The sequence below is a fragment of the Uloborus diversus genome, chromosome 3 (genome assembly GCF_026930045.1).
Source record: "Uloborus diversus isolate 005 chromosome 3, Udiv.v.3.1, whole genome shotgun sequence".
NCBI lineage: Eukaryota > Metazoa > Arthropoda > Arachnida > Araneae > Uloboridae > Uloborus > Uloborus diversus.
The window spans coordinates 130,753,255-130,897,433 of record NC_072733.1 but is presented as its reverse complement, the minus strand read 5'-3'; positions in this window follow the sequence as shown (position 1 = coordinate 130,897,433).

The window sequence follows — 144,179 nt, the reverse complement described above, 5'->3', positions numbered from 1 at the left end:
CAAATTTTAAAAACTTTGCGAAGAGGGCTTCTGGGCTTACATTACTTCTGGGCATTTGTAATTTTTATCGCAAAATTGCTGCAATCGTAGAGAAAACTTTTGCGCTACTGTTGAACGGCATAAAACAAGTTTTGAAAATTTCATTAAAATAAATTTTTTTAAAAGTAATCGAAAAGTACTTTTAAAACATTTTATCAATCACACCACTTTTAGTGTATGGGTAAGCTATATATGGTGTTGACTTGAAATAAAGCGTTGGTTTGAAGTTTTTGGAGTTGCTTCACACCAAACTTGGAGAATTATTACACCTCAGGTTTTACAGTGTACAAGAACTTTACCATTATATAATAACAAAAATATTTTTTTATAAATCGCAAACTATTACAATATACTCGTATGTTACAGTATGAAATAATAAACTTACTTTATTACTTTTCATAATCTTAGAGTTATTAATTTTTTGAGTGGAATCAGCTACATGTTTAAAAACAGTTACAATTTTACTAGATTGCCGCGGAAGACTATACATATTTCACCTTTTTTCGCTTTGCCCTGCTATTTTACTTTGCTCTACATTTTTCTACAAGGGCTATTTTTTTACGATTCGAAAGATCACAAAATAAAAACTTAAACTTAAATCCGATGGCGCTGTGCAGAGATGTATTGCGCAGTGTGTGTACATTTTTCAATCAGATCAGTTCTGAGTGCGATTTGAACACATTAACAGATCTAAAACAACATAATGTATATCGAAGTGTGAAGATTATTCTGTAAGCTATCATTTCAGTTATAAATGCATGGGGAGGCAGTGCTAAGATATTTTATCCATAAATCAATAATGTGTAAACTAATGTGCAACTCTTTTACGTGTAACAGCAACTTGGGAAAATTGTGTTGAAACTTTGAGGAAAGAAGGCAGCTGCTAAGACCGTTAGCGAGTATTAGAGTCACAGAGTATGAAACAATATCTTTCATAAAAATGTACTTGTAGGTAAAGTTATTTAAAGAAAATCATGACAAATACATTTATTTAAAATAAAATTTTGGAATTTTCATTGCAAGGTAAATACTAAGTGTATTTTAATGATTCAGATAAAAAGACGTTTTTTAAGCGCAAATTCTTCTTTCATACTTTAAATACGTGGAGCTGATATTTTATTCATGCTACCTTTCTTTAATTGTAAAGTTTAGTCAGGAAATTTAATTGTAAAAATGATTTACGTAAAAATTGTACGATATGAACATTTGTTTATAAATATATTTGAAATATTTTAGTACAACATTAAAAAATTATAATTTTGTTTCTTTTTGCAGTAAAAATTTAGTTTTACTCGTGATTAAACTGTAAAAATATAATTAAAATGGTTTCAGTCTTTTCAGTATGGATAAATTTGTTTGCATAATCTGCGATAAGACAGTTGATAAGCATGCAATAAGACAGATAAGCAAGTATATGAAATGAAAAAAAAAACGATTACACTCGTTTAGTTGGATATAGTAAGAACATAGTCGACAATAAATACCAAAAAAAAAAAAATTGAGAATTTAACATTAGCTTTTATTCATCACACTTGTCAAAGTCAATATAATGCTGAAAGTGCAATAGCTACGTTTCATACTTAAAGACACAGAAAAATGGAATAAAAACACAGAAATAAAGACGCTCTTACATTTAATTTAAACTCTCATATATTTTTTTTTTTTTTTTTGGCGGCAGTGCATTTTTTCGTTAATATTTCAAACGAAAAAATACGATCAGTTCAAAATGACAATTGACAATAGAGATAATACAGGGCGTTTCAAAATGAATAGCGGAGTTTTAACATGTTATAATATTTATTACACCAAACTTACAGCCACAAGTGATATATCAAATGAAAGAGAAACTCAAACAGTTTTACATAATAGCCTACAAGTGTTCAATGTGAGCACCATTCGTCACTCGGCACACGTCAAGACGATATGCGAGTTCTTCCCAAACTTTGATGAGTGTCTCATTAGTAATTGCTGCAACAGCTGTTTCAATCCTGTTCCTTAATTCGGGAAGGTCGGCTGGCAGTGGAGGCACATACACACGGTCCTTAATAAACCCCCAAAGATAGAAATCACACGGCGTTAGGTCGGGTGACCGTGGAGGCCATGGGAAACAAGCCCTGTCATTAGGCCCCTTACGGCCAATCCAGCAGTCGGGTACAGTTAGGTTAAGCCAATCGCGTACCTTATTATGCCAGTGAGGCGGCGCACCATCTTGCTGAAAGATAAAACACAAAACGCTTTCTGTCCTTTAGTCGCCATCTTTGCTACAAGCGCTTTCTAGCGGACTGCAGCAGAAACATTCCACGCGCATGCGCACTGATGCCAACAAACAAAACTGTTTGAGTTTCTCTTTCATTTGATATATCACTTGAGGCTGTAAGTTTGGTGTAATAAATATTATAACATGTTAAAACCCCGCTATTCATTTTGAAACACCCTGTATATTACAGCATATTCAAAAACAAAACACACAGAGTGATTTCTATAAAAACATTGTAACTCGTTTGAGTAATGTGCCTAATTTATTTACCATAAGAACGTACTGCCTGTAAGTCAACTTTTTATAATTGTGGAGTTTACTTTCGATGCGGATTATATCCACTTTTGAAAAAAAAAAAAAAAAAAAAAAAAAAAAAAAAACATTTTTTTTTTCGTTTTCAGAATCTCTAATTTAAGCCCTATCGACCCATGAATTTCTTTCTTCTCGAAGTGGTTTGTATCTACTTTTAAAAAAAAGCGTAAACATTGGTTTTATGACCTAAACAGTCCATCCCATTTATTTCTCGCCAGGTCTTTTATAGTAAAGTGGAGCTTATTATTACGTACCGGTACCTACTTATCCACTTTCATATCAAAAAGGGCACACATCCAAATTTGAATTTGCCTTTATTAACTCAAAAGTAGTTCAAAAATAAAATGGTGGAGCAAAGCACTGGCTGAGCTTTTCTAATCAAGCGTGATACCCGTCCATATTAAGAGATTGCAGCACCTTGCGTCTTGTGCAAATCTGTTATCAGTTAGGAAAGCGCGACCTCAAATTGTGATTACTAAATTAATATTAAATCATTAATATTACGATTAACTTGTGATTAATTGAAAAAAAAGTGATTAATTGGGATAAAAAATTGTGATCTATTAATACATATATACAACGTTGTTATTTAAATCGGCTTGGTTGGTTTTATTATTCAAACTTAATTGCATCGAAGATCCTTTTTTATTTTTGAAATGTTCAATGAAAAGAATAAAGTAAGTAGAAAGGAATAAAGTAGAAAAAAAATATTGAAAAATGTTGAATATTTTGTTTTAATATAAGAAAGTTTATTTCGGAAGAAAATGTTTTTTTTTTCCTTGCAAAAGGGATCAGATCCACTGTTTTACACCAAAAAGGAATCTATCCAAAATAAAAGTGGCAATTTAGGTCTGGAAAAATTGTGTAAAAATTACTAGACTTATGCCAATAGTCACTTGTTATTCCTCCAAAACATTGGGATAAATTCGAAATTCTAATAGTTAGTGTTTCTGCGGAAAACGTTTTTTTTCATTTTGCAATAAAAGTATAAAACTATATATAATCCCCGCTTTGAAAGCAAACGTCTGAAATATTTTTGCATGTTTTTTGCAATATTTATGTTTTATGAATTTTCATTTTTCAAATTTATCAATGTAACATGAAAACTTTATTTTTCGACTTAATTAGAGTGTATATTTTAATAAGTAGCTAAAAATGTTACATAATGAGGGAAAAAAAATAAATTCGAGTTTTTTTTCCTTTCCTGAGAACATTTTCCATAGTATTGTAAAATCTTTTTTATACCATCAGAAAATATAAATTCCGTCGAAAAAACCCGCACCCATTTTTCAAGAAAATCAGATATTTTGACTTGCGAATTTTTGATTGAAAATTAAGATGATTTTTTAACATCAAATCAAAGTAAGAGGAAAAAATATTTTAAATAAAAAAATACAGTGTATTTGGGGAAAAAAAGGTAATTTTTCAAGTTTCGTGAAGTTAGGTGATAAAAATGCTACTGGGCCATTCCAGCGTTACGTGTATGACTTTTTGAGACCATTTCGTTGCAAATAACAACAAAAACCAACATAATATTTTAAAAATATTTCTTAGCAGGTTCTACTGGATTAACAGAATAATTGTTAGAGGTTTTAGGTGCCAGTTTTATTTTCGTAGGACAACTCTAATTCTTTTAATTAAATTTTAAATGCAGCGTTACGTGTGTGAATCAGAAAATTTGAAAAATAGCTAATATACCTCATACTATTTTGTAATTTCTTGTGAAATTTTAAAAGATAAATGAACAATATTTTTTGTGCATGCGTCTAAGCATACTGAGTAAGTATTACACAAATATTTTTTTTCCTAAAGCTCATACAATAGCAACAAAAAATATTTTATTAGCGTTACGTGTCTGACATTAAACGACATTAAACGTTACGTGTGTGACCGCGTGCAACACAGTTGAAGGTTATTTCCTAATAAAAATCCACAGTTTTCATCGGACCTTTGCCATACTGATCAGAGAGGTTCTTTTGTGCTCAGGAGCTCACATAAGGATTAACTCCCCTGCCTTTGATCCCCCCCCCCGAAGGGGGTCTTCAATATTCAAGTTCTGTTTACATCGGATCTTTTCCAAATTTGGCACAGAGATCCGTCGTTTGATGCTCAAGAATTCTCGTAGGGGTACTTTCGCCCCTATGGGAGGACAACCCCCTTATCGATGTTTTTTTCCCTGAAAATCCGTAAAACGGAATAGTGAGGTCTATCAGTGACAATGATAATATTTTTTTTTTATTGAAAAAAAAAGCGTCTAAAGGTAAATTTTGAGGCCAAAAATTGTTCTTTCCTACACATTGACGGGAAACCCAACGCTTTATTTTTTTTTTCATCTATTTAAGCCTGATTGCTGAAAATGCGCCACTTAACTGTTATTTTCGAGGTAGACCGTGCAACGCTGAGCAACGCAGCTAGTAAATACTTAAATTGAAAGGATAATTTCATAAAATAAAGAATGAGGATGAAATTAATTTTTATTTGCATACGAATTAATTAGTTAATGTAAAGCTTATAAACTATCACGAACTTCTAACCTATTCTTATGTGGTTTAAAAGGTTTGGAATGTTTTAAATCGTCTGTAGAATTTATGCATTTTCTCCCAAAAACCAAAAATTATGAAAAAATATAAATGCAATTTAAGGTACTTAGAACTTTTGATCATAAAGTATGCATCTTAAAGTGTGCATCTAAAGTATGCTGACTTTCAAGTCAGTATAAATTGCTCATTGTGTATGAAAACATTAATTCTTAATTTGTTCTTTTCATTTGTTCATTATTTTTTATTATTATAATTTTTTAACACTCATTGAGTCTTGTATTTATTGCCAGCACGCAATATTTTTAGTTGAATCACGTATAGTAATTTTTTCTCTTATATTCAAATGTATAGACCCAGCTCGTAATGAAAACCATTCAGGAGCGTTACGTGTGTGTTATCTTTCAAACAACCTCGTTAAAAAATTTTCTGCCGAATGTTTGAAGATATAAGTCAGGTTACAGGCATTATGCATCAAGTTAATTTATGATATGAGATATTTTTCTTCTAGCCCCCTCCCCCACATTGACCGTGGTGGAAAATTTTCGTTCCTTTTGCGTTACGTGTGTTACCAACAAAACATGATCTGCATAGTTTGGGGGGCTAAAAATTTATCAAAAGTTTTTATATAAAAAACTTGATACATAATTACGGCAAAGCATCTGTTTTCATGATATTTGAGAGTTTTTTCATTAAAAAAAATTGATGATTATGTAAAAGAAAATTACTCTTACATTTATATCACTAACAATGCCTTTTTTTACTTCGTCGAAATGTTATCAAATGCGCCTAAAATATGATATAAAAATAATTTAAACTCAAAATTGATGATAAAATTGAATAAAACAGATATTTCTTCGTCAAAAAATAAATTTTGTTTCCATATTATGTGAAAAAAAAATATTTTGGTTTGTTAGGACCACTTTTCGTGGAATTGCCCTACTACAAAAGTTGTACATCTCTCTATGAACGACAATTTTGCCGTTTAACTTTTTTTGATAGGACCCGTAGTTTTGCCAAAAATCGAGAAAAATTGTTTTCACATATTAAAAACTTGCTCCCTCCCCCTTTTCGACCTCAAATCGTCCCTAAATTACTTTTCCTTTTAATAATGTTATTCATTTTTCTTTATATATATATATATATATATATATATATATATATATTGAAGTTTATTATAAATATATTTTTTAAACTTTTATAATGGGCTTCATCCTGTTCTAAATTTTTTGGTCTCAAAAAATATCGGCACTGTCCTATATAAAATTAAATCCATTGAAAAAAAAAACGATACCTACGCAAAAACGTTGAAGCATTAGCGAACAAAACTCAAGGAAATATGCAAGTTTAAAACTCTATTCTACGGATAAGGCGGCCAACAGAAGAGGAGATCAGAAAATATAGAATAATGAATTGAAGATGAAGATAGAAATAATGGAAAACATTATGAAGAATATGAAGAATATTTGATTCATGATGATAGAAATAATAAATGCAATAATGAAGTAGAATAATGGCCCTTTAGAATTATGATGTGTCGTTGAAGAATGAAACAAAATAATGTTATTTTATTTCTCTTGAGAAACGAAAACTAATTTTACGTTATTATACCTAAAGACACACTACAAAAACTCTTATTATTTCGAAAATTATTTTCTATGCGCACATTCAGTTTCAAACCCTTTTTAGTAGCTAATTTTTCCCCATCTCCTCTCCAAAAACAAGATGTAATTGAGTACGAGAGTAAAACACTGTTTCCGAGTGACGGTTCGTTTTAGTACTTCGGTGAATATTTGTCTTACTAAGTCAATTTTTTTGCACTTAATAGAGATTATTTCCGCAAATATAATTATAATGAATGCAATATACCAGGCAGCTTGGTTATCACATCCAGAAACTGCTCGATTTTTCACTATTCCAGACTGATGAGTTCTTATAAGGACGAAACTGCAGTCTCTGCAGTTGATAACCGGGCTGTGTGGTATACGGCGTGTAGTTCTGCCATTGCCCTGGCTCAGGAGCGGTAATTTACTGCTAAATAATTATGATGACCTTGGGGCCGCATATAAAGTTTGATTTAGTATGTTTTCACTGATATTCTTTTTCACTTCAAACTTTTTATAACTTAGCTCTGCATTTTATTTTGAACATTTGAAAAATTGAAAGTGAGCATCTAGGACTAATGGTTGCAAAAATATTTATCTTGCTGGTTAAACGGGGACACAATGTATATCATTTAGTGAAAAAAGTAGTTGATAGTCACCTAGTATGTGGTATTTTATTTGAGTAAGCAAAATCAACTCAACATTAGATCAACTACGTTTTAAAATAAACATTCCTTTAATGTGACATATTTTTCAAATTAAAACAATGCATGTAAAAATAAATTGACAGCTTAATGTTTAGGATGAATTTTTATTCTTTTATTAGCAGATCATCCAGACTTTTACAAATGTTAAGTTCAATTAACATTACGAAGCATAAAAAAGAAACGCTTTTCAAACTTATTTACTGTAATTCAGTACACAAAGTCTCTTTTATAGTAAATTGAAAGAAAGAAAAGATTATTTTCCCTTGGTCAAAATAAAAAAAAAGAAGTTGTGAAACTAGATGAAAATGAGGAACGACATTCATTCTTTACAAATATCGTTAAAAAAACGTTATGTCTTGTATGAAATCAAGTCTGACGCTACCAATAAATATTTAGTTGTTAAACCTCAAAGTAGAAATATTTTGTAAAGAAAGCCGTTTTGAGGTTGATTATGAATACATTTTTTTTTTTTCATTTGGCAGGGAATATTTTTAATTACTTTAAAAAAACAATTACAGTGAAAGCGCGTCTTGATCATACAGAATCAAAAACTCACCAAAGCCTTTTATTGAATTGTTAAGCACATCATATTTTAAATTAATTAGTGCAAACTCAATCAAAATGTTCCAAGTTCAATAGTAACCAACTAAACTGTTTTGGGGATGGAAGATAATTCGTTGTATTAAACATTTACTCTTAGTTTTCTGATGTAAAGTATTTTATCTCGTCTTTATTTATTTTTTTCTTTTATCAACCTATAGCTATGACCTTTGTGTTTACAGATGTACTACTAAGAGTTCATTTCTTTTTGTTCTTTCTGTGTAGAGTGAAGCAGTGGATTTGATTGTGTCTCTTCTAATATCGATTTTCGCCTGAAATGTTTTGAGAAAAAATTTGGAAGAATTGTGTTTTTTCCTAGAGTCCAGTAACAACCAAGTACTAAGATACCCCTCATGCTCAAAATATCTGCTTTTGGTAAAAATGGTTTGTTTCATTTAATGATCAATATAACAGGGTTATTTGTGAACAAAAATGCCATTTTTTTTTTGGTAATTTTATAAGGTTCATTGATTGGTGTCTCCAATTTTATGCATAAGAACAAAAGCTGTAATGGGAAAAACGAATAAATATAGAGTACAAAACATAAACTATGTTGTTTAGGATAGAACAAAAAAACATTTATAATTTGCTCTGTAGTGCTTTCATACAATGCTGGAAACTTTCAATATGATTTCTAAACTAAATCTTTTCTTCAGCAATTTGTCATAAAATTCGCAACTAAACCCAGTTTTGTATAATTTTGAAACAGTTGGGGCGATTTAAACAAACTTTTTTTTTTTTGAAAGCATGAAATAGCATCACAGGTAACAAGATAAGTAAGATTTTTCCACCTTTTCGAACCAACGTATTCCTGTATTAGTATCATTAACAATGCGTACTCAAAAGGGCATTTTATATTTATTAAATTTTTGTTCAGTTATTTCAACTGTTAAACTGTTAAAAATCAACTATGCATAAGGGGTGGGGGAGGGCACATGTAGAGATTGCAATACCGGACCAAAAATTCAATACCGGTATTTGGTATTTTTAAAACGTGATACCGGAATACCGGTATTAATACCGGTATTTATTTATTGTTTTTTGTGCTTGAAAACATATTGTTTCGTTGCCACGTTTCATACCATTGTGCAAAAATTGTATTATTTATGGAGACGTATTGTGAACAAATATAAAATAAATGAACAAATTTTATAATAAAAATCTATAATAGTAAAAAACATAATGCTTTTATTGAATTATCTCGAAGCATAGAACTCATCTTGTGCTCAACTTCCCTACAGTTGAAAATACGCTTTCTGATCTCACGCAGGTCGGTGGTAAAATGCGCGATACAACTCCTCTAGTTGTGTTGAAGTCTTTCATCTTCAAGTAATTAGGTCTCTTGCGTGTTATTTTTGGAAAAATTCTTTTATGTTTGTTTATTTTGTGTTGTATGTATTATTTTTATTACATATTTTTTAGATTTAAAGCTAGTTGTTATTTTTACCAAGAAACGATACTTTCCCAAAATTAACATCATTTTTACTGAAGCAGGGGAGGTTTGTGTAACTCAAACACAAATTGTGTTTGATTTTTATTATTAGCCCTATCGTTTGAAATTTACAATAAGCGTGACTAAATTTGATATTGTTGGATTCTCTTGTTAGCCCCTGGTCAGAAAAACAGAGTTGGGAGCAGTAGGGCTTGGCCCTCACAGGCTCTCGTGCCGTAGGGTTTTTTTTTTAGTTTCTCTTGTTTGTTTTCGTGTTTTTTTTTTTTTTTTTTTTCAAAATTCTTTACAATTATAATTAAGCAACTTTATCCGAAAAAAGGTTTCAAATGATATGCTTAACCTCTGTACAAATTTTTAAAGCAATATATAATTTCTAAATATTATCTTGCAAATCACAAAACTAGACATGACAACAAACCAATAGCAGTAACCGCAAATTACCATTTGTTTTACTAACAAGAAAAAGGTTTTTTTCCCAAAATTCAGTGCAGTTGAGACAAATATTTAAAGAAAATACCATAAACTACTACATTTGATGGTTAGGATAAATTATTCATAGATCAAATACATTAGAAATTACACTCGAAATTAACTTTCACAAAAGGAAAAATGAGTGATCAGGGAAATGAAAAAAATAAAACATGGTGTCCAAAAACGCACAAAAATGCGATTCACCTAGTAATGAAAATATTATTTTTCAATCTTTCCGCTACTTATGTTTAATGATATTCTATTAGTTCGTACTTTTGAAACCAAATTTTTATATCAATAGATTAATTTTGGTTCTGTATCATGAAAAATGAAACGTACGTTTAAAATATAAGTAGATATTTAATAAGTTAAATTGAAAATTATTTAATTGAAACTATTTATTATTTTCAGCTAATACCGAAAATACCGGTATTTTACCTCAGCAAATAATGGTATTACGAAATTGCAAATTTGCTCGAAATACCGGTATTCGGTATACTAGTATAGCAATCACTAGGCACATGTAAACACGGGGCACATGTGAACATGGTATGTTTTAGTAAGATAACTTTAAGATTAAAATCTTAAAAAGTTCTCAATTAATGGTATTGCTAGAGAGTTCTACCTTTCGGCCAAACTTTTGAGCGATGAGCCATTTTATGTTTCTCTGGTTTCAGACTTCTTTGCTTTAGCAGGAGTAGTAATGTCTATCAAGGGTTCAGAACAGGCTACGAGACTTTAATATTTGACAGCGGACATTTATATATTAAAGGAAAAATATTTCATTAACTGTAATATGACCTGCATTTTTTTCAACAATGTCGTTATGTGCCCCAGGTCTGCTCAAATGTTCCCCCTTAAAAGGGCCCATGGGAATAATTGAAGAAATTTCTTTTGAATATCATAGAGTAAAGAAATAACTTTCTTAAAAAATATTTTGCATTAAGAAAATACTATTATATTATGGGGACATTTTTGCGCTGGGAAATTAAATAATATTTTTTTGAAAGAAAAAAGAAAAGAAATGAAACAAAAATCACATGTGCCCTCCGTTCCCCTGTATAAAGGTATGTATAGGGCAAAGGTAGGGGACATCAAAGGTATATAAAGGATCTGTATTAGGTCGTTTTGGGGATAAAGGGTATACCCAATATGACGGTACTTCTAAATACAGAGTACGTAGGATGATTTTATGCCTACACCAGAGCATCTCCCATCCGAGAAGAATATCGAAACCTTTTGTCCAAAGTTGATGTACTCCTTTGTTACCAGAAACTGTGGTCTTAGCTGCAGTTGTGGAGTCGAAATGCATTTGCTTGCTTACCATATGTGAAAAGTAATTAATGAAAAATAAATCAACCAAAAGAATACAAAAAAAAAAGAATTATTTTTTTTTAAATGTTCTTTCACATTTATATACACAGGGTGTTTCGTTTCAACCTGTAGGACCTCTAATTACGCAATCGTTAGTCCTAGATGCCTACTTCCAGTTACAAAAATATTCAAAATTAGATGCAGGTTTAAGATATTGAAAGTTTGAAGTCAAAATAAAAATGAGTCAAAAAATACAAACCCGGTTTTACCCGGTTTGTTGTTTTTACCCGGCCCTAGGTCCCCTAAAGTATATTTAGGCAAAAAGAGGAGGGTAGACCAAAGCGGGTAGGCCTTCGAATGCTTGCCCATGGTGTGTAAGCAGCGATCCAAACGTATGTCGTGTTTAAATGAACACATCCGAGTTTTATCAGTCCCAGCAAAGCAGCAGTGAAGCGGCATGGCGTAACCAAGCTTAATATTAAAATAAATGATACATTTCTTTAAAAAATGAAGTTTTGTAACTTGTGATTAGTCGAAGACCAGCTTATTTTTTTGGTAATAATATTACGTTATTCTGCCACAATCCACCTGCAAACTACGACAGTCATTTCATTTGTTTCTTTTGTAATTTTAAGGTTATTATTATTGAAATAAAAAGCGTGCCTTCGGGCAAATCAGGTCGGGCAAAGCGGGCACAGGATTTACTCATATCTTTGTTTAAAATTTTTGGACTCGTGTGCTGACTTGGATTTTCTATTTTAATAGGATAAGTATAACTTTAAAAAGTTAGTTTTTAGCATGGCAATTAATTAGTCTATTAACATAATCAGTTAATTCTTTATATTTTATAAACAAATGTGCTGACTTTAAACTGGAGAAGCACAACTGTTTTTTTATATATATTTTAATAATGGCAGGTAGCTAGTCAACTATTTTAATCATTTACAACTTCATATTTGATTGGCAAATGTCCCAAACCACAATTAATTAAGCTTACCCGATTTGGGCTCCCTGGTAGGGCAAAACCGGTTTTTTCAAATGTTTGATAAGTTTGCTAATAAATAAATATTGGGTTTGAAATAATTTATTATTTTTTTTTTTATTTTGAAGTTCAAGAACCCTGTTATAAAATAAAACCGAAATTGTTGTGATAAAAGTCCAAAAATTAATACTTTCAAGCGTTCTTCGAAAACATACCTGCTTTGGGCCATCCTCCCCTAATCTTCATTAAAAAATAATTCCAACACAAATAAAAAATGACATTAGTACGACAAATATTCACCGATATATGAAACGCAGCGTTTTGTGACTTACACCTCTTTACAGTAGCCGTCAAAACCACCTTTTGCGGGAAAACATAGCAGTTAATAAGGGTTTAAAATTATATGCGTTCATAGAGTGTGGTATTTCAAATTGATTGAGGTTTTGTGGTGTGTTTTTGCGTATAATGGCATAACATTTGCATTTATTTTTGAATAGCAATAAAAATTGCAAATGCTTTGTTTTTTTACTTCGACAACCTGCCATTCTTCTGAAAGATAAGTGATAATCGCATCTTCTAAATGGTCCCTTAAAACTTTAAACTCGCATTATCTCCTTGAATTTTGGTTGCACAAATGTCAATTTTTTGTGATAGTAATATCTTTCAATGGAGATTATTTCCCTAAATATAAGTTAGGGGACCTAAGGCCCGTATAAAAAGTTACACTTTGTATTTTTTGGCTCATTTTTATTTTCGCTTCAAACTTTTAATATCTTTACTCTGCATCTGATTTTGAACATTTTTGCAATGAAATTATGCATCTCGGACTAACGGTTGTGAAAATAGAGGTTTTTTGCAGGTTAAAACGGAAGACCCTGTATATGTACTGTTTAATTTTACTGTTATTTCTTGACTTAAAACATGTTTCTTACTAACTAAATTTTTACATTAAAAAAAATCTTACTAACTGTTTAAATTTACAAATATCCCTTTATTCAAAAAAACACATTTACGAGAAACTTTAAAGAAATGTTATGCAAATGCGCAGCTTTACTTAGTATATTTGTACCGTCGATTCTATTAGATTTATTTATTATAGTCAGATTTCCTTTCCCGCCACTCAAAACCCTAATTCATTACCCACTACCCTATGGTTACGACATGCTTCCGGAAGTAATAACCACTTGAACAAGGATTGATTTGCAAGTACTTCTTATCCTACATCTCAATCATGCTTCTTTTACAGATCAGCGAGTATTACTCTGATACGTGTAAAGCATATAATCATATTCTTCAGCCTCCCCCCCCCCCCTGCTATGTAAAATCTAAAAAGAAAAAAAAGTAAACCTTTTTTTTTTTTTTTTTTCATTCTAATTCTTAATAGACAATAAAGCCGTATTTTTACAGGAGGTTGCTTGTTATCAAGCTCTTAATTTTTTTTATGGCTCACATTATGTATCAACATGACTTAAGTTCCGACAAGATAAGTTTAGTAGCTCTTTAGTCTACAGAGCTTATATTACCATGTAAATTGTTTGAATTCCGTCCGTAATCGGAAAAATGGAGCATAAATAAAAAAAAAATCCATAAGCTGAGTTCCTGTAAATTTTCAAGGAAATTAAACAGCGGCTATCACCATAATATTTAATTTTGTACATTTTCTTGTGACTGACATATTCTTTAAAGGAGCGAATTAAAATAATGTTATTAAATTTTTTCAAGATGTTAAACTTGAACTTAAAAAAAAAGAAGGGGGGTCTAAATATGTGTATTCAGAATATCAAAGAGATAAAATTGATATAAATAAAAATAATAACCAAACTAAGAGTTACAATTTTTTAATAGTATCGGAAATGATTCCAGGACAACCTGTGAAGGTTAATGGGTTGTAAGTGGTACATTAATTTTAAAACACACATTAGAAATTAAATGTTATTAGAGTTGCATAAAACGAAATATACGTGAAAGATAACCATATTTTATATTTTTACAGAGTGGTTACATAATACTGTGACATATACCTAATCCATTAACTACACACAGATAAAATAGAAAATGAAAAATACACCAATATGATGAACACTATACGTGAAAGTTTACCTGCTAGTAATTTTATTCGAAATGACCACTATCTTTATGGATTACTAAAGATAATTTTCATTAAAAGTTTTCATTGAATCTTAAGATTAGAAAAATAATGTCATTAATGAATTGAACAAAAAGATGGATGCAAGAAGCGTATCATTTTTTTCTATTATGTCCATTTCTTGTTATTACAAAACTTTTAAAAGACTGTAGTTGCAAAATTAAAACAAACAAAGGTCATTATTTCCGGTAACTACATTTTTGCTCTTGACTCCTAAGCCAACATACAACTCTCGCATTAAAAAATAAAACTAATAATTACCACAACATCTATCCCCAAATGCTTTTCATCTTTTAATACGAACTATGAAGTTTTCTTCAAAGCTCGCAATTATGGGTCGATACGACTAGCTCGAGGAAGTGATTTTTTTTTGCCTCAAAGTTAAAATATTTTCTTAAGTCCAGTTTCTAAAACATTGCAGTATTGATTCTTCTTCGTAACATCCAAAGAACCTCTTCCAGAACTAAGCTGAAAAGTGCTTAAGAAAGTAGAAATAACAGGACTTAGACTTTGAAGTTTCAACAAAAAGTAAAGTACTTTGAGACGAAGTTCTATTTACAAAGAATTGCACTGTTTTATCGAAGGAATGATTGTTTCTTTTGTTGAGAAATGCAACAGGACTCGATTGCTGTTATAAGAAGAAATGGCATTAGTCATTTCGAAGTTTCCAGTGAAGTTTACTGAAAGTGTTTTTCCTAATTTCGAGACAGAATCCTGACAAGATAAAGAATATTTTAAAAGCAGTTCTAATACACAAAAACATTTAAAGCAGAATTTGTTTAGTCTTTTTGTTTACATGTTTTAACGTTTAGATTGATTTGATAAGACATTTATAAAATACATTTAAAAGATGGAAATATAGCGGTTCGTTAAATTATTTATTTAAATGTTTATGTTCTTAGTAATATTTGATAATAAAGAAAATTGAAATTGGGTTGCATTTGAAGTTTTAAATTTGCCTATTCGACCAAAAATTTCTAACTATGTATACAAATGTGGCCCATTTGGTACAAATGTTATAAAATGTTGGATTATGACCTAAATAACTCAGTTACCACTACAATATCTACAACTCGGTATTTTGCTAATGACAAGATTAAACACCTAAAAATACCAAAAGGAATCCTTAGTTTTAGAGCCCCAAAATACATCAATCAGGTAGAAAGGAAGAGAATGCCGTCGTCATTTGTTAAGATTTTAACTTTCAGTGTTAAAACTTTCTGCCATGCACGATCTCAACATGATAGATACATATTATAATTAGTTAATTAGTAAGATCAATTGAGGAAGTGAGAAGCAACGGGATGGAAGAAGACATTTTCAAGTTTTGAGTGAAAGAGTCATTTAAAGTTGCGATCCTAGGTAGGACTTTATTGATTTTTTTTATGTATCATGCTGTATAGCAGCACCTACCAGGGATACTAGCACTATCCCTTGCAAAAAAAAGGAGAAGTTACCTTCCATTGGTACTTGTTATCCGCAAATTTTTATTTTTGGCACTTACATCCCTTTGCTTTTCACTGCCTCAGTTATTCCTCGAAAACAGCACTTACCTCTTTAAACTGATGCACTAGATATGTATACGTGTATATAAATGCTGTAAAATAATCAATCGATTGGAAAGCATTAGTTCAGAGAAAATGTTTGATCTGGTCTGTGCAAATGGGTTTTTCCAATATTAGCACTATTGCAGATACTGCAAGAAATAAAATCTTTGAAGAGTGGTTTGACACGTATCATCCAAAACAGGGGTTCGTAAACTGGGTGTCGCGGCAGCCTGGGATGTCATAGGATGAGGCAAGGTGTGCCGCGAAGTGCCCCTTGGACATGTTTCCATGGTATCAATATATAGGGTGCTCCGTTTTAACCTGCAAGAACTCTATTCTCGGAACCGCTAGTGGCTAAATTCATACTTCCAATTGAAAAAATGTTCAAAATCAGATGCAGAGTTAAGATATTGAAAATTCGAAGTGAAAATAAAAATAAGTAAAAAATTACAAAGTTTAACTTTTTACACAGGCCCTAGGTCCTCTAACTTATATTTAAGGAAATAATCTCCATTGAAAAACAATTCCAACACAAAAAGTTTGACATTGGTACGACCAATCTTCACCAAGATACGAAACGCAGCATTTTGTGACTTACACCACTTTACACTCGCCGTCAATAATATCTTTTTGGGGAAAATATAGTAGTTAATAAGTGTTTAACATTATATGTGGGCAGAGTGTGGTTTTTCAATATGTTCGAAGTTTTGCAGCATGTTTTGCGTATCACGGCATAACATTTGCATTCCTTTTTGAGTAGCAATGAAAAATATAAATTCCTTGGCTTTTTTTTTTTTACTTTGCCAACCTGTCATTCTTCTGAAAGGGCGTTAAGTTCCAATCTCATCTTCTATATGGTCCCTTAAAACTTTAAAATGGAATATCTATTTGAGTTTTGGTCGCACAAATGTCAAGTTTTTTGTGTCAGTAATAGTTTTCAATAAAGATTATTTCTCTGAACATAAGTTAAATACATATCTAAATATAAGGGGCTATTCCCTAAATATAAGGTTACCTACGGTCAGTATAAAAAGTTCATTTTTTATTTTTTGACTCATTTTTATTTTTGCTTCAAACTTTCAATATCTTAACTCCGCATCTGATTTTGAATATATTTGCAATTGGAAGTATGCATCCAGGACTAACGGTTGCGAAAACCAAGGTCTTGCAAGTTAAAACTGAACCCCCTATATAAGTTAAGTGGGTTTGCCAATCTAACTTATACAACAAATAAGGCCATCTTCCCATTTTTTATATAACATTATACAATTTTACTTATTCATTATTTCATCGACATCGACAAACCTGACTAACGATAAAGCGTTATCAAGCAGCAGTTTCAGTTACCAGGCAAACGTGTATCAAAAGGTACTATAGAAGAGTTATGTCAAAGTTATCTGATTTATTTCATTGTATTTTTTGTTTCTACATAGTTCACTGTTAGAATTTCACTGTTACTAGAATACAAAAGTAGAGCATCTTTAAGCAGAAAATGATGTAGTTAACGAATTCAAAAGAACAAAAAGGGGGAGATTTTTCATGTTAATTTTTCGGTCCTTTAATAACCTAGAAAAATAGATTGCATGCCAATAAAGACATGTTTATCTTTATTAGGACTCCGGTGGCTGTATAATGTAACACTAGAGTATCTGGTGGAAGATATGACCCTAAACTGCATATATGATTTGTCCCAATAGCAATGAGGCTTTTTTTTTTTTTTTTTTTTTTGCCACAAGACTATATTTTCCACACCTGCGAGACCAATTTGAAGTGGTAGGGGGGACTCTAAGCTTTCCAGAGACACCATGTTCAGTTGTCTACGAGCTCTCGAAGCGGTCGGAGGTCAATTTTAGTGAACCTCCGCGCAGAGCCGTCGTCATAGAGAACACTTTGGAGCATTGCTATGCGATTAACATTTTGCGTCGAACTCCAAACGACGACAATGAAAACGTTTGATTAGTTCCCTCCGGCCTTCAAGGATGATTGCTTGTCGTACTAGCAGATCAAAATATAGCAACAGGCGTTCAAAGTCGGCCAGGAGAAAGTCGCCGATGAGGCTCCTTCTGGGCGTCCATCTTCATCGCGTACGAATGTTAATGACCCTCGTGTGCGAGATTTGCTGAACATAGACTGCCGAATGAGTGTTCGTTTGATGTCAGAACAATTAACTTTGCCGAAAACAGATGTTGATCCAATTCCTACGGAAGACTTGGCCATGCGTAAGATTTTCGCGAAACTTGTGCCAAAAACCTTCGTTGTCAACTCCTATTTGACCCGGATCGGTGTTTCAACGGTGCCACAGACCCCTTATTGTTCCGGCAGAATTGAAGATGAACAAGGAGCTGAAAAGAAAGCATCTGAAGACCCTGAATAACATTCAAACTACCACGACGAGGTGCCGTAACAGCATTCTAAAAAGCGGGTTCCAGAGGACCATTGATGGAAAACGAATGGACACAGGTGTATAGACGCAGGAGGAGACTATCTTGAAGATTATTAAGTTTTATTTCATGTTCGATCAATAAAACTATTTTTTGGAAAAAAAAAGTCTTATTAATTTGGGGACAAATCATGTATGCTGCACATTTGTGCATGATTTGTGTGTAGGTGTGACAAAACACATAAAGTAATAAATTTTTAGTTCACCCGAATATGACGATTGGTGTTTCTTATTTCCATGGAAGTTAGCATGTTTCTGAAGTTATTAAATGTAGTTTGACATAATGGTTTTGTACTGATAGTAAAGAATTTTTCAATTCGTTTTATTTTCATAGTCGGACTTTTTGGCGTAGGGAAAAACCGCCTATATTGGACCACTGATTAAATTGGACTGGAGGCTTAAAATTTAGCGTAGAAATATATGTTACACTCTATCGGTGGAAGTACAAAGATTTGTGTCCGAAACCTTTGACGATGAAGTTTCGTCGCATTTCGATGTGTAAAGCCCGAGTTACGCTGTGAATTGTGTTGAGAACTTATATCTAGTAGAATAATACTAAAATTTGTTAACTGATAAAATTGCTTTTATAGTAGTTTAAACAATATTGAATGGGGATTACAGCAATGTTTTTATATGCACAATTGGGAAACTTGTTGAAAAAGGAATAATTAAAAGAATAAAAAATGGCTGTTTTCCTTTATTGGACCGAAAAAAATTTCCTATATCGGACCGGTGGTCCAATTTAAGATTGTGTAATCAAGCAAGCCTTTTTACTTCTCTCGTTATAAAATAAGTGATAAGTGTTACTTAATAACATAGTTAAGATTATTTTGAGCATATTTTAACACTTAATCAGGAAATTCATTTTGATTTTTTTTTCAAGCACACTTTCTAGAAGCTGCCGCCTATAAAACTAAGTGTTAATCCAATAAGCTTTAGTTTTAGTTTTGTAAAATATAATGTTTCAATTTGACTGAAATTTGTGCTGTGTTGACTGGTTATTTTATTATTTACAAGGACCGGTAGTCCAGTTTAAGAACATGAAATTCAAACAAACTTTTAAATTTTTTCATAGAAAATAATTTAGTGGTGACATTTACATGCGCATTTGGGATTTACTTAGAATATAAATTAAGGCTTATCAAAGTATTCGCACTAGTTTTTATTGAGTAAGTTGCTTAGAAGCTTCAACCTCAGAAAAATAGATTTTTTTCTTGTTTTCTTTTTAGCCAGAAGCTTCAACTTCAGTTTTGGTAGATAAAACACCTTATTTATTATTATTTTTTTAATTTGATTGAGATTTGTGCTCGTTAACCCTTTTTTTTAGCTGATTTCTTTATTAATTACAAGCTACGTTAATTTTTATCGTTCTTGGTTTTAGAACATGTATGAAAGGGGAAATGTGGTTCTTAGGTGGGAAAAATTCAAGCATCTGCATCTGTCCACCAATTTCAATCGAACCTTTGATGCGTGTATGCGAGAACATCCAATGAAGTCTATTACCCAATATAAATTAAGATAATTGTTAGGTGACACTCTTAGACAAACTGCAAGCGTGGCAGAACCGAGTCAGAAGTTTGTAGTCCAGATAAGACTACCAAAGTAACCATGCCACATTTTTAGTGTCTGCTGTTCAAGATGCAGAAGAACAATGTACGGATAAAATGGATACAAGTTCCGAGGAATCAGTGGTTAGTTCTCATCAAGTTATGATCATCGGTTCTATTGATGATTTTGTTAAGGTGGCACACATATTAACTTTGCATAAAAAATGGAAGGCAGAAGAAGGAAACCTACTTCGGCAAACGTTCTAACGTCATCGCCACAGAAAAAAGTCAGAGAACAGAAAAAACCGCAAAAGAAGAAAAAAAAGGGGGTCCAATATAAGAGGTCTTCCCCTATTTGTCTTCCATTCTGAGTGAAGTAATCTGTGCCCAGAATTTTAACTGGTAGAAGCACATGTTCCTAATAAGAATGAATCACCAATCTTTGGTAAAACTGCTTAAAAACAAAATTGTAATTTAAAGTTTCACTTTGTCTTATATATATATATATATATATATATATATATATATATATATATATATATATATATATATATATATATATATATATATATATATATATATATATATATATATATATATATATATATATATATATATATATATATATATATATATATATATATATATATATATATATATATATATAGTTAGTTATAAATGTATATAAACTGTAATTAGACGCTAGAGATAAACACTACTTTAAGCAAAAGATCCTTTTACTACATTCTAATCCTTTAAAGACATTTAAAGTTCTAATTTGTTGTTTCTACTTTTCAAAGAATGTTCCTCCTCTTAGAAATATTTCTTTGAAAAGCATCATTTAAAAGTACTTTCACGGCTGAGATTCTTTTCTTTGACAAAATTAGATAAAAGCATTGCGGCACTGTTAAAAGTGCGCAGCGCTTTATTCATAACTCTAAAATCCTCTTAGTAATTGACGTTGATTGTTTCGGAAACGTCTCTTGGCAAAGTATTAAATAAATTAAGAGTGTGTAACCATTCGTTTCTTTTAGGGTTTTACTTAAATTAAAAACATAATGAAGCAATAACAAAACATAATGAAACAATAATAGACGAAAATTGTTTAAAATTAATTCCTTTTAACCACATGCCGTTTTCTTAAAAATTAATTTTGTATGCAAACACATACTATTAAGAAGGACTATGTTATTTATAGTATTTATTGTTTAGAAATATTGGTTATGTCTAATTAAACTTCTCTATATTTTGAAAAAATACACATGTTTTATGCATTAAATGTGGTATGGGAGACTGGTTATACTTGATCCTCACTTCAGTTTTCAATTTTTTTCTCTGCTGCAAATAATCGTTTTTTTTTTTCAGTACGTGTACAAAGGTAATTTTTTTCTCTATCTGTCATTTTTTTCCAGTAGAAATTCAACAGATAGTTTTGGTGAAATATTTTTTTCAATAATTTCATAAAGGGATCATTTATCCCCACTTTAAGGAATACATGATCCCTTCGTGAGGGATACTTGATCCTACTGAGAAAATACATGTTTTATATATAATTTTTATTAGAACAGCACTTTATTTATGGATTTTAGTTTTCTACACAATGTTTGTAAAAAAAAAAAAACACCATTTCTAATTTTTTATTAGATTATAATAATGTGAACACAAAATACCACTGCTTTAAATTCCACTAGGACATTTGTAAAAAAAAGGTGTACAACTTTAATGAACTTATGATGCTTTTGATCAGTTACTTATTCTCCAATACAGTTTTTAACAATATATTTTATAAATAAAACTAAACATTTTTTTAGTAGCGTAATGAAGCTAAAATAAGAAGAAATAAAAACAAATGGATGACACGCACAACAATCAACTTATTTGCTTCTTGTCTTACAATAATAAAATTTAGAGTTTTACCAATTGAATTTATTTTAAAAACGAGGGCAAACAATGTAAGTATTAATGTACTTATAAAAAGAAAAGAAAGCGTAGCATATATTTTCAAAACCTGAAAAGTCAAATCCTTTGTTCTAGTTCTCAAAGTTCCACTCAACCCAACTGAATGTGTGCAGCTTAATACATTTTGTCATTTTTTCAGGAAAAATATATTTATTAAGCATATTACCTTTTTGCTTCAGAAAACTTATTTCAAACTCTTAGAAATCCAACTTTGCATTATATCCGCTACTGGGTCTTTATAATGGGCAACTCACTTTTTTGTTGTAACTATAGCGAAATCATTTTTTCCCCTTCAAACAAAGATTTGACATCTATTTCAATTTGTTCAAGCTCATTTGGCTGATCAGAACATAATTCATCTGTAGAGTTAGTTTACGTTTAGATCTTTGAGGTGTTATGTGGGTTGCAAGTGCGAACTGATATTTCAATTGTTTAGCACATTTACTGCAGTGTTTGTTTAATTCTATCCCTCATACTATGATACATTTTATTATCTTAACACAGATTTGAATGTTTAAAGATAACGTCAACTAAGTAAACAACAGTTATATTTGTTCCATTGTGTTTAGATTGTCATATGGATACATGATCCCTGGGATCATGTATTCTTCAAAACGAAGGGATCAAGTATCCCTAATATGCGATTTTTACAAACATACTTGTTCTATTATTAACAATCAGTGGCAATTTACTAAAAATGTCTCAAATATTAAAGACTGTCTATACTTTAACATTACACTTCGGTATTTTTTAAAGTTGTATATAAAGAACAATGTAAACTTCAAAATCTTTTCCTAAAAAAAATGACCTTGGCACATTCAGACAATCATTTCTTGAGCTAAAACAAAATGGCTGAAAAAAACAAAATGTTGCCAGGTTTTAAATCTCTACTTAATGATGTTGGTACATTTTTGGCTGTGGGATCATGTATCCCCAGGGATCAAGTATCCCCAGTCTCCCCTACATAGTTATGATATTTACCCATCAGAGATAAATTGCACTATATTTTTATCCTTTTATAACATTTGCATTACTTAATTATTCGCATATGTATTGAGGATTCCATTGATTATAATAAAATATGGTATTAAACGTTGCAACAATTTCTTTGAACGTACATTATTTTTTATCCAAAGTTAAATATTTAATTGCATGTTTAAAATTGGTCAGAATAAATTGTTAGTGGCAAGAAAAAAAAATCCTTTAACAAAAATAGTTTTTTCAAAAACACTCATAACAGTTATATTTCAACTATTAATCAGCAATTTTACTTTCCTTAACATACAAACACACAATCGGGTGAATTTTATTCTACACATAGCTGTTTCAAAGGCAAAAGTTAATATTTGTAATAAACAATAAATGCACTTTTTCTCTACTAATAAGCAAGAAGTCAAAACTCCTTCAAAACATAACACTTAATGTTAAATTAACGTTTAATCAATGTTTTCGTTCGGATTTTTATGATAATATTGAATCATAGAAAAAAATAATAAACTACGCGTGTGCATATGATCAAATATTTTAAATAATCTCGTGTTCTGTCGCTAGCATAGCCATAACACATTCACTTCGTGCTGGGAGGGGGGTTACATTCCTTACCGATATACAAACTATCTGCTTTAAACAAGAGTTCATTATTGTTCCAGTTCTGTTTTTTATTTTTACAGTTCGGCTTCTAGAAGTAACACTCTAACGTTGTTAATTTCATCATTTAAAAATTTAATGATGCCTTTAAGGGAAAAAGCTAACAGACATATGTACACGATATTTATTTATGTTTTTATTAGAACCATTTTACCTAAATTGAATGATTAAGAAAACTTTTGAAATACCTTCCAAACTTAAAGTTGAAGGTTAAAATTACGATTCATTGTTCATTTTTTGTGTTTATTAAAGCTTTCTTAATTTCTCGGAGGAAGCACAAATTCATAAAATGATTCATATTCATAATAAAAGGAAGAAAACACATTCCATGCATAGAAATTCTTGATAAAGTTACGTTTACAGTTATTGCTGTTGTTTTCCGACTAGTGGTAGTTTTCAGGTATAAATTTAACCAACACATGTTTATGTTTCAAAAAACAGAAATACAATCGCTAAGGGAAAGAAAAATATCTTCGAAGTTGCACTTTCTTTGTCAATACTGCTGTTGTAATTTCAACAAATCGGTAGACCATAAGCGCTACATTTTTCAAGACGGTTGGTTCACTCAATGATCGAAGTACCACTACACAACTATTTAAGTGTTTTACTCTTAGTTAACTTGCCTTTGAAAAAATAGTAGGTGCTTGGTTATTAAGGAAATGGTAAAATCGAGTAAACTAGTAAGTGTAGTAAATAAATAAATAAAAAACTTCACAATGAAAGAAAAAAAATGAGCACAAGCAAACATTAATACGAAAAAATAATATTGATCTGTTGTACCTAAAAGTCAAGGAGTGTAACTGCCAAAATTAAAAATTTGGAGATATCTAATACAAGTAGTAGAGGAAGGTAAGGTAATAGGCGCAAGGGACGGTTCTAGTGATTTTGGGAGGTGCTGGTGTACCTCCCAAATATCTAGTAGATGTAGATTTTTTTAATGAAAGTCTACGGGTAAGGCTTGAAATTTGCATGCGTTTGACACAAGAGTCCACTTAAATCCTGTCTCATTTGAAGTGAAAATAAGTTTCTAACACCAATGTAGTCAGTTTTAAATATAAATCTTGTAGTCATATATAGAATGCGTTTATGCCAAAAGAATGTGCCTATGTGCATCGTTGCCATCGTTATAAACCATATTATAAAAACATAAAAAATATTATCTTGAATAAGCTTCTATTTATTTTTAATCAAAAAGAGTTTTATTGTTTTGCAAGTGTTGCTCCATTATTATAACTACATTAGTTTAGATAACTGGAATATGCTATATGTTCGAATATTACCTCATCACTATTGAAATGGTTTGTTACCGAGAATAATGTAATTATCGGAAGAGATTAGTAGGAGAACTCATCGTATTGACTGATAGGCGAAGTGAGTGTGATTTTAATGAGAATTATCCAGTTATTAACAGCCTTAATAACTGCGCCATTTTACATTAGATAAGTTGGGTTTCTATTCGAAGGATTTTCTGATTTTAAAATTATGTTTAGTTTATATTAACACACCATGCATTTTAGCTCTTAAAATGAATTTACGCATGAAAACAAAAGTAAATCTTAAAATGAAAACAAAAGTTTTCTGGAAGCAAAACCTAGTGTAAAGCGAAGTGTAGACATTTATTTTATATTGTTTGAATTTCAGCCGTAAAATTACTTTGGTATGGGTTGTTTTTAGAGTATAATACAGTGAAACCTGTGTAAGTTGACCACTCGCGGTGCAGTACTTTGGCGGTCAACTTAGACAGGTGGTCAACTTATAAAGGGCGGTAATAATTTTTTTTTTTGTCATTTCTTGCACCATGTATTCATTTTTTGAGGAATTCACCCTTACTCTTGCTGTTCAACTCACTTCCATTGTTTAACATTACTGAAAGTGAAACAATAATTAAAAATACTATTCAAATAATTTTGTTAGTTTTTCCTTGTTTTTAACTATATTAGACACTTTAGTTTTAGAAATTCCATATATGCCAGCTAATATTCTCTGGCTTTTTCCGTTTTCAGTTAATTTTAATATATCATACTTTTTATTAATCTCAAGTTCAGCTAACTTTCTTTTTGAAACCTTTTTATGTAAAACTTATAGCACAAAGAGCAACAAGCTCGACTCTCCCAGTTCATAAAGGCAAAATCAAAATCTCCTATCTCTTAATCCCTTGCACCAGAAACATGTAACTTTACTCATTAGCAAGCCCAGATCTGCGGACCCGCAGTGCGAGAGGCCCGCGTCCTAAAAAGGGCTAACGGTCCTAGAAATTGAAGAAAAAATAGAAAAAAAATCTAGCATTAAGGCTTATTCACTTTACTAATAGACACTGCTGGCCACTAGGGAGGGGCCCTACATATTTTGTTGCAGGAGAATCAAAATGTATAGATCAGGCCTGCTCTTTTTAGCACAATTCCTGTGTCACAACATATTGCAACGGAAAGGAAAGACTTTGAACTTTTCTACTGACACCTATTTTCATTGAACAGAGTACAAAAAGCTATATCTCAAATAGAACAACAAATGAAAAACAAGTTTGGAGAATGAAGAGCAGCATTAAGCTTTATGCTGCTGTTTAGTTAGTAAAATGCTGTTCTGTCATCAAAGCATTAAAAGCATTCTTGGAAAGCTATGAAAAAAAAATAATAATAATAATTTTTAAAAATAACTAATAAAATAAAATAATTTGCTGAAGAAAGTTAAAAAAAATAAACCAATTGGTCAACTTACAAAGGGTTTTTTACAATACTCCAAACCAAATTTGGCGAACATTAGTGGTCAAGATAGACAGGTGGTCAAGATAGAGAGGTGGTCAACTTACAGAGGTTTTCCTTCATTATATGAGATAGGACTAATTCCGTTCCCGACAAAAGCGGTCAACATAGACAGGTGGTCAACTTACAAGGGTGGTCAACTTTACAGGTTTTACTGTATACATTTTATTACGTCTGATCCCTTCAGACCTTGGTGTCCGGTATACTGGAGATGAACTTTAAATAGCTGATGATCATTTAATAAGGGATTAAATTTCATATATATATTTTTTTTTTGTAGTTGAAAATGTCTGTTGATGTATAGGATATTCTATAGAGCGAATGACTTGAATTGCTGCTCCTGAGTCAGATATCAAGACAATGCTTTCAAATTTATAGTGTAAGGCCAGCAGCTGTTTCAATGAGAGCCTCTACATCTCCATCAGAAGTAGATAGAGGTTTTCCCGCAGGGGCGTAAAAGGACCTTAAAGTACACTTTGTAACTGACACTTATCTTTTTTTTTTTCTGCTGACGAGAAACGTACTTGATTCAACAAAAAATGCATCATACATTCAAAATACATTTATCGTGTTCTATCTTTATGGATTTGTAAACTTCATGTCTACTGTTTTTTAAACGCAACAAGCTTAGTGTTTTTCGCGGTCTGTAGTTTATGTTCGTTATTTAAAGGATTCTTATACCGTAAATGCGGGCTACTTTGGCCGTAGTGTCTTGCTTTGGCCCAAATGAATAAAAAGATACAACGCCCTTTGTCAAACGCCCTTTGGCGCTATTTTTGCAACATATTTTTACATATTCCACTAGAGAGCATCTCCAAGCGTTCAATTATGTCTACCAAGCAGTTTTATAGTTCTGCTCAAGAAGCAACACTAGTGGATCTGCTTCCTTGTGCTAACATGTGACTTCATAACCTCTCAAACTTCTCCATGTAGAAGCAGTTCTACATCAGCTAAGAGTTTTTTAAGTACCTATTTATTAAGCACTATTTAATACTCTATGCCGTTATATGGTTGTGCTCCTCATTTCTGTTTAGTTTTCTTTTTTTTTTTTTAAGGACAATAACAACATATCTCTTTGCCTAAAAATTACGACCTACTTTTGCCCAGCATAAAATTTTGAAAAAAAAAAAAAAAACTGCCAAAGAGAATTCGAAAATAAAGAATAGCTAAAATTAAGACTCTAAACAGAGATTGCAGACTCAATTCATCGGGGATCAGTTACATGGCTTTCATTATGGAAGATGAAGACGAATTAAAAGTTGCAGGAAGTTTAGAAAAAAAGGTTTAGCTAGTTACATCTACATTATCACAAATATTGTTAAATTTGTTGGAAAGTTGACGGCATTTTATTATTGTAGAATGGAATGAGCTCGGGTTTCCAAAGATAGATGTTGATGCAAGAAAAGAAGGAACGAATGTTGAGAGAATGGAATGGTACCAAAAATTTTCGGAAGTGACTGAAAATTTAGGATCCTTCGTTTTACGAATGATGTACCATTCAGTACTGAATTCAGTACGAATGGAGAACCTCCAAAACTGATGAAAAGAAAACTATTCTCCGTCTATAATTTCTGAGACAATAACTAGGTATGCACACAGATATTAAAAAACAAAAATATTAATAATAGTTTTCGTTAAAACTAAAATGTGGGACTCAGACTTCTTTTAAATGTATTTTTCATTCAAATAAATAGTTTTTCGTATGAACACACGCATTTCTTCGATTTTATTTATTTCTACATCGATTTTAAATTGAGAAAACCACTTCGAACCAAAGTAACATAAACACACCTGTGGTGTAATCCACATTGGATTCCCTTACTTTTTTCGTTTGTTTCGATTTCACGCAGGAGATTTCCTCAGAGCGAACTTTTGATCTAACCCGGTCTGTGATTTTAGAATAGTGATGACGTCACAACAGACGGTTATTTCGTATGTGGCGCCAGTGTCTTTTTCCCCGTGTTCATAGGCTGCCGTATATGGTAATGTTTTGGTTAAGAGTTTTGATTTGTGCATTTCGATCACCCGTTTTGTTATCGGTGTAACGGACTTTTTCGCTTGCCACGTAATTTGCTCGGATATTTCGGGGATTCACAATTTTCCTCCGTGCTGTGCTGACGTGCGAGGGGCTTGTTTGTTTTTTTTGCGGATGCGCCGTTTCCCGCTATCGGCTATGCAGAGTCTGGCCGAATTTCCCGATTTTGAGCCGGGGATGTTCATTATGTCCCCAACGTGCCTGCATGTGTGTGCTTGATATTTTTTGGATGTATGATCCCTATCTCATATTATGATGGCCTAAATTGGAATTGATGAAGTGTTATTGTTCGGAGCTGATGATAGTTCGCCCCAGTGCTGCCAACCGGGCATTGCACGGCTTGTGAGCCAATTTTTGTGACATTATTCGACTTGGTGAAAATAAACTTCCTTAACTACCATTCTAAATGTTTGTGTGGACTTTTCATGTTTGGATTACAGCGGGCCTGCAAAGCGAGATCACATGATGGGTGAGACACTTCCATTTTATTTACGTAATTTATAAGTGCCAACTTAAGTTGTTTTTTTTTAAGAGTGCTTGACCTGAATGATGATGTCATTTAAGTCTGATTGTCCCCGTCATATAATTCTCACACTTACGAGTTGTGTACTTTATTGGTCAAGGAGTCCTTGCGATTGTCGTGGTTGCAAGACTCCGACTTGGGTTCAATGTACATTCTATACGATACGGCTACCTTCCAATTAAATTACCCTTCACCTTGGGGGGTCTACACGACATTTTTGGTGCGTGACCAGTCCCTTTTGGGGTGTGACAAAAAAAAAAATTTTCTAAACAAAATGAATAATTTGTGTGAAGAATTTTGCTGGGTTAATCAGACTCAAAATGTTTTTTGGGGGTCTAGAGGTGCAAATTTTTGATATGTTCAATGTGCATTTTGATATGTTGATGTGTTGCATGACCAAAAATATTTGATTTGTGAATATTGTGAGAAAAAAAAAATTTTCTCGAAGTGATAATCATGAAAAACAGAAATCATATTCGTAGAAATAGTGCACCTCGTGCTGTTATTTCTAACAGTACAAATAATGTGAATCCAAATGTAAACACAAATGTTACACAAACCCCTCAAAATGTTTCAAGGCCTCCTAATGTAAACAAATCGCCTTTTATGTTGCATGTAAACAATTTCAGTGGTGATTCCACTCAGGTTGAATATTTTGTAGAGCAAGTAAAAGATATAATTGAAGTTAATTCTTGGCAAAATAAGAAGGGAGTGCTATATTTAAAAAGTAAATTGACAGGAGCCGCACTCAAATATATTTTGGAAACACCTGATTTACGCTATTCTGATTCAGTAGAAAAAATAACTGATGCTTTGTTGACATTTTTCAAGCCGGTCACAAATATTTATTCTATGAAAGATTTTCATGCCCTTTGCATGGAAGAATCAGAGTCAATTTTGAATTTGGCTCATAGAATAAAATTAATTACCACTAATGTTTTCAAAATTAAAAATCCAGAATTCCAGAATGAGATAATGTTGCAGAAATTGCTATCCACTATCCCTTCAGACTTCAGATCCAAAATTTTGGAGTTGAACATAAAGTCTTTTGATTCAGCTGTAGACAAAATTGAACAATTGCAACAATTAGAAAGAGATGTTCAGTCTTATGACCAATCTCAATTTTCTGATGAACAGGTGTTAGCTCTTAACAAAAAAATTGTGTTTTTAGAAGAGCAGTTAAAAAATGCTGAAAATCTCAATGCAAATTCACAAATGAACTCTGATGATTGTTTACCTAGAAAAAAGTTGTTTACCTCTGTGGATGATTTGTCTGATGATGATGAAATTCCTTTAAAGCGTTCTGATCAAAATGGTGTGTTTCATGGGAAACAAAAATTTTGTAATGATAGAGAAAGTGCTAAAATCATTTGTAATTTTTGTAGTAAATTGGGGCATGTTCAATCAAAGTGTTTTCAATTTGTGAAACAATTTAATAACAATGTGAGATTTCAAAATAAATCTTTGTCAAGAAATTTTTCTCAATTTAATAATGCAAATGCTAGAACTGATAATTTGTATCGGAGAAGAAATGAACGTTTTCCTTTGCATGAAAATAAGGAGAATAGTCAGGTTAATTTTTTGAGTTATTCAGAAATTCTTAAAAATAAGGTGACATATAATGATGTGGGAACTCAATTTTCTAAAATTAAAAGTGTTCAGTGTTCGCAGACTGTTCGCGTTAACACAATTCAAAATTCTGTCCCACTGACATCAGAGAATTCGTGTCAAATGCAAAATCAGACACCAATGGTAAATTTTGAACATCATGTTCCAAATAGAAGTCTGTCGGTACAAAATCCAGAGCCCAGATTTCAGTTCCCACAACCTATTCATAACACTGTTGAATTGTTACCAAATTACAATTGTAATTTCATACCTAACAATATTCCCATGGTTAATAATTCATATTCAGGTGGAGGTAATTCTTCATTAGTTCAACCAGTTGTTGAACACAGAGCAAATTTTGCTAACCAAAATGTTGTTAATGGACAAATTTTTTTGAACTCTAATAAAAATACACATAATGTCCATAATGGTAATAATGCTGGTTACAATGTACACAATCAGGTTATTCCACCTCCTCCTGGTTTTAACTTGTCATTTTTGCCTGCAAATAATGATGTGATGTCACAACCACCTAATTTTGACAATTTAATGCCTTTTCATCAAAATTCAAATGTGATGGGCAATAATCCTATTAATCGTAGTGCTTTTGTATCAGATGTGACTCGCTCTAGTGGTTATAGTTCATCGAAACCTGTTAGAAAGTCTACCGGTGTCATTAAATTGGGTAAAACTCTTGCAACTCAAACTTCTCCTGTGAAAAATAATTCCTCATTGTCGGTTGAAGCTCATGAATTTATTCCTGTAGCTGTGGTAAATGTAAGATTACAAAGTTCACATCATGAGGACTTGTCAAATAAGTTACCATTGGTCAAAGTTCAAATTTCTAATTTGTTTTTTCCTTTTTTAATTGATTCTGGAGCTAGTCTAAGCATTTTGAGTGATGATGTTGTCCAGAAAATTAAACAAATTGTCAAAATCAAAAATTTAGGAAGACGAATAACTGTATCCACTGTGAATTCCAGTGTAGATTTTATTTCATGTGTAGAATTCTCATTTAAAATTCAAAGTAATTTCTTTCGTCATTCTTTCTACACGATGAACATTAGAGATAATTCTCCATTTGTGGGAATTCTTGGTAATGATTTCTTAACTAAACATAACATGTATATTCTCCCTAAAGAGAATGTATTATTTTATGACGGTAACAAATTTCCTTTGTTGAGGAGCCCTCATGAACTTGACAACAATGTGAACTTGTGTAATAATTGTAGTGCTTACACATCTCCCAGTTTGGAAGCAATGAATAGAGTTCAGGTTTTTTCTAAACAGTTTGTTGAACCAAAACAAACTGCTCTCATTAAAGTTTTTGTTCATGGGAAGTTAGACAAAAAAATCACATTTTTTGTTTACAATTTGTGATTCAGTTAATTCAGTTAAAATTGAAGAGTCGATAATTTCTATTGATGAGGATCCGAATGGGCAGCTGTGCAAGAAAAATTCTTTTTATCTATACGTTGAGAACAATTCTTCTCAAAAAGTTCATCTCAATAAAAACATGACTTTGGGGCATTTGAGTCAAATTGACCATATTCAGGAGATTGAGAATAAAAATAATGAGCATTCACTGAACTTTATTCAGGCGTCTAATGAAGTTGTGCAACTCAGGGAAAAAGAATTTAACTTGGAAAATTTTAATTTGGCTCATTTAAAGGATAATCAACTGTCTGACATGCAAAATTTGTTGAAAGAAAATACACAGTGTTTTTCAAGTTCTTTGAACTCCCTTGGTCATTCAGACAGAATCAGAGTTGATTTTCAATTCACTCATGATTATCCAATTAAGGCGCTTCCTTTCCCCATACCTCAGAGTCTTCAAGAAGAAGCTAAAAATCAATTAAATCAATTACAAGAGGCTGGCGTGATTTCCAGGAATTTATCTAACTACGGTTGCCCCTGTCTCCTGGTGAAGAAAAAAGATGATGGATCAGGTGCACAAAAGTACAGATTGACCTTAGACTTAAGACTTTTAAATGCCATAATTGTTCATTCATCTTACCCGCTTCCGAAGATCCATTCCTTGATCAACTCATTGTCAGAATACAAATATTTTTCAACTTTGGACTTACATGCTGCCTATCATCAAATTGATTTACCAGAAGAGTACCGAGACAAATTTTCATTCACTACACCTTGGGGTACTTATGCTTTTCACAGAATTCCTTTTGGCGTGGCCAGTGGAGCGAGCATACAACAACATTATTCTGACACTGTTTGTGAGCAAACAAACATGGACGGAGTGTATTCCTATCAAGACGATTTGATCATAGGTTCCAGAACCTTTGATGAGATGAAGTCTAAGCTTCAGAAACTGTTTTCAGTCCTTAAAGACTTTAACTTGACTCTGTCACCAAAGAAATGTCATTTTTTCATGGATAAAATAGATTATCTGGGATTCCAGATTTCCCAACATAAAGTCTTACCAATCTCGTCAAATATTGTGAAAATTACTTCCCTTCCTCCGCCAAAAAGAAAGAAGCAGCTGAAGCGTTTCATTGGTATTTGCTCATATTACAGAACACTCATATACAAATTTTCTGATTTGATTCATCCGCTGAATCAGTTGACCCATCCTAAAGCAGTTTTTAAATGGACAGATGAAGTAAATGCATGTTTTCAAAAATTGCAAGAAGTGTTTTTCAAGAATCCATATATTGTTCAACCGAATTGGAATGAGAAATTCTATGTGAACACAGATGCAAGTGGACTGGCAATAAGTGGTGTGCTCTTGCAAAAGAGGAATGGTTTGTTTATCCCAATTTCTTTCTTTTCGAAATTGCTTTCTCCAGCTGAAACAAGGTATCCTGCTATAAAGCTGGAATTGATGGCAATTGTGAAGACTCTCGAAGCATTCAAGTCATACATATTTAATCGCCACATCTTTTTGTTGTGTGACGCCAAAAGTCTGAAATTTTACAGTAAAAACTCGTCTCCTGCATCTTTAACTACTCGGTGGCTAATGACTTTATCTGAATACAATTATTCCTTCTTACATTTGGCTGGTGAAAAAAATTTATTTGCTGACATGCTCTCTCGCACAGACCTTACAAATCATCAAGTTGATATAGTATCAGATCCTTCTTTGTTGCGTGATAATCGAATTAACCCTGTGGTTGACACAACTTTCGATAAGGGGGAAGCTTTACCGGAAATTGTTGAAGTGTATGAGGATAATATTGGGAATTGTGTAAACACTGATGGTTTTGATCAAAATGTTAATTTTGTTGATAATGTACAGAATTCTGGTACACTTTTACAACATTGTGTTAATGTGTTGAGTTTAATTGATGTTGGAGAAAAGGAGAAAGATCCTTTGTTGCAAGTAACTCAGTCGACTATTTTAAAAGAGCAATTAAAGGATCCTAAATTATCTGTCATTTATAATAATATTCTTAATAGAGTTGCTCTTGAAAAACATAACAAATTTTGTATTCATCCTGAAACTTAGGTTTTAATGATGTGCAAAAGTAATTCATCTAATGATGATCAGGAAAATTTGAAAATTGTCATTCCTGATTCTTTAAAAGCTAAAGTTTTAAGTATTGCTCATCATTCACATCTTGGCATAAATAAGACTTATGCATTTCTAACTAAAAATGTTTATTGGGAGAGAATGTATGTTGACTGCTTAAATTACTGTGCTAGTTGTACTAAGGGCATTCAGGCAAAGCCTCATCGGATAAACAAAGCACCCTTTCAGGAAACCTTTTCACCTGTTAAATGTAATCAATTAGTGACACTCGACATTGTTGGACCTCTTGGCAATAACAAATATATCTTAACTGTCATTGATGCCTTTTCGAGACACTTAGAGTTGTATATTTTGAATAATATAACTGCTGTGTCAGTTGCTAAATCTTTCTTTAAATACGTCACTTTGTTTGGCAGACCTGAATTAGTTTTGACAGATCTTGGTCGTCAGTTCAATTGTGAACTGTTTGCTAAATTTAATCAGCTTTTTAATATACAATTAAGGCATACAACGTCGGCAAATGCCCAGGCTAACACTCTGAGTGAAAGGGTGAACTTGTCCATTAAAACTTCAATTAAAGCTTTGCTAGCTTCTGGTCTTGATTTTGATTATGCTGTTGATGTTCATAAAGCCTGTTATAACGCGTCCACACATTCAACTACTGAATTCTCTCCTAATCTTGTTCACTTCGGTCGGGAGTTGTCTTTGATCACAGACATTGTCAATTTCAATATTAATCCATCTTTGGATTCGGCTTTTGAATTGCACAAGCTCTTAGAGCAACTTCAATTTGTGTATCGTGAAGTCTACCGGAATTCTGTAACTAGAAAGTTGGCACAAAATCAAAGTCATAATGAAAATCGTAAACCTCGTAATATTCAAGCTGGTCGTCTTGTGTACTTGAAGTCAAAAAACAAGTACAAACCTTCATATGATGGCCCATATTTTGTAAAAAAAGTGATCTCACCCGTATTGCGTCTTATTCAGGAATTGAATAACAAGCAGGCACCATTGAAGAAAATACATGTAAACCGTTTAGTGAAGTTCCAGAAAAGACAATCACATTTGGGTGGTGAACAATTTGGGAATAAGAACAATGATGTTGGGAGACCGGAATCCCCTATCCCATTTCAGGTACCTGTGAATGCTGATGTGGTTCCTGCTGTGAGACCCCAGAGCCCTGATGCTTCCGCCGGACCGTCTTCGGTTCCTGATGGCGTTCCTGTGCCTGACATCCAGAATGATGTTGGAGCTCCTCTTCCCCAGCATGATCCTGTGCCGGTGCAACAGACCAGATCCCCATACCAGCTTCGGCGACGTTGAGTAGCTGGATGTGCGCTGCCGCCGCTGTGTCCCTGTGGCTCCTTCTGCTGACCGTGATAGTAATTGGACCTGTGAAATAATAGTGCCTAATGATCCTGTCTCCATCTGCCGAGTGCCATGAAGGGACTTCTGATTTGTGCAAGTGATCCTGATGATGAAGTGATCTCATCAATAGGTGGTAGTGCCTCCAGAAATTCGGTGATAAGTGTTTAAATTTTTTTTACAGTTTATGTGCAATTGCTGCTGGAACCTTTTGCAAATTAAAGCGCATGAAGAATTTGTCTTCTGCAAGAAACATGGACCTTGGTCACCTCTTCCAAGATGAAATGCTGTCAAGTATCTTGTATATATTTTTCTTTCTTGACAAATTTTTCATTGAAAATTTTGATGTTTGCTTTTGAATTTTTTTTAATGATGATGGATGTTGTGCATATGCTTTCATCTTTGGCTTGTGGTTGAAATTTGGAATTGTCTTTGTCACACAATTCTAGTCTTTCTCTTTTGACAAAAATAAATGTTGAGTGATGAAAAGTGAATTTTTTTTAGGGGTTGATGCATAACATAAAATATGCTTGTGAATGAATAGCCAAATTTTTTTGATGATTGTCTATTGAAGTTAAAAATTCACTTGAAAGGCATTTGATCTCACTCAACTTGCATACCGCTTTGGTTTTTCTTTGCTTGTGACCCATCTGACGTTTTGCTGAAAAACAAATGGCAGATTTTTGAAAAAAAAATTTTTGTGCATTGCCCTTTCGAAAGCAAAATGTGGGAGCAATTTTTTTATTTGAATTTGAAATATATTTTGGTATGCTTTTGAATAATTGGTCACATGTCTTTGAAAGCATCTAAATAATTGGAAAGTGAATTTAGAATGAAAAATTTTGATACCTGCTTTTGATATTTATATGTGAAATACTTTTTGTGTAAATAAGAGTTCTGTTGTTGTCACTTTTCTTGCCCTTTTTGCAGGTTGACTGATTGGAATGATTTGCTGAATGTGAAAGGTTCATTTGATGATGCTCTTTGATTTGGTTAAGCCCTGTTGAAATTGGTGATCACCTACTTCTTTTGTCCCGTTTTCCCCATTTTGGTTTGTTGTGGTAGAGGTACATTTTTGGTTATCTAAATTTTATTCAGTACTGACTTTTTATTTCGACCTCAAAATTTCACAGATTTGGAAAACTTTTTTTTTTTTGTACAAAATTGATTCGTGAAGTGAAGAAAAAATCTTCCTTCGTACCTCATTCAAAATTGTAACCTTCTTGGAGTACCAATTGAGTGATGTGTGACAAGTTGAAATGAATGATTTGAATGAAGGGCATTCTGTGTCAACATGTAAATATTTTTTCTTTGTTTCTTTGTGGAATTCCATGTTTTGTGAAGTGAATTTGAAGCATGCAATTTTTTTTGAGATGACTGAAAATATAACATCTCTGATCAGAGCTAATTCATGTGTGATTTTTTTTCGTTTGAATGAATGCTGCAGTTGCCATGTGTACACATTTTTGATTTTCGGATTCACTAGTGATTGTAAATATTGCAGAATTTGATATATGGCCATTTTGTATATTTTTTTTGGTACCAATGAAAAGTTTTTGGTGCATTTTGAGAAGTGAAAAAAAATTTTTGATTGAAATTTTTAATGCACCCATGTTCTGTGTTAGCTGAAACACTGTATGTATAAAGAGAATTGCATTTGAATAATATTGATTGCATGATGTGTAAATATTTTGAAATAATTTGAAGAATATTTTTGAATTTGATGCAAGGTTTTTGGAAATGAAAAATTTTGAATTTGATATTGTGAAATGACATGTAAAAAAAAATTTAATGCATCAAATATTTGTTGTGAAACGCCAATTTGAAAAGTTTGATTATCCTTGTATATATGGAGATGAATGAAAGTGAAAAAATATTTTGTTGATCAGGATACATTTGGCATGTTTTGGCCTTTTTGAGAAACCTTTGAAAGAGATATTTTTTTTTGAAAATTTTTGGCCACTTCGCTCTCTTTTGTTTTTGGCATTTGAAAATTTGAATTGTTGGCTATGCTTGATGCCATTGTATATAGTTAATTTTGAAAATTTTGGCAATTTTAAGAAAAAAAACAAAGTTTTTTTTGTTGATGCTCTTTTGGGAAGTTTTTGAGGCTCAATCGGAAGTGTTAAAATTTTGAGCAGCACGTGCCAATTTATTTTTTTTTTGTTTGCAAATTAGAGCTTTTGTACATAATTGTTTGCCCTGTGTTGTGCATTCTTTGAGCATTTTGATGATTTCGTGGCTTGAGTAGAATTTCGATGCACATTTTTTTTTCTGACAACCTCTTGAACATTTTTTTTGTGATTACACCTGTTGTGAAAGGCTACTTTACAGCTTCTGCTGTGTGCCTGTGCCTATTTGTACTAGTTGTACCTGACGATTTTTTTTTCTTCTCCTGTTTGACCATTTTTTTTTTTTCAAAACTTTGTCGAAGGGGGGAAATGTGGTGTAATCCACATTGGATTCCCTTACTTTTTTCGTTTGTTTCAATTTCACGCAGGAGATTTCCTCAGAGCGAACTTTTGATCTAACCCGGTCTGTGATTTTAGAATAATGATGACGTCACAACAGACGGTTATTTCGTATGTGGCGCCAGTGTCTTTTTCCCCGTGTTCATAGGCTGCCGTATATGGTAATGTTTTGGTTAAGAGTTTTGATTTGTGCATTTCGATCACCCGTTTTGTTATCGGTGTAACGGACTTTTTCGCTTGCCACGTAATTTGCTCGGATATTTCGGGGGTTCACAATTTTCCTCCGTGCTGTGCTGACGTGCGCGGGGCTTGTTTGTTTTTTTAGCGGATGCGCCGTTTCCCGCTATCGGCTATGCAGAGTCTGGCCGAATTTCCCGATTTTGAGCCGGGGATGTTCATTTTGTCCCCAACATGCCTGCATGTGTGTGCTTGATATTTTTTGGATGTATGATCCCTATCTCATATTATGATGGCCTAAATTGGAATTGATGAAGTGTTATTGTTCGGAGTGATGATATTTCGCCCCAGTGATGCCAACCGGGCATTGCACGGCTTGTGAGCCAATTTTTGTGACATTATTCGACTTGGTGAAAATAAACATCCTTAACTACCATTCTAAATGTTTGTGTGGACTTTTCATGTTTGGATTACAGCGGGCCTGCAAAGTGAGATCACATGATGGGTGAGACACTTCCATTTTATTTACGTAATTTATAAGTGCCAACTTAAGTTGTTTTTTTTAAGAGTGCTTGACCTGAATGATGATGTCATTTAAGTCTGATTGTCCCCGTCATATAATTCTCACACTTACGAGTTGTGTACTTTATTGGTCAAGGAGTCCTTGCGATTGTCGTGGTTGCAAGACTCCGACTTGGGTTCAATGTACATTCTATACGACACGGCTACCTTCCAATTAATTTACCCTTCACCTTGGGGGGTCTACACGACAACACCTGATACTATGTCACCTGATACTATGTCTCAAAAGAATTTTATCGTGGACTTGAAACAAATGATTGATTTGCATAGCGTGTCATAATCTGGAAGAAGGACATTTTAAAAATGTGTGTTTGAGGCGTATGCATAAGCACTCACAGACGAAGTATTATGTTGTTAATAAAGGTTGCTTAATAAACATTATTTAGCTTTAAAACTGGTATAACATTTCCGAAAAATGCAGTTTTAGGTTGTATTTGATAGAGGGAGATAGGAGCATGATCTTTATGAACCCCACAGGGTCCGCGCTTGGGGAAAATATAATTAGGATACCTTGAAGTGACTATTACTTGCATTAAAGTATGTTCATTTCAAATAGAAATGTTTTTGCGAAAAGTAATTTAAATTCTTCGGGCAAGCAATGTGTAACATCGCTTGCCTCAAGGGTACCATTGAGCCAAAGAAAAAAACACTAATGAAGGGTAAAAATACTTGGAAATAAACTGATGACTATTCAAAAAATAAATTAAGAGACCTATAGATGCGTGTAAGAAGTTTCCACAGTTTGGAATATTTACAAAACTATTGGGAAAATAATGAGAGAAGTTAAAAATCTGATCCAAAGTAGCCCGCGTTTACGGTACCTAAAACTACACACAGGAAAAGCTTAGTTGTAAAAAGAGTGGAATATCTGAAAGGAGCTAATTGACAAATAGGGAAAGAAATTACAAAAAAAAATCAAAAGTATTTTTCATTATAATTTATCGATTATTTAAAGTCATTCATTACTTTGAAACACATTTACATCAATTTCAAACAGATTGATCAAACCAATAGCTATTATGCTTAATTGTACAACATATTATTATATCTTGAAAATAAAACGCCAACTGAGATAAAAATTCATATATTATCTTTTTTAAACTTTAATATGTGATTACAACTGAGAAATTCAACGAAAAAGGCATTTAACGTATATTGCATTAAATACCATGGGTAGATATTTAATACCTTAATAGAAACAAAAGTTTTATTTTTTTATTTAAAAAAATCAAGCTTTTGATTATCTAATCCAGAAACTACTCAAACTGCAATCATATTAACTAGGTGCAGTAAATTATTACTTAAAATTGAATGTCTTACATACATTTGATTTTCAATAAATAGAGAACAATGCAGTTCATTCAAAACTGTTAGCATCTTTACGCATGTAACAATACAATGATGCCATTATGTTCTCCTGCCGTCGCAAATTCATACATATCATATCATTTGACCACAACAATGATACACATTTCATCAGATGTGTAATAACAAAGTAGTGCAATACAAGTGATGACATTAATCAAAACGATGGATGTGCCAATGGTCAGCCTTTCCAATTAGTTGCTTTAGCATTATGCATTTATATTTGAATCTAAATATCGCTACAGCTGAATATATTTTCTTAGAAGTTCATTTAATCTTGGAAAATCAATATCTCAAGCACTTAAAGTGTTTTTTGTTTTTATTACACAATTTACAAATCGTTTTACAGAAAAAGAAAAGGAGTTAATAGTTCCTCATTCATCTGTTTCGTTGCATATTTTCTTCAGAAGAAAAATTAAACTACGGTAGTTTAATAATTGGTTTAAAGGCAAGATGAGAACGAATACATAAGAGAAATAACATTTGCAATAATTGTTTGGACGTTGTTATTAATTTTATTTATTTGACAGAGTTTCTGGTTATTTTGCTGTGAGCTGGTAAACAGCAGTATCTGCAGCAATGAGTTTTTGATATATTTGTAGAAATATGTTTTGGATGTTGGTTTCAATACTAACAGTAGGGAAATGTTGAGATTAAACGTGTTTTTCGCGCCTTTTCTTCAGCGGAAACCAAATAAGCCAGCTTGCACAATAAAGCTAACGTACAACAGATGACCAAAACGACAAATTCGCAGTAACTGCCCATAGCAGTATAGTACAAGGTGTCTTGCTTTCAATGACGTAAAACTGACATACAAGGGAATGCCAAACATGACCGGGCTGCAAAAATCTTTTTACTTCCTTTTACAAAAAAGGAAATATTGTATTCGCGAGAAAATTTTCACTCCAAATTCGGCCTTAATTTCCATTTTGCTCACCCCCGAATGAATGTTGAGGTTTTTTTTTTTTCGACTCGACCACACGTGTATATATGCCTAGGAAAGTACAGACATCCGAAATATCCATTTTGACGATCCCCGAGTTATTTACAACTGTCGTATGTATGTTCTTATGTGCGTATGTACGTATGTATCTCACATAACTCAAAAACGGTATGTCCTAGAAAGGTGAAATTTGGTACGTAGACTCCTAGTGGGGTCTAGTTGTGCACCTTTATTTTTTTTTGTTGCATTCGGATGTTCTTAAGGGGTTCTTTTTACCATTTTTGGTGGGAAATCATTGTTAATTTCAATGGTAACTCAAGTGGTGTTATAATTTGTCAAACACTTGGCGATTATCGCCAAGCTCTTGGCCGCCAAGTTTAGTCGACAACTTAAAGAAAATTTTGGCGATTTTTTCTTTAATTTTAAGTCTGGTTTTAATTCGGCCAATGTTGGTGACATTTAAAGAGTTAACCACTGAATCACTTTAAAATTGCCAATAATGGGGAAATAAATCTGTGTAAAACGTTTTTTTTGCTTCGGTTCACAAGAAACTAGGGGTGAAAATATTTAGTGTTTCCTTGCTTGCTCCAAGGCGCTATTATCATTAAATTGGCGTAAAAGGAAGTCATGTGATGCGAAGTGTACGGTGATACAGTTATGACAAATGTTCATGGTAAGTTTAGTTAAATACATGTATAAATGCTCCACCTTGTGGAATTTATACAAAAATATTCATTAAAAAGTGAAGCTGTTTAGCAGTAAGTTACCGCCCCTAAGCCAGGGCTAAGGCAGAACTACCTGCATTATACCAGACAGCCTGGTATATCAGTCTCAGGATGTGATAAACGAGCTTCCTGGTATATTGCAAAAAGTGAAGCTGGTTTTCATTTCAGAGATATCATCGCTTAAATGTAGCAAAAAAAGATTGTTTTGATTCCTTACGTTCTAAATGTTCAGGAAAATGCTTAAGATATTTTGTTGTAGGTGTCATTTAGATAGAATTCACCTGATGCTATGTCTCAAAAGAATTTTATCGTGGACTTGAAACAAATGATTGATTTGCATAGCGTGTCATAATCTGAAAGAAGGACATTTTAAAAATGTGTGTTTGAGGCGTATGCATAAGCACTCACAGACGAACTATTATGTTGTTAATAAAGTTTGCTTAATAAACATTATTTAGCTTTAAAACTGGTATAAAATTTCCGAAAAATGCAGTTTTATGTTGCATTTGATAGAGGGAGATAGGAGCATGATCTTTATGACCCCCACAGGGTCCGCGCTTGGGGAAAATATAATTAGGATACCTTGAAGTGACTATTACTTGCATTAAAGTATGTTCATTTCAAATAGAAATGTTTTTGCGAAAAGTAATTTAAATTCTTCGGGCAAGCAATGTGTAACACTTAGTTTTGGTTCATTAAAAGATAACTTTCTGAACGAAAATTTAAATAAAAACAGGTACTAATTCACTGAAAATCTGTTTTAACACATGTAAAGACATATTTAATGAACCTGAAATGGGTACAGCTGTGTAAAATGTATCCTAATACATTTCAGATTAATTAAAATTTTGGTGTGTAATCTCTATCACTGATATTGTCATAATTCATAATTACGTAGTCTCCATTCAAAGGAAGAGCTAAGTAAATATTTTAAACTTTATTTTTATGTAGCCATGAGTGTATCTCACCAAAATAATATCGTTACACTTAGGTGAAAAATTAAAAGTCAAATTTCGCATAGCAGTTGGAAAAAAAAACCGTATTCGGTTTATTCTTAAAGCTTAATTTGTATTGGTTTTATTCTGTTTGCTATTCTTTTTAATGGTTGTCCTGATTATTTCAATAATAAATTGCTGATTAAAAACTGCTTAATATGATAAAGTTCATCTGATCTATGTGTGTGTATTCTTTTGTACTAAGACATTGCGGTAAATCGGATGTTGAACCCACGGGCAAAACAGGTGTTTGAAAAAAAAAAATAATATTGAAAGTTTCAGAATTTATTACTGACGAAAATTGCCAAGTTAGCTGATAAGCTGTAGGTTCGGACAGACGAATTTTCCGTCCGATTATTATTCTTTTATAGTAATCAGCAAAAATTTAAAAGTGTATTTTGATCGTGGATGCAGCAGCTTTCTCTAAAGATTTTTATTATTTCCATCATCTAAGATCTAGATGGATCCGGTTTTGATCTTGGTCAAATAAGTGGTTCGAGGTATAGGTCAAGGAGAAAGACTTCAAAGTATTTTAATAAGTTTGAGATTGTTTTGGATAAAATGTGTTGCCGTTTGACATGAGTTTTGGGTTTTTTTAATTACTCTTCCTACTTTTAATCAGTAGCGCAATAGCAGCATTTTACTTTCAAAAAGTTCACGAAAGCATATGAAACATCCATAGTTTAGTAAAAAAGTAAATCAACTTGAAGGTATGAGGTGGGATTTAAAAAACCAAAAAGCGTGAAAGTTCTAAAATGCTTAAAGTTTCAATATCTTTTCTGAGTGCTGAGTTAAAATACCCCAACAGGTAAATTGTTATACATTACTTTTTGATTAAAAGATGCATGTATTCATATCAAAATAAATACATAATGAAGCTGAAATGCAAAAATATAATGGCTCAAAACAGAAAAGGAAATCTACTCTACTTTCAAAACATCAAACGAAAAATTACCAGAAAATTTTATAATACAAATCTGATTTTTGAAGTTATTTAAAAAAATGTATTCGTTAGCAGTAGTCAGCCACCGAATTGATCAATTGTTTTATTTTTACTCAGTTTTCATTTTAGTATAAGCTTGTAAAAGCTTGTTAGAGAAATTTGTTCCGTAAAAAGATTAACTCTTAGAAACAATGGATTGAAAAGATAGAAACTAGTTAATCCACTACTAATAACTATGGCAACTAAACCATTTTATCTTGTGTGTAGCCGATTGTTTCCCCAAAAGATTACACTAATCCACGTATCTTGCCTATTGAAGGATGATATTTTGAAACCATTAGTTTACAACACACATATTAAATTTAAACAAAGACAATTCTTTCCCGTACAGGTTGGGACATTTTAACACTCGCATATTCTATCATTGGTGCCTGCTGAAAATTAAAAGCATCTTTTGACATAAATAATACAAGTTTTGGAGTTGTTCTGATTCGTTTCTCATTATTTTTCGTTCAAATTAGTAAAATTCTCTGTTACTACAGATACCTACTACTTTACTCGTATTATTTTACTGTTAACAGAAGTGCCGTAAGGTTTTAAAATCTTAGCAAAATTAATGAAAAAAATATTTCGATTTTCTTTGAATCTATTTTTTTTAAATAAAATCTGTTATCCGTAGTTGATACAAATGATGAACTATTTTCAAACTGATACGAACGGTTTTAAAAGTAAACAAGCTAAAGTTTACTATTCAAATATGAAAAAAAAAAAACTAACTGATCCGTACAAAACATTCCTGCTTGAACACAGTCTAAGTATACTTATTTCAAATACATACAGCGTACTTTCAGCACTTACTCCAAGCAATTACTCGCAGTGACTGAGTGCGAACTGTGTACTTCAAGCAAGTGCAACATCTCTGTAAATGACGTAAACAGTATGGAATGAATGATTGCTCAAACCAGAGAATTTTTCTTATTTTATTTTACGCGCAAACTAATACAAAATTCGTTTGTCTCGCTTGTTTTTATTCCCGCTTACAAAGCATACATCAACACATGCAAAGTGCGTTTTACCGTTGGTTGAACGTAAGTACATATTTATGGAACTGCTTTAAATAGCACAAATATTTATATACATTTCTTAAAATGCAACGGCCCCATTGTTTATCACGACTTTTGGAAAAAAATGATAAACAAGCATGGGATGGTGCATCACATCCCAAGAAATATAAATTTACGTAAATATGCCTGCCCTTAAATTACTGTTTCTGCATCAAAAAAAAAAAAAAAAAAATGTTTTTTTTTTTTAATGGATTGATAATAGCGATTTTAGGGACTCAAAAAATGTTCTTTTTTGTTTCTGCGGTAATTAGAAACGAAGTTATAGCCAATTAAGTACACCGGAAGATATATCTAAAGACTGAATGTTCGATTTCAAAATCCGACCAAGAAAAAAGAAAAACTTTAAAAAAAAATGTTGAGAAATTTATTAGATTATAAGATTCATAACTTTAGCTCCAAACGCGTCTAAAACTATGTTTAGTGTCTAAAACATAAACATTAACACACAAAAAATGTTTAAATGCATTTTCTGATAAACTAATTTTTCCATATTTTGATTCATTACAAACCTCAAAACTTGGAAAAGTTTTATACCTATTAACCTGATTTGTTCAAATAATGGTTTTCACATTGCTCGCTATGTTTTGAACCAGAATCTAAGCTCTGTTTCAGAATTTAAAAGTTTCATAGGATTTATTTTTTAATTCTGACAAAATTTAAAAATTACAACTCTGTTGTATTGAGGATTTTTTGATGGAAAATCTGTGAAATTCAATAAAATTGCCGTATATATTTTTTAAATTTTGGGACTGTAATTAAACTTTTAGTTCGTTAGGCAGTTAAGTTAAATTAGATTTTTTAGAAATTAATTAAGGCAACTTAAATTAGAAAAGATTTTCTAATGGATTAAACTGAAATGAGTAGTGTTTGGTGTAATTAGTTTTCTTTTTTTGCTCAGGTTTCCCATTTTTTAAAAAAATTATGTGAAAATAATAATGCTTTTTTTTCGCACTTTTAATGCATTGCTAATTGAAAAATGTGCAGTTAGTCAACATTTGATTCGTTTTAAAAATAAAAGGAATCGAACGTTGAAAGACCCTATAACAAACATTCTTAATATCATTTTAAATTATATCACTGGAAGTAACTTGAATAAATATTAATAACACTAGAAGGTTTTTTTACTAAAGTACTGCGATACGACTCGCATGCAACAAGCAGTGTTTTCAAGAAATTTTGATTTTAATATTTTTAAATCTTGAGAACTTTATCGGACATAGGTCTCAAGGAAGTGAGGCGAAACCCCTGGTGCACCGAAACCTAAGTGAAAAAATAAAAATAAAAAAATCTAGAAAGAAGAGATTATTTTTGATAATTTTTACAAATTTTTGAAGATTTAATACCCTTTAGAATCTTCATCCTTGATGCAAATGTATTTCTTCTCCAGTTAATCAGAAGAATGTTTTATAATAAGTAAATTTTAAATTACACACTGTAGTATTACAGTGCATTTTGTGCAGTTTTGTGCTATCCCCGAAACCCTCTCTTGATAGATCCGTTAAGTATCACGAGCTTCTTACTCCAGCAGCTCAGCAATCAGGAATTAATAATTTCCGAACTGTATCCCTATAAACAGACAATGTACATCTATAATTTCAAAACCTTTCTCCTCACGCTCTTAAATTAATTAATCTCTGAGCATTCATCCTCACGTTGTATTTTGCTAATTAAATGCGACTGCGATATGATTTAACAAATATGAATCAGATTCCTGATACATCGTTCAGGGATTTAGTAAAAGCGCCATGGCTTAGATAAAGTCAACGTTCTAGTCCCAATAGATCCATTAGGTACAAACCGATGTCAAGCGTTCCTCATTTATATAATAACAAGTTATACGCAAAACACGTCATTGCATCGATAGAAACTATTATGATTGTCCAACTCGTATTAAACCTCAGGCTCCAGAACGATATTAATGCACACTTGTTACCACATTGCACGCATGCAGTGCGCGGAAGTTTATAGACATTTATCTTCAGTATAAATTGTTCTACTCTTTACTTGACACGTAATATACACTGTATATTTGTGTTGAATGCGTTTTTTTTTTTTTTCGGAGGGAGGGGCGCATTGCTAAAAGCCCTTAAATGCTGATAATTGCCAAAACAAATAATGTCCAATAGATGAGACATGTTCCCAATTTTCATCTGCACTGATAATGGTCTTTTAGTTTGGTATTTCTTACAGCTGGCAAACTAAATTGAAAGCAGAAACTACTTAAACCAATACTGAATGATTATAACATTCTTTAAAATTGATCTGAGTATCACCGAAAATTATCTGACGGCCAGTGGATCACAGATATTTCCAAGATCTTTAGTAGTGAGGCAGTGAGAGACAAAGGCATGTAAGTGCCAAAATTAAAAATTTAGTGATAATCAGTACAAATGGTAGGATAATCTCTCCTCTGTTATAGAGCAAGAGATGATACTCGTAGCTCTGGCGGGTTCTGCCAAACAGCATGATTTAGAAAATAAAAGGGCAGTCATGGGACTGCCGACAGTTTCCAATTTGTTTGCCTTGTTTTCTTGTTATAGGTACAATTATGCAATCTATTTTAAGTTTGATTTGAAGTATTAAACTGGTGTCGCATGACGATATGAAAACGTTTTGGTAACGCGTTATTTGAACTTAATTGTTTTAATTAAAACTTCCATTTTAAGTTGTACTTATATTTGAAAGCATAAAATAATCAATTATGAAAGTTTCCAAAGCCTTTTCAAAAAATAAAAAAAAAAAATCCGATTTAAATAAAAAAAAATCTGATTTAAATCAAAAAAGTTCCATTTCTTTATTACTTTAAAAAAAAAATAATGATTTTTTACACCCTTATCATTATCATTATAATCATTATACTCCAAAACTCATACTCTAGGTTTGTAGAAACTAAAATAGGAAATAAACGATTTTGATTCGAATCTATTTAAATATTTTATAAAGACTGCATCAATTGTAGTTTTATATCTTGTTGTGCTAATATTGCGATCATTGGACAAAAAAGGAAATTTTCGAGAAGCATCTTCTAATAGCAAAAAAAAAAAAAAAAAAACTAAATTGTGTATTGCCATTCTAAACACGGGGAAAATAATGAAAAAAAGTTATATTTTTGTCTTCAGATCGCACATTGGCAGCAAAGTTTGAAAAAAAGGTAAAAACATGGTCACAATTTCCAAATATTTATATAAAAATCCAAATGTTCAAAATTATTTGTTCCAATACCTTTTTATATGCTTCCTTTTAATACTTTCTTCATATATCTTTAAAAGTATTTATATACTTTGCAGTTTTTAGCTCGCGCATAAGTAGCAAAGTTACATGAAATTAACCGAAAATTGACGTTTTTAGCTTATTTTGCACATTGCAGTATTTCTTCTATTAGATCTCAGTTAAGTTTTTTTTTATAATAAATGTGCATTAAACAGCTCTTGGCTTCTGTGTTTTGATCAATGTTTAAACTTGAACATACGACTCAGTTTTGGCATTCATCTTTGCGAAATTATAGTTTTTCAGATAAATCCATCTCTTTGGCCTAATACCTCAAATGAATTTCTTAAGTTTCACTGACTAGTTCTACAATCCTTTTACCTGCCCGAGTATGCTATGGAAACTTTTAAAAATGCATACTTATGCAAATGTATAGTTTCAAGAAGTGATAAAATATCCTTTTTTTTACACATCATCACTGAAGTGGAGGAAAATAAATAAGTTGATCAATTAATCAACTACTATATTTCGAAGCTTCAAATCCTAATATTGGTAGATTAAAATTTTCTTATAGCTGTAGGAGTTTTTCGTGATGGGTATTTTTTTGCATTGTGTACCTTTCCTTTATTTTTCGACTCTTGTCCACTGCCCTGACCAATAAAAATGTCTCAAAAATAGCAAAATAAGCATTTCTTTGAATCACCAGATATATAATGTTCAAAGGATCATCAAGCACCTGACTTGTCGATTTTGTAACATTGAATAAGTGTACAGGTCCATATTTCACGTTTGAAAAATATACAGACTCAGTACTCCGTTAGAACTTGTTAATGAATGCTAATAACTGAAAGGTCTTGGTTTTGGAAGCTCGAGTTCAATATCATATTCTCATTTCAGTATTACACTTTTACTGTAATATACTTTTGCTCGCATTTTAAGTCGGCTTAAAATTTTCGATTTCTTTAGACCGATTTCTACTTAAGTTAATTGTACATAATTATACAAAAGCAGTTGAAGCTTTACCCATAATTCAGTTCTTGTTCCTCTTTTACACTCCGGTTGTTGAAAGGTTTATTTAACTAGTTAGTGAGTCAGTAGGTTGGGTATTTTGGGATGAGACATGATAAGGATTAATGAGAAACAGTTTATACTAGCGATCATCAATGACGAAATGGAGTCACAAGTTAAACTTCAAACCTTAATCGAAACTTAGAAACTTGTTTAAAATAACAAAGTTATTTTGAATGTAGTTTTTTAAACAAATGTATAAGTTCTGTAAATAACTAGTCATCTTGGAAATGGCAGGGTGCAACACAAAGTTCAACCACCTACATGTGGTGGATTCTGGGTAAATTGCAGAAAACTATAATTGCATTTCCGACATATAGTTTCATGTTGAACATTTATTGTAAAAAATTATAACTGGAATCTAAAAGAAAATGTGCAAAATAAACTAAAAACATTCATTTGATTCATTTCACGAAACTTTGCGGCTTATGCGCGAACTAAAAACTGCAAAGGAATGTAAATATTTTCAAAGATATATGAAGGAGTACTTAAACGGTATGAGAACACAAATTTCGAACATATGGATTTTTATAAAAATATTTGAAAATTGACCATGTTTTACCTTTTTTTCAAACTTTACGCCATCTGAAGACAAAAATATTATTTTTTAATTATTTTCCCCATGTTTAGGATGGCAATACTCCCCATTTTTTTTTCTATTAGAAGTTGTTTCTCCAAAACTTCCTCTTTTCGGCACACCCTATTGGACATCGGTAAAATAAATTATATATTTAAAAATTCAATTAATGGTGGATTTTTATTATCTGCAAAGTTAAACTTAAAATTGCCACTCAATATCATTGGCAAACCATCAAAGCTCATCCCAATTTTATCTTGAAGTAATGCACAAAAGCGTCTTTAAAATAAATAAATAAATTTTCATATAAAAAATCTTGTATTGCGTTTTTAGACTTAGCCGGTGAAATATAAACGGAAACCATTATAATTAGCTGTCCATTTGCAGAGCACATGTATCAAGATACTAGAAACATTAGGATAGACCGGGGCAAGTTTATGCAGATTTTTATCAATGAATTTTCTAAATTTTTGTTTTAACTTAGAAAATTTCAAACATTGCGGTTTTATGAAGCAGCTAATAGAGTCAAAATTGGTACATTCAGTTGTTGCTCAGTTTGTAATTTTAGTCGTTACAAAAATTATTTTTGAGTCCAAGTCGGTGGCGTAAACTTGCCCAGGACACGGGGCATGTTTACGCATATTTATTTTGACACCTAACGTGGTTCTGTTAGTGTTTTGAACATAATGTCTTACCATAGTTAAAATAAAGCAAATTTATTACTGAATGAATAGTGTAAAGTAAAAGCTGAATGTGCATGAAGACAGCACTACATGCCTGTAAGCTATAAGATACGAATTTGTAACTCAATTATAAATTAAATGGTGGTTTTCAAAATTAAATAGATTGACATTTTTTATAAAGAGTTTTCAAGTTCGTTATTAACATTCATGCAAACTATGAATATTATTGTCATTGCTATTTTTTTATGGTGAGCTTCGAAAAACATGTTGTACCTTAACTTTTTGAGGCCAGTGTAGTTTGTTTAAACTACGTATTATTATTTTAGTAAAGAACAAAAAAAAAAAAAAACAGTTGCCGTACCATTGCAATAAAAAATATTTTTATTATATTTTGCCTTATTAAATTTTACATTGCATTTTACGAATTTCTTGACATTTCCTCATCAAATGTTGTTAATAAAATAATAATAGAGCTAAAAACATCATACATAGCAGTCGGTTTGTAAATATCAACATATTTAAAGCCAAAATAAAGTTCTTGCTTTCTTCTGACAGCTATATTCCGGTACTTCTCTTATCTGGAATTTTCGATGTACTGAAGAGTGTCCTTTCCGGATTACTCCGTTGATCGAGGTTCTACTTCGTTCTCAAATTGTATTGTAGCCTGTTTATTCTAATAATTAAAATCTAACACCATTATGATGCTCCTGAGCAATTATGGTTTCGTCTATACTTCACAACATACAAATGCGTTTTAACAACGTTACACAAACACAACAAGCAGTTTCATGAAATGGATAGATGCACCGTGAGAGAAATCGAAACTACATAATACTTCGCAACATATAATTGTGTTCTAAAGACGGTATATAGATACATTAAACAGTTGTTCGAAATGAATAAAATTAAGAGGGGCGGGGGCGAAGGGTTTTACATTTTTTTAAAGTGATTTTTTTTTCTTTATTTTGTCTTGTAGTTAAACATTTCAAAAAAAAAAATCTCAAAATTTCAAGTCGCTTCCAACAAAATTCTCAAAGTTATCAATTATTCAGTCTCCGCTCCTTCGAACTGTAGCTCCGACTGCTGCCGAAGAATGCGGCAGTTCTGACAACTGCAGACGCTCAAAATGTCAGTGCTACTTTCTTGGGGTTAGTTAAATATACTGTAAATTAATAATGAAAAAAGAAGACGCTTAGGGGATCAAAGCTGCTACAGGGACCGTACTGTTTAGCTTGAAAAACTTCAAACTCATTGTTCTCAAAACCACTTTTTCAAAGTCTTGTTCACTCCCATTAAAAAAATAAATAAATACCGATTCATTTCAAACTTAGTACGTATATTCTGCGTATAAAAACCTCTCCCTACATTGAGTTTGAGTTTTTTTTTTAAGGGTTTTTTACTAACAAAATAGCGGAATTTTTTGTAAAAATAGCACTTTTAACTTCAGATGGCCGCCAAAAATTGAATTTTAAAGTCGAAAAAAACGATATGATAACTTAGGGGGGAAGATTAATTAATACTTACACTAAATTCAAAAATAATTTTATTTCAAAAAAATGTCAGTTGAGATACAGTGGACACCGCAAATCATCTTTCTCCAAAGGCGCTCTGGGAAAAACTCTGTTATCGGCTTGTCTGTGGATATTTTTTGATCAAAAATTTATAGAATATTCTTAAAACCATACATAATAATAGCAAAACACTCTTAATAAATTTAATCAAACCATTTTCTTTAAAAAAATACGTAAAAAAAAGTGAATTTTAAACGCTGAAAATCCTACTCCCCACCCCCTAAAGTAATGTCCAATATGTTTGAAATTAGAGCTACGCACAAACTGTGAAGAGCGAATTCTCTACTGCAGCTAAATAGCAATAGACTATAGGCGAAATAATTTTAATCCTGAGCTTCACGAATTGTGACATTGTGCTAAGTTGTCGGGGGATAAGTGTTCATAATCAATCGATTGGATGATCAGACTTGATATTCTGATTTTAATGAGAATTATTCCGCTGTGTGTGTAACCATTAATGACTAAGCATTGTATCTCGATTCAAGTTATTTATTTGAAATCAGATCAATAATTCCAAAGATACGCCAATGCTCAAAATTTCAAGATTATAGCACAGAAATCAATATTTTATTCATTTTGAAACATGATCTAAGCCATGTGATCAATAAGCATTGTATTTATTCTAGATTTTTACATACACAAGATTGGAAAAAAACATTTTTATTAAGTTTATTATGCACATTTTTCATTAAGGTTAAATACTTTTTATAATAACCATTAGAAAGTTGAGTTAATATATGTCAATATCTGAACTTTTAGCTGAACATTTAGAGACCGCTGGTAAAGGTATATAAGCAAAAAAATAGATAATGAATAATTTTAATGGATAATTTTATTGGATAATGTTTTTTTTTTAATGTTAGCCACTATAGGTTTTTGGTCTATTGCGACCTAGTTTTGTATATCTTTTTCAAAAAATATAATGAAATATAGATGCCAAAAATAATTAACTTAACTTTAAAGGGTTTATTCAGTACGAGGGAAATTTCGCAAAGTAGTCAAAGTCCCATATATAAATCCTTCTTACTACTTGAAATAATATATCGCCACTAAAGCAAGAGAAATAGATTATCTGATCTTCTAATTAAAGTTTGCGTGGTTCAAAACAACTGTTCTGCCTGCTCTACTAAATTAAAATTGTATTAAATAAGTCACATATGACGAGAAACATTTTTTTTTAAACCGAAGTGCATAAAAATGCCAGACCATATGGCATGGCACCATGAAGCCCACCACACCAACCGTTACCGCAGTTACTCAGTTTTAGGTGTCCGAGATGATCCGAGTGGAATTTCTCACCTACAGGGGATTCATCTCCATATGCAATGGTAAAACATGGAAATGAAGTTAAACGACACATTTAAAACACGTTTAACTTGAACGAGCTAAATGGGTTGTCTCATTTCTGGCTCGATTTACTATTTGTAACTGCAAACTGACATGACATAAACATTTCCATTTGATATTCGCCGTTATCAATCTCAAAATGATGACATAGCCATCTCTTACCCAGACCTGATGTAAAATGCGTGTGGAATAACATAAAGAATGGTTCATACCTTAATTACGCACTATAGATGCACTTGGATACACAACTGACCCGTAATGTTTACATATACTTATGGATTTTATACTTAAGTATACAGCGTCATTCTTCAGAATTGAGGTACTTTAGGTAGTTAAGTTAAAGTTATTAAGGCAAAATGAACTTGTGTCTAAATGAACGTGATGCGGTCAATTTAAAGAAAATAGTTACTTTTCTTGCATACATTAGTTTTTAAATCTTACATTCTCTTTTGCATTTTTTAAAAGTTATTATTTGCACACAGAGAAAAGCATTTGAACATTTTATGGTGTAGGCAAACATTAAATGGCATTTATAAACTGTGTAATGCATATTGAAAATCATTTATTAGTATTCTACGCAGCTATCAAACTATAGCATTCAAGCTACTTATCATTCGAAAAACAAAAACCAGGAGTTGGATGAAATGTATATTCCAGGAGTTGGATGACTGTTTCCAAGATTTAATAGCATATTTAAAAGGAACTAAAAGTTTTCCTATCAGTCATTTTTTCGTAATATTACTGTAAAAATAAAAGTTATAAACGTCGTTCACAATTCCCCCAATTCACAATTACCCCAGTCAACCCTATATATATTATGCATATTAAAAAACAGAATTTTTATTGCTTTATATAATGACATCGCTCTATGTATGCCAAATAAATGCAATTTTTTAGAAAACTAAACGTTAGAAATAAATCTGTTTATAATTAGTACTGATCTAGTAATACAAAAGGGTGTGTTGCAATTTATTAAACTTAAAAAAAAAAAAAAAAAAAGCCAAAAAGGAGAAGTATTTTTTTTTTTATCAAAAAAAAAAGGCTCTTGTACTATTTTAATAATATTTTTTAACCGAAAATGCTTTTATGGCTAAATTGTTTGTTTTTTTCTTTTAATTTTATTTTTACGTTATGCCCCAATGCGTTTTGTTGTACAAAAAATCGTTTAATTAAATATTTTTTCTTTGAGGGTATTCTTTTTAACTTGGCGGTTTTCTGCGTGAAATTCCAATCGATTCATAAAAAGCAGACCACGAATTATGAAAAAAAAAAGGGTTAGAAAAGAACAGAATTCGTAGAAAAAATTAGTTTGTAATTCATTTAATTAAAGTTTCAACACTAGTACAGTTGCTGCAGGGGTATATCATGTTGCAAAGAAATTCTTTGAATAAAAAGGTCCTTCAGGAAAGTCTTTTTGTTTGTACATTATTTTGCTTGCTATTTCTTTTTCTTTTTTGTGTTCTTTACGCTTTAGCATTTGAATGTTATTAATAACTGATAGGGATTTTACAAAAATAACACTTAATATATGCATAAAACGTGAATATACTTCCGCTTAGTCATTCATAACAAATGCTTGAATTGTCCCTTAAATAGAGTTGTTCCTTCTTCGGAGGTATTTTAGTTTATGCATGCAATGTGTTAACTCAATATAATTTTTTTTATGAACTTAGACTATTAACGGTTAAGATTAAATACTATACATTTTTCATACACAACTAAATAAAATTTGCACTTAATATTTTTTATTATTTTATTAATTATGATTGCGTCAAAAATTTGGCAAGTCCAAAATTTTGCAGCATAAAGCAACTATTCTGAAGTGATTCATTGCATGAATTTGCTTCATGTCACGTAATTTACAATGCAAGACATTGTGAATTACAATTAGTGTTTACATTTCAATTATTATATAAAACTAGTCAGTTTGTGCCCTCTCCTTTGACCCTGAGCCCACTTGAATAAATATCTTGATGGACAAATCGTGCATGTAACTTTCAGCGAGACTTTTACAATATATACTTGTTTCTTTAACATATGTTAATGTTAAACGCTCCCCTATTAATTTTTAGAAGAAAAGTAAAACTTGAATTGCAGTAACCTTCACTCTTTCTTACGCATTTGTACATATTTTTTTGTATTTTTTTATCTGTGTCTGTTCCTTAAATAGAGTTATCCCTTATTCGGAGGTGTCCCTTATGGGAGGTTCTATTGTATTCAGTACTACATGTCATTTACTTATTATTTCGCAAGAATGCAATGTCAATCTAGTTACTGAAGCATCAGCTGCAGTATGTGGCAAGGAAGCACGATATGAATTCATAACGTCAATAATATCATCTAGTTTTTATTACGCAGATTTGTAGCTAAACGTATATGTTTCCGAAATAATTAGATAAAGTTTAAATACAAAGGGTGAGAGCGTGGTTGTAATTATTATTCAGTCGAATTCATGTTCAAGTTCCAAGAAAATGAGTAGTTAATAATTACCTTGTATAAACGTAATACGTTGTATAAACAGTTAAACACACACACTGCACTGTTACAACCAGAGGTTCCAGACGAGTGAATATGTTCCCCCTAAGGTGAAAGCATGGGGCCCAAGGGTGCAATACTAGCCAGGAAGTAGAGCAGGGGTGCCAAAACAGCAGACAATCGTAGACAGGGGTGCCAAAACAGCAAGCAATCGCAAAATGACTTGCTAGCGCATGCGCTTCCGGCATACATTCACCATTCAACCACTTCAATATGGCGGATGAATGATAGGTTGCATCTAAGCGTGGCTTCAATGTCTTTCACATTGAATGAAGTACACTATTGGATTAAATCTCAACTTTTCTAGGATAATTCTTTAAAATAACAAGTAAGTACAGCTTTTGATCACTTTGTAGGTTTTAGGGCTTTCAAACATAGTTAAAAGTACGTTTAATGCTTTTCAGTTACCGGTAGTTCGTTACGATACCGTAGTACCGTTAGTTGTTGATTTTCAGTTGACCGTTACTGTCGTGAAATTTCCATCATTCAAAACGCTACTAAATATATCTATCATTATTTTCTTGAGTACTCGATAAGCAACATTTAATCACCAAAATAATAACCGCAATTTATCACTAATCAACAAGTGAGAACCTAAATAAAAATGATTCTTGTGCTTTGTAGATTACTACACAACAGCGAGTGCAAAAAAATAAAAAGGAAATCTCTCTCCGTCTAGCTTTTTTTTTTTTTTTTTTCTTTTTCGTTCAAGTGTTTGAATCATTTCCTGCTAGCGTTTAATGTTTCGTTAGCGTTAGGAATTTCTTATTTCTTTACGTTTTTCAACTGTCGAAAAATTTCATATGCATTTTATTTTATTGTTACTCTTGATTGAAATTTTTAACGTTCGAGAAAGGATTTTGTTTTTCCGTAACTTTAATATCCCAGAATATTTTTGGCTCTTCATGTAAATAATTCATAAGTACATCTACATTTTACTTTCGGTGCGGTTATTTCTCACAAATAATCATTAACTTAACTATGATATTGAAATAATTACTCGTCTTTAACTTTAAATATATTTGTGACAACTCTTGGATAGCAAATAAAGTCTGTAGATATTTATTGTTTTATTCATTTTTAATATTACTTTGTAAAAAAAAAAAAAACTTATCAGTACGCAGAGTTTTTTCACAAGTTTTTTTACCGCCCCGAGAGTTATTATAATTATTATTATTTATTTTTAAGAAAAGGATAAAAATTTCACAGATCCGCAATGTTTTTCATTTGCTTTTACCGACCCGCGGGTCAAAAGAGGTTGAGAAACACTGATGTAGAGAATGATCAGATGAATTAAAGCAATGAGCACTGCTTAACTATGTTGAAAACTCTGAAATATGATCAAATGCTGTAATTACAAGTTTTAATCATTTCCAGTACTGAATTCATGCAATGTGAAAAGTGTGCAAAACGTAGACTGTCATGAATCAAAACAAAACTATTAAAAAAAAAAAAAACACAATTATATTCAAAAAAGCACACAATACGGGGTAGGGGGGAGGAGGATCTACAGTAAGGGTGCCATTTCTCTCTCCGTAGGTTCATTCTTTTCACCCCGGCTGCCTACTTTTTGAAAGGTGCCTGTTTTTCACCCTAGTTAGAGGTGCAATTTCGGCTCCGTAATGGGTGCCGCTGGTGAACATGCGTTTCACCCCTGAAAGGTGCCGAATGCAACCTGTAGTTTTAACAGTGTGCCGTGTGCAGGTAAACGGCAGTTCTGCAAAAATGTGTTTTCGAGATATTTGAAGAAACGCGTTTTGGATTTAATACTAACAATAGGGAAATGTTGGAATTCGACGTTTTTTCGCGCCTTTTTTTCAGCGGAAACCAAATAAGCGAGCTTGTACAATAAAGATAACGTACAATAGATGACAAAAATTCAAAAAAATGAAAAGTGAAAAATAAGCAAGTAACTGCCCTTTACCTGCACACGGCAGCATACACACACACACACACACACACAAAGTAGTATTTTTTACAATAATTAATCCACATTTCCACATATACTTAAAATATTAGCTTACTAGTCTGCGTGCCCGGCGTTGCACGGGCTACTTAAAAAATGAAAGAGCTGTTCAATTGATGTTTTTGTATTATTCTGACATCAGTTTCTAAAGCGCTAAGGAGTAAATAATTACGCGTAATGCAAGGTTTGCAAAACACCAGTAGAGCATATTTTTGGCAAAAACCTCTTTAACGTTAATCATATTTATCAATAATACAAGTTATTAGTATTTTCAATTAGCACAAATGATGAAAATATATGCATTCTCAACTATAATATGTGCTCACTTTAAACTGAATTAAATCTGATAGAATATATCTAAAATATTTATGTACAATCACAATCAGATTTTTACATAAAATGACACACACTTTTTTATTGATTACGTGAAACTAAAGCACCAAGACTTATTAAATACCAATAAGCATTAATTTAATATCAAGTCATCAGATTCCAATTAAGCTTTAGTTAAAATCCTTTAAAACAATATTTTTTGTTCAACTCTGTTTCTCTTAAAGAAATCCAAACAATCTTAATTTAACGTGTTCTTTTAACGATACAAACTGTATTGCAAAAATCGAAAGAGGAAGGAAAAAGAGATTTATTACAATTCGAAAACTCATCCATGTGACGGTAAAAAGTCCAACAAAATAAACATAATTAGTCGCACATCCTAAATGTACCAAAATATGAGGCCGGTGAATGATAAACTTACACTACAATCAATAAACATTACTAAAGAAACATTTTTCATATGCTAAAAAGAGTTAAGAACGTTGAATGTGAAAAAATAAGAAAGGACAGACGATAAATGTCCGAATAGAGCAACCAATTTTAAACAAATAATTTAAAATGAAATTCTAGATGGAAACGTTGTTTTAAGATTTGGACAGCAGCCAAAAAAATCTTTTTTAAAACAATTTTTAGAATTTTATTTGCTCACCCATATGCAAAATGGCAACAGGAAAGAAATAAAATTCCTGAATAACGTTATGTTAATCAACGTTTTAATTAATATCTCCACTAATTAAAGTCGTACAATTATGAGATTGGTCCTATTGTTTTCTTTGGAAAATTTCGAATTGATCGGTATCTCGTTTGACTCCCGATTCGCAGTGGTTCTCGAGAAGATCGATCTTCAGACAGATAGACAGACAGACAGACAGACGGACGCGAACAGATTTTAATATTATAGTGGATATTTTTTTACTTCTCTCGATTCTAATACGCACTATAAGAGCTTCTGTATACTTTCAAGAGTTTTTTTTTTCTTTTTTAGTAATAAAATCTTTAATCATAGTTTTTCTTAGATGAAAGGATATATAATGCATTTCGTTAGCTTGGTTTCTTGGTTTTTAAAAATTAAACCAAAGTTAGCAGTCAACCTTCCTTGTTCATTAAAAATTCATTTATAATATTGAAATCCTGCGCCTGTTTGTGTGTAAATCCGTAACTATATTTCCTCTAGACGGTAAAAACCTCGATTCAGGACATTTCCAAATATTCATTCAGTCTTGTCTTAATCCTCTTAACCTTTAGGGGCCAGAAATGTAAATTAAAAACAACGCCATTAAAACACCTAAGTTGTCACCTGGCTTTTCGCAAAATTTTAAAAGATATCGCTCAGTCTCGTCTGCTGAAAAACGCAAGAATGGGGGCAATCCTTAAAGTACATGGGCGATTGAAGCGAAACTAAGTTTGGCGACCGAAGCGAGCAGGAGACAAAACCCCTTAAAAATTAATACAAATAAAAGTACAATAATTTATTTTTCGGACAAACCTAACCTGGCAGCATTGAGATTGAGAAGGCTAGCCAGATCCTAATCACAGTATTACGAAGCTGCCAGGTTAGGTTTTCCCCAAGTATAGTAGCATATAAAACTTATAAGTACAACGAGTGATGTAAAATGTATCGGTATTTACTTTTAAGGGTAAATACTCAGTGTATATGCCCAGGTAAATACCCACGATGGTTAAAAGGAGTATTTTCCTTGGTATTCATTTTTCAGCGAACTATATTCACACAAAATACCTTCATTGCAATGTGTTTATATGTTAGTTACAGTGAAAATTACTAATCTGTTGAATGTCAGCATTTGCTGGTGAATATCAACATCGACGTATCAACAACATCGGTGGAAGACAATATTTCGGGCAAATCAACCTATGAAAGTCGAAACACACCAATTTCGGTACGTATATATTGAGTGAACCTTTTCCTCAATTTTTTTTGCTGTAGAAGTAAAGTATTTACTAACGAAGAAATGTCAAAATTGTTTCGAGAAAACACATTATAGTGTCGGATATTTTAAAGTTATATTTGAGTATGAGTTTCAAAACGTATAAAAATATGTTTCTTGAAAAAATATTACTCAATCCTTTAGTCATTGCTACAAAGAATGACATTTCAGCTCTGTGGAGTAAAAAAACGGTAAATAAAAACAGACAAAATAAGGATGGTGGGACAAATTGGTAATTCGAGTAAAACAAAGAGCTCAGAAACATTTATTTTTCTTTTCTAATTCGTTTAATTAAACTTTTTAATACTCGAAAATCTTAAAAGAATGAAAAATAAAGGAAATTGAGCAAGGAATTACATTGTGAGAAAAATCGCAAAACCAATAAAACTATGAAATAGTAAAATAACTGCTTTTTTTTCCAGCAGAGTGCGATGATTAGCTAAAAATAAATTAAAAACATGTAACTTTAAACATTAGTATAATAAATGTGTTTGATTAAATATTTAACAAGTGCTTTTCGTAAAAATTATGTTATTTTTCACAGAAAAAATTCCGGTGAACCATTAGAGGTTTCATTTATGTTTTATGTTTTTAGATAGTGATAGAAGCAATTAACAAAGTTAATAGTAAAGTCAGTACAACAGATTAGTATTTAACTTTACAAGTATTTTGTTGAACTTTCAGAATTAGTATTTTCGTTTAAAAAGTATATTTTTACTTTCATCCAGATCTAACTTTAGGAACGACGTATTGGTTTCGTGCAAATTTCCGAATTTTGAAGGACTCGAACGTTTTGAGGTGTGCTGAGTACAATTCGACCATTTTCAGAAAATGTATGTCTGTTTGTGTGTAATCTGTTATTTTGTGGCCGCTCTACAGTAAAATCTACCGGATGAAATCGAAAGAAATTTTATTTACATTAGTGCCCTATGTGAACTTGTACTCATTAGCCTTTAACACAAATTATTTGAAGGGGAATGAAGAAATGGAAAGTTTCCTGAGTTAAGAGTGCCTACTATTTCTCAAGAAGTAACTGCCGGAATCAAATAAAATTTAGTCCATATGTTGCCCCTAACAGGTACAGGTGCTGATTCAATTTTGGTGCCAATAGCTTAAATGGGGGATGAGTTATCGAAATTTTTTTGCCATCACTTGTGTCATCACTCACATCGTTTTTTATCATCACTTGTGAATGCGACATCTCAAGAAATAATGAACGGAGTCGAACAAAATTTTTTGACAAATAGCTCTTAGAGTGTACAGGAGCTGGTTTTCTTTTGGTGTCAATAGCTGAAATGAAACTGGTGCAAACGAATGTTCTTTCTTTTTCATTGTGAATGCTATATCTTAAGAAGTAATGCTACGTTTCTGGATAAATATTGGAGTCAATGTGAACCTATATATAAACTGGCCTTGGTTCAATTTTGACGATAATCACTCCAAGGATTTTTTTTTTTTTTGTGCGTATAAAAATAGCTTTATTAATACATCAATAAGAAAGATAAATTGTAATAGACTGTCATCTGCTCATCTGCTTATTTCTCGTGATTTTAAATGTTAGAAAATAACCGGAAAATCTCAATAATTTAAAAAATTTAACTGTTGCCATCTTGTGTTTGTTAACACATAAAATATTTGTAATTAATAAAAGCAAGGTTTTTTAAATGTTTTTCAATTTTCGCTCTTTGCTTTGCTTTTGCGATAATTCGGAAGTTGGGATGGTCGTTAATTTTTTGCGTGTTTAATTTTGTTTTTGCTGGGAATATTGTTTCCTCGTCAAGCATGGAGAGGGATCAGAGTTCATAAGAAAGGTATAAAAGAACGTTTTGTAACTACAACAACTTTAGTTTTGGTCATATATATTGATCAACAATAGCTTTGTATCATATTTGCTTTATTTTTTTTGAAAGTGAGGATTGTAATTATTCTTTAAGCTTTACCTTTAGTAATATTTAAACTAATATAAATGCCTTGAAAAAGTTATTTCATGAAGGGAAAAAATGCATAAGTTTCTAATATCATTCTATTAATTAATGAATTTGCAATGTTCTAAAAATTCGGAGTATTATATTCCGTTAACTGCGGAAAAAAGCTAAATAGGCCATTTATCAAGATGGAAGAAAATGAAGATGATAGCAAATTCAGTAACCGATCTCTCTTAGGCCGTGTGTCAGAACAGTTAAGGGCCTGCCAAGAGTGTTTCTTAACACTAACATATATCGTATGCACTATCATATATATTAAGAGAGAAGAAAAGTACAATCGCGAAATTTTGCATATAAGGAGAGTGGCATCTGGTATGCAGACCAGAACTCATAGTTCCATGAATATCTAAGACCAATAGCTCTACGAGTAAGAAATAATATCCTAATGTTTTCCTGCAAACTCTTTCTTTAAACAGGAACACACAAAAAATCACAGGTAGCCAGGTCGGGACTGTAAGAGAACGGTGCAATCAGAATTTCCTTGAACCGCAGTTTTGGTTTCTTCGTTAAAACATTAAGCACGAGCTTTTTGCAAACCTTTCGCATTTGTAAAATGTATGTTGAAGCATTTGGCACGTTTCCGATACATTCCCAGCAGGACAAAAAATTTGAAAAGCCTATCGTCGTTCGAGTGATTCCAAACCCACAACCCGTGTTACAAACATTGGGTGTCTGTCGAGAACATTCAAGCGTGTGTTACAATGTGCAAAAACTGGTTTCGCGCGGAATGATTTCCTGCAGCTCTATCAGGTAGGAGTGAGCTGAGATCTCCATTGGAAAAGCGTCCCTCCCTCACCTACTTTTAACCTCCCAGTTGAAGCATAATGGGATGAATAGTCACGTCAGAAGAAACAAAAAACGATTAATTACGTAACATTTTAATTTTAATGTTAAATTGTTTTATTGTGATTCCGGGATGTGGCCTTCGCAGTTTGCTAATAATTATGAGATAACACACTTTTTAGTAAATCAGGCTGTATGCCGGCAAATTACGTGTCGAATACTGACTTCCAAGCTTCCAAGTGATGTTGATTTCAATTATTTCTATTTTACCGGCTTGGATATGACACTGGTTGGCATTAACGTTGTTGACATATTGTTTTAGTATAACAATGCCACTCTATCTCACAGCATGTGAAGCTTTAAATTTGCGAAAACTCACTTGAAGTGCGCTAAAATTTCAACTCCTGATTACGCGTTGTATGCGTCAGCCACGATGGCCACATTCTCGTAATTATATCTAAACATCATCATCCATACTCTCAGGAACATTGAAAATAACGCCGGTAGAGAAGAAAGGTACAATCACGAAATTTTGCAAATAAGGAGAGTGACACCTGGTATGTAAATGATCCAAGTTTGGTGTCAGTGCGCAAAGTAACTTATAATCCTTCATTTTATAATCCTTTATTTCTAAAAGAATAAAGCTCAAAACTTGCATTGTTGCTTATCCAAGGAAAACTTATGGCTTGTACATTATTTCTTTTTATTTGGCAAAACAATTTAAGGTTTGCATGAGACAACTAAAATTAAATTATCCTTAAAAAACGATCTTCTTTTGAAGACATCGACCACATCTTCATACGTGTATTTGAAGAGCAATTTCAAATATTCAGAAACATGTGTCTTCATGAATATCCAAATAATATCTAAATATTTTCAACTGCTTAACTTCCACGTTAGTTCAGTACTTATTTGGCGTTTTTTTTACGTTTTTGTGCAAAACAAAAAAAAGTACGGAACACTTAAGTCATTAGTGCATAATTTCGCAATATTTATATCTGAAACGGGCATTAATGACGCGAGCGAAGCATTAAGTACGAAAAACGAAATAAACTTTTAAACAAAGAAATGCATTTAATGCATACCTCTGCAAGATTAAGATAATTTTCGTCTATCTCTTATGGAGAGGAAAGAAAACTTAATTTAAAAATGCAAAGTGATTTGGAATCTTAAAATAATGTGTTTTTTCTGATGCTGATGTTATTTCTAAATTCTGCGTAGTTAACTTTTTCTTCAAATGCTTATATTATCAGCATTTAGTTCATTTTCAATTAAACTTTGATTTCTTTAGCACGTGTATAACGCATTAACACTAGATTAGTTTTTTTTTTTCCTTAGAGTAGATAAAGATGTGCAAGTTGTGAGAAGTAAGGATTTCTATACTTCCAAAGTAGCACTGGGTTGATGTTTAGTAGTATTTTTCCTTTTTTATGAGCTAATAAAAGTTTTGAATATGTTTCTTGTTTTCAATACAGACTTTTGAGCAATTTTAATAATTTGATGTTTGCAGTTAAAATTTGTGATGTTGCAAAACATCTTTAGTTTTATACATATTACAGAGCCACAAAATTATTTTTTACTGAGAAACAAGCAGACACACATATATTTAGCTAAAATACTATCTGTAACAAAAAAAAAAAAGACGCACTAAGAAAATTTGGTTGAATGCAACGATTTTTTACACAAACGATGGCAACATTGATACTCCAGCTGTGTATGCGGAGTGCCGCTGAAAAACTGAAGGCTTTATTAGGGCATTCACATCAATTTTGGCAACAAAACTGTAGGAGTAAAATTACGACAACGTGTATAGTAGTATAAATTAAAAACAATTATAATGAGGTAAAAACTCTGCAAAAAAGTTGTTTCGAGGTTATAAAAGCAAATCCAATCAATAGTGCAAAAATAAATGGATCAGAAAGTCCATCAACGGACAAGTGAACGAGAAATATAAAACTCTCCTGTGACGCTTTTTCATTGGTGCAGCTGCCCTGGCTGTTTTTGATGACGTAACGATTCCGGTTCCGGCCACGTATATAGTTTTTTATTCATTACGTCTGATATTTCTCGTTGGACTTTGTGATCAATTAATTTTTGCACTGATGAAGGGGCTTGCTTTTATAACCTTTAAACAGCTGTTTGCAGAATTTTTTAACTCCTTTTATTTGTTTTTATTTTTAGTAGTTTACACGTAGTCGTATTTTTTTTTTACAAATTTTACCGTACAAAGTTTCCGACAACTTTTTTTTACGTATAGCAGAAATGTAGCTTTGAAATCTGCAATATATTTGGAATCAGTTCTGCTGCAGAAATTTGTACATGATACCTGTTGGTCGGTGGATATTCAATATCACGACATAGGCGTCATTAGCATGACGCTGTAAACATTTAAGCTAATGAGTCTCAATAATGGTATTTTATGCATTGAAGCAATGCGTAATGAAAAACGTAATTCATCTTTTCACCTTTGAGAAAACAACCTTTTAGTGAATTGTATCTTTGAATTTCAGAAAAAAAAAGGGAGTTTTCGAAAAAAAGAGAAAAAAAATCTTGAAAATGATGCCTTACTAATAATAGATAAAATATAGAGGAAGTTATGGCGTTCCCACACTAAAACATCTTTGATAAATATTGCATATAATGATGATGCCGTTAAAAAGTGTTCAGGTATCGGGTAGTATTGTATTTTTTGCGGTTATGATTTCTTACAGCCCATTGCTTTACAGCTTGGGCAATTTAATTAAAAACATTAGACATAAACGTGAAGCTGCAAGCAGCAAAAATTAAAAGTATATGATGGGAATCAGAAACTTAAAATCACTTAATTAATATATATATTATTATTCACCTGAACTTATAGCAAACTTCACAGCCAATCATACTTTTTATGCGGGATTGCTTTCTTGCTTTCGAATTGCCGACAGCCTGAACATTTTACTAAGAAATGTATGTGCATTCTCTTTCCCTAAAGACAGCGAAAGGGGAAAAAAATATCCGCAGAAAGCAAAAAACATGAAAATTCATGTATCATTTTTCTCCTGAAACATGGTTTTATTAAATCTTTCTTTGCTCCAATCTTGTCGAAAAGAGCTTTACTTTTCTATTTTTTACTTTATTTTTTACTTTCAGTTTCTGCATTTTTATGTAACCTTTTCTTGCAAACTATGATCAAGTTATGTAAAAATTAGCTGAGTGGGAAATTGTAGAGAGAAAATCAGCGATAAACATTTTGCTCCAAAAGGAATTTTAAGGTTAGAAGAAATATAGAAAGAAGTTTCAATTTAAATTCCTGCATTTCAATTTAAGTCTTGCAAGATATGCTTAAACACCGACATCAATTTATCGAGTCAACACTTTTGCTCTTTTTTGTCATGTTACATTGCTGTGTTTATTCTTGGTTTTTTTTTTTTTTTAATTTTTCTTTTATATTTTCAGAAAAATATTTGTAAGCATTCGTTACTTGTAAGTTAAATAGTTCCAACTCAAGTTACAGCGGTTGAAAGTTAAAAATTAAAAAAAAATAACTAAAAAAAGAATAAGTTTTACTTTTGCACAATAAAACAGTAACATACATTGTAAAGTAATATCCAAATTGAAAAAAAAAATAGCGCCAGCATTGTATTTCAAAAAAAAAAAAAAGATAATTTTTACCACTTGTAAAAGAAAAGAAACGTGAAGATTTTGAGAACAAACTGCGTTTGTCTAATTTTGAAGTAAGTGAGTAATACTAGGAAATGATTTTCACTTGCGGCATACTTAAGATTAATATATGTACTATTGTGGAATTATGTATTTAAATTTGTCACAACATATTATAAATAGATTTTGCATGAACCACATGCAAAAACAAAATTAAAATACAAAGAAATAACAAGAAATTAAATCACAAAACCTAAGTTAAATAGGAAAATATCTACGAAATAACCTTTTATCTACCTATCTGTGTATATATATATATATATATATATATATATATATATATATATATATATATATATATATATATATATATATATATATATATATATATATATATATATATATATATATATGTATGTATGTATGTATGTATTATACGGTACCCTTCCGATTTTCCACGAAATAGGGTGCCACGGCAACACGTCAATCGCGGATAATCAAATCCGCGGATGATCCGCAAATCAAGTAAAAACGATGCTAGTGAGTGCTATACGTTGAATAGATCATAGAATGATTTCGATGATTAGTAAACTAGCTTAAAATGTCATTTTGTGATGTAACATTCGTAAGAATAGTCTGTCACTGTAGCAATTGTCTATCACTAGTATGACTGCTTCTTTCCTATCTGTTTCAAAAAAATCTCCAAAACAGCTTATCTGGATTCTTTTTTTCAAAGCATGTTGTAATTTCAAAATGCGGATAATTATTATTACATTTAACATACTGCAATGGTAAATTTGAAACAATAAATAAATAGAATAAGTACGAAATGGAAATGGTTATGTGATATTATATAGCTTTTAAAGTCATAACTCCATTCAAACATGTTTATTTTGTTGGTACATGGCTTTTAAACTTATTGTATTATTATTTGCATCAACAGGCTAGTTGTAATTAACTTTAATTCAACGAATTATTTCTCCAATTTTAATATAAAATTGCCATGTGATCAACGAATTAAGGGTGTCTCACTGTTTCATCATTGCAAAGTAAAAACTCAATACCTGTCATTCTCAGACAAAAAAACAACAACATCATTTTGCTGCTAAAATAAACGATACATATTAGGTAAATGTTAGATTAATAACACCAGTTTGTAAAGTTTATCAAACAGTTTAGAAACAGTGGAGATATTTTTCTTCAATGGGTTCAAACTATTAAGAGATTGTTATTTTATTCACATGATGCTTGGAATCAACCTTTTTCTTCTACACGCATCTTTAATCTTTTGGAATAAACATTTTTTCTAAGCGTTCACAGTATGTCGACTTGAGTTTTCAAAAGTTTCACCAGGCTGAAAATATCCACGCGGAAAAAAAATGCTGTTGTCTCACTGTCCCCTTCCCCCCCCCCCCAGAACATGCGTTATGAGTATCTAAGAAAAAACCATTTAAAACATAAAACAAAAAGAAAAAAAATATAGATATTTTCTAGCTATATAGTATTAAATTGACCATGTCCTTTTTCTTTTTCCTCTCTTAATTTTTTTTTAAGTTAAGCGGTATTGTTAAACTATTTATATAATTAAACAATGAAGCTTTCACATTACATTATTCTTTGCAATTTTGAGAATCTAGTTGCAAAAAACGCATAGAAGATTGAAAGGATCCAGGTGATTCAAATCATTTTTAAAATAAATTCAGGAGAAAGCAATCTTTTAAACAATCTACACCAGAAAACTCCCATTAGTAACGATGATGCTTTTTTCGCTGATTTTGAAAACGCTGAAAAAAGTTTCTGATGAAATATTATTCAAGGCTTCTTTATTCGTTAACGAAAACTTCTCAAATGCTACTTTTACTCATTTGTTTACTTCCATCAGAAGTGTCTTACGGGATTTTTTGCTCGTTTGTCAATAGTGTTGCTTCTTTATGTACTATTCATTCATTAAAATTTGATCTTTATAGTTATGTTTAAGAGAAAATATGGTTCTGTTTTTATTTTATCTAGGTATTTGTGCGCAGCACACTTCTGTACTTTGCGTAGAAAAGTTTAATCACTATTGCTTCCCAATTGGGATAGAGGCATGCTAGGGCAGCTTTTTCCCCAATGTTGTATTATTGACTAGTTTATAAAAGACTTCTTTCACCTTAGCTTCAAACAAGCGTCTGCATGACGTTGCAGGTAACATTTCATATGATTTTCAATAAAGGAGAGCAAAGATTTTGGCTAAAGGCAAAATTGAATCTAATTAAATATCGACACGAAGGTAACTCAGCATTGTGAATTAAATAAAAAGAAAACATCCAGTGCATAATATCTTACATACAGTTCTGGAATTAATTTGGAGTTTGACATCTTGAATTTAAATTATTATTTTTGCAAACACAAGTTGCAATAGGACCCGAACCGTTTATTTTATTGTTTCTACCAATAGCTCCTACCACAATTGCGAAAAACATAATTTGGATTCAAGATGCCGAAACTGAAATTAATGTCTGGAGCTGGATGTTAGATGTTGTATGCTTGGTGCTAGATGAATTTTGATGGATACTATTTTTTTTTTTTTTTTCTAAATTGGAATATGTAAAGTCGAGAGGGTCGTATATAAAAGTCGTTTCCGCGTAGCATAGACGAGGACGAGGAGTCCACCCCCGTATTGCCCAAGAGCACCCTCGCGCGGAGACCTGAGGACTTCAAAACGGATAGGACATCAACTGCGGTTAAGGGAAAGCATAAGCAATCGTGATTGTTGTTATTATTATTATTTTTTTTATTTTTATTTTGACACCTGTTTTATTTGGAGTTAATTTCATGATGAAAAAGGACTTGGTGTGGAGTCAAAAATGAGAAATGAAGTAAGTTGGTGAAAGATGAAAGAATACCAATTATAGTCAAAAACACAAAGAAAATAAAAGCAAAATAATTTAACGAGTCCGTTGATCTTTATTATTTTCTTCTACTGACATTTAAATTTGTAACGTGTGTAATACGTTTTTTTGCAATACCTTATCCTTAATTATGGAGTAAATAATCTTAAACGTTTGAAGAGTGGTGGAGACGCTTAATAATAACGACTTAAAGACATACGGTTCCAATGAAAAAATTGTTTTTCCTTAGTTCTTCAATATTAATATCTTTTACAATGTCAGGGAAAACAATAGTGTATTCAACAGAGCCCTTATAGGCATGGTCAACAGTGTGGATCATTTAGTTATTTTTTCAAAATGTTAAGGAAGAGAGGATTGAAAAGGACCCAAACTAACATGTATGAAATTTTATTTCATTCTGATTGGTCTGGATTTCCTGAACTCAAATAGAATATGTTCCACGTAAGATAGCAACAATAATAAATGATTCTTCGTTTACAGAAATAAATCATCAAACTTTCAGTTGACGCCTGGTTTAAATTCACACCAGCCATTGTGGATGTTGGCTGACATTTGTGAATCATAATCAAGAAATTATCTGCGCATGAACGAGTTAACTATTTTAATATAACTTCGATTGACATAAAGTAAGCCGAATTTAATTTAATACTCCCATTCCAGATATTTTCAATCATGAATCGCACTCTCCTAGGTTGTAAATGCAAGTTGTTTAGTAAAAATCTACTTGCAATACAAAAATCATATGAAATCACATTTGAAAACACATGAGTAAAAAATTAGTACCGTTTCACCATACTAGCAGTGGCGTAGCCACACTTTCTGCCGCCCGGGGCGGTGTCTCAACTTTCCGTCCATTTTGATGGGAAATAATTAATACAGAGTCAAAAGTATTCGATAAGATTTTAATAAAAAAGAAAAGAAGCATGTATTTTTCCCCTTCTTATTTTGCTTGCAGAAGAAAAAAAAATAATTCTGAGCCCTACCGAAACCATTCCAAAAGCTAAGTCAAAATTTGGAATTTTAAGCAATTTTTAGTAAAACTTATAGAAAAGATGCTTGGAGCTCCCTTCTTTTTTTTTTCAAAATTAAAATTAGTTTTATGCATTCTTTGGTGACGTTAGGGGGGTCGGGACTTCTCAAGGAAATTTTCCGAAACTGAAGTGCCAAAAAAGTAATTTCAGGCTATTTTTGAATACGTGAAGATATTGGAGAAGGTTCGGGGGTGCTGTCAGGAAAGGTTTTCAACAAAATTGAAAAACACATAAAAATGGGTTGCACCTAGTGGTGTAAGGGTCTTCCCTAGCTCCAACAAAGACTGAATTTTCCTCTCGAAATATTTTCAAACTTGAAATCAATTTTAGTCTATCGTTGTTGACGTTAAAGAGAATAGGGAACATTCAAGAGCTCTCTGGAAATTTTTCAATGCCGAAGTTTCAAAAACGCAATTCTAAGCTATCTTTGACGGCGTAAATTTCCAAATGTTTCTAAAAATGTAGGGAAGTCCGATGGTTTTTCCGTCTCCCCTCGAAACTTTTTGAAAATGACGTCCTAAAAACGCGACTTCAGCCGTTGTTTGACGGACAACGTTATGGGAGAGAGTTCGGAGGGGGGAAAGATTTCCCACCCGAAATCTTTTTCGAAACTGTTGCTCATTTTAAGCTCTTCACTACTGAGAAAAAAGGGGGATTTGCGGTCTTCCCTCAGAAGTTTCTAAAAACGAAATTTGGACCCAACTGTGATGACGTTAAGTGATTTCGTGCACATCTGGGGTCCCTACCTTAATATTTTTCTGAAGTTTAAATTTCAAAAACCCAACTTTAAGCTATTTTTGGAGACATTGGACGAGATGGGGATTTTAAAGTTTGAAGTTGATGCCCTAAATACACACTTTAGACTATCTTTAATCATTATACAGAGAGGGTCAGGGTTTGACCGCCCTCAGGAATTTCTTGGTATTGAAGTTATAAAACCTCAATAGACAATATTAGGCTAAAAGTTGATATGTGAAGGGATTTGGTGGGCGTTATCCCTTGGAAATGTTTCAGACCAAATTTGGATGATTCTCTTTTTCACCAATAGAGATCGAAATGTGAAAGGCTTCGCCTAGTGTAATAGTGAAAATTTCCAAATGACCAATCAAAGCAATTGTTGAAACAGGCAATGCTATCCTGAAAATGAGCAAGAAATCGTCCACCATTTGAGACCTCTCTCCTTTTACTCTTGTTGTCACTTTCCTTCAAAAAAAAAAAAGTTTTTTTTTTTAATACGGTGGTTTCCTTGGAATTTACTTAAAATCATGTGATAGCTTCATTATATAACGAAAGGTTATGAAATTTATTGTTTTCTTCGTAACAGTTAATCTTAACAGGAAAAAGGGAAAAAAAAAAAACATGGTCCCTTGAGCTACCACTACCAGCTCCCTCAGTCTGTAGTTTCAGACGAAGGAAAAAAAAAAAAACCGTAATACTGAGATGTCCACAAAAAAACACAGGTTTTGTAATAGAGTAATTTTATTATTATAGTCGTACTAAAACCTAACCATTCGAAGACTTTTTTTTTTTCTTTTTTGCCTTCAGTAATAGATCAAAAGCATGATTTCCTTATTGGGAAAACGCGTTAAATTTTTTCGCATTAAAAGTGCGAAGTTGCCGCCCCCCAAAAAGTGCCACTCGGGATGGACCGCCCCTCCCTAGCTACGCCACTGCATACTAGTAAACTGCAATTTGACATTTTATCCTATAAATGTAAATATATTAATAACTACATTGTCCGAAAAACAAAATTTAAAAAAAAATACTGGAGTGAGAAAAATCACAGCTTCAGCCTCAAGAAGAAAGTAAAGATAGTTTTAGTATCATTACTTCACCCGCAGCGATTCTATCGGGTAAGAACAATGAGAATGATATTAAAGTTTAACTTCAACTTCAAAAGCTTATACCGACAAATTAACTGCACAAACAATACGATAGACTTTAATTTGCTTTCATGATCATGCTATAGACACGTAGTATCAGACAGGGCTGGAGCAGCTGTTGCTTCAGCAGTTCTTTACCCCTCCAATTCAGAAAATATTAATAAAAACATGCTTTGTCGGGAACGCAAAATAGCACGAAATGGCCCTATCAAGAGCCAAAGTCGTACAAATACAAGCTTTAAATTTCAACAGAGGGAGTGATAAAACTACAATTACATTGGCAAAATAAAATGGTAACATATACACAAAAGCATGATTGAAGAACATATTTCTCTCATTATGGAACCAGAGTATGATTTTGGGCTTTACCCCCACTTCAGGAACATCTAAATGCATAGAGATAAATTACAGTTTTATTATTATTATTATTTTCAGAATCAGAAATACCAAAGAAGTATTTGGTGACTCGCTTGTGGTGGAACTAACGTGAACGTCGGTTAAAATGGAAGTGTCATACGTTAACTTGAAAAAAAGTTTAAATATACACTGTAAAAAAAATTCAGAAACGTTCCTGGAAAATAATGCGCGACTGATGTGCCCAATTTCTGCAAGTAATATATAGTGTGCAAAAACCGGGAACGTTTTTCGCTAAAATTCAGTAACTTTCCTGATATTATCCTGGAAGCTTCCTGAAAAATTCAGAAATCTTCCCGTTAAAAGCCAGACGTGTCTCTGGAAAATTAGAGTTAACTTAGTAAGAATAATATCATAGCGTGGCACCTTCCTGATTTATCAAGGAAGTTTCAAATGCAGTATTGCAAGCATGGCCAAAGCTAAGACAGTATCAAGGATTTTACTCGCTTGCAATTCTTGCAAAGCTACGTAGTTCATAGACTTATTCGCTCTCCTTGGGAACTTAATCAGTCGGGACAGGCCGTAATCTAACTGAAGCCGATATACTTTAAAAATACGCTAAGTAAATCTTTAAACTGGGAGTTAAAAATATTTTTCACAAGATTGAAAATTCTGCATTCTTGCATTTTGTAGTAATTCAGGAATTTTTTTAAAGAGTAAACTTGGTTTTTCCAGGAAGTGAATAAAAACCATTAAAATCCTTAAACGTAGCACGGAAATACTCAGTAACGTTTCGGAATTTTTTTAATGTACTATTACAGTGACATACAGTGAAACCTGTGTAAGTTGACCACTCGCGGTACAGTACTTTGGCGGTCAACTTAGACAGGTGGTCAACTTATAAAGGGCGGTAATACTTTTTTTTTATTTTTTGTCATTTCTTGCACTATGTATTCATTTTTTGAGGAATTCACCCTTACTCTTTCTGTTCAACTCATTTTCATTGTTTAATATTATTGAAAGTAAAACAATAATTAAAAATACTATTCAAATAATTTTGTTAGTTTTTCCTTGTTTTTAACTATATTAGACACTTTAGTTTTAGAAATTCCTTATATTCCAGCTAATATTCTCTGGCTTTTTCCATTTTCACTTAATTTTAATATTTCATACTTTTTATTAATCTCAAGTTCAGCTAATTTTCTTTTTGAAGCCTTTTTTATGTAAAACTTATAGCACAAAGAGCAACAAGCTCGACTCTCCCAGTTCATAAAGGTAAAATTAAAATGTCCTATCTCTTAATCCCTTGCACCAGAAACATGTAACTTTACTCATTAGCAAGCCCAAATCTGCGTACCCGCAGTGCAAGAGGCCCGCGTCCTTAAAAGGGCTAACGGCCCTAGAAATTGAAGAAAAAAAAATAGAAAAAAAACTAGTACTAAGACTTCTTCACTATACTAAGAGACACTGCTGGCCTGTAGGTATGGGCCCTACATATTTTGTTGCAGGGGAATTAAAATGTATAGATCTGGGCCTTCTCTTTTTAGCACAGTTCCTGTGTTGTCACAACAATTGCAACTGAAAGAAAAGACTTTGAACTTTACTACTGACACCTATTTTCATTGAACAGAGTACAAAAAGCTATCTCAAATAGAACAACAAATGAAAAACAAGTTTGGAGAATAAAGAGCAGCGTTACTCTTAATGCTGTTGTTAAGTTAGTACAATGCTGTTCCGTCATCAAAGCATTAAAAACATTCTTAGAAAGCTATGAAAAATAATAATAAAAATAAATAAATAATAAAATAAAATAATTCGCTGAAGAAAGTTAAAAAAATAATAATAATAAACCAAGTGGTCAACTTACAAAGGGTTTTTTACAATACTTCTAACCAAATTTGGCGAATATTAGTGGTCAAGATAGGCAGGTGGTCAAGTTACAGAGGTTTTCCTTCATTATATGAGATAGGACTAATTCCGTTCCTGACAAAAGCGGTCAACATAGACAGGTGGTCAACTTACAAGGGTAGTCAACTTTACAGGTTTTACTGTATATGCCTATAGCGTCTGAATGAATTGCCTTTTATGCACTTGATTTTACAAATTAATGGCAACACAATGGAATTCAAGACATTTTCAGGAAAAATTGGCTTTCTTCTATGAAACATTCCTTATATGAAACAACGGATGTGGTCTAGCTCAGGCGACTAGAAAAGCGAATTCTTTTACCGCATTATCCCTCATTATCCGGCATGCTGCAAAATTCGGGGGTCACCACATTTTCAATAACACTAGCCTGGTCTTTTCCAGCATACCGGAACAATCGAAGTTAGGAAATAAAAAATAATAATAGTATAAAAATTAATGTTCAGCTTAAAAATGAATATAGGTTCTATACATATCTTATTAGTATAAACAGTTTAATTTTGTAATAGTATTTACTAACATTTGTTATTTTAACAAGAAAAATAATGTTTAATAATTAAATATTTTATAAAAATTAAATTAAAACTAAGTAAGTAAACATGTAAGCAGAAAGTTACCGCCCCTAAACCAATGCTAAAGAATTTAAAATAACCTAAAATAATTTTTTTTAAAAATTATAAACAAATCGCAGTGTCGATGATTGCTTCTGATTTGATTACTTTTTTGGCATATAATTAAATCCACTAATAATGACCTAACATAAATAACAAGCACATATTATATGCAATACACATTTTTTTTTTTTTTTTTTTTTTTGAAAGAAGGTTTACTTTGGAGATTTATTTAATTTTTTCCTTACGGTGGTTTGCTTTCTGATTGGATCTGAATGGGGAAATTTACTTTTGTTTTGTTTCAAAAAAAAAAAAAAAAAAACCCTCAAACTTTCCGGCATGCCGGGAAATTTGAATTTCCCGGCATGCTGGTCAACCTCGCTTTTTTCCGTCTTGCCGGTTAATGCGGGGTAATACGGTATTAATATATGATGTAGTTCAACGAAAATGTGACTGGCCGCATATTACTAAGATTCTACTAGTAAATGTATTACTGTGTAAGGTAAGGAATACGCTATTGTGAGTCAGTTCGGTGTGTGGTACTTTAGAGGGTCATTTTAGCAACACACGATGTAGGTATCAAACACCCTTCAAAGACCTAGCATTTACAAAAATAAATGTGGACTATTAATATGACAGAGTGTTGCTCATACACATGACATGATTTAAAATAACAGTGCTTCCCAATAAGTCAGTGAAACGTTATAAATGCGTGACATTTCATACGAAGATGATAACACAGCAAATATCTGGTATATTGTTCATGTACGATACATTCATGTTAACAGTATGCATTGTCCTTCAGATCAATGGGTTTAAAGGCTTGTAAGATACATTTTGAATGTTCGATTAGCTATTTAAAAAGGAAAAGGACTGGTTCTTATCTGTATATAAACTACTACATAAGGATTGGTAATATGAGTTTAAAACTAAGGGTTCGGGGGGGGGGGGGGGGGGGGGGGTTGAACGTCATAGCCTTCTTCTTTCCTTGCAGAGGGAACTTTCAACTATTGGTACATTCATTTTAGTACTAGTCTTGTTTTTTTTCTCGCCAGATGATTAGCTTATTTGCGCATATAGTATGAATTGTGTAGCTGCAACACTAAGTATTTCTAAATCGTTTTTTTTAAGGAAAAATTAACATATCTGTCGCTGCAAGAAAATAGGAGTTATAATAACTTTTCCTGTTTTGTCTAGACCAATGGTGCAAAACCTACTGCCTGCGGGCCATATGTGGCCAAGCTGATCCACGTGGTCAGTTGATATTTTCAATGTTTCAAGTCTAATAAGGTGTTAAGGAGTCTTCTAAAACAACCCATAATCTTTATTCGGTATTACGAACGTTTATTGCAAAGTGTATGTCAAATTGTCGGAAATTCGTTCGTAAAAAAGCATTTGAAAACTTCGCATTATATAATAATATATATATATAATATGAGATATAAGCAACAATGTTCTTTTCCTGTAACTTTCTTTCCTTTTCGAGTTTTCCTCAATGTTTTCTAAGAATATTTAAACATATTTTAGTGTTATAAGTGTACTTCCCCGGGAGATTCATCTTAGTATATGATGTGTGGCTAGTGAGCAAAAAAATTACCACTAGTTAAAACGATTACGGGTTTAGACCATTAAGAACACCACTTTGAAACTCTGGCTGTCTCATGGTGTCGGCCTGTTTAGTACTGTAATGGAAAATAAGTTAAAATTACACGCGTTTGCGAAAGAAAATGGAATTTGGAGATATTTACTTTTGAAGCGATACGCTTCATATCACATAAACACGTTTTAAGTTTTTGCACATTAAGAAAATGACAAACTCACGACATAAAACAGAATTAACCGAGATATAGTACGACAAATTACCATTCAGTTATAGAATAAAAACACAGGAACATGTTTACGGTATTTATTCATTCTTCAAAAAGGTATTGCTTATTGATCATCCTTTTTTTTAAATTCAAGACGCAAGATAAGATAGTTTCGCGCTATATCTTTCCTAAAACGTCAGACTTTAAAAAGACAATAAGACTAAACATTTGTTCGCCTCAAGCCACCTAATATATTTCGTATAAATTCGAATTGAAGAACTATGAGCGGCAGTTTCAAAAGTCAGTTTAGCTTGTACTTTAAACTCAAACAAACATAAAACACTTAAATTCAAATTTTCTTTCTTTACCTACTACTCTAATAAGAAAAAGCATTGACCTGAAAAAATAACTGTAGAACGACAGGAAATTGGAAATTTGACAAACAAAAAAATGTTAAGAATGTTATTGAAGTAGGAGAATAAACGTCAAGAATTCTTAGAGTTTAAGTAATGCTATGCTTTCAAAAAAAAAAAGGCGCATTTTTAAATGCGCTTACATGCATACATTTTATTCAAGAAATGGTGTTTTGGACTGAAAAACAAGATTTTAACTGGGATGAACTCGTACATTTTGTTGACTTTTCTAAAGCAATTTATGCATGAATTGAAGGTTTTAAAAATTTTTTAAAGACAAAGTTATTTCGAAAGGGACCATGTATTGCTACATTGTTAAATTACAGCAAAAGCTATACCACGAAAACTCAGAAAGATTATCTGTTAATTGCTAATTGAATATGGATTTCTATGATAAGGCGTTTCATTTGCGTTTATTATTGATACATTTTCCATTTCAGAGATTCATTTTCAGATACTTAAAAAAAAAATCTTATCCTTTTTTGTTTGGGTTGAGTTAATTACAACCGCGTATTGGTGAATTCACTACTTATGTGCGTATTAAAAAATAGAGCACTATAATTTAAAATACACTTCATTGACTATTTAAGGACTTGAAAGGGACCACAAAAAATCGTCCTTCAGTAGGATACGCCCACCAGTAGAATATCTCCTCCAGTAGAATACGTCCTCAAGCAGAAAAATTCTAGAAATACAGTAGAGGGTTCGGGACCGTGAAAAGTCTTCTTTAAATAAAGAAATTCGCTAAAAAGAGCTTCGTTAAACAGAGAACCAACTGTATTAACATTCAACAAAATCTATCATTTGAGTTTACAGGACTGAAATACGCCTATTTCAGTTAATTATTTTATAGATCCTAAAAAGCAAAAAAAAAAAAACCCTCAGGTTCATGCCTTTGTTTCCTTTGTTATTGCTTTTTTTTTCTTTTTTTCCGTCGAAATGTTTATAGGTCAGAAGCTTAATTGAGACAAATTTACCTGCTTATTGTACACAAGTCAGACAAAAGTATATATGCACGTAGTAAAAGAAAACTGTTGGCAATCAAAACAGCTTGTAGTATTCTTGGAATGTATAAATACAGTTCCAATATATTTTGAGTTTTGTTTTATTTGCATTGAAAAAAAAATGAAATTAACATAATGAAGACAGCAGTAGATAAGTGCCAAACTCTCTTATCTAAAATGTAGACAGCAAAAGCACATTGATATTTAAATCTGGTGAGTATAATGGCCAGATGAAATATGGCAAAGCATTATTACGTTCAGAAAACAAGCCCAGGACAATTTCAAAAAAAAAAAAAAAAATGCTTACATTGGATGCATTTGACTGTCAAAACTGTTCACATAATCTTTGACATGCATTGGCCCTCGTAGATTGATCATTCGGTCTACAAAAAACAATGATGTAACTGTACATTTAGATGAGCCAAAAACAATTTAAAATCAGAAAAAAAGAAGGTCACAAATTATAATATTTAAGTTAATCATGTACACGCTTAAGTTTTACCACTGAAATGTTTGTTACAATATTTAGCATAAATATAGAATCGAGAGGTGAAATTGTTATCTACTTCCGCATTGTGCTTCAATTATAATTTAAATTCAACGTAAAAAAAATATTTATATGAAATATTTTTTTAAAGACGGAACATCAAAAGCGTTTACGAATTTTCAAATACAATTAATTGTAGACAAAAAAGCAGATAAAATTATTATTATCTCATAAAACTTTTAAAACGTTTTAAGCTTTATGTTGAGAATAGGTAATAAGTAGAGAAACAAAATAAAGAAAAAAACATGATTTCTCACCCCTCTCTTCTCTCTTACTCTTTCTTTTTTTGTCTGGGAATGTCAAAAACACAATAAATAACAAACTAACGCAAGTTCTAACTTCAATTGTTTGCCTCAAGACTTTAATAGATAATAGTTTAAAATATACATGAAAGCAATTTTAATTTATATTTAAAATTATTCAGAAATTCTAGCTTGAAAGTTTCAGTTCAATTTTTACGAATAAAACCCTTTATCTTCAAAAATACTTACCTTTAATCCATAGAAAAGCTACCACGAAGACGGTTAAAAATAAAAAAAATGTAATTCTAGTTTTACGATTGGCTAGTTTGAAATCGACAGGAAATTTAAAATGAATTCCTCGTACCGAATTTAGTGAAAATCTATCGTATGAAATCAGAGAATAAGAGAATGTTGAAAAATCCATCTTTTTCCCCTTTTCACACCGGACGAAAAGTAGAAAAGGAAATCTAATAGTGCTATCATTTCTTCTGTCCCATTTTGTTCTTCAATATATTAGCTCTACATGCAAAAAAAGTATAAGAGGAATCCAATGAAATGCAAAAATGCTACTGAAAGCAGAAAGAAAAGACATTATAAATTTAAAGAAAATATTCAAGCATTACGTTTGTCCAAAGATATTCAATAAAATATATGATAATTTTACTATTGTTTAGTTTGAAAATGTAAACTTTACTGTCTTAAGTATATATGTAGCTGAGCTTTAATTTTAAGACGATTACAAAACATCAGGCTGAAGCTTTGCATATTATGTATGATAAATTTCGTAAATGCTTAACAAGTTAAATTTTCTCTCTATTTATTTTTCGATTCATTTGTTCAGAAGGAAATACATTTAAGGATACCTACAGGTAGTTATCAAAATAATGGAAAAACCTGTGAATAAAAGTGACATTTTTGAATGTGCTTCGTACGTAATAAAGAATAAAACTAGATATCTAGTTTTTTTTTTATAAACAACAATGTAAATATTCTGGTAGTCTATGGTGGATCAACTGAAGTTTTGGACGTCTTAGATTTTTTTCAAACGCGTGAAATACCGGACCACTGAAATTTTAAAAGGAGGCCAAACTGTTGGAGCGCGTCTAGCTGAAGCAAGTGTAACTGAAAAATCTCAACATTTTGGTGTTTCTAGAGGTACAGTATCTAAAGTCATGACAGCATACACGCAGCGCGGTAAGACAAGCTAAGCAAAGCAAACTAGTGGACGGAAAGATAAACTTACTAAAAGAAACCGACGGTATTGAAGAGGATTGCTATGTCCAAAAAGCGAAGAATATCAGCAAAAATGACCAATCACCATCTGGATTCACCAGTGTGAGTGATCAGAGTCAGAATGCACCTTGATCAACAAAGCATTTATGGCAGAGTAGCGATTACCAACACACTTGTCACAGGGTCTTTCCATTATTTTGATAACGACCTGTATATAACAATGCCGGTTACTAACTAAATGCTGATAGTTTTTTTCATAAAATGTTAGGTGTTTGCGGTAATAAAACAACCATCGCGCACTGATGAAGATAATAAGAAAGAAAATGGTGAAATAATATTGCAATTCGTACGTAAATAAAAAAGACAAATAACAATTATGTTTTCTGATTTGTTTTTACAAGTAATTGCACAGTTTGCTTATACAAGTAATTCCATAACTTGTTGAAAAAAGTTTGTCTATCAGGCCCGTCCATGGGGGAGAAAGGCGAAGGGTAGGACATAAACGGATTTTACGGAAAAAAAGCATCAACATGATACCAAAAATGCATATTTGTACTATGTTTTCAAAATCCAGGGGGATGAAATTACTCCCCCTTGACTGCACAACTGACGGGCCTGCTGTCTATACAGCTTTATAGAAACAGCTTGATTGTTTAACATACTTATATAATCTTTGAATAAATTGCTGCATTTCTGATAGCATAAAGACCATTAACAACAATAAGAAACACTGAACATGTTTCCTCATATGGAAAGAAAATGTGTACCGTTACACCACTTCACACTTTAAAAAGTGTCCTTTAAAAGTGAGGTTAATGACTTACTACTAAAGTTCGAAACAATGCTAAGTTTTACAGTTGGTATAGGTTCGCACATTACGATATTAGATAGTTTTTTAGATTGATAAAGTTTTTTAACGTTTTATTAATAATATACTAAAATGCTTACATCGATTCTTTTTAATGAACGTTTAGCTGTAAAAATAGCTTGAAATTAAGCTTTAAATTTGTGCATTATTAAAGAAAGTAAATATCTAAACTCCATATCAGAATTATCAAAATCAACACATATTTATAGATGAAAATATTCTGAGCAATATTAAAGTAATATAGGCACAAGAGAACCAAGCAGCAAATACCACTGTAAGATTTTATATGGAAGAAGCTTTTCCGATGTCATGCTTTATTTACTTGCTGAAAACTAATGTAATCCTGATGCAAACCGTGATGCTTCCCGTAATGCGAAGTGATCAAAGATGACAAGAAATGTGAGGCATATTTCATGGCTTATCTAACATTATTGACGGCCACAAATCCCTAAGAGAAGATAGGATTTGAACTTGATTCTTTTAGAATTTGTTTACACTTTGAAAATGTATTTCTCTATAATACAATGGATTTTTTTTTGTTCTATTTAAAATTATCAGGATATATTTTGTCCTGCAGTGAACGATCTGTTACTAGCCGAGTATAACTTCAACAATAGCGTCGTTTTAACTTTGAATTACTTGTGTTGATTTTCAATAAAGTTAAAATTTAAGCATACAACTATATGAAAAGTTTTTAAAAAATACTATCAATTAATGCAATTTTGTCAAAAATTAGTCCGTTAAAAACCATCATATACAAAGCTTTGAAAATACGCATAAGTATTGTATTAGAGATTTTTTAATAGTTTCCCTTTTATTACATATAAAAAATTAATTAAAAAAATCATGCCTTAAAGTTTTTAAAGAAATACAAGGTTTTTTTTTTTAACAACTGTGATAACAATTGCTTCAATAGATTGTGTTTCTTTAGTAAAGGACGAGCTTACCATGCCTTTCAAAGGAGCTTCAGCAAGATCAATTTCCCTTTCTTTGACACAGGATCAACATTTATCATGCATTATGTCACATACAATAGTTTTCTTAAAATATAAATTGAATATTATTTTATTAACGATATGAAAAGAGAAATTTATATGTCTGAGCATTTGAAGCACCCAGAAGCAAATAGGCGTAATTGCCGAAATTAAAAATTTTGAGACAACAGGTATAAATGGTAGAAAAACATCTCGCTGGAAACTGGTTTGGGATGAGACCTTGCTAGTAGTTGGCCCTTCTATTGTTTTCATTAACAAACACCTTCAATGAAAGCATTCCTAAGGTTTGAACTACGCACGCGTTTCAATACAAACTTGAATAGTCCAAATAAATTATTTTGCTTCTAGCTGCCTTAATTACAAAATGATACCTTCAAAAAAAAAAAAAAAAATTGAAAAAAAAAAAAAAGAAAGAAAAAGGAAATGCGTTTTAGAACGACAAGTTGTACAATATTGAGGCAAAATGTCGCGCAATAAAATAGTGATATTTCTTACAGTTTGAAATTAATTTAATTTTATTTATTATTCATATAAATAGTTATTTAAAAGTGCTACAATCATTTGAAAAAAATGTCAAATTCACGCAAAATCTTAAAACTTTTCTCCCTAACGCCAGGGGGTTGCAAGTGTACTTTCGTTAACCCTTCTCTCCGCATTCCTAGTTGATACAGATACCTATGATCAGGTTATTATTTTTCAGTTTACAGCTTAGTGTTTTGCTTGTCAAACGTTTGACTTATTCTTTGGCCATAGAAACTTCAAAGACATGTTTTTATCAACTTAAACTAAGAGCTATACATATCTTAATTACTTTTTAGTTGTAACTATTTATGGTAAGTGCAAAGACAATAAAAATACAGTTAAGCAACATTAGTCACTTATTTTGAGACATTTTATGTGTCAAAAAAAAAAGAAGTATAAAGTCATAAAACTACAAGTGGCAGATTATATGCTAATTAGTTATATTACATGTGAACATTTTTTTCATTTCTTTATTTTTAAAACATATCAATTTCTCAACGTAAAAATGTCCCATAAATTAATACAATTTTCTTTGTGTCATGGATTTTTTTTTTTTTTTTTTTGGAGTAAAAAAAAATATTTCTATACTTTATGGTATTTTTTTAAAACGTCTGCAGTTGTTCATATGTGCCCCTAGAGGAGGGAACATGTGAACACGCCTGCGGCACATATGAACACGGGTAAAAATAGTACAAAGGGTTTTTTATGTAAGGGTTACTCTATATATATATATACATATTACTTTTAAGCTTTTTTTATTGTTTGATAATGTTTTTTAAAATGATTTTGAACTTCTGTTTTTAATTAAATGAAAATATTTTGTGTCTTTTTATTTCCTGTAAGTATTATAATTAAAACACTAGAATATGGATCAAACATTTAGTAACAAAAAAATTTTTAAAAAAATATTAAATATTTATTTATTTATGTTTATTAATATTAATAACAATTGATGATAAATTTACAAACTCATTATTGAAAAATAATAATTATAAATATTTACACATTTTTTAACACTTACAATATCCTACACTTATAATAATATGAAGGAGAGCGGCTTTACTTGTGCCCCTAGATGTTAGGTTCACAAGTACCTCATCGACTACTTTAGAGCTAATTCACAAAAATAAAGAATTTTTAATAGAAAATGTAAATAGTGCCATAAATTTATTTGAATGTTCATACAATGGTTCGTAATGGTTAGATTTAGATTAGCAGTTAGTTTTTAAATTGTTACCACATTAAGAAGACAGTGATAAAAAATTTTCCACACCTGCGAAAACGAAGAAGCTGCCACGACAGAAACATACAATGACTCACTGCTTTAAATGTTTGTATAAGAGGTACAACTGGTAGTGTCTTTAATTGAGAAATGTTTTAGATTTTTTGCTTGAAGCGATCTTAGTAAAACATACCACGTTCATATGTGCCCCGTGTTCACATGAGCCCCTTTTCCCCTACATGTATGTATATATAGATGTGTGTGTGTGTGTTTATAAACGATTATTCCCTTCTTTAAAGGAATAAAACTAAAACTTTACGTTTTTCTTCAACATACATAACAAAATCTATTGCGCAGCATTTCTTTTTATTTTTAAGAATCTCAAGAGTATTTCAGCAGATTAAATGCTTAACCTGTTCGTATAAAATTTTAATCATTTTGAAACTCTAGCATTCCCACTTCCGCACGAAATTCTTTGTTCTTAGAAGTTTGCAGGTGTTAAAAGATAGCTGTATCGTTTATGATAATCTTCTTCTATGCGAGACCCACCCATCTTATGTAGTTCTTGCAATGCGTACATGGGACGTTCTTGTTTCTGGGGCGACGATCGAACTTTTCATTTATTTATAGAGAAACAATGCAGCCTTTGGGAGATACTTTTTGAAGATTTAATAAGAAAATTCTGTTAGTTTTGCTTTTTGGTAGCAAGAAATTTTCAGCTTTTATTTAATAAGCAGGATTATAGTTTAGTTTTCCATCTTCCAGTAATAGGTTTGGAGGAATACTTAAGAACAAAGTAACAAAAAGGAGAATTGTTTTCTAAAAATGTGTAAAAAAAACTGTCCTTGTTTATCATTTAACATGTAACAAATATTAGATACAAATTTAAAATATTTTTACACGATCACTGCTGTTATAAAAATAATAAAACAAAGAAAAAAAAACTATGTTTTAAACTTTGTAAAACTAATTGCAGTTAAAAAAAATTAAATTTGACAGAAAAAAGAAATGTCGGATCCTACAAAAGTGGAGAGCTTGAAATGTTCATTTGAGTAACATTTCTATTAACACACTGTATTAAAGAAAACAAAATAAAAACCTTTGGACTGCATTAAAATACAATAAACTATTATTCGATGGAGAATGAAATACTTTTTAAAATTGTGTTTAGATTTTTTTTGCGTTTTTAAGTTTATTTTTTATTAATCTAATTCATATAATTTTTGCTTTCATTTCATATTTTCCGAATAATTTATAATAAGCTGATTCTTTCTACTGTTAGGAAAAAAACGTAATAAAATTTAAAGCAATACTGTTCTATTTTTTATCGTGAGTTTGAAACTCAGATATCAAAGAAACTTGAGATATTCTTTTTAAGGACTGGCTTTTGTGAGCATCTTTTCAAGAATCTGCTAGAAGGGACAATCTAACTCTTTTGGAGTTATATAACGGGTTCCAGTTCAATAAGTTTCAAAAGTTTTTTTTTTTTTTTTGAGAAACCTAGAAAAAACTAAAATAAACTGAAACGAGAATGCTTTTGTTAAAATAATAGTACAATTTAGAAGGAAAAAATGCATTAAATTATTAGTCACAAATACGTTTGAGGAAAATGTTTGGAAACTCAATTAAAACTACTGTTATCTGTTATGTATATATATCACTAATATTTTCAACACAATAGGCACGAAAGACATTAACTTGTTTTATCTTTTATATTTTTCAAAAAAATGTAGTAGAAACTTTTGCCTACAAATATCTTTCTGAACCGACAAATTGTTTCAGGTATTGCATTTTAAACAACACTAATTAGACTATTTATATTACTTATTGCATTTTATAGTTATGAGCTGTTTTCAAAATATGTTCTTGAACTCAGTTAAAATTTATTAGAGCTATGACTTTGTATCTTTTAAAATGCTACTTGCGTTGTCAGCATTTTCTTGAACTAAGGTAAACACGCCAGTAGCGGCCAGTGTTTCAGTAGTGGCCACTTCAAGTTTCTTATTTGAAGAAATAGGATTCCAGGTTTCTCCATGGATTAAAGCGTGCAGGAGGTAATACCAATTGCACGTTTCATAAATTTTGAATCTATTGGGAGACCTGGAATCATATTTTTTTCAAATATAAAACTTGAAGTGGCCACTGCTAAGCAATGGCCAATACTAAAGCTTTAGCTTACTAATTATCAATTTTAATTTTGTTTTTACTCTATATTAATAATCCTATTTTCCTGCGGGCTACTCTTGGAGAGTTGGAAAATAAAGGAGTTTTTAGAAGGAGTTATGACTATGAACAACATAAATTATTTGCAAACAGGTATAATAAAATACAAATAGAAATAACCGAATGAACTGGGCAGCTCATATTTTTTGAATGTAGGATGAATTTACATTGAAAAAAAAAATCTTTATAAACCATTAACGAGTAGTAAAAAGAGAAGACCTAGTTTAAGGTACTCGAAATATGTTGATGGCGACATCGCTTTAGAAAAATTTAGACAGTGCAATACAGATTGCAAAACCTGCTAGAGTAGCAAGAATACAATGTTGAAACACTTCATCAAGCTGAAGGAAAACACTCAAAACTTTGAACTTACTTAAAGTGCACAATATTTTTCTCCGAAGAAGAAAACAAAGAAAAGTATCATTATTTATGTCCTCTAACCTGTAGAAAGTGCCTGCCGATGTCTTTGTCACCGTGAAGCTGATATTACACATGTAGGTGGTACCTTGAAAATTATAATGGATGAATTAGCTGACTGATTTGCAATATTCGGTAAATATGTGACCGAAACTTGGATGAAACACAGAATGCCTCGCGGTACGTTAAGTGGCTCAAGTTTTGAATGTCTCTTTTTAGCGAGAGGTGAAACTAGAGGAATTTTATATAAAAAATTTTACTGAGACTCTGTGACTTGGTAAAACCAATAAGCGTTCACTCCTTCCTGTAATGAATCAAATTCACTGATACAACGACCAACATTAATGTAGTTAAATTGTATACAGCAGTACACAAATCAAAGACATCGTATTTTTCCGAAATTTGCATTTCTTGAGAAAAAACCAAGCTTGACTCACATAAAAAAAGTAAAATAAAAGAAAAATTATTAGAAGGTCATAAGGTTTGTGGAGATCTTTTGCTAAACGTCCACAATTATCTAAACTATCTGCTGTGGAGCCATAGCCCGCGTTTTCATCAATCGAATTACTTTTTGGGCAAAAATCTCTTCCCATTCCATACGAAGCGAGTAGCAGATTTTAGTGTACTAAGCAATAGTTGCTTATTATTCTGTGACTTTGCAATACTCTACAAATGGTGTACTGAAAAAGGCTATAGCAAAGTTCACGCATCCTTTTAGAGCTGTTGAAAAACAGTAGCATGGAAAAAGTTTGATATAATATCATAATACACATATTTTTGTACTTATTTTTTTGTAATAACATACTGTAACAAAATGAAAGCGATGTTTGGAAGATTATTTTATAACCTTTCATTTGTTTTAAACTTTAAAAAACTAATCTTACAATATTATAAGAAATTAAATTTAAATAATATTTATTTTTTAAATTTAAAGAAATTTATCGAAAATTCTTGTTTAGCAAAGGAATTTTTAAATCCACATTTGGAAAAAAAAATCAAAGCTAATACATTTATATTGAAAATTATAACTTGAACTTTTAAAAATCCTTTTTTGCGCACCTAAATGCCGCATGAGATCAAAACCTTTTACTCAACGATAATTACCTGCTTTATACTCAGTTTTGAACTTGAATTTTTTTTTCGTTTTTTGTTATGCAAAAAAGAAATGATTGTTTGAAGAAAATTATAAACTCTTTAGTCCTCGTGCGGAACACCCAAATATTTGTTGATTCGGATATTTTTTTTTTACGTAACGGCAAATTTTTATCAACTTGACAAATTGAATTTCGAAAAAAAAAACTTTTTTGATACACCCTAGTGTTTAGCGTTAAAATTTTACAAAACATTATGCACATTTGTTTGCAATCATTGATTACTTTTTTTTTTTTTCTTAAATTGGTTAAGAACGAGTTTATGTTTCCCCCCCCCCCTTTTTTTTCATCTGCTCTCATTCTTATGATTTCTGCCTAATTCGCGAAGCAGCGTGGATGTTCCGTTCTTTCTCTGCCACCCCCTCCAATTTTTTTTTAAATCTTCTACATTGAGCGTAATGAAAACTACTAGTCAAATAACCATTACATGACTTTTAATATTCGATCGTGTTGAATATGTACTACAGACAGACTAATGTAGGTCACATTATGACTAATTTGTGGGAGAGGAAAAAAAGTTTGTCATGGGCATCCAGAGGCTGGGACTCGCGCTTTTATATTCTAGTAAATAAACAAATTTGTTTTTATAGTATAACGTTGTTATGACTCGAATTCTGAATTAAATTTAACATTGAATGTAGTAATAACCTGAAAATCAACAAATTTGGACTTACGTTAGTCCGGCTCCGAGGTACATAAAGGTCGTCGGCGCAGTCACTACCCAGGCAGCGGCATTTTGCGCTGTTTTAAGACGGGTGTGATCTGGTATGCAAGTATTCTCAAGGTTTGAATCCATTTTGACACAGCTGTTATAAGCGTGAGTGAATAATAAACCTGCCTGATATTGACATGCTTTTTTTTTTTAAATTTTTTATTCTGTTACCGAACTATATTACATCTGAAAATATTTTTCTTGATTGTTGTAGCTGTTTGAAAAACAAAATTAAAAATGGCATATTTCTTTTTTTTTAAGTTTGTTGGACTATTACAGATGCATTATCCTCCTCTCTCGCAACTTTATTTTCAATAGATGTTGCCAGAAGCATATAAGTTACAAGTGGGCTGAGAGAAATTCCAGTCCCCTACTAATTTCATTTTTTTTAAAGTTTGTCCGACTATTATTACAGTTACATTATATTCCTCTCTCGTAACTTAATTTTCAATACATGGGGACAGAAGCGTATAAGTGACTAATAGGATGAAAGAATATCCATTCCCTTTCTAATTTCAAGTTTTTTAAACTTTGACTATTACAGCTACATTATCCTCCTCTCTCGTAACTTCTTTTTCAATAGATGGTGAAAAAAGCATATAAGTGACGAATAAGGCTGAGAGAAATTTCTTCTAAAATTGAGCAACAAACGAAGGCATAGTTGCCACGATTGCCAGTTTGGTACTGCACTGTGTGGATTCATTCACTTTCCTCTTTAATTTAAATAATAAATAAATATTATGCAGTAAAAAAAATGTAAGTCATTTAGTGATTTGTTGTTTCCCATATAACATCAGTCTACTTTATTTATGCTGATAAGAGCGTTATACTTTTTTTAAAATCCGTATGTGTGAGAAACTGCAACGTAACGATAGCGCGACGCAATGTTAAATCGTCTTGCAATCGCTGTTACACACAGATTTGTAGGGTTCGTAAAGATAAATCTAATTGATTTTTTCAAGTGTTTTTATTTTCATTTAAGCATTAACTATGGTTAAAAAAGAAAGAAAAGAATATTATCCGAGGATAGTTCATCTAAATATTGGTAATTGTAATAACTTAATTTTGAAAACATGTAAAAACGACGTTTATTAATATCGTCAGTTCATGATTTGCATGTAAACAAAACTTCAAAATTTTGAAAAACTTACAGTATAAAATAGTTTTTAAATACAGGTTGCTTTTTTGATCCTTGCGTTTATAAAGACAATTTATAACCAAAAACAATTTAAGATTTTTGCATTCTATGTAATCAAGTTTTTTTCCCATTTGTACAATATTTGCTAAAGTCATGTACGTTGTGCTAACATCAAAACTGAAAATGGCGTTAATAATAAAAAAAATAATAGACACACGTTGCAAAGGGGTTTTGCAGGACCCCCCCCCCTTAAAACCTTTGGTTTTTACCGAATATTGTTATTTCTAACATGAAAGTTTGCATCCGTGTATTGACTGTTGTAACCGAACCCTTCCCCCTACCCCTTAAGGTTAATTCTGTCTGCGGCTAGCATGAAGTTGAAAACCGGATAATTCTTCTCAGAGCTGCGAAAATTGCACACGTATAGCATATTAACGTTGTAAAAAACACTTTTTAAAATATGTATTAAAAAATAATGAATCTAAAGTAGTTTCTATTAATTATTTATCTTTGACTTGATAAACACCTGATACTTTTTCTTAGAATTCTTTAATATATTTTAAGACGCAAAGGGTTCGAAAGAAAAAAATTGAAGAACATTATTTAAAACCGTTATTTTGACAACTGCTGAGACTAAACGAGCATTAACGGATTTTAGTGTACTTTAAAATTAATAAATGTAACACATTTTCAATGGGGCTTATCACGACTTCATAAACCACCGCCTCTTCGTCAACCCTTCGTGTATGCAAATAAACTTACCACTTTATTCCGTGCATCGAAAAGTCCATGCATAACCACTCTGCTCTTCTTTGTTCTTGTTTGAACCAGTCAAAATATAGTCTAGCTCCGATAAGATAACTACGGATAGGTAAATAATAGCAATATTTTAGTTGTTGAAAAGAGGTTGAATTAAGTCGATTAGATTCGTCAATACGTTAAAAGATTTTTTTTTTGTCTTGTGTTAATATAAGAATTTCCTTTTCTTAATCTCTAGGCATAAATGAAATGTTCCGAGATTAAACGTCTTGCTATGAGAGTCATACTATACATTTCTAAAATGTGGTTAATTTCAATTAAAATATTTCAAGCTTTATTCAAGCAAATATTAACATTTGAGAATAGCTTTCGTTTAAAGTGAAATGTCTAAAAAAAAGGCCAGAGCTAAAATTTTGAGCCAATTCTTTTTGACGATGCTGGTGAGAATTCAGTGTACAAGCAATTATAAAATCAAAAACGAATTAAATTTTAAAAACTCATTAAAAAATAAATAAATATTGTACTCATAAGAGAAATAAGTATATGCATATCACATTACAAAATGTGGATGCTTTATTAAAAAAAATAATCAACATTTTAGAAACAAGAATCAAAATGGTTGAACTTTGAAAAATATTTACTTTTTGCCAAATAGAGCAAAAAGTGGTACCATAATTTATCGCTTTCTTGTAGTATTTTCCTTGCTGCTTGTTTATTGTGACAACTTTTCTGCCTTCCATTCGACTGGATGGAAACCGAGAGAGAGGGAGAGAGAAACACACACACACAGATCTCAACATTACTCAAAGCTTCAGTAAGCGGAGATGAAGTATGTGTTTGTAAGTTTGTTTCTGACTCCTCTCAAGTTCCGTTTTCTTTGAATTATATCTAGGAATTTCAAAAGAAAGACAAAAAAAAAAAATTGCTATCTATACACAAGACTTTTTTTTATTTTTATTATATTTTTTTTTACTATTTTTTTTTTTTTTTTTTTTTTGTAAAATTTGAAGTAAAGTTTGCGGAAATGTGCCTAATGAAAAATTCAAACCCAGTGTTTAGAACAAATAAAAGAAAAAAAACGAAGATAAAAGAGAGGAAATAATCGTTTCCTACTGATTGCCATGTTTTGTATGATGAAGTAAAATATGCTTTCTGAAAGAGAAAACACATTTAGAAAAAATATTAATGCGTTTTTTTTATTTTAATTTTTTGCTTTCTAGGTAATGATTTCTTTAATGGAGCAATTATCGCTCCACGTTACCAACTAATGGCTACTAGTGTTACCTATCAGATAAAATACAAAATAGTCCTTATTCACTGAAACAAAAGCGAAATAAAATAAATAAATAAAATAAACTGATGTTGCAAAATCATGCTTTTTACTTTAACCTAACGGATTTCAACTTATTACTTTATTTTTTAAAAAAATGTGTGAACTCTTAGCACATTTGGATGTATGGGTTAAATTTTGACAACAGTTTCAAAACCCTTCGAAAATTACAAAGTAGATGAAATACGTTTAAAAACCAGTTAAAAACCTTTGGTGAAAAGTTGCGGTTTAAGTTCAAAAAATATATATGTATTTTTATATATTCTTGTTGGGTTCTTCAGTAATATATCTAAATTGATATATTACAGTTTCGTTAGCTAAAACACTAAATGTTATGAAGATAACAAAAATATTTGTGACAAAATTTTTATCTCACAGATGTATTCATCCGTATATATATATATATATATATATATATATATATATATATATATATATATATATATATATATATATATATATATATATATATATATATATATATATATATATATATATATATATATATATATATATATATGTGTATATATATATATATACTGGTATGCAAAAATTAAGGACGAGATATTTCAAATATAACTTTGTACAAAAAAGCTTTCCAAATCAACACATTTAATACCGTAAGATCCCCAATACGTAAGGACATGTGTAATGTAAGCAACACTTACTAAAAGAGAAATCAGAGGGATAAAAAGAAGCTTTATTGAAAAAGTAGCATGGAGCGCAATGCGACTGAAGGCCGAAACATTCCTATGATGATTGTCCAGCAAGAAACATCCGGTCTTTAGTAGGGGATATAATCTCCCCCGACTGCTAGGCAGGTTTCACGGCGTCTGCAACAGCGCTGAGAATGAGGGTGTCAATGAGTTGTTGAGGCATGCTGCCCATTCGTCTTGCAGCGCCAATCGAAGCTCCCGAATCGTTACTGGTGGTAAGGTACGAGCTGCCAAGCGTCTGCCTAGAAAATCCCATACATGCTCGATGGGATTGAGATCCGGAGATAGTGCCGGCCCATCCATACGTTCAATATCCTCACTCTCTAAAAGCTGTTCGGCAGCTACTGTGGGATGACATGGTTCATTGTCGTCCATGAAAAGGAACTGCGGACCCATAGCGCCTCTAAAAAGACGAACATATGGAAGAAGAATCTCGTTACAATAACGGATCCCGTTGACTGAACCTGCGTCGAAGATGTGAAGGTCTGTACGACTAACAAGCATGATGCCTCCCCAAACGAGAACACCGCGACCTCCATACCTGTCCCTTTCAATCATGTTCGAGGGATGATTGCGGCTTCCCCGCTCTCTCCAGATGAGTATGCGATGAGAATCGCTACTCAGACTGAATCTGCTCTCATCTGTAAAGAGTACTCGTCCCCATTCATTGTCTCTACAATTCCGGTGTTCCCGGCACCACAGAGAACGCCTTCTCCGATGGGCAGGCGTTACAGGTACACACCGTATAGGGCGTCGTGCAAACAGACCACCACCGTGCAGTCTTTTGGCCACGGTAAAACGCGATATCGGTCGTCCAGTCGACTGTTTCGTGTGTCTAGCGATTTCTCCCGCTGTCTGCCGCCTGTTTCTTCTGGCCTGTAAGACAATATACCGGACATCTGCGGGTGTGGTTCCTCGTGGACGACCACTACTGAACCCCCGGATAGCTGTTCCTGTAGTTTGAAATTGTCTCCAAAGTCGTGAAATGATGTGTGAGCAATTCCGAACTCTGCAGCCACACTTGTCACACTGCGGCCTTCCTCCAACTTCCCAATGATTCGACCTCGGGTAAAAGCATCCAGATGTCATCTAACAGATTGATTATTCGCCATTTCTCGCTGCGGCAGCATTTCGGAGAGATTTTAACAGCTATACGGCGTGCAATCTCTTTGCCAGAAATACTGATCTTACACCGACAACATGCTTTATACTACTCAGACACTCCCCCATTACGTCTGCCTGCATATCTGCGTATGTGTACCGTGCATCACCTTACTTAATCTCCTGATTGGTCTTTCTGTCCGTTCTGTCTCTTCGTTCAGCTGATATGCTAATTTTTCGACTTCGTCCTTAATTTTTGCACACCAGTATATATATATATATATATATATATATATATATATATATATATATATATATATATATATATATATATATATATATATATATATATATATATATATATATATATATATATATATATATATATATATATAATAACCAAAATCATTGATCGAGTAACGCTCTGACCTCAACAACATTGAAATTATTTATAAACATGAATTCTTTAGAATTGAGATTGCTTACTGAATTTTGTTTGCATATTTTACGATAAGATTCCGAGAATTGAGATTCTTGGTTTTTTTTTTCAACTCTTGCCAATTATTTTTTTACCAAAAAAGTTAATCTACTTCGAATTCGCTGATTTTGGCAGAAGAGAACAATGAATAGCCCAAAATTATGAGACCCGACATTTCAGCGATTAAAATATCCCCAATCAGGCAGTTGTTTCACTCAAATGAAAAAGCAATTTTCACCCGTCATACCTTCACGTATGATTTTCTAGATTTTAACTTAATTTACTTAAGCTGAATGCATTTTCCTTCCTATTAAAAGTGAAGTAACAAATAATTGTTTATAATTCACAATTTTGCGAGTGATTATTTTCACTGTAAATGAAGTACATTCAAGTAATGTATTCATCAGGAACTGTTGTGAAAGATCCTATGGTACATTCTTCAGCAGATTTTAAGCAAATCCCAAACCAGTCTGATTGCGCTACTCATTTCCGATGTATTTATTTCATAAATTCACTAGCTCATGTGAATCTTGATGGACACTTAAACTAACGTAGATAGTACATATCCCATCATCGAATTCAATAGACTTATCTTCTCTTTAATACAATTTCTCAACCCAAATAGCTTACCAATTAAAACGGATCCTTAATATGAGGGCAATTAAACGCTTCCATTCCAAATCATGCTTCTGATAACAAAGTTAAAGAGCATTGCAATATATTCGCTTCTGCTTTAAGCCTCCAACAGAGAAAATAACTCTCTGCCTTGTCTTTGATAAAGCTCATCAATGGAATTTTAATGATATCCGGAAATCTGGCTCCTATTGAACGTGTGCAATTAAAGATAGTGAAATCAAATATAAGTATAACAACGTGGAGTTCTTTGTTTATGCCTTTTGTTCACTTGAAGGGAGTCGGCCAGTTTAAGAAATTGAGATTACCTTGTGTCAGAATCGGCTTCTCAGCTTGGGGACTTTGTTGAGTATAAAAATAAAATGTATTTATACACGTCTTCAACAGTTCTGCTAAGTTATTAATTTTATTTTCGTCGACAGGTAGTTTCCATGCCCGGAAAATTGAAACCCAAGCTAAAGATTACAGCTAAATTCGAGTTTTACCAAGTTATTAGACTAAGACTGTTTTAAAAGCAATTTTTTTTATTGATTACATAATTACAGACACATTAACGAATAGTGAAATAATTATCTAATATTTAGTATGCATTCCCTTGTTCTTGATGAGCATTTTAAGTCTTTTTGCCATACTTTTCACAAGGTTTACAAAATTTCTTCAACTTTTTAAAAAAGGAGATAAAAAATTGTTTATGCTCACTATTATATATACTCACATACACATACTCACTAATTACCTAAAACTAACTTTAAATATAACAGAACACACTAATAAAAACAACTAATGAACTGTTTAAGCTGATTGAGGTTATGTTCCTGGTAAGTAGATAAACAAAGAACATAAACAAAACAGAGAGTGCTGCCACCTGCAAACATTAAATTACGCTAAAATAACGTAATAATCAGTGCACAGTATGTACTGTACTTTAACAGTAAAATAAATTGTATTTTAGTACAAATGGTATGCAAAAAAATCTTTCTTCTAAAAATTTGGCCAACACTATAGAAACGGAAGAATTCAGAAGACATTAACGTTAAGTCATGAAGTTGAAGAAATAAAAAGATTTTCAGTCATTCTGCACCGTAAAACGCTTATAAGATGGATATTTTAAATATTGATTCACTTACTATGTTAAAATAATTTACGGATTTCTATAAAATGTCACTTACATTTCTGTATATATATATATATATATATATATATATATATATATATATATATATATATATATATATATATATATATATATATATATATATATACAACAATTTTTAAAAAACACCTAATTTTGCAAGGTTTTAGCTCCTAATGAGCTCGGTTTCCCGTTGAACTTCAAACATTCAGAAAACATCTTATTTTTTTATTGAATTGAGAAATTATAAATGTTAAATTAGATGAAAATGAACATTTAAAGTATTTAATATTTCACTGAGCGTACACGAAACATAGCAAATAAAATTAAGGGTTGTTTTTTTGTAATGCTGCACTGTGATTCGTATTAAATACATTTTATTTGTGGGCAATCCCCTACGATACATTGTATTTCCAAGAATCACTAAAATGTGACTCATTGGATAGCCGATAAATTTCTGAACAGTTTAGATACTAGCATTTATACTTAGCCGCAAAATTTATGAAAATTTTATACGTTTCGAGCTTACATTAATAAAAAAAATCATTGCTTTAAATGTTCATATTTTATCAAATTATCATATTTTAAGGAAACAATATATATATATATATATATATATATATATATATATATATATATATATATATATATATATATACTGAGGGTGGCCTAATTATTGTACTCAAGCATTTGTTTCTGTATTTGTTGTTGTTTTTTATTGTTGTTACATAGTTCTATTATTTTAACACATTCAAAGTTTGTTAAAAATATGAATTAAACATATTAATTCTAAAGTCCTTTCTGCTCTATACTATAAATAGTCAAAAAAAATAAGTATTTTCTATTCCACCTTTCGTTGGTATCACGTCTTGGATGCCGCGTAGCATACTTTCAATGCCTGATATGTCTCTTGAGTTACCTAGTATTATATATAAAATCATTAATTTTCTCCCAAAAATCACTCACAAGAAAAGCTAGAAACTTGAAATTTTAACAGACACTAACGTCTGTCACTTGTAAAATAATATTTGAAAAATAAAGGAAAGTTCTGCCAGAATAAATTTCAAATTATTGATAAACTTTAAAATGTGTTCAACTAATAAAACTATGTAACAACAATGAAAAACAATAAAAATACAGAAAAGCTTATTTGATTATAATAATTTGGCCACCCTCTGTACTGTTCTTTGACAAAAATGGACATAGCTACAATGAACTTCGTGCATATAAGTGAAACTTTCATAAAATCGCATAAAATACTTATACATACTAAAATAACTAATTTGTAAAATTTGCGGAATATTCCTAGCAGTTACGACGCAAAATGAGCATAAATTTGTTTTAGATTTTGACGTGCCATTCCCGCAAATGCATGTATGACTGAGATACCACAGGAAAGTGTGCGCTTTAATTTCTGTCCGACCAAGTTAATAAAACAATTAAGGTAATGATAAGCAAGGGGATGCAAGTGTGCAAAACTAAAAATTTGGAGATAACCAGTACAAATTGTAGGTGACCCCTCTTCTGTCTTGGGGCCAGAGATGGTACTAGTAGCCCTGGTAGGTTCTGCTGTATAACATGATTTAGAAAAAAAATCAATGAAAGCCTAAACAGGACGTAATTTTTAATCGCGTTTTACTCCAAACTTGAAAATGTCCACTTATATCCCTTTACTTCAATTGGTAAATTGATCTAGTATTTCGCTAGAAACTTTGAAAAACGTGAATGTTTAAGATTGAACATCTGCGAGATAAGTTTTTGTAACTATTTTCATACCGTCTTTTTTTTTTTTTTTTGAGCAATCACGAGTGCTTATTGTTCTCACTTGACTGCTTTGATGTCCTATCATTTTATTTTCCCACCGCCACCTTCTGCAGCATCACCGTCGACCATGTCCTCACGATGCTGCTCCTATAGCGAAAGCCGTCTCCAGGTTGCATCCATGTCCTACACACACACGCATACATACACAACTACACACACACGCACGCAAATATACACACACATACACACAACTACCCACACATTCATGCCTGCACACAGACACAAACACACATGCCTACACACATACACATACCCCCTACACACAAACACACACGCCTACATACATACACTCGTGATTGCGAAAAACATAATTTGAATTCAAGATGTCAAAATTCAAATTTTTTTTTTTTTTTTTTTGAGCACAACTTTCCACTGGTTAAACATTCTTTAAACCTTACGGCAAATGTGACACACTTGCAGAAGTGTATACAACAAGCTGTATAGAGTTAGGAAATGGTGAAAGGCGATCAACACAAGTTAAAGAAAGGCTTTTTTCAACGTTTTAATAAGCGAAAAATCTCTGATATTTATTTGAACAGACACCTTCTTTAATATCTTATATTTAATAAACACATATAAAACTCTGTATCATTTATTAAACTAAAAAAAATATATTTTATCAAATTTAAAACATTGAAATGAAAATAGTAATTCAAAATTGAACGTAAATAATGCTACTACTATTAATAATAATAATAAAATTGAAAAAGAAAAAGTATTGTGTTACCAGGTTGCGAAGAAAGGTGTACGTGAAAGATGTATAAAATTAAGCATGCATAAGGAGAGAAACATTTTATTCCTTGCAATGTCCAATCGGAAGGCAAGTAGTTCTTTTTTGGCTTATACTGTTTCTTTATTTTCTAGTAGTTTTTGATATTTTAATATATTTAGCTTCATTTGACTTTGGTTCGCTTTTTTTTGAAATGTGTCCTACTGCATTGGTTATGGCATCCCTTTTTTCTTCATCTTCTCTTCTAGAGATTGTTCCAAAACATATAGAAATGTGCTAAGAACAGAATCCGCGCGCGCGTCTGCCTTGTTATTTGTCATCTTACCTCACTTCTCCATTTGTCCTTTTAACTTGCTTAAAACACAAAAAAGTCAAGGACGGGGATCTCACGTAGTGTTCTTCTACCTAGAGTTGTAGTTGAAATGTTTTTCGCAAGATTTAAAAAAAAAAAAAAAAAAAAAGAGTTCCGTATTTACGTAATTCCTTTATCTTGTAAAATCCAACAATTTCAGGTGAAATAACAATAATAATAATAATAATAATAATAAAATAATGCGCATGATATTAACCGCTGCTTGAGGCGAATTCATTCAAAATCCTTCGCGGTAGAAAAACTTCGCTAAGCATTATATTAGTATGCCTGAACAGGCTCTTCTATGATTCGAAGAAAAACTGAGTGATAGTAGCCCATAACATAAAGCGTTTTACAATTATGATTACAACTAATGTTACAACAAAATTTCCCATTATTTAAAAAACGAGTCGAAGCAAAATCAGACATTGTGTAAAGTTGTGCGATATGTTTAACAGGGCTGTGTCGTAAAAGGGAAGTTCCAATCTGTCAATTGATGAAAACCGGCTTACTTTCAAATAGATTCCTATTGTCTTTTTGATCTTGAAAATGATTTTCATAACAAAATCTTCCATGAAAATCTACGCAAAGAAGTTAGTTCAACTTGTGTAAAAATGACTGTTTATTCGGCACAGCAAAACGTGGAGATTCTATTTTATTGCTAGAGAGAGACTATGGACTATGGCACACAAAATTTGTATTTTAAATTATAAAAAGTTTACAGTTAAGAGTGTAGGCTTCTGCTAGCGTTCGTGCTGCTTACCATGAAATTGGAATCAATGAAGCTTGAGTCTTTGTTTTTATAAAAGTTTCAAATAAAGTAGAAGGTACTCCTAAAGCATTAACTTCAGTTTTGAAATTAGTTATTACTACGTATATACAAAAATCGGTTATCTGAGCAGTTTATTAATACATCACTTGCCAAAAAGGAAATGCATTAAAATAAGAACAGTATATTCTTAGTACATCTTCTTAACCATCTTTTAATTTTGTAGAATTAAAAGACTTTAAAAATCATATCTATAAATGACTTCACTATTTTTTACATATTTTTTTCATAACACACAAACAATCACCGCATGAAATAATTTTATTACATTTTCTTCAATAGTTGAAAGCCGGAGGCTTAGAAATATTCTTGTTGCAATAAGAAATTTTAAAAATCCATACATTTTTTGTTCATACCACATAATAGATTTGTTTTGCAACAATTCAATTTTTTTTTGTAATAACCTGATTCACTGGTTTAAGGTGTAAAGTCACAATCCTGTGAGTGCAAAGTAAAATAGATTATATATTCCATTATATACACCATTAAAAACCGTTCAATCAAGAAAACGCTTTAAAAAGCTATTCCTTTTATTATGAACACACTAAAGAAGTAAAGCAACAGCAAATATATTTTAAAAGAAAGCGGTCAGAATATTGTTTTCCAATACGTAGCCAATACATACTCATTTAAAACTAAAACATTGTGACACGATGTTAAATCAAACTGATTTTCAGTTTCCAATTACCAAAAGCAGATTAAAATCACTGATTTTACACTTCCAAATGCTATACATGAATCTAGACATTGCTCGAATAATAAATCCATTGCGTGAAAAGGTAAAAGAAACAAATAAAACACTGACGAAACATTCCTTAACTAAAATCACTTTCGAAAAACATTGAACAGTTGCCATGTTCTTAATTTATCAACTTTTTGAAACAACATTTTAATGCAAAAAGTAAAACTACAAATTCAGGATAAATCTGACAAAATGCAATTTTTCTTTCGAAAGAGTTACGTTGTCTTTTTTTACATTACACCATAAAAATCAATTTGTTTTTTCCACATACATAATCTACGAAGTAAATATGGGACCATGCAAATCCTTCCGCTTGTTTGGTAAAGATATATTTCCATCCGAATCTTTGACATCGATTAAGGAATTAAACCAGAATTGCCCAGTGATATTAAAATGGCCGCTGTTGCCATCTATGCGGCCATAACCATAAATCACGTGTATTCCCCTTGATATTGGTTTTGAAGCTTTAAGTACAGAGTTTGTTTAAATTCATAACTGCAACAAAAGATTCTTTGTGGTTTCTTTAGAGTTTTGACTTTGACTAAGCCAAGCTAAGTAAACATAAATTGATTTTGCAAAGCTTGTTTTATTGAAAACCGCTTTTGAATGACATAAAATTTTTTCAATGAAGGATTTTTATGGTTAATGTTTTCCTAACAAATATACCACCCGAATATGTGTACAAGAATTTATTTTTAGCATCTATGCCTTGCGTTTTTAAACGCTCGACTTTCACTGAAGATTTGTTAAATAAATTGCAAAATATCTTATTTATTTGCAAAATAAATAAGATGTTTTGCAAAAAAAAAAAAATCAAGTTTAAAAAAAATGATCCCCTATTATTCCCCTATACATATTAATTTAAGTAGTGTATTTAAGCATTCATGTCACGAAATTCTATACTTATTTCGTATACCATATTTTTATCAAATTTATCACGCCCATTAGCTATCTTTTAGCATAAAACGTATAGTTTAAGTGTTTTTTTTTTGTATAAAAAGCTGTTTTTTCGATTATTTTAAGTTTAAAGCGCAATTTTCATTTTTAATTAAGAAGGAAAAAAAACGCAGAATGGTTAACGCTACGTGTTTGTCTTTTAAATGTGAATTTTGTAAAAGTCTATATAAACTAGTAAAACTACAATAACATATCGTCGTCTCAGAGTAACAGTAGGATATCTCAGTGTTATTCCTAGGATTAGATATCTTGGGATACTGTTGCTCTAGGCGACGATATGTAAAAAAGTGTAATTCAAGTTAGGCATGCGTTTGAATTCATCTTCAGTTCCCTCATTAAATGCACCATTTAAGCAAAAATAAACTTAACCACGTTTGTCACATAAGAATACAAACATTTTCTAATATCTTTACCAGACAAGATGCCCGATTTGTAATAACAGTGGTATAAGACATTTTCCATTTAACGGGTCGAATTGCATCAAAAACTATGTACTAAGAACGGGATGCATATTTCCGTGGCAAGTTCTATCAATACTAATAGGTATTTTATTTTTTTGTTTTCCGACAATAATAATAATAAAAAAAAAATTAAAAAATAGAAAAACTTTTAAACACAGCCCTCTATTGGACCTCCTCGTAAAATCAAGAACATTTTCAAGTTTTGTGTAAATCGCGTTCAAAGTCCCGGTCTTTGGTAGGCTTTCATTGAGAAGTTTTTCTAAATTATACTGTATACTAGCACCTATTAGGGCTACTAGTACCCTCTTTCACCCCAAGACAGAGGACAGAATCTTTTACCATTTCTCTCTCTACGGCTTATCTATAGTGTGTCCAGGAAAGGACTCCCTGATTTCAAAATTAAATATCTCGAAAACAAAGGCCGATATTGGAATAAAATAAAAGACATGTTTCTTGTGAAACCCATAAAAATCACGTACAGAAACTTGGAAATTAGTTTTAAAAAATGCCAATAGAGGGCGCAGCACGCTGTTGTTGCAATGAAAATCCCCATAAATAGTGCTGCGAAGGGGTAATGCCAAAGATAATGCTCTTCAGCCGTAGTTTTGCCTCTCAGAGGCACTTACATTTTCGCTAGAAATTACCGTCCAACCTCTTCGCAGCACTATTTATGAGGACTTGTATTGCAATTACAGCGTGCAGCGCCCCCTGTTGGCAATTTTTGTTACTAATTTTCAAGTTTCTGTACATGATTTTTATGGGTTTCACAATAAACATACCGTTTATTTTACTCCAATATCGGCCTTTGTTTTCGAGATATTTAATTTCGAAATCAGGGAGGGAGTCCTTTCTTGGACACCCTGTACAAGTTTTTGTATTTGGCACCTTTTGCTTATCATTGACTCAATTGATTTTAAATAAAAGACAGAGGCACATTAAATTACAATTCAAATGAAAATTAGCTCCCAGTTCCTGGTTCTAGAATTTCTCAGAAAGAAGATTTTACTTTTAAATTCGAAAAAAAAAAAATGATATCTCCTGTTGACCAAAAATAGTTTTAAATTACACTGTTTCAATAAAAGATTTCTAGGAACTAACGTAATAGCTCATGTAATCGTGAGCGATCATAAATTAGAAGTTTATGAGATCGAGCATCAATTGTATAATACTGTCGTAGGTAGTTAAACGGCAGTATCTGCAGAAATAAGTTTGAGGTATTTAAAGAAACGCGTTTTGGATTCAAATACTAACACTAGGGAAACGTTGGAATGAGACGTCTTTTTCGCTCTTTTTTTCAGCGTAAACGAAAGAAGCGAGCTTGTACAATAGAGGTAACGTACAGTAGGTGACTAAAATGCAAAATAATGAAAAACTTTCAGTTACTGTCCTTTACCTGCGTACGTCAGAATAAAGCTGTACTTCAAAAGCTAACAAAATTCTAAAAACAGGAAACTAATCGAAACATCATTTAGATTTCCATACAAAATTAAAACGAGCTGATGTGTGCATCACATAACTTCCTTTTACTCCAATTTTGATGTCATTTTCCCATTATTGACAATATTAATGTGATTCAATAGTTTACTCACTAAATATCACCACCAGTGGCCAAATTGAAACAAGATTTGAAAGGAAAAAAAATCGCCAAATTTGTCGCCAAGATGGCGTCAAAACTTAGCGACCAAAAGACTTGCGATATATCGCCAAGTGTCCCCCAAATTATAACACCACTTGAGTATACAATGAGAGACATCGAAATTAACAATGATTTCCCCCCAAAAAGGGGCAAAAGATCCTTTCAGAAACACCCGAATGCAACCAAAAGGGTAGGTGCACAACTAGACCCCACTAGGAGTCTACGTACCAAAATTCAACTTTCTAGGACATACCGTTCTTGAGTTATGCGACATACATACGCACATACATACATACGTACATACGGACGTCACGAGAAAAGTTGTTGTAATTAACTCGGGGGTGAACAAAATGGAAATTAAGGCCGAATATTGAGTGAAATTTTTTTCACGAATACAATACTTCCTTTTTTGTAAAAGGAAGTAAAAATGAACTCCTAGGCCTTCACAATGGAAGAAAAATAAAAGCTTGCTTTCTTCATTCTTTTGGTCAAACGGGCGGCTATTCAATGCTATAAAGGACATTTCAAAAGAGCGATTCATCAGCTAATACCCCAGAAATGGCACCTTCAATGTAGGAAACAATGATATATCAGACTATAATAGGTTGATGTGTGACAAATGGCTGGGAACTCTGCCAGACCATGTAAGGAGCTTCATATATTAGAGCTGTATAAATTGTCAATGAGATTATTCTGCTGAAATAGCATATCTTTATGCAGTTGATGATTTGGAAACATCTACGGTGTAAAAGCGGGTATCAGTTTAATACACATTAAAAGTGAAAGGGAGGGTGAGGTTTGACTTACTTACCGTCACTTTGTTTTGCTATATATTCACATTATATTTGTTGTACATTTGTCGATGCTAAAAGGTTTTGTTGCAAACGGCAAAAAAGGGCTGAATTCTTTGCTAATGTAACTGCCAGTAGATGATTAAAATATCCCTTTCAAATAAGTTTAAACTTGAAAATTATCTGTTTGCGTCGACTTTACAGGATATGTGCCAGTTCTGAGTGTTAAAGATATATAAGTCGTTTAAGTCTTTTTTTTTCAATTAACAGAAATTTGTAGCGCATAGCTGTTAAAGAAGATATCTCTAAAAACAAATTTTTAAGCACAAATTAAAATCTGTCTGTGCAAAAACACATTTGTTACAATACTTTTTCCTGCTTTGTTTTTACCATTTAAGGGTACATTTTGAAATTCGGACTGTCTCAAGTTATTGGCCTACAGTATTGCACAGAAAAGACGTATTTACGAAAAAAAGTGGAATTGGAGATACCTTCTTTAGTAGCAATACGCTTCATTTATGCTCTTTTAATACTCAGCAGTAATTTTTCTTAGGCTAGCAATGTTTTAGAAGTTGCAATTACTTAACTTACTTCATTTAACTTAAATCTCATTCTTAGAGTTTTTAGAATGACAATTTTTAAATCTGTAAGTGTATCATTGAACAAATAGAGGAAAAACTGGGGGAATGAAAAGCCTGCATTTCTGTATAAATAAAATATTCGAATTTATTTCTAATTTTCTTTCATCTGGACTACGTATAGGCCCATGCTTGATTTTGAATGTTACACAAAAGTGTCATTATTTGTGGTTAAAACAGAAAATCTTATTTCACGTCTCTACACTAAATAAAAAAAATCTTATTTTCTCAATGATTTTCTCAGTTTTATTTTCGTGTGAAAAAGGTTAAAAGTGCAAAAAAGAAAGATATACTCCCTAAGAATGATATACAAAGCCAATCTCTAAATGCCATACTCTGCATCCGGTGGATTCGAGTATTTAAATGCAGCTATATTCTCAGCAAATACAAACAGTTGTTCAGTATAACGTAAATTCACAGACTGTTCAATTTTTAATTATTTTATACTTTCACTGCCGTGATGGAATTAGCTCAACCCCTCAACAAAAAAACAGGTAGCAGATTATGTTTTGAAGAGGGAAAATGAAAGGTTCGGTACAAGTTTTTACAATTATAAAGCAATAATAATCGAACATATTTTTATCAAATTAGGAAAATATTTCGATTTCGACATCGCACTTCCTTTTCGTCTTTAATTAGTAATGAAACAAAATATCGCAAAAAAAGTTATTCAATTAAAGAAGTCATCTCTTAAAACTACTAGGCATTTTTCTTTCGCTCCAAAAACATTGCTGTTTTTTGCAACGTCTTTCTAATTTCCTGTTGTTCCACAAAGCGTTTTTTCCAGTTTTTTTTTTTTTTTGTTTTTTCCATGATTTAAAGGATGAAAATCGCATTCTAACGCGTTTTTGTGTGTTTTTTTACCTTTGAGCTACACAAATCCTACTACTGCTTGGCATGTCAGCAGTGAATAGTGTAAAATATATTAAGTGTCCTCAGGCAGAAATGTGCAGTTTTTATTCAATCTTCTTTGAGTATTCTTGACAGCAACGGAAGTTAGTCGAAACCGGAAACTAAACGGAAGAAAACTGCTTCTGTTGTCACGGGGGGGGGGGGGGGTTCAAGTGAAGTATTGGTTTTGTAATTCTTGTCGAGACATTTTTATTTCAGCAACTGCTTTGCAATTCTGGTCTTTTCCAATCTTTAGCTTTAAGAGTAGGACTGTTGATTAAATGAGCTTCGCATAAGATGCAATTTCTTTATAAGTTTTTTTCGTATTTGCTGTGTAATTCATTTTTGCATTTGAAATTAATTACGTGCGATTATTTCTTTTTAGTTTTTTTCATTTCTAGTTTCTCTGAGAGACAAGATTTTTTAAGTCTATAATTGTATATTAAAATATATAAAACTTGCTAAAAACATAAATTCTATCACGTTACAATCTAAAAAATTATCCAGTTCCGCCACAACCTTTAAAAATTTCTTCATCACTAATTTTCGATAGCAGCAAATTAAAATGATGAATGAAAGTACAGCAAAAAATAAAGAAAGGAAAGACAACGTTTGAAAAAAACTTTCTTTCAATATCAGATGTACTATGATTTAAAAAAAAAGCAAAAAGAAAAAAAAAAGAAGAGGCAAGGGAATTATGGGAAAACAAGAAATTAGTAGAAAACGCGCACTGAGCACCAATTGCAAAGGAAAGTTAAATAATTCAAAATATATAATAACACTGTACAAGTTTCACTTAAAAATAAATTAAACTATGGAAGTGAATACGCGTTATACAGCTGCTGCTAATGGATACACTCCTCAAAATTCCTTCCCCCAAAACGATGCAAAATTACCAAAAAGACATGGTATGGACTCCAAAATTTTTTCTGAATACCAAACACAGAAATGGCTAATAGTTATTCATTCTTAAAAATATATCAGAAACGTTATGCACTGCACAAGAACAATAATGTTTTAACAGTTAACATTTTATTAAGGACTAAAAACCAAAGACGCTGTGACCTTGAAAATGGTAGAAGAAATGTATTTTAACATGTTTCAAAATAATTCAGTCAACATATTGATTCCCTTCACAAACTCTTGAACAGTATTAAGTTATGCGATTGTCAAGTAATGAAGTATCCGTGAAAATTTCGATGTTAACCTTTTCCTTAAAATACTGGAACGCTGCTCAATAGGAGTCATTAGTCTCTGTATTTTCAGATTGATGAATAAGCTATTTTAATCATCAATATCGTCTAATTGATTTCAGCCTTGTTGGAGAAAACTTTTCAAAAATAATTCTGGAATTAAAATATATTGACCATATGATTGAAGGAACTGTACTGTCAATGGTACCGCAAGCGAACTGAAAAGTTTGATAGGACATAATGGATTAGAAGGCACATAATATTGTTGTCACTGAAATATCTTTCTGTAAGTGTTTTAGGATTGCGTCTAAATCATACGTAATGTTTTGTTTAAAATAAGGAAAATAAAAGACAACTAATACATCAAGTCAACTTTTAATAGTACAATTACTACAAAGTGTTTGATGAATACATAAATTGTTTCGTTGCAATGCAAAGTTTTAATCCTAGCGTGTGTCTTTACGGCACACCCTTTCCTTTTTTTAAAAATTATTTGCACTCATCTCTTAGCCATAATTTGTCCCATAACTTAATGTACGAGCTATAAACAAAGATAATTGTTTGCAAATGTATTTCAGTGTGATTGGTAGTAAGGGACTAAGTTCTAAGTTTTTAGAACGAAAATGTGTCTTTTAAAACAATTATGAGCGAAGAATATTTTCAATGACAAACGTTTTGAAGTTAATTAAATACCATCACGTCATTTTAAAAACAATACATGTCAATGTTTAAAGCGCTTTACCACATATACAGGGTGTCCCTGAACTTCGTGTACAAATTTGGACTGGAGGTATGGAATACAATAACAAGAAAGCTCTTGGGACAGATGGTCGCAAACGCAATGCTGACGTGCTGCATGCACACACAAGCCGGACACTGACGGATGTTAAACAGATCATAAATTTACTACACAAAGACGATTTTACACAATATATCAGATTTTAAGAATGTTTTAAAGCGGTTGTTTGAAATTACGACTAGAAATTCGAATATGCGCGTTGCAACGACAACGCAGCGATGGAGGAAAACTTATCAAAATGGATCGTAACTGCGACGCTCGGTACGTCGTAATTGACACATATGCTACAGCTGCAATCGCAACATTACAACAACATCTTTTCCATAACTGAAATGTTGGGTCAAATTTTATTTGTGCGATAATTTATCATTATTTGTTACCTCTTTCGCATCTTTCAGTGTCTGGCTTCATGTGCATGTCCTGAGTTTTTCTTGTTTGTTATCGTGTTCTCTACCTCCACTCTAAGTTGCACATGATATTCAAGGACACCCTGTGTGTATAATCTTATAGCGTGCAAACCGCTACTTCAAGAATTTTGACAGTTTCAAAATAGCATTTGTACATTTATTTTACTTTATAACTTGAACTTTGGTGGGAAATGTTAGGCTAAGTGAAATAATTAAAATAATTCATTTTTTTCAAAATAAGCAAATAGTAAATTTGTTTTATAAATTGCGGTGCAAAAAGAAAGAGGAATGCATTTTACAATAAAAAAATGCACTGAACTATTTTTTTTAAATGTTTTTCTGCAGTAAATTTGTACCTTCAAAAAAAGTGGAAATGTTTTATTTTTTTTTATGATGGAAAGTGAAAAATAAAATATGTTTCTAACAAAATAGTTTTTATTTGATTATTAAAAATATTTTTTGATCAAATGGATGTGTAATAAACGACTGAATAAAGATATAAATAGGTAATGAATCAATAAAAGAATAAAAAATCAACAAAATAATTAATCCATATATGAGACAAAATTACTGAGTGAATAAAATATAGAATGATTAAGAAAATAAATCAATAAATGACTGCAAATAAATTAACTAATAAATAAATACGTAACATATGATTGAATAATTAAACAAAATGAACTACTTCACTTTTACCCCAACCACTTTGGCCCGGCATACCCTCGACTAATTAAAAAAAAATAAATAAAACAAAAATAAGCTTAATATTAAACAAATGCTACACCGGTTATTAGTAGGAATCATTTAATGTTGAAAGTGTAAATAAGAGGAACTTTCATTTTATAATAACCAAGATAATTTTTGCGTTACCACAAAATAGTACAATATAAGCAATATTTTTTTGAAAATTACTTGTATTATGATATTCTTTGATCTTCAGACATAACTGTTTTCTTACTGAAGTAGACTACATTAGTACTACATAGTTAAAATATAACCAGAAAGTTAGCGCCGAAAACAGGGTAAGTTTTTCACTATTTTACTTTGCTTCACCTTTCCCTACTTAAAGATATTTTGTACGTTCATTAGCATTTGCATCAAACTACGAAAATTTAAGTAAAACTTAAAAATAAAGTTGAAGGAAGCAAGTGAGGAAATTGATTACGAATTCGCAATGATAGATTATGATGAGATATTAATATCAAACAGCAATTGCAATTAGATATAATGCATGGATGATGATATGATTAGTAACAATTTTAATGTATTATGACAGGAATTTTCCGTCATGTGATTATGCATATTATGAAAGTTATCTTTGTATGCCCGTCCAAAATCATACAAATCCAAAGTCCAGAAACTGATAAAAATCATATAATGTTTTGTGGTTCAAACTTTTGTTATTTCATGTAACGCCTTTTTTTTTTTTTTTTTTTGTTTTTTCTTGAAAAATTTCATGTAGTGGAAGACATTGCATCAGTTTTCAAAATATGGAGAAATTTTGAACCCTGAAAAGAGTTCTTTTGGTATTTGAATGACGTCTACAAAACATTTGTTATTTGCTTATTTTATTAAAACAAAAGTATCCTATCCTATACGTTTAAGAGTTATGACCTTAATTTTTTTAAATTTATTTTATTCCTCAGAAGGGAAAAAGTAACCATTCATTAATTTTAAATTTCTACACAAATAAATAAATAAATAACTAAAATCGAAAGAGCAGGTTTTATTGAAAAACTCAAAGGTTGTTTGAGATAGAAAGCTGATTTTTTTTTTTAATTCGACATCAAAATGATCTCCCAAGTGCGAGTCGAAAAAGCCATAAGGGCAGATTTCTCATATAAAACTCGCTACTGCCGTTTTAGCAAAGAAAACTCTTTAGTCATTAGTGATTAGAATAATTTTAGCTGAATAAAGAATCCAAATTTTTTCTAAAAATTGTATTTTTAAGGTGTATTTTTTTACTTAAAACAAAATATCGATATATAGTTATTAATCCGTAATCTGATTTAGATATTAAATGCATCAGAAATGAATAATAATTTGCTTTTTTTCCGAAAAAATAAAATAAATAAGTTAGAACATTACCTAAAGTATTTGTTTATAAAATTTATTTTCGAGAATGTCAAACAAAATTATGAGGAGAAAAATGCCGATCATTATAAAGTACTTCTTGAATATTAAGATCGAAGCAATTTATACTGTAATCGAAAATCTTGTTACTTGTGTCAATAAAGAAAACATTTGACCATATGGAATAAGAACTGCTAGTTTAACATTATCATACAACATTGCAGCTTTAAGTAAGAAATAACTAATATTTTAAAATAAATTCTGACGTAATCGCGATTTTACAAACACAACTTGGGAAAAAAAAAACACAATTACATACGAATTAAATTTCAAATTGTCTGTTTGTCACCACTTCAGAGCAACAGTAAGACATCTACACCTGAAAACAGCAGTAATAGTAGGGGAGATAGCGACAGTTTTTAGTACATTATTTATATAAGGCTAGATTTTTTTTTAAATATTAGATTAGTTTACTTAAAAGAAGAAAACACGAGTCTACCAAAAAGTTATCGTTGCAATAATTAATAAAAAATTTTGCAATCTGTTGCAAAAACTTGTGAAATTGTCTTATATATATATAAGGCTGAAACTCGGTAATATTATTGATTACGTATAAACATAACGAAAAATATATGTCTACCGCGTCCGAAGCATTGCCGTGCCGTGTCTACCACCCACGCAAGGTGCGAAAAAATCAGTCAATTTTGACTTAAATATATAAGCCTAAATTTTTTTTAAATAACTGTTTATAATGTATAAAATATAAAAACAAAAGTCTACCAGTTGTGTTATGTTGCAAAGGCATGATAGACGCCACGGAATGTCGACCTCGTACCTCTATGTACCGTATTTATCGGGCCGCTAGCGCTCGCTCGAAAAAGTTTGCTTGTCGTCGCGAAATTTCAATAAATAAAGCTGATTTATTTTTTAATAAATAGTTTAAATCCTGTTTTTATTAAAATTTTTAGTCTACCGTGACTAAGAGCTTGCTTAGTCTTTGGTAGACATTGCTTAAATTATAAAGTAATTGGAAAAGTTTGAATGATTTAAGCATATAAACAAAATAATTTTAACATTGAAACGAAATTAAAAAATATTTTATTAAAATTAAAATTATGTACAAAATTATAGTGAAGTTTATTTTTCATTAATAATGTCTTGGCCTTTTAAATTATGCCTCTTTTATTTATTTATTTTTTATGATCAAGTATTTATGAAATAAAATTTTTGCATCGATCTTACATAACAATACATATTTAAAAATAGCCAAATAAACAGTTCTTTACATATTAATTAATCTTTACTAATAATAAAGCTGAAAGTCTCTCTGTCTGGATGTCCGGAGGATGTCTGTAGGATGTCTGGATCTCTGTGGCGCGCATAGTGCCTAAACCGTTCGTCCGATTTTCATGAACTTTGGCACAAAGTTAGTTTGTGGCATGGGAGTGTGCACCTCGAAGCGATTTTTCGAAAATTCGATGTGATTCTTTTTCTATTCCAATTTTAAGAACAAAATTATAATAAGATGGACGAGTAAATTGAGAAATTATCATAACGTGGAACCGTAACATGGGCGCAAACCAATTGGCGAGATACGAAATTATCATAACATGGAACTGTAACATGGGTACAAGCCAATTGGCGAGAAAATTCACCATACATTCTTTGTAAATATACAGGCGAACCAAAAGACCTTTTAATTTTTTTCTATTACGGGCAAAGCCGTGTGGTTACCACTTTTAACCTATAAAACTGTAGCAAGGAACATAATTTTATTTAAACGAACTATTCATCAGGTGCATCGCCACTCACGACTGACTCGCCCAAATAATTTTCGTTTTCGCTTTCGTTGCTGAATTTATATTCAAAATGTCTTACGTTCAATTTAGCAACATTGTCAGTTCAATAATCATCATCACTGTGAATGCCGGTACTATTATTAGCTGTCTCGGTAAAATCATCAATATCTGTAATAGAAAACAATTGATAAAAAAAAGAAAGAATTTTATTAAAAGCCAAGTCTGGTTGAAAAAAAAAATGATTACCTGAGGCAGAAGGCTATGCTTCGAATGTAACATCTTTTATTGCTTGCGGTAATTGTTTTCAGTAAACCATTTAACAACTTTTCAGTTGTCCTCAATTTTCCACCCACAATCAAGAGGTGATAAGCTTGTCAGATTTTTTAAATGAAAATTTGTCCAAATTTGCGAAATGCAAGCTGTTCTGAGGAAATGTTCACGAAGTTCAGACTAACATAGAGTTAAGGATGACGGATCAAAACTCTTCACATTTTCGAGAATTACTTTATCTTTTTTCAAAATTTTTATAAACTTTTAAAAACGTAATGGTTCTTGCATCATTAATTCTTTCCATTTTATTTTGTCTGTACATTCGGCGCACAACTCTTCCGAAATTTCGAGTTGTATTCGAATTTGTGACATGCATTTTACATTGTGCGATGGCTGATACTTACTCAAATTTGTTAACGCTCCTGTGTATTCTTCCGACTTTGTGAATGGAACGTAAGGCCGGACTTTTCCTTTTCGGAAAAAAGCCGGATTTTGATCGCAACCAGTCATTGCGTATAAAGCAACCAAGGCGGAACAAACGGTTTCTCCTAAATTCTTGTAAAGTTCAGAGACATTGATACATCTTATTGATTTTCCAACGCCAACTTCCATCCAGACCTTTATTTAAGAATTCAAAAACTTCATGTTAGCCAATATTATAACTAATACATCAGTATCTGTACATCGTAGGTGGACGTCATATGGAGGCTGAAGCTCTTCAAAAATTACAAAGATGGTAAATCATTTTTGTGTCGGATTCTTTGCGGTCTGGGGCACGATTGAGTGTGATCTATTTTTACAACTTTTCTGTTGATGGTTTCAAATCTATAACACTGTTTGTAGTTAATATACACAAATTTATCTTCAAAATAAATCGCTTTGTTATCTCGTTCCCAGCTTTTTAGTAAATAGTCTAGCAAATCTTCTTTAAAAGTAATATTTTTTAATTGATTCAAAAAGTCAGAGGGACGTGTTGCAGAGTCTCCTATCTGAATTTTTTGACCTCTGTGAGTTCCTTAATATATCGTCGCCTCAGAACAACAGTAAGATATCTTAGTGTTATTTCTGGGATTAGATATCTTACTGTTGCTCTGAGGCGACGATATGTTCGTTATCTTTTATGGAAGGAAACGGGGTACGTGTCGAAAACAATTACTACGAATACTGCTGAACATACTTAATAATTTTCTCAATATCATAGCATAAGATGATGGAATTTCTTTCATTAGGTATAATAAAAGTAATCCGTCATAGATGAGAAATTTTGGTTGTTCAGAACTGATGTTTTTTTAAGCACTTTCATTACACTTGGCCTGATTGTCACGGAGTAATCTGAGGCTAGGTTTTGCTTATATTTCAGGAACTAGATCACTTAGAGACTTCTGGATTTTACTAAATGATTTGCTTAATCTTAAGGTACAATTTAAGGCCGAAAATTTAAAATTCTGAAGTAACATCATTATTTCGGTTAGGATGGAAAATAGCAAATTTGATGTAATTTCCCCATTAAATGTTTAAATATAAAATCCATTGTTACAAATTTTGTTGCCTTGCAAATGTAATGTTAATAGTAATCATAATGAAAATTTTGAATCAAGTCCTCTCTGGAGCAAGAATGAAATTTATTCACAGTCGTTGCTTTCTTAAGGTTTTTATCCTCATCTATGCATCTATGCCAATAATCGATAACGGGGCTAAGTAAAAAGACGTATTAGGATCTTTATCCCAAGTTACTTATATGTTGTGAACATATAAGTAAATACGCATTCTTTTGCGTATACTCAGCAACTAGACCACTTACAGACTTCAGAATTTTATTAAATGATTTGTTTAACCTTAAGGTACAACTTAACGCTAAAAAATCAAATTCTAAAGCTAACTATTGTTTGAAAACGAAAAAGTTTAAAATAACAGATTTTTTAAAAAAACAAACAAGTTTTTAATTCTTTGAAGAAAAAGATTTCACAAACGAAGAAAAGTGCGCTCAAGTCATTTTAAACCAAACTTTCCCATTAAGAGAAAAAAAAATGCGTGTTTCAACACTCAAATTTATGATTGAAAGCTAGATAATGGTAAAACATTCTCTACATGACTAGAACCGCACTTTTCTCCGTTTGTGGTGTCATTTTCTCGGAAATTTTTGAAAACTACAGGAATTCTTAAATTGTCCTTTCTGACCCAGAAAAGTTATTTTGTCCTTTTCAGTGCATTATGAAAAGTGCTTATTATTTTTAAAAAAATCTGTTATTTTCCAGTAAATGCAGTAAGGCAGATTTTTCAGTTCTGCAGATGGCTATTATCTCTTGATCCAATTTAACATATGCTAAAGAAATATAAACATCAGCAGCAATGCTATCGCCGCGAAGCACTGGATCAAGTTTACTCCAAAATGGCGGATGCGTCGGCTCCTCCACTATAGGGGCCTTACTCAGGCCCAGGCCCCAAACCCAAGGTTATGAAAGGCGTGTCCTTCCCCTCTCCTTTCTTCGCAGTAGATGAATAAACAGCTTTACTTCCCCATTTACGAAATGCATTTGAAAAGGTGGTGATTCAAAATGTTTTTGAAGAAGTTTATATATATATATATATATATATATATATATATATATATATATATATATATATATATATATATATATATATATATATATATATATATATATATATATATATATATATGAATAATGTAACAAAAGTATGAATATCAATTTAAATATGATATAAAATTGTAATCATAAAAAAAAAATAATAATTGAAAAATGTCCATTTATAAAAAATGAAAAGATAAAATAATCATACTTTTCCAACTACTTTATAATTTAAGCAACGTCTACCAAAGATTAAGCAACCTCTTAGTCACGGTAGACTAAAAATTTTAACAAAAACAGGATTTAAACTATTTATTAAAAAATAAATCAGCTTTATTTATTGAAATTTCGCGACGACAAGCAAACTTTTTCGAGCGAGCGCTAGCGGCCCGATAAACGGTACATAGAGGTACGAGGTCGACATTCCGTGGCGTCTATCATGCCTTTGCAACATAACACAACTGGTAGACTCTTGTTTTTATATTTTATACATTATAAACAGTTATTTAAAAAAAATTAGGTTTATATATTTAAGTCAAAATTGACTGATTTTATCGCACCTTGCGTGGGTGGTAGACACGGCACGGCAACGCTTCGGACGCGGTAGACATATATTTTTCGTTATGTTTATACGTAATCAATAATATTACCGAGTTTCAGCCTTATATATATATAAGACAATTTCACAAGTTTTTGCAACAGATTGCAAAATTTTTTATTAATTATTGCAACGATAACTTTTTGGTAGACTCGTGTTTTCTTCTTTGAAGTAAACTAATCCAATATTTAAAAAAATTCTGGCCTTATATATATTGTCGTAAAATTCCGGTCGCTGTATCCCCTACTACAAGCTATCCTACAATTGCTTTAAGGTGGCAATATTTGAAAAAAAAAACTTACAGAAACGTCGTACGGGGTCTATAGGAACCTCGTTTTTACCCGACTGCGCGTGCGCGACGCAAAGGAGGGTAATGTGTTTATAAGTCTATGTATGTATGTCCGTTCCTATGTGGCGTTCTGCACGCTGAACGCCTAAGCCAATTTGGGTAATTCTTACGTCAATCGATTTGTTTTAACCTGGGGATCGTCACTAGACACATGACAGTAATCAAAATTCACCATATCAACAACCAGTTGCTATATTTTGTCAGTTTGAGATCGGCTCACGTTGGGTGTTGCACACTGTGTTTCACGCTACCTGCGTGCGACAAATACAGGTAGTTTTTGCTGCCTAAAATTTTTTGTTTACTACGTCTACTAATTGAGGTCTCATTGGCCGAGTGGTCTAAGCGATTGCTTCTCCCACTTGAGGCGGTGGGTCAAGACAAGTTCGCTCCAGATGTACTTCCCCCTCTTTCTGATGTAAATTATTTCATATACTTTATATGTATTCTGTACTGGTAATAAAAAATATATTATGCGTAACGAAGGCAAGACACTTAAATTGTAGTCCTCATCAAAATAAACCCGTGCAATAAGCACCAAAAGAAAGAGAGTCTACTAGTTCGATTGTCATCTCTAACATATTGCATTTGTGTTTGCCTTGATTCAAGGGACTGAGTTTCGTGACGTGTGCTTTCTTGAGAGGCTTTTTTCGTTTTGCGAGAAAGAATTGACTGACGACGTTTCCGATTTCGCGTCATCATGAGTTATACAGGCTGTTTATATAGCTGTGCTGTGGTTGACTTAAGTTCGCGCATTTTTTCTGAAGATCAAGCACTTGTAGCTTTAAGCGGAGTTAGGTCCCTAGAGAGACTAATCATCAGTAGTTTAGACCACCGCAAGTTACTTAATGAACCTCACGATAGAAAGAAACTATCCAATTGAAATGGCAAGGTTGCGAATTGTACCGTCTTTTAATCATAATAACTAAGTCAATGAAAATTAAATAAAAAGTGTAAAATAAGAAATTATTAAATAAAAACAAAAAATACGACTGCGTAAAAACCAAAAAAAAACTAAAACGAAAAATATATAAGCCCAGTAGTTTAGAATGTTATTAAGTACTACTGAATAACTACACCGTTGAAATAGTTTTATAAAAGTACATTGAAAGACATATCATAAATTCAAAAGCAGAATAGAAGGATCAACAGTCGAAGCCCATTCAAATTTTACGGGGTTCTTTGAATCAGAAAGGAATGGGTCTCGACTGTTGATCCTTTTATTCTGCTTTTGAATTTATGAATTGTCTTATCGGTGTACGGTTATAAAACTATTTCAACGGTGTAGTTATTCGGTAGTACTTAATAACTTTCTAAACTACTGGGCTTATATATTTTTCTTTTTAGTTTTTTTGGTTTTTACGCAGTCGGGTTTTTTGTTTTTATTTAATTATTTTTTATTACTCAAACAACCCGTCACCCATTAGTTTTACTCAAAAAATGGGTGAGCTTATAGATGTTAAGAGCCAGTTTTTATAAGAACCGGGCAGAAATGGGCTGTTCGAATGTACACCATTTTTAATTTTGCTCAAATTTTTATGGTGGATTATTTTAAAGATTTTAGAAGACACCGTATTTTTTCTTTCCCTCAAAAAAATTTTTTTTGGGGACCTGTTAAAATTCGTAAAGTGGAGCCCGACGTAGAGGTTTTTCCAAATCAGAGATTTTTTAAATTCGATCATTTCTGTGTATTGAGCATCAGCAAAAAAATCTTGTGTTGACAACATGACATTTAGCTCCTAAATTGAAATATATCGTAAATTTTGTGGCTGACCTTTAGTGGACTCTGGCAGGAGTGGTTAAACTGTGCCGAAGAAAGTGAAAATGTCTCGTGTTTGAAGTCTCCTGAGTCAATACACTGAGGCTCCACCATGGTTTTTGTACGGAATTTGTTTAATAATATATATAAATTATTCAATAACCTCATTAGTTGCATGGCTCACCCTCTGCTCTGCCAAAAAATGGCGGTTTTTCAATCAAAAATTACTAAAAAGTGCAGTTTTCGCGAGCTTTTATCGCAGTGCACTGAGGGTCAGTGCATAACTGGATACCTGCATTTCAAACTAGAGTATGTATATTTTCACAAGCAAGTGACAGAACCTTAGAGCAGGAATAAATGGAGGGAGCAACTCCAATCATTGGCTCAGCAAAAGCTGACCCAAACATCCCAAGTCAAATGACTCATCAACGAAGTATGGTTGGCATCTTCTACCTGAAACATGCAAAAGAAACCTAATTTCTTTCAATGCTTTGCTTTAAAATCTGTCACGTGACTTGGGGTCTGGACTTCATGAATAAAGCTCTTCACTCCCTCCATTATATATCTTCTCAATGGACAGAACTATGGGCAAATTCTTTTCAAGAACACAATACGTATTTCAAAACAGTAAAATGAACTATTCAGTTTTCAGTTCAATCAGCATATCCAGGTTTAAACTTTCCTCCAGGGTCTTCCAGATACTATTTAAAAAACTAGTATGATTAAAACTTACCATAAAAGGTACATGCAAGTAGACTGAGTATGCGTACTCGCATACTTTATAAAATTATAACTGGAGGCTAAGTGGAAAAAAAAAAAAAAAAACCGTTTTTTATTGTAGTAAAAACGTTATATACTTGTAATTCTTTTGAAGGTTATTTTTAAATATTTCAAGTAAGATATCATTTTATGTTTGATAATTACTAATTTTCTTCCATTTTAGGCTGTACATTATAGTGACAAAAATTATTTTATCTGCACTAAACTACCATAATAGCAAACAATTACAAATTCACATATTATCACTTATGATAAAAGCCAATAATATAACATTATAAAACAAGGGTACAATTGCCTAACTGAATAGTGGGTCAATAAAAAAAAAAATGCAAGAAAAAGCACGTAACTTGAGTACAACTAACTGGATGCGTCGTTAACTCGTATGCAATTTCCTCATCTTAAAGTGTATTTTATGAGCCTGCAGAATAGGCAATAGAACCATTGCCTATAGTTCTGTCACTTGTTTGTGAAAATACACATACTCTAATTTGAAATGAAGGTATTCAGTTCTAAAATGACCTCAGTGCACTCAGATAAAGGCTCATGAAAACTGCACATTTTATCATTGTTCGACACAATAACCGCCATTTTTGGCCAGCGCAGAGAGTGAGCCATGCAACTGATAAGTGTATTGAATCATTTATGTATATTATTACACAAATTACGTACAAAAAACATAGTGGAGCCTCAGTGCATGGAACCAGGATGCCTCAAACATTTCATATTTTCACTTTCTTCGGCACAGTTTAGCCATGCCTGCCAGAGTCCACTGAAGGTCAGCCATAAATTTTACGATATATTTTATTTGAGGCACTAAATATCATGTTGTAATCACAAAGACTATCTTTGATAATGCTCAATGCGCAGGGATAATTAAATATTAAAAAATGTCGATTTGAGAAAAACCCAAAGTCGGGACCAACTTTAGGAAATTTGTGGGTCACAAAACATTTTTTTGGAAAAAAAGGAAAAATATGTGTTTTCTAAAATTATTCGAAGAAACCGCTGTAAAATTTTTAGCGAAATCAAAAATGCCATGTATCTAACCTGCCTGACTCTTATAAAAACTGGTTCTTAAGTCATTTACCAAATACTATTGTTGAAACAGCTTCTATTATAAACGCACTAACTTGAATTGAAAAAGGGATTCATTAAAACCCCAAAACTCGTGTCTGCAACTGTTTTCCATTTCTAGATTCCCTAAGGCTTTTCAAAATTATTACTTCAAAAAGTTACTGTTAGAATCCATGTCATTTCAACAAGGGCTGTAACATGATGGTCTCGGATTTTTTTGAATTAAACATATGTTAAAATTCATAAAAAATTAAGAAATACGTTTTCTTTTTGTTTTGCCCCAAAAAAATTCCTGGGCCGAGATACAGGCCGCCAAAGATGGCGGTCCTGTCGTGATTTCTCACTTGGGATTTTCGTCAAAATCTTTAAAGTACATTATCTCAGGATCGGTAGAACATATTTTGTCGCACTTTGTTTTATTTAAAAGGATATTTTTTATTGTTTAAAAACATATGCAACATTTTTAAATATGTGCTTTAGTTTTTTTCCTCAGTCTTTTGAGAAAAAAAATGTTTAAAATAATGTTTTTAATTTTTCTCAAATATGTCAATTTTAAAAATTTTCATTTTTTTGCAGTTTATTAGTACCACTAAGCAGTACGTTCCCTTAAAAGCAGAGCTTCCACATTTTTGTTTAATCGATTTTAGAGGGATTTGAAAAAAAAAGGAGGGCTTTTAAGGAACTCTTTACGTAATTGCAGACCTGAAAATTCAAGACAAATTTTCACAACAAGTGGCCAGAAAACACTTTTAATTAAGTTATATAGCGAAATTTTCATTCTGAGACTCTACTTTATCCAGGAATTTTATTTTTTATGAAAACTAGAACGCGCTCTCCAGCCAATTCGCTGTATTTCCCCACGCAACCTTTCAGCGTAGCGCCGAAAAAAAGTTTAGCGCAATATGCCATCTTACTCTCACTAAATTCTATATCCTGAATAAAATGGCTACTCAAAATGAAAATTTCGCTGTATAACTAAATTAAAAGTGTTTTCTGGCCACTTGTTGCGAACTATTTTTTTGAATTTTCAGGTCTGCAATTACGTAAAGAGTTCCTAAAAAACCCTATTTTTTTCAAATGCCTCTAAAATCTATTAAACGAAAAAGTGGAAGCTCTCCTTTTCAAGAAACGTAATGTTCAGTGGTACTAATAAAATGTAAAAAAAAGGAAAATTTTTGAAAGTGACATATTTGAGAAAATCAAAAACATTATTTTAAACTTATTTTTTCAAAAGACAGTAGAAAAAAAAAACTAAAGCAAATATTTCAAAATGTTGCATTTGTTTTTAAACAAAAAAAAAATATCCTTTTAAATAAAACTAACCGCAACAAAATATGTTCTACCGTTCCTGAGATAATGTACTTTAAAGATTTTGGCGAAAATCCCAAGTGAGAAATCATGACAGGACTGCCATTTTTGGCAGCCTGTATCTCCCCCTAGGAATTTTTTGGGCAAAAAAAAACGTATTTATTAATTTTTTATGAATTTTAACATATGTTAAATTCAAAAAAAAATCCGAGACCATCATGTTACATCCCTTTTTGAATTGATATGGACCTACTATTTATTTCTTAAACTTTCATTTTACAAAAGACAAAATCATCATTATTCTTTTTTTTTTTTAAGGAGGGGATTCAAATGTGTACAAGTTTTAAATTTGTTTAAAAGCAAGTTTAAAATACATTTGCGGTCGTTTAAGGTAAAAATGTAAATTTGTTTTTTACTTTATAATACAATAAGAGATTTGTTCACGAATCACGTTTTTGCTAGATTCTTATAGTACAGAGCAAACACGCTTCATCTTTGCAATGTATCAGTAAGATTTTTTCTTTTCATCAACATCTTCAGCTTTATCAATTCTGCGCAAAAGAAGTTTACCACAGGGGAAATTTTATCACGTTTTTTCTAAGTAAAACATTTCGTGATAGATGTCTCTAAATTCCGCGTTTAAGCTGTTAGCACGTAATCCGACAAGAAAAAGAAAATATAAAAATGCAGTCGTTATATTAAGCTTCAATTTTTTACTCTGTATCATATAATCTTTCTTAGGCCAGCACGTATTGCTTATAATGTCGCACGAGGGGAGGTTAAATTTTATTTACATTCGAGAACTATATATATTTATATACATTTCAGATCGATAACTTCGCTTATACTTACGCGCAGTAGTTTCCGTTTATCAGGTAACTTAAGTTAGGAACACATTTTACTTAGCATAAAAAAACCTTTTTGTGCGGTATTGTGATGGATTTTCCTATTTTTCCTACAGTCTTTTATTTATCATTGATTTTGAAAAGATATTTTACTTGTATGCTGATAAAAATTAAGAGCTTCAAATACTCCTAGTTTATCAATTGTTCAGTATTTTAATGTGAAATTTTAGGATAAAATTTCTACTTTGTGCTGTCAAGTTTTAAAAGTGCTCAACATTTAGTATAGTTTCACGGAAAACTTTGCTTGTTATGAGCCAAAACTGGCATTTTCGATAGAAAAGTGGCGCCCTGTATTAAACAAGGCGAGTCAGAAAAATGCGACAAAACTTTACTAAATGATGGGAGAGAATATAACAGAGCATATCGTCGCAAATCATCCACACAATCACTTTCATTTAAACTTTCTGTGTTCTGTCTACCAACTGAAGACTCGTAGTAGAACCAAATATATTCATCTTCACCTAGAAATTAAATGGTCCATTTATAAGTTCAACTTGGAATGCCAAATTACCTAGCTGCTCCTTTGACACCTCATTATTCATTTTTTTTTCAAAAATCAACGTTGCTTGGAGGTTGTCATTCAAATACAATTTTTCTTGGTTCAATTCTTTCGAACATAAGTTCTTACCGTTTATCGAAATAAATGCACTACTGTAATTTAGTAAAAGTTTATGAAAACAAATAAAAAAATAGACTGAAAATAGGAAACTGAAGCAAAATTAAAGTCAAATTGCATGGGTCGTACTTGCTCCACAACATAATCCGCACTTTCCCCGTCTTACTTTTAAGGGGAAAACTTCAATATACAGACTTCAAACACGATAAACCCGATATTTTTTAAAAACGTTAGAAATAGTAGTTGGATATTACGTTGGAAAATAAAATATTTTTTGGTGTTTCATGTGATTTCTCGTAAATTTAATTATATATTGTTCAATAATTTGTGTTTTGCTTGAGATTTTTTGCAACGTTAAATTTATTCAGGTGCACTTGTTTTTGCACATACGGACAAAACAGCTCATATTTACTCAAACTTATCTTACGTTTTACTAACACACTTTACAATTTACTTCATGTTTTTAATGATGTTGTACTTTGTGTCCACGGTTCAAGTATTCTTTTTCGGTTCGACGATTCAAGTCAAAATTACAAGAAAAAATTCTAAACATATCTAATTACTTCATAGCTATATTTAAACGTTATCAGCTCTATTAAAACACCTGCTAGTGCGAAGTAAGAAGAAAAAGACAATTATCAAGTTTCTTTTAGCTTTTTTTGACATCGTATTTTCATTTTTATCCTCAAACTTAACAATAAATCACTAAAGAATTAAACGACAAGAAATAATATAGAAGAAGTATGAATGGATTCATACATTTGTTTTAATTTTAGTCATTTTAAAACAATCTTAATTTTACAGAATATCTTAAAAGTAGCTACCGAACACTAAAACTAGAAAGTAATACGAACTAGCAACAGACAACAAAAAATATTTGTTTTACCAGGCTATATGTTTTGAAATTCATGCATGTGTCTTGAATAACGTTAGATGTCCATAAAATATTTGCACATGCATCAAAGTAAAAACCCTTGTAAGGATTAAAGACCAGTGAAGCATTTATATGCTTTTACAGACATTTTAAAAACGCGTAATAATGGTATCAATAAAAGTTTTACCAGAAATGTAAAAGGAGCTATTTGAAATTCCTGAATTACCATGATGTAAAATATATAGTACTTTAATGGAATTTTAAAACTAAAAAACACTTGGTCAGGAATTCTACAGTATTTACGCTAGTATTGCTGGTTCAAGGAAATAAATTGTATAATTGAATTACATTAGAGAAATTGAATATATCATCTGATAATGCTTCCACTTTTTCATGATATTGTTCTTATCCCACTTTTAAATAAAAAGAAAAAATACATACTAAATGTTTTAACATGGATAAGAAGTATAAAACTAAGTAGTATAAACTTCTTCATATCTTTACAAAAATTAACTTTTTCCATCCCAGGACAAGTCTTAAAATATTTCGATCCCAATAACTACTATAAAATACATATTTCTGTAAAATGTTTTCATAACAAGTTTCTCTTTTTTAGTATTTCCGTCCTTTATCGTAATGAGAGTAAGATAGCATTATGTAAAAGTCTTCATAAAAGAAGTATTTTTAGTTACCATCACCAGCAATAGAAAAACAAAAAAGTGTTGAATATCATCGATTTCAGTCTTCATTCCAATTAACCAAAAATATTTTGATCAATGGTAGCATTCATACTAAGTTTAAGAGTAACTGTTTAATTCTGATCACAGCTACAACAATGAAGTTAAAGTACTTAAAATAGCTTAAATGCTAAGCATCATATGCAAGTGCAATCTGACATTTAAAAAAAGTACGATGTCGCACTAGACATACCACCCTTGTTAATTGCAATATCGATCAGTCGCTCTGAAACTTGAAGAAAACCTGCAAATTAGCCGAGGAAAAAAAAGTCCTAACATATACAACACAACAACCCTACAAAAAATCCAGAATGCTTTTCCAAGAACAGGATTTTTCTGAAGCGAACATTACCCCCTTTCCTCCATTATCTAAAACAAACTTCCAATTGTTCGCCAAAGGTGCAAAGTTCGCTTAAATGTTCAAATAACGGTAAACTATAGCATAACGTTTTAAAAACAAAAATTCTTAATGCTCCACAAAAAGCAGAAGTTATAACCAGAGTTTTTTACATTTACCATACGGTCTATGAAAAAAATAAATAATCCAATGGAAACACATGCAAAAACCTTGAAAAATAATTACTTGCCACTGTTTAACAGAATTATTAACTAGAATTATTACTTGACTAACTTCTTTATAAAATAAGTACTAACACAAACTTGGTACCAATAGGTATGTAATTGCGTGAAAAAAAGGAAGAAAAATTAATTCAAATTTCCAAAACAAATAAACAAAATAAGAAATGGAAAAAGAAATGAGAAAAAATGTGCTTAATTACGGCAAACGGCGAACAGTTATAAGACTAGACCTTCCTGCAATAAAAACACGATATTTTTATTGAAATAGTCAAGCCCGCTTATTGGAAAATCGGATTAAAGAATACCCCGCTTAATATAATACAATTTCAGTGTACTACACCGTTTATGCGTGTTGTTTTTATCCCAGATAATGGAATACCCTGCTTATTAGAAAACAATTTCGTTTCAATTCCATTAAGCGGGTTCCACTATAGGTTAAAATTTATTAAGAAATATTACTTGATATTAAATACAGTAATAACGTACTATAAGATAATTAAAACGTACGTAATTTTTTTTTTATTTATCCCGTTGTTATCAGATTATGAGACTGGTGTGCTGCCAACTATGCAAAACAGACCCACTTTGTTTTCAAACATTGCAAGCTAGGGTGTAGAGGCTGCCACTGAAAGTCTAAGAGCTATTGAAGTTGTAGTGCGGAAAAAAAAAACTAGTGGAGTACAAGGGAAACGGATGAACATACACATGGAAGTAAAGTAACTAATTAACGAAAGATAGGAGCTGTGTAGCAGCATAACAGCATCCCTGTTCGCTTCTTGTGACAGAAATACCCCTTTTTGCAGTAAGGCTTTTATAGAGCCGTGAAGGGTGCGTATAAGCACACTGTAACCTGGGCAATCCGTCTTAACAACATGTCACATCCATGCTAAAAAGGAAGTGGTTCTCAACCTGTGGTCCGCAGACCCCTGGTGATCCGATTAAATCTACTACTGAAAAGTAAACTACATTTTTAATTTTAAAAGCATTAAAAGTTTTTCTGAAAGAGCAAGCTGAAAAACATAAAGTTTGATCATTTTTTTAAATAATTTTACAATGTTTAATATATTTTTTAATTATTTTAATCGGTGCAGAGATTTAATTTTATTTTTGCGCTTCTGCGCATGACATTACAAGCGATGAAATGCCATTCCCTGATGCCAGTAACGCAGAGCGGAATATTTAATTAACTTTTTACTCACATGTACTGGCAATGATATGGTTGGTAACAAGCGTAGATCGTAATATTTAATTTGCTTCTGAATTATCATATTGTGGAAACGTGGTAGTCAGCAAGCGAAACCATTCAGTCCTTTAGTGAAGTGCGCGCAAAATTTATCACTTGAGACGTCATAAAGACAAAGCCTTATTTGAAAAATACGATGAAAAAAAATTAATAATTAAACGTTTTGAAAATAAAATATTTTCCTAGCTTCATGTCATTATTTTGCTTATTCTACCCAGTTCAGTGACTAAAAGTAGTACTCTTGACTGATGTAAACAGCCCCATCGTAATTATGTGGTTTCAAGAAAGCTTTTGGATTCATCTGATTTCACCTAATATTATTGTTGTAAAAATATAAAAACATATTAAATAAAAACAAAAAATCCTACTGCGTAAAAACCAAAAAAAAAAAAAAATAAACAAAAAACTAAACAGAAAAATGCATAAGCCAGTAGTTTAAAATGTATTAAGTACTACTGAATAACTACACCGTTGAAATAGTTTTATAACCGTACACAGATAAGACAAATCATGAATTCAAAAGCAGAATAGAAGGAGCAACAGTCGGGGCCCATTCAAATTTTACGGGGTTCCTTGAATCAGAAAGGAATTTATGATTTGTTTTATCTGTGTACGGTTATAAAACTATTTCAACGGTGTAGTTATTCAGTAGTACTTAATACATTCTAAACTACTGGCTTATACATTTTTCTTTTTAGTTTATTTTGGTTTTTACGCAGTCGGGTTTTTTGTTTTTATTTAAGAATTTTTTATTTTACACTTTTTAGTTAATTTTTATTGACTTAGTTATTATGATTATAAGACGGTACATTTCGCAACCTTGTCATTACGTTGAGAGAGTTTGTATCGTAAGGTTTATTAAGTAACTTGCGGTGGTCTAAACTACTGATAATTAGTCTCTCTAGGGACCTAACTCCGCTTAAAGCTACATGTGCTTGACCTTCAGCAAAAATGCGCGAACTTAAGTCAACCACAGCACAGCTATATAAACAGCCTGTATAACTCATGGTAACTCGAAATCGGAAACGTCGTCAGTCAAATCTTTCTCGCAAAACTAAAAAATCCTCTCAAGAAAGAAGACGTCGCGAAACTTAGTCCTTTGAATCAGGGCAAAAACAAATGCAACATGTTAGAGATGAAAATGGAATTAGTAGACTTTCTTTCTTTTGGTGTTTTTTGCACAGGTTTATTTTGATGAGGACTACAATCTGAGTATCTTGCCTTCGTTAAGCATAATATATCATGGGACGCGGGAGCGTCCCGCCCGCCAAGAAAGCCAAACGTCAGCAGCTGACACAAGCAAATCCACCGCCAAAGACGAAAGAAAATAAAAGCGACCAAGAACAAGATTACACGACAGAACAAGTTGGGTTTTTTTGGGGTTTTTCACCCCTCTGTATCTCAGCCCCATGAAGACCCCCGGAGTTGATTTTTGGTACACTCAATCTCTAGTGGCCCCTGACGCCGTAAACCAAAATACAATCCCCTAGACCATCAGGGGGAGGAAGTATTAAAGTTATAAAATCGCTGTTCAAAAAACTTTTCGCTTTCTTTGACAGGGCTACAGCCCAGACGAAAAAAGGAATCAAGCTGAAATTTCGCACACACATTCCTTGAGCCCTACTGATGTGCCTTTTGTGCCATTTTACCCCCTCCCCTTTCTCCCTCGTTTTTACCTCCCAAATTGTACCTTCCCGGGGGTTCTATCACAGCCCCCCGGGGGGCTACGTAAATGATTTTTTTGTATACATATTCTTGGGGGGGGGGCATTGAGTACATATACAAAAAATCAACCCCCAGGGACATTATGGACCGGAATAATTGAAGTTTGAAAATCACTAATTTTCCCTAAATTCTTATGTACTTACTCTCAGCTCATAGGGTTTGTTTATCTCGGACTGCAATTGCACAAGGTCAGAACAGATCTAACAGTTATTCTAAAGTTGTCTTAGGAAATGAAATTCAATCAAGACTAAAACATATCCAACAGTTGCAACTAGACGTTAAATCGCGGATATCACAAATTTACACTAGCGACTGCGTATGTGCGCAGATTTAGCTCATTGGGCTTTCTATTTTCAGATTCTATGTTGTTTGTTTATACTTAAGCAGAGAAACAAATTAATGAATGAGATTAGAATGCTGCCCCCCCCCCCCCCCCCTCAAAAAAAAGTTTGCCGATACGAAATTTCCTTCCACATGTTTTTCAGTTTGATATATTTATAGAGGGAAGAAATTTTAAATGTCGATGCGAAATGGGGTTAAACCATTACAATATTTTACGTGACAAATTATATGAAACTGCACGCATATGCATACGGCACAGATAACATTTTTGTTGAAAGCGAACAGTAGCACTTTTTTATTGGTTTGCTTATTTTCTAAATTAATGGATTTTTCACAAACAACACATAACGAATTGAAAATATATGAAATGCGTGTGTGGATATCCGTGCTTTGCAGTAATTTGTTAGCTGAAAAATTTTTTGCAATTAATTTAAGCAAGACTTTTAATGAGCTTAGTCCCCGCGCAACATGCGCTTTCGCTATGGCAAATTTGGGATATCCGCGATTTGACATCGAGTAAAGTTGTATAGATCTTCTGAAACATTCAAATTTAAAATATTTAATGGCTTAGTTTTTTTTTCCCCTTGTTGATAACATACGTTATTTCGTTTTTTAAATGAACTTTTAATCAAAACTAGGTATTAAACAAGACAAAGACTTCTATCAAGAAAAAGATAAATCACCAAACAATTAAAATTATCCCATAAAACGTAAAATAATCCACGATTTAAGAAAAAATGTAATTAAACAAAAAAAGAAAAGCTAGATTAAAATAGCCCTCAAAGTGTAAAACATTTAAAGAAACCTTCATGAAAATGTTGAATAATCTGTCAAATAAAGAAACTGTAATAGAATTTATTGCGAAGTTGTAAAATACTCGAAAACAATATAACTTAAAATATAGTATTTTTTTATCCAAGAAGTTTTCTTTGCAACAGAGAGGATACAAGAATTGCAATAAAATTTAAACCGCCCAATTTTCGCAAAATGAACATACAATCTTAATAGTCAGAAAATAACTTGACGTTAAATTAGGCTAGCCATTATTGTTCCTTAAAAACACAAAACAGCGTTGTTTGAATTAAAAATTTTCTGACTTGAAGTTCTCAATTCTAAAAATACAGACAAAGTAATAATATCAATGCAAAAAGATGTGATATCTCATCAAAAACAACCCTGTTGTAAAAATTTCCGCGCCAAGAAAACCTTTAACTTTTCTGCACAAAAAAGAAAACCTGCATCCTAAACCCAAAAACCGTCAGCCATAACAAGTTATGATATCTAGTTAGTTTGCCCGCCAAGTATCTGCCAAACTATCGTCCTCCCTCTTCACCTTTTTCATCACAGCTACTTCCATTAAAACATCCTCCCACCTTCAACTACTTAGAAATATGGCTAGATCTTTTAAATTGTTTATCTTGTTTGGCGGGAAGCTTTTCAAAGTGAAGTTGTTGCTTGGTGAGCAAAAAGCTTCCCGCCAAATAAGATAAACGATTTAAAAGATCTATCCATATTTCTGAGGAGTTGAAGGTGGGAGGAGGTTCTAATGGAAGTAGCTGTGATGAAAAAGGAGAAGAGGGAGGATGATAGTTTGGCAAATACTTGGCGGGCAAACTAGATATCATAACTTCTTATGGCTGAGGGTTTTTGGGTTTAGGATGCAGGTTCTTTTCTTTTTGTGCAGAAAAGTTAAAGGTTTTCTTGGTGGGGAAGTTTTTACAACAGGGTTGTTTTTGATGAGATTTTTTATTACAGTGCAGAATACATATAAAGAACACATGAAAGAATTTACATCAAAAAGAGGGGAAAGTACATCCCGAGCGAGGGTGTCTTGACCCACCGCCTCTAGTAGGAGAAGCAATAGCTTAAACCACTCGGCCACTGAAAACCCAATTAGTAGACTTACAAGGAGACGGCACGATCGTGGGGTCGGAGATTTGCGTCATTTTTTTTTTTTTTTTTTTTTGTGGTGAAAGAGGATAACTAGTACCTTACGTGGTTAAAGTATTGCGACGCAATACTCAGAAAATTATGAGAAAAATCCATTTAAAGTCGCCATGCAGTCTCCTAGGCGCCATATGAGGATAAAATGTCAGTCCTTTGACGAGCCACCGCTAGCCTACTTGGTTAAGGCGTGGTAGTGTGCTCCAGACAGCACGATCGAATCCCATTCTGGACCCTTTTCTCTCTCTTTTTTTTTTTTGCTATCCCAACAATTAGTGGTAACGATTTTCATTCACCCCTATATTACTTTCTGAAATTTATTTTTGCTAAAGATCGCAAACTTTTTCATTCACTGAAAAACATTCTTGCTCGTTATTCTGTGCGGTTTGTTTTGCCTAGTAAAGGTTTTTGACATGTGGTCCCCTTACGGTTATGAGGGGCATCTGCTCATAGGACATTCGAATCTTTTTTTTTTTTTTTTTTGTTATCACAGCAATTATTGAAATATAATTTCTCTTCCCTTCATAATTTTTAAGATTTTATTTACATCATTTTTTTAACAATTATTTTCTTTTTCTTCCGACAAAACAATTTAAAACAATTCATATTTTTTTTTCTAAAGTATGTGAGGAAGAATATTGAGTTTTTAATAAAAAAAACCAAGTCATTAAGGAAAAATTCAATTTTTTTTTAATGATTATGTACAAAAGCCGCAGCGATAGTTATCATAGAAACAAACAAAGCTACTGCGACATCTTGCGCTACAAATGAAAGCGTATTTTTTACAATTGCAGGGAATTTGCAATATATCAGTAGAAAAACATACCTCATTAACATTCATAAAAATATTTCGAAGATTGGAAAATTTAGAGGCAAACCAGGCGTAGTGAATCATGTCTTGGAATATTGGTGACGACAATTGATGGTGAATAATTGAATTAATTTTCATACAATCTTCCCGGGACCTATTTTCTCTATTTTGCTCTAACAACTCGCTGCAATTTTGCAAGCGCTTTATGAAATTTTTGACTTGTCTGTAGAAGTAAACATCACAAGGTTGCACCAAGTAAGTGCATTGTACATGGATTCTTTGGGAATTTTCTCTCCTCTTCCAGAAGAGCTAGCAACTTCTTCAGCCAACATTTTTAATTTTGATTGTACTATAACTTTGCGTTTAATGGAATAGATACGTAGGTTCACATTCACCTCGAAATAGAAAAATTAACTGCAGTGCAATTCTCACAGGGTCACGCAGTCTTATGAGCAGATGCCCCTTATTTAAGAGGACCACAGATCAAAAACCTTTACTAGACGCAACAAACCGTACAGAATAACGAGCAAGAATGTTTTTCAGTGAATGAAACAGTTTGCGATCTTTAGTAAAAATAAATTTTAGAAAGTAATATAGGAGTAAAATAGTTACCACTAATTGTTGTGATAGAAAAAAAAAGGGAGAAAAGGGTCCACAGTGGGATTCGATCGTGCTATCTCTGGAACACAGTATCGTGCCTTAACCAACTAGGCTAGCGGTGGCTCGTCAAGAGATTGACATTCTAAACTCATAAGGCGCCTAGAAGACTACTTTGCATGGCGACTTTAAATCGATTTTTCTTATAATTTTCTGAGTATTGCGTCGTATTACTTTAACCACGTAAGGTACTAGGGGTCCTCTTTCACCACAAAAAAAATTGACGCAAATCTCCGACCCCACAGTCGTGCCGTCTCTTTGTTAGTACCTATTCCTATTCAGAGTCACAACTGACTACAACTGTATTTATGTCGAGGACTGCATACTAAGTGCCTTGCTTCCATTATTTTATATACCGATAGATGGCAGCACCATCACCGGATCGAACAGTTAATGAGAATTCAGAACTAGTCCAAGAGCTAATAGCTACCTGGTGCTAGCACCCCCAGAGGTATCGTTTCACTTGGAGGACATTGAGACCACGAGCATATTTAACGTCGCCCAGTCCCCTTTAATGACGACGGTGGGTCTTCGACCAGCGAGGATCGAACCCGAGACCCTCCGGTCCCGAGTCCAATGCCTTACCGATCAGGCTACCACGGCCGCTCTCTGTTAGTAAACAAAAAATTCAGGCAGTGAAAACTACCTGCATTTGTCGCACGCAGGTAGCGTGCGACACCCAGCGTGCACCGATCCAAACTGACAAAATGGCAACTGGTTCTTGAAATGGCACTTTTGATTACTGTCATGTGTTAGTGACACTCCCAAGGTTAAAACAAATCGATTGACGTAGGAATTACAAAAATTGGCCAAGGCGTTTAACCTGTAGAACGCCACATAGGAACAGACATATATACATACGTAGACCGATAAACACATTATCCTCCTTTGCGTCGCGCACGCGCAGTCGGGTGATAACTTATATTATAGGGGGCCCTCTAAGGATTCAGAAAGGTACCAAAAAGTTCTCAGTCACGAAAACTGCGCAAGGGCAATAAAATGCAGGGATCTATCAGCTCATGCATTCTGGGTCATAGTTTTAGAGTAAAGACAAATTAAAAATATTTCTCGCTCCAGAAACGTAAATAAATAAATTCACGTTACACTGTATAACCAAAACATAGACACACCTGGAAGAAGTTGTCCGAGTGCGAAGAAATTTAAAACACGTTAGGTCAACGCTATATGTAATAAACTGAGTGCAAAGTAAAAGCATATTGGTCTTTTTTATTGGTAAAATCCCAAATTAATAGTGGTTTTAGTGCCCTATTGAACAACCTCTAGCGTGAAAATGGACTACGTGGTACCGGCTATCATTGATGCACGCATCTTCTCTTACCACAGATACTGCAACCGTGCCACTAATTTAATCACATTAGTAGGCTTTCCAACTTACTAGCTCAAGTAATCCCTGATATGCTCAATATGTCACAAATCAGGTGATTGAGCAGGCCAGAGAAGGTGATAATGCGCTTTAGGTACTCCTCCGACACCATGATGTGTGTGGCCAGGCAATGTCCAGTTAGAAAATTTCTCCTCAGAGTTATGTTACAAGTGCCAACACATGTGACTGAAAATTGCCTTAATGCTGTTAGTGTTGAAGATTATAATTAGGGGTGACAGTATATGATATGCCTTGGCAATTAACCGTGGGCCGCTGAAAATAAAGGCAGGATTAGTACTTTCACACCTTTTAAAGTACAGTGACGTTCGAAGGGGTTGCACTGCAACCGAATGGATGATTCAGATTGTCTTGAACCATTCGGTCCAAGACGATCCCCCAAATAGAATCTATATTCAATTTGGGCATTGCTGACAATCGTGAACGCTTGTGAAGATCTCGTTGTGAACGTCCTCATACTGCATTTGCTTTCAGTAGTACACCACACTCACTGCTGGGGTGATCGGGTGATATTGTATCGCATATGGTCACCCCTAATATTGATCCACAACACCTTGACAGCCTAACGGTACGTTTGTGGCATTCTTAGGGACATGAGTTGGCCCTTCTTACAGTGCTCCCAGGAGCCATGTTTGAACAGGACAATGTTCGATCACACACAGCAAGGTTTCAGAGGACTTCATTTTTCACATTATCACTTTATCAGCCGTTCTCTGTCGTTGATTTGTTAAAGATCGGGAATATCCGGAATCACTTTGAAGAGTAAGTTGGACGGAGTTCAAGATCGAGTAAAATACAGTAAATGTGCAGCGATATTGCTTAGGATATCGTACGAGACTTTAAAAAGCTCAATCCTTGAAGTTATCACATCCTTCAGTGATGCTAGAAGATGTCCCTAAAAGGGTACTAAAATCTCCATTCATTTCAGCGTCTTCCTGTACTAACTGAATATTTTGCCTCTATTTTGATATCACTTTCTGATATCAACATTGTCCTCACATATGTATGATTTCGTTTTATTCTAGCATTTCCTTCATGATACAACGATTTTTTTGTTACAGAGTGTTTAATTTCAAAAATAAACTTTGACTAAATAAGATTAATTTACAGATTTCAATTAGAGAAAGATAGAAATCCCATCCCTTCCAAGAAAAAATAATTTCATCAAAACACACAGTACAATTTTTATTAAAATACACATTACATAGAAAAGTGAAAATTCGTCTCAACCCGAAAATTAAAATTAAAAAAAAAAATCACCGGGAATAGACAAAATTGGGATTTTTTCTCGTATAGCAACGTAAAAGGAAGTAAAAACGACGATACTGAGGTATTAAGGAAAAAAAAACGATCGTTAAAGAAAAGATCGACAGTATTCAATACAGATCCTCTAAAATCATCACTGGAGCTGTTTCTTCAACGAATAACATAAAAATTGAAAAGGAATGCGGCCTTGCCCCCTTGGAAAGCAGAAGAAAATTAACAACGATTAAATTTACGAACAAAATCCAAACCCTTGCTGATCGCCATATCTCATGTAGAACCTTTGGTGCGTGGAGTGGAAAGTGCAGGCTGAAGAGATTCTCGACCCTCCAATTTGATCATGATATAAAGAATGATATCAACCTCAAATATGAGACTTTCAACATTTCTTAAGAGCCTTACAACATCCTGTGCCCTCTCCCCCAAACCAAAATATTTAAATCTCTTACGGCCTTGCACCAAGAAAGAACCCGCAGCAATAATCAAAGAAAAAGGCGAACATACCATTGAAACACTCACGACCTCAATTCAAGATCTGACGATCGCCTACACAGATGGCTCTTCCAACTTTAATCTGGATAGAGGAGGAGCAGGAGTCTTTTTCATCGGACCAGACGGAGCGCAGGAATGCCACGGTATTCCTGTTAGAAAAATCTCCTCGAACTACAACGCGAACTCGTCGCCATCAAAAGCGCTCTAGAGATTTATCTTTCTAGGGAGGACCAGAGTTCCAGAGACATCATCATTTTTTCTGATTGCAGATCAGCATTGAAGGCGAAACAGAAGGGCAAATGTCAACGTAGCCATCAGATCATTGAACTCACAAACAAAATTATTATTGCCCAAAGATCCTGCATTTTACAATGGATACCGACTCATGTAAATATTTTTGGTAACTAGAAGGCCGATGAGCTCGCAAAGACATCCCGTAACTCTCCTCAACCATCCAACTCCCTAACCCTCGCTGACCCCAACGCTGTTGCTGGCCGAAGACTAATCGGTCAACAAACGAAAAGAAACGACATTCCGGATTTGAACTGTGACAGAGCCATATCAACTCTATAACCAGACTGACGACAAATCACTTAAAGGGGATGAGGATTTCTGCGGACGGACAGCGTAGTTACACCAACTTTTGTCCTCATTGCCCAGATGACATCCCACTGTCTCGTCAACACATCTTCAGCTATCCAGCAATCCAGGCCAAACTTTTTAACATCGTCCTAGAAGACCCAGTGAACCTACTCTATACAGATAAAGCTGTCGAAAATGCAAAGGCTGTCTACGATAGCTTCGGAGGCATATAAATGCACCTTATCATATAGACACGACATCATCATCATCATCATCAGGGAAAAAAACAATGCCTAAAGCAAAAAAAAAAAAAAATATGATAATAATAATTTAAATTTTGACATCTTGAATTCAAATTATGTTTTTCACAATCACGTGTGTGTGTGTATGTAGGCATGTGTGTTTGTGTCTGTGTGCAGGCATGAGTGTGTATGTGTGTGTAGGTGTGTGTATATAGTGGTGTGTGTGTGTGTGTGTAGCTCTGCATGCATGCGTGTGTTTGTGTGTAGGATATGGATTCAACCTGGAGACGGTTTTCGCTAGAGGAGCAGCATCGTGAGGCCGGTCGACGGTGGTACTGCAGAGGGAGGCGGGGGGAAAATAAAATCAAAGGACGCCAAAACAGTCAAATGAGAACAATAAGCAATGTGATTGCTCAAAAACAAACTATAAAATAATAATAAATTTAAATTTACGCTTCGATATTGTAAGAAAGAAAATGAAAGGTTTATATTTTTATTAAAATATTTTTTTCATGCAAGTATGACAGTGAATTCACTAATTTAATGAAAAAAACCCCCAGAAAATAAAAAGGTTGGTGACAAAACTTGGACACTAAAAGCTTGGCGATATATCGCCTAATGTTCGCCAAATTAATACATTAGTTTAGTTTGTATTGATATTAAAACTGATTTTCTCCCAAAAATATGTAAAAGACCCCTTTTGTAACATCTGAATGCGACCAAAAGGGGAGTTGCACAACTAGGAATTTACATACCAAATTTCAACTTTATACGACATACTGTTTTTAAGTTACGCGAGATACGTACATACGAACGCACATAAGTCGTCACGAGAAAATTCGTGGCAAACCACTTGGGTATGATCAAACTGGATATTTCGGACGTCCATACGTTCTAAGGCATATGTGCACGTGCGGTAGGATCGAAAAAACAACTCAACATTCTTTCGAGGATGAGTAAAGTAAAAAATTAGGCCGAAATTTGAGGGAAATGTTTTTCGCAAATGCAATACTACCTTTGCTGTGTACAAGGAAGTAAAAAGATCGCTCATTATTACAAACGATTGCCCACATACGCGAACAAAGCGTGCAAACCAATTAACTGCAGCAGATCAAACCGGATTACATCAAAAAGGCAGGTAGAAATTTTTTTTAAAAACTGAACCAGTCACTAGTTTTCGCATGCAGTAATATAGATCTAAAACTTAGTAAGTGGGGTGGATCTAAAAATCAGTAAGTATTGTATATCTGAAGCAGTAAATAATGTAGATCTTAAAATCAGGTTTCAACATATCAGATTTAGGTGACCTTTGAAGGTTTGATGTCATTGGAAAGGAGGAGGAACACATAAAAACGGAATGTATGAAAATATATTTTGCCCTAATTATGTTTAAACATGCACATTTATCTATTTTCAGCATCGCCGATTTTTTATTTATTTTTTTAAGAGTAATATATGATATTATAACTGATAATCCATCCTGTGAATAATCGGGAGTTTACTGTATATGTTATACATAAATTTTATATTTTCTTTTACGTGGTGGAAATGTAATTATGTAAAATATTTTTAATATCGTTGTACTCATATTCTAATTTTTCGACTATTACATGCACAGGGTTGTCAACTGCTCCGCAAAAATGGCGAAACTCCGCTGCACCTCAAAGAAGTTCCTTTGCTCCGCATTTCCCGGCCGAAAGTTTTGAAATAGTGTTTAAAGCAGTTTTGTTAAATCAAAAATAATAATTTTTATATTCGTGCTTAAAATGAGTTATCAAAGCTAAGAATTAAGCTATAACACAATCATGGCGGCTCTAAAACAATTTTAGACAAGTGGTTTTAGTTATTTTTATTGATTTTTATACAAAATACCGAACTGCTCCGAAAAATTTTAATTTGCTCCTCAAAATCACCACGGGTGCTCCTCAAATTGTTTCTCCAAGGTTGGCAACCCTGCATGCATTGTTTTTTATGTATCGTTTTTAACCAGAAATCATTTAAATATTCCACAAAAGAATCGAACAAACACAATGAAGTTAAACAAACGAGTCTTCGCTTAGAAGAACAACTAGAGGTAATTTAGAGAAAAGCTTTAATGCCACTTAAGCGATTTCTCGGATTTTTATTAATTTCGTTTTAAATGATATATTTGCTTTTTTGTGCTACTTATTCTTAATAATATACGCGAAATGTTAAGACGGGATAATCAGTCTTAAATAATCTATTTAAATTTCTTATTTAATGAATTAAGTGCTTTTCAGTGTCAACCTGTCGGAATACTGGACTAATTGTGGAGAAAAATCATTTAAATGAAAAATGATAGTGATAGTCGATCATAAATTAGCAAAATGGTATGAAATGAACAAAAAATACCATATTTTGCTATAAAAATTAATATTACATTAACAAAATGTTGTTAAATTTATAGGTGTGGCCAGCGTGGCCGAGAAGTAGTAATGCGATGGCTGAATGTATTCTCTTCCATCTTTATTGCACTTAATGTCGTGCTATATGTAGTAGAACTGTTTTTTCTACCGTAAAATATTACAGTAAAATAGGCTTTTATGGTAAAAAGTACCCTAAAATTTACAGTATCATTTTTTGTTTTTGTACCGTAAAATTTTACAGTATCATTTTTTGTCTTTGTACCGTAAAATTTTACGGTAACATTTGATTTTTACGGTAATAGTTACTGGCAACATGGATGCCAGTTACAATTACCGTAAATTTTATGGAATTTCATTTTTAACAGTGTAGGCCGGTTCGTTTACTTAAATCAATAAAATTCCAGGTATTTGAATTTCCTACGTTGCATTCTTTGGAGCTTAACATTTAATGCATTAACAAATAAATGGAAAATTTAAAATTGGTTAGCTACTAAACATAAAACATTAGCTAATTCCTTAAACTGTGATAAAAGTTACACCTAAAGTTAAAAGAACAATGTTATCTTATTTCCTATTGCCGAGTTCCTGCTCCAGATATCTCACACATCGTCCATTAATTATCGATTATTTTTCCCATTACTTTTCAATTTTGACATCTGAAGAGACAAAATCCTTTCTGTGTACTTTATTGCATTTCGTCACTGTTTTTATGATCTAACAATATTCTAGCTAGCCTTCTTTAATAATTCAACTTAACGGTAGCGCATCAAGAGAGCAGACAATTTTTGTGATCCCAAATGGCGAATGGATCGGCTACCTAGTTATAGGGACCTTAAAATGTACCATGTTATATTTTGTGCAGCATGGTAAACTATAAGATAGTTAAGAATGAAATAAATACATGGTCTATATTTATATGGGATTTTTATAAATTTATTTATTTCGAGGAATTCATAGAAAATGTATTTATTCTAGGCTTTTCGGCGCGCCCACATCATACAGGAAGGTTATCAAATTCCCTCTTTTTTATCTCAATAAATTCTGAACGGCAAGGGCCATAATCATAAAAGTTAAGTATAGGTATAATGATGTAGCTACTCGCTACAAAATAAAGCCTCTTACAGTGCCACCTGGTGGCAATTTCGGAGTTTGTGTTTTTTTTTATCGAAACCGTTCGAGATACAGTATAAAAGTCGATTACCAAGTTATTCAGTATCATCAGATTAAGAAAATTAATCAATTTCCCGCACAGAAATGTTAAAAATAATATTTTTAAAAAAACTTTTGTTCGATTGCGTTCTGCAATACTGTAGTTGCTGGAATGCATATCATATATCTAAGATGCCAAAATTGTGTGTTTCCAGCACAAATACACATTCAGACATGGGACTACACTTTCTACTTCACATTGATCGCATGCAGGTCACATGCTGGCATAACGAGACGCAATGTGATTTTAAAGTAGTTGCTGTGTTGTTGAAGATGTTGCATACACTCGCTATGTTAAGTGTTCTGAGAAAAAAAGGTTTCTAAGGAGGCGCTATACAATAAATACGTATTTATGTATACACGGTGTTCGATACAACTTGCAAGACCTCTATTTTCGCAACCATTTGTCCTAGATGCATACTTACAACTGAAAAAAAGTTCAAATCAGATGCAGAGTTTAGTTATTGAAAGTTTGAAGGAAAAATTAAAATAAGTCATTTAAAAAAAAAAAAAAAACTTTTTATACGGGATCTAGGTCCCCTAACCTATATTTAGGGAAAAAATCTCCATTGAAAAATAACTCCAACTCATTAGTACGACATTAGTAAGTTTGACAATAGTGCGTACAATATTCACCGAGATATGAAACGCAGCGTTTTGTGACTTACACCACTTTACAATTGCTGTAAATAACACCTTTTGGGGGGAAATATATTGGTTAACAAGGGTTTAAAATTATTTGTGTGCATAGAGTGGTTTTTGAAATTGTTCGAAGTTTTGTAGTGAGTTTTTGCGTATCATGGCAAAACATTCACGTTTATTTCTGAACAGCAATGAAAAGTATAAATATTTTTTTTTTACTTCGACAACCTGTCATTCTTCTAAAAGGGCGATAAGTTGCAATCTCATCTTATGTATAGCCGCTAAAACATTGAACTCGAATATCTCCTTGAGTTTTGGTCGCCCAAAGGTCAAATTTTTTGTGTTCGTAATATTTTTCAATGGACATTATTTCCCTAAATATGTACGGGGACCTAGGGTTCGTATAAAAAGTTAAATTTTGCATTTTTTGACTCGCTTATTTTTTCGTTTCAAACTTTTGATATCTTAACTCTACATCCGGTTTTGAAGATTTTTTTGCAACTGGAAGCATTCATTTAGGACTAACGGTTGCGAAAAAAGAGGCCTTGCAGGTTAAACCAAAGCACCCTGTATGTTTCGCACGTATTGAACAAAAGTAATACACCGACAAAAAAAAAAAAAAAAAAAAAAAAAAAAAAAAAAAAAAAAAAAAAACCTAAAAATATACGAATAATGTACCTTATTCTAATTAAAATTACGAAAACGTTAACTATCAATTTATGTATGGGGTTTTAACTAGATTTCTGACAAATGTGTATACCATTCGGAATTTACCCCAATGCAAATTATTAAACTTCCTAACCAGTAAACCACACGCTGGGTTCTTTCACACGATTTAAAAATTTATGCGAAAGCCAAAATTTTCTGATTTCATTTCCCGCCAAGTCTTCAAATTTGAAACTTTTTTATAATTTTTTATGGCAGACTTCTCGATAACGGGTGAACTAGAGAAAAATAAATTTTTAGGTCAAAAATGTGTCTCAAGATTTTTTTCGATTGCCTACGTATTGAAACTTTTTTAATTATTTCACTATTCATGTGGTTCCCGGGTAAGAAGATTTACAACCCCTTGAGTTCGAGCATGATTGATATTTCGATTATATTTTTTGATTATTTTGTCATTAACACGATATATCTTGGGATATGTAGGTAATTCGAATGTTTTGCGTTTTAAAAATCTTTGTTTTAAAATGATATTGATTGTGTTGAAGTTACATTTTAAGCAATTTTTTTAAGTATATACTGTAACCGCGATTTAGTTTATGTCCTTTCAGAAAGAGCTCTAATTCAATTAATGAAAATTTTGAAATCGTTCCAAAATCTCAATCTTACTTACAAAACAATGTTCTATGTGAATCAAATCTTCAAAAATAAGGGATATATTACTTTATTGCAAAATATATTACTTTCCAGTAAAATTTCTTTTTAATAAATATAGAGGTAAGATTAGTTTTCACTTTCCAATATAAAAGTAATTTTGAATCCCGTCAGCTGTATTTTTGAATCTGTCTTTGAAGTGGAACTAAAAGTAGTATCGTTTTATATGGCAGAAATTTATTTTCCAGGTCTCTTAAATAATATAATGAATAATGATTTAGATCTGTTGCACATTAAAAAAAAAATACAGAAACTATTTTTGCTGTATGAACTACGGCTTTTAGTTTTTAATTTATATCTGTATGAGTCTCAAATAAATGAAAAGTCACCTTTCGGAAGTTAAAACTACTAGTATTACAAGTTAAATTTTGATGTAAATATTTTAATTTCAGATTAAGCTGACATGTGTAAATTAAAATAATATGAGCTTATATTTTTTCTTCTGATGCATGTTTTTCATATGTTTGTTTTTCATCAATGAATAAATTCCTATTTTTTTAAATAAAAATATAACATTTTGTTCCGCTGATTATTAAAAATGCCTGTAACGTTTTAAATACACTAAAATGGTTTTAAAACTTGAAGAAAAATCTTTCTTCTTTCGCGATTTCGTAGAAGTGATAAATCAAGATGTAAGTTCTTCACAAGATTACTACAGGGAGACAACAATGTTGGAAAAACCCAGTCTAGAAAAACAAGGGCACGAAAGGAAAATTATCTAGTGAAAATACAGCTATCTAAATTTTACTACTGCGTTGCACTTTATTTTCAGCAAAACATACAACTTAATTGGCACAGGAGTTTCAAAAACGCCTGTATTATAGTAACCGTACAAAACGGTTTTAGCATAAGGAAGATTAACTAGTAAAAATGCATCTATCTAATTTTTACTATGGCTTTATACTTTATTTTCATCAAAAAACACAACTTAATTGGCACAGGAGTTTCAGAAACGTCAGTGTCATACTAACAGCACAAACGGTTTTAAGCAACTTTATGCCTATCGTTCCTGTAATTCAAAACAGCATTCTACATAAAACGTTGGTTTAATCAGGCTAGATGAAATATGAAAAGGAATTATACGAAAAGTTCAGACATCAATTTTTTTTGTGTATCTGTTTATAAGCCGAAGGTCGCCCCTGACTGTATATTATTATTTTTTAGTAAACCGGTTACGGTGTCATTCATAAACTGGGCTTACCCAGCAGGGTTAACGCATCTTCGCTCTGCTACTGTACCCGAGCGAGAACTACGTAGTGTCAACGTCCTGCCTAAGTTTGAGTAATTATTTAAATATATATATCGTATTGAGGATAGCATTGAATGTCAATCCCACCATCATCAATAACCAGCAGCGATCATGCCTGATTTAACTGATTATGTGGACTATAGGCATGCAAGATCCAACATAGCGCAAGTATGATACCATACTTGAAACCACAATTGTAGCTGTTACTAGTATAATGCATTTGAGCTTTTAAGTTGGTTAAAGACTGATTGAGATTTTTTTTTTTGTATTGAAACTCTTGAACTTATAAATTAATTTGTATGCACAAAAATATATTGCTTGAATTGTTTTTTTTTATTTAACTAACTTCTATCTGGAGATTAAAAGTTTTGCTGAGTATTTCAATAATCAGTTGCTTACAAATAAAAGCTGTATTATTTACTCGCACATTTTTCTATTTGCATCGCTTTATGCTATAAAGTTTATTTATCTAGTTGAAGTGTAAATGATATCAAACAAGTCTCTCAACCGTATTTAAATAGGTATCATTAATTGATTCTAAAATACGTAGAGGAAAGGGGTAGACATGAGAATATTTTATTAACTTCTTAGTTTCTCAGAGCTTCTTTGTGCCCTGGAATGTTTTGTCATAAATTTACTTGATTGTTCATTCGCGGTTTGCAATAATTAAGTTTAGCTCATTATTTAGTTTAAAATACGTTTTTACGTGAAGAAAAAAGTGATAAGATTACGTACACATGCTAAAACAAAGTTGGCTCCACAAAAACATAATATAGCTCTTTGCTCTAAAAATTCTGCCAAGAAGTAGGATTAGTATTGCAATTACTTGAGCCTTTTTCAAGATTTTTTGCTCGACATAATCCTAGTAAAACATACAATGTTCACATGCGCCCCATGCTTACATGATCCCCTTATCTCCTACATTTGGAATATATTTTGCCACATATGAGACACGGCGTTTTAAGTTCCTATTTTCTTTCTGCTAAACGATATTTTATTTTAATATTTTATTGTTGCTTTTAATTAAGAAAATGGATCAGAAAATATGTATTAATACTAAAATTCACAAATATGTTTCTTTTGTTATTCATTGTTCATCGCCGTTGCGATTTATTTCATAATTGTTGAATGACAAAACAAAGCAAAAGAGAAATATTGTAAGATTTAGTGATAGTTTTTAAACATAATTTGCATGAAATTTTGCATTCAAATATTTTCAACATGTTTTCAATCTATTTTAAAATGCCCATTACAGAAATAGAAAATTAGGAAAAGTGTTTGAAAGTATCAACAATGTTAAAAAGTATTTTTACGTAACTGAGTAACTTTTCTGCTAACCTTCATTGTTTAAAATTTGCTGAAAAATGAACTCCATTGTTTCAGCTATACTAGATTTAATCCTCTTAAGATTTATGATTGTCAAAAGCTTAAGCTAAAAAGTAGCAGATTGCTCTAAGAGGGGAAAAAAATGTCGCATTGTATTCCCAACAGTACGAAACAATAGTTGCGTCTCCTAAATTATGTATAGTCTTCTTCCGACCACGTTTTTTTATCGCAACACTGAATACAAAGTTAGCAAATTCCGTTTCTCTATTTTTCCTATAATCTGCGCTCAAATATTAAGAATGGCTGTGCCTCCACTGCTATCCAAATACGACATAGTTTGATAAATAAACGTTTAAACTTATTTTGTTAAAAAAGCAAAATTCAAAATGATACGTAAAAGAGTTTATTTTGGTAATAGTGTGCTATTTATATTATTTATTTTTACCCACATTTACGAATGAAACCAATGTGTTTTAAAAATCAGTCTAAAATAATTTATGGTTTTTGATTGCTTAGTAAATGCCTAGTTAATGTTATTGCCAACAATTTGGGATTGGATCAAAACAGTTCTGAATGTACATCATTGAAGTAGTAGACACGTACTAAAAGTAAAGCAGCGGACATGAAAGCATAATCTTTGAAAACATTGAATTGTCATATGTAAGCAATATGTATTGTTTAAAACAAGCATACTTAAAATATGAGAACTTGCAGTAAATCACTGCCGATACATTAAACAACTGGATTAAAAACAAAACATACAAACGTAAACATAAAAATGTTATATTTCGCATTAAAACTTTATTTGATCAATTGAAACACTATTTCAAAAGTTGAACACCAATAATGTTTTATATTTAAGAGTCGATCAGAAAGAATATAATAAGTCATAAAAGCAATTCTATCTCGATGTTAACACATAACACAATGTTTTTATCCACTTGAAGCTATTGTCGTTATCCACGAGATTAAAACAGAAATTATGTGGCAAAATCCACATTCCAGTACCATCATGCATACACACTGGTAGACAATTGCTAAGGACAAATTCCAATGGGTTATGTAGCGCATAAAAAATATGAG